This window comes from Marmota monax, unplaced genomic scaffold (genome assembly GCF_021218885.2).
Source record: "Marmota monax isolate L192 unplaced genomic scaffold, Marmota_monax_Labrador192_F-V1.1 WCK01_AAM20220418_F8-fsc00031, whole genome shotgun sequence".
Classification (NCBI taxonomy): Eukaryota; Metazoa; Chordata; class Mammalia; order Rodentia; family Sciuridae; genus Marmota; species Marmota monax.
Genome location: NW_026695197.1, coordinates 4,248,681 through 4,392,859, shown reverse-complemented (window position 1 = coordinate 4,392,859; position 144,179 = coordinate 4,248,681). Strand labels below are relative to the sequence as shown.

At 37.8% G+C, this 144,179-nt stretch overlaps 1 protein-coding gene and 1 non-coding gene across 2 annotated transcripts; both read left to right on the top strand.

Annotated features, from left to right (window-relative positions):
- Positions 1–31,595: 31,595 nt before the first annotated feature.
- Positions 31,596–127,775, top strand: Klhl14 (kelch like family member 14). The gene is made up of 9 exons (XM_046428416.2): positions 31,596–31,838; positions 33,788–34,780; positions 62,828–62,949; positions 106,906–106,995; positions 114,297–114,375; positions 119,438–119,628; positions 119,712–119,870; positions 123,237–123,394; positions 125,640–127,775. The coding sequence occupies exons 2-9, from the start codon at positions 33,831–33,833 to the stop codon at positions 125,778–125,780; spliced, it is 1,890 nt and encodes a 629-aa protein (XP_046284372.1). The 5' UTR covers positions 31,596–31,838; positions 33,788–33,830; the 3' UTR covers positions 125,781–127,775.
- Positions 127,776–140,634: 12,859 nt separating this feature from the next.
- On the top strand, positions 140,635–140,741 carry LOC124082029 (U6 spliceosomal RNA). Its single transcript, XR_006848234.1, has one exon. It is a non-coding gene; the product is annotated as a U6 spliceosomal RNA (small nuclear RNA).
- Positions 140,742–144,179: the final 3,438 nt, after the last annotated feature.

The window sequence follows — 144,179 nt, the reverse complement described above, 5'->3', positions numbered from 1 at the left end:
TTTATATGGTACTGAGGACTGAACCCAGTGCCTCGCGCATGCCAGGCGAGTGCGCTACCACTTGAGCCACATCCCCAACCCAACAAAATATAATTTAATGTTGGTCTCTGCTTCTATTATAAAATACACTCAATGAGAGTCATTTCCCCTGCCATTGAACACACAAGGGTCCTTTTACTTCTGCACTTACTTTTTCTTCTTCTTCTTCTTCTTTGGTACCAGGGATTGAACCCAGGAGTGCTTAACCACCACTGAGCGATATCCCCAGCCCATTTTTTTTTTTTTTTTTAGAGACAAGAGTCTCACTGAACTGCTTAGGGCCTCCCTAAATTGCTGAGATTGGCTTTGAACTCACAATCCTCCTGCCTCAGCCTCCTGAGTCTGTAGAATTACAGGCATGCGCCACTGTGCACAGCTGCACTTACTTTTTAATAGTAGATGGTTCCAGATTCACTTTAGAGACAAAGCTGTCTCCATTAAAAGATGCCCCTTGCTAGCAACAGTGAAAATTCTGAACTCGATTTAGAGTTCAATTTTCTCCTGCCCATCAACTAGGCCAATTGAAGACCCACTTGCTACCTGAAGAGAACAACCCTTTTCTTCTTTGTCCAGACTTGTTCTTCTACTTCAGTGGCTTCACTCATGAGCTGTGCTTTCTAATCTCCCCTGGATGTAGCACTAGGCAGCCAGGGTCAGAGCAGTGGGCAGGGACACCTCCTGGGTGAGCTTGTATTATTATATTGACTCCAAGCCCTCTCGCCTTCAAAGACGTTTGAGCTTTGTCTCTCGGGCTCCGTTAAGTAGCTACATTTGATGAGTCCCTGCTGTCCCCTCCTAGTACCACACTAGCTTTTGCCTCTCTTTGGCCTTCAGATCACCCGCACTTGCCTTGGCCCTTGGTTCTCAGATGGTCTATTCCATTGAGATATTTTCTGCTGGAGTACCACTGCCTCATCCAGGCCAGTTTCTTTGCCAAGACATCAAATGACTTCTGACCTATATTTCTACATCTGTTTCCTGGGATTTTTGCCTCTCTGGACTGATGACCAGGGATGGCAGCTGCTTTCCATTCACAGCAGCGATTCACCTCTGCTCAGCTGCCAAACCAGCTCTCCAACACACCTCTGGGGCTTTGGGATTTCCGGTGCCCATTGTACTCTGGCCACAGACCCACAGGAAGCTCTTTGAGCAGCCTTTGAACTTCTCCCTTACTCTGAGTGAATGAGGGCAGGCATGTCCCCTGCCTTCCTCCCTCAGAGGAAAAGGAGACTTTCAATGCAGTTTTCTCAGAGAAAGCTCCTCAGAAATGCTCTTCCTCCCCACTTTCTTCACACTATCATATTTTCCAGTGAGCATTTTCCTCAGGTCAAGCTCCAAAGTTGTGAAACCAACTCCTGCTTTAAAAACATTTTTTTTTTTTGTACTGAGAATTGAACCCAAGGGCATTTAACAACTGAGCCATACCCCAACCTTTTTATATATTTTGTATTGTGGGACAGTGTCTTGCTAAGTTGCTCAGGACCTCCCTAAATTGCTGAGGCTGGCTTTGAACTCTGATCCTCCTGCCTCAGTCTAGTATTCACTCACCATGTCATTCATTCTGCAATACTAATTGAATGGGTATCATTGTGCTGAGCTGAGACCACAACAATGAACAAAGAAAGTTCTAATTCCTGATGACAGGCTATATACTCTATCAGGAAAGCATCTGTCCCTGCTTTATTTTGCCTTTCTATTTTTTTTTCCATTTAAATTTTTTTTTTATTTGTTCTTTTTAGGTATACATGACACTAGAGTCAATTCTGTCCTTCTAGTTTTTTCAATAAGCACTTGTGATAAAAATGGCTGCCTTTCTAAATTTGGGGAGGGGGATAAGGAGTACTGAGGATTGAATTCAGGGACACTTGACCACTGAGCCACATCCCCAGCCCTATTTTGCATTTTTATTTAGAGACAGGGTCTCACTGAGTTGCTTAGTGCCTCAATTTTGCTGAGGCTGGCTTTGAACACTGGATCCATCCTCCTGCCTCAGCCTCCCGAGCCCCTGGGATTAAAGTTGTACGATAAAATCTCCATTGGAGAACCATGCCTGGCTCCAATATAGACTTTATTGAGCTCTTATATTTTTGGTTCACTGTTGAAAACCCACCACTTTTTTATTGTCAGGCGCATAAGGCAATTAAGTCAACTCATATATAAGACAGTTGGTTCTTGCCAAAAAGTCCGTGCAGTGCACGATATGAGATTGTTGCCCAAAGACCTTGCCAAGGTTTGGTGTTATTGAAACCTGAAAGTTCACTTGCTCAGAAGTACTTCTTGGTAAAGCAACATGGGTCAGTAGGTGAAGCAATGGCATGGAAAGGACTCTGGGAACATGAATTTTAATTTGGTTCTGTCACTGACTGTGACCTTGATCAAGTCCCCAGAAATGTATCTCAGTTTCCCTGCTGTAAAACAGGAGGGCACTTGGGATAAAACTGGCTGAGAGCTGTCATGCTGCTCTCTTTATACCTAGAAAGGACATTGACATAGTATCTATTTTATCCATACTGAAACTGAGCTACAAACTAAAAAGGAAAGGAGAAGGATATTTCTGGATTCATATAGTGAACAGGAAGCCATTCAAAAGTTGGAACTGAGGATCTGTAATTCCCTCATCTCTCATCTTGGTGAAGCTCTTGGCAGTGTTAAATATGAATTCTGGGTTTAGTGCTTCTGTTTCCATTTCCATTCTATCTTTCACAGAATGGCTCTTTCCTTACTCCTTCCCATCTTACAGTGAAAGGAAACACACACACACACACACACACACACACACACACGATTTAAGGATAGGTAGTACAGCTAAAAGAAATAAAACATGTACTGAGGCCCTACTAGAAGTCAGATACTGTGCTATGTACTAAATGTAAAAACTAGTGTAACCAATCAGAGCTCATAGTTGACGAGGACTTTCCATGTGCCAACGGTTTTTTGTTTTGTTTTGTTTGTGGATCTCTCTCTTAATTCTCCAGACAATCCCTATGGGATAACAAATCACCACTTTAGAGATGGTAAAATCACTGCTCAGAGTGGGTAAACGTCTTTTCACCACAGCTAGTAGGTAGAGGGAGCAGACGTTTTACCCAAACCTTCTAACTCCAGAGTCCATATTCTGAGCCACTAACTTGCTCTGCCTTCCAAAGATGAATAAGATTAGATAGAACCTCCTGTGAGGAGGTTCACGGATGAATGGAGGAGAAAGATTCATAAATAACTGCTATGGAAGTACAGAGAAATGCGCAGTTAAATTTGTGCAGGGCTGGAGCAAATGGGTGTGTGAGAAAGTATCACAGAGGAGGTAATATAAACTTGAAAGAAAGAAGTGAAGGATTCAGGATAGGCATCCCAGAGGAAACAGCATGGGGTGACAATACTGTATGTGTGTAAATGTGTTGGGGTGGGGACCATCTAGTGCAGAATGTGGATTGACCATAGCACAGCCAGACCTCTTAGTGGTTGCCAGAAACCCAGATGCAGACAAAAGATTTCTCACCACTCTGCCTTCCTACCTTAAACCCACAGGTTAGGGAGAATCTACAACAGCAAAAGTATTACCAACTTGACATCAACTGTGGAGAAAAAACTCACATGACCAGGTCGGTACAACTCCATTGTCCTCCAGTTTAAGCTTAAGATTCTGAGATAACCTTAGTGAATCTACAGATGAAAGAATTTTGTTTAATCATATATCCAGCTGCAGATTGATGATAGCTTTTAAGAGAATGGCTTCCTTGTCCCCTAGTACCCCAGTTGATCCCATATGCCAAGTGACACCAGTGTATAGGCAACAAATAAGTTAGAGCTCTAAAACAGGTGTGAAGAATGCTATTGAAGATCAGGCAATGAGAATGAGTAGCAAGAATCAAAATATAAGCTTGCAGGAATTTACCTTTTGATGGATTAATTTTTTTAGCATTTTAAATAAAGTCTTACAAAACCCCAATGTGAAGAGGGACTAAAACTGATATTTTTTTTCATCCTGACCTATTAGTTTCTACATCAGTCTTCTACTCCTTCCCTGTATAACTATTAATAACACAGGGTGCTTTTACAATAGAAATTAAGTTAAGCTATACTTTGAACTATGCCATAGTCGAGCATAAGTTAAGTCCTAACCACATATGTTCTGTCCCACGTGCACAAAAGAAAACCTTATAAACTTGATTTCCACATATAAAATCCAAAAAGTCATATAGGAACTGATTTTTACATAATTTGGGGTAGCGACAATGTAAGAGACTTGTCCCATGATGAGTCATACTTAGAATAAGATGGAGAAGGATTTAGATTTGCTATCCCTACATTCAGTCTCCTGGTGTTTCTATATGTTACTAGACATACAGACACCTCTGAATATAAGCTGAGAAATACTTGTTAAATGACTTTGAAATATGTTTTCTTATGAGCTTGTGTTATTGCTGCCAATCAGGCCTAATAAGCAAAACAAGCAAAGAAAGAAGATTGACTGGCTGGGTTTTAGAAAATAAAATCAATGGGAATAGCTAAGCTGTTAACTTTATGAAAACATATTCTTTGTATTCTGAAAGGGATGTTTTTCAAAAGACTCCTGAATAAAAACATCTAGGATTGTAATAATAGTGATGATGATAATTCTACAACTAATAATTTTATATTTTGTTATTTTTAAACATTAAGAATTTTGCATTCTGAGATAGGTATGGCCATCCTCCCTTTATCCTTGAAGAAACCATATCTTTGGGAGGTTAAGCACCTAACACAAGTTCATAAGTAGCATAACATGGACTCAAACTCAAATCTGCAAATGCTAAAGACTGAACTTTAGTATTATATTTTACTGCCTAACAGTAATGGGGCAAGCAAATCCTTTAGGAATATATAACCTCAGAAATCTAGATATGCAAATAGCTTCCAAATGCTACATTTTAATGCTTTCACAAAATACTGATTTTCTGCCATATTCTTCATGAAATGTAAAACCTGGCCACCTGTGTACTCTCAGGCCCTCCCATGCCTGCCGTGAGCTCTGACCTTAAAGGTTCAGAGCCTTGTGAAAGCCTGAGAGCCACAAGAGGACTTGTCATCAAACTCATGCTTTCCATTTACATCCCATGCTTATTATTCAGACCTTTTCAATGGCTCCTAATCTCTTGTTATTAAGGGGTTTTGACCTGGACTTATGACCCCATGTTGTTAAAAAAAAAAAAAAAAAAAAAAAAACCTTTCCACCCCCTGACCTTGTGTGTTCCGGAATCCTAACCTCAGTATCTGATCCCTGATGCCTGTCTCCCTGGATTCTGGACTTCTTACTTGCTAATCTCTTCCTAGGCTGATCTCACTGGAATTAATCAATGATCCTCCTGCCGGTTCCTTTTGTGCTCAACCAACAAACTACCAGCCCTGGCCCCTTTGGCTTTATCTTTGGTTCACTGTCAACCAGACTCTGTTAGAACATGCTTTGAAGAAATGGCTTGATTTTTCAAAGACACGAAATCAGTTGTAATCTTTACAACACATGGCCCTTGAAAACAACATATGTACCAAACCCCCAAACTCAAGATCGCAGTGTTCTGATTACATGTCAATGGAACATGTCATGAGTCAAAAGAGGAAAGTGAGCAGGAAGGAGGACAGATATCAAAGAGCCACTTGAATGGCATCGATTTTCAAAAGCACAATTATTTTTGTCTAACTTATCTTTCCTACTAATTGATAATCTCTTTGGAAGGAAAAACTTGAACTTCATTCTATTTTAGATCCTACACGATGTCCACCACAGTGCCTGGTACTACTTGGCCCTCATCAGTGTTTATCGAATTAATGAAGTAATTGATTAATGTTTAATGGATTGGTTGCAAACAGCCTTTTGACTCAGTTCCTTTTAGAATACAGTTAGCAGTTCCATAAACAAATCACCATCTACAGGAGTTAACTGTCTCTATACTATCTGGATTTTCGAAACCAAGAAAGGAGTAAAAAGTGTCTGTCATGTGGCCTGACCTTCATCTGCACTTTATGAAAAGAAGGAAAAATTAACTAATAAACTGGACAGGCCAAGAGAGTAGCCCCCGACCATGAAGTTCAGCCTTATTTACAAATCAACAACAACAAAATAACCTTTCAAGAGTTATCTAGATAGATTAAAGTGAATTACAACTCAAGGGAAAAAATCAAAAGAGAACAAAACATTCTACCTCTAACATACATTGGGTGGAAAATAACATCAGGGCTTTGCAAACGGTGAGTGTAACCCTGAGGATTTCAAAATGGGCTGACTTCCCTCTGCCTGAACTAAGGCACTCTTCCACCAAACAAAGAGCTGAGGGGCCCTGTTGCATCCTGAGAGCCCCCTGCATGTGTGATGTTCATGAGGTAAACGGCTCAGAGGAGGGAACTTAAAAGAAGACTTGCATTGTTCATGGAGCCTTTCAAGCATAGTAAGGGTGGAATTCCATCTGTTCATTTCAGCTTGGTTCAGTGAGCCAGTTCACTTTTAATGGTTCACTGAGTCGTGACACCTAGTAGAAATTACAACCAATGTTTTAAAAAACCTTTATGGTATCATTTATGAAACCGTGTGGTTTGATCACCATAAAGTTTTCAGCTTCTTGTATTTCTGATCTGTTTCCCGGACATCTCTCTACAGGTTTAAAAAAAAATTATACTTTAAAATATGCCAGTGAAAAAGAGGAATGTATTTGTTGAGCTCTGTTTTGCACACTGACTTAATTTGTGTGTGATTTCAAACACAGGAAGTTTGCAAAGCTTTTTTGCTCCGGGTTTGCATTCACCTTGGTCTCCTAATCATGAGTTTTTACATGTAGAAAAGCTATGACTAACATTCTTTGCAGCAGCTTCGCAGATACTCTACCTTTAGGAACAGGTAGAATTCCACTCTACTCGCTTGAATGACTCGCTGAACAATACCAAGTTATTAAGTTTTTCAGTACTGGAAGGTGATGGGGGAGGGTACTGCATCTGATATCTGCCCAGTGGCGTCTTACAAAAATTCTGTGTGCTTGCATGGGCCTTTGCAGGAGGCCAAATACTGATCAGCAATGATTATGATCTCAGCCAGATCATCATTTTCTCTTACCTAGAGAAGAAACAAAATGGTACAGTGCAACAATGATGTAAAGTGATGGATGGTTATTTGCAGCACATTTTGCAAACAGAACATGGGGCAGGATGAAGGAGGACATTTGTACAAAGTTCAACAAATAACAAGAGACATTTCCCTCTGCACTTTGAGTAACCTGCTTCAAAGGTGCCAGACCTATTTCTCACAGGGTGAAAGAAGCATGCAACCTATACAGAAAGAAAAGAAAAAATTGAGAGAAATGTTCAAGGAGGATTTCCACTGCATGTACTACAGATCTGGGAAAAAAGAAAGCAAATCTCTAAAAGCAGAAACCTAAAGTAGAAGAAAAATAAAAAGGCTGACCACATCCAGAAACCTAAAGTTAGAAGAAAAATAAAAAGGCTGACCACATCCAACCACAGCTTGTTCATGCCTTCTTTGTCACCTTAGACCACTGATGGTTTTGTCTTGTATTGTATGCTCTAGTTCACTCCAAAAAGTAATTCCAGCATTTCCATCTGATCTTTGCTCAATAAAGGAGACATATGTACTAGAAAATGGAGGGGCTACCCTGGGTCTCCACAATGAAGAGCTTCTTGTTGGAGATATCATTTCATCATACAAAAGGATCCTGATTTATTTGTCATCAAAGGAAAGAAAATAATTCAAACTAAAGACCTTGTGTAAGTGATAGTTTTGCTATTTCCTACTTCCTAAACATACCTGAGATTACCATATTTGTTCTGCAGCTCACTGTACCATACCACTCTGCCTGAGACTGTTCCTTTGGACTGTGTCTTGACTCCCTAAACCATCACCCCAGGTACCATCCCCACCACATCAAAGCAGGCCAAGGTAAGATATGTTCACTGCAAAAATAAACACAGGATGTGTGCTTTGCTTTTCTAAGATCTACTCTGATTTCTGGAGAAATTCCTTCCATTGGACGTTTTGGCTATTCATTGTTAGATATTTTGCCTTGGTTTTTTCTATTTGCATTTGTCTCAGACTCAATTCTCTTAATTATCCTCATCTCTCATCAGAAGACCTAGATGGCTAATTTTCAACATGTAGTAAGATAGGTCAACAGCATGATCTCCATTTAATATTTAGAGCATTTTACATTCTTGGTCTTAACTCTTTAGCATTTTTTTTCTCCATTACTGATCTTTGTTTCCAAAGTTTCTCATTTCAAAAAGTAAAACTGTTGATGAAACTAGTTTTTATTGGGTGAAAACTAGGTAAACTGAAAAGCAACTAGTACACTAACTCTGTCCTTTTTAGATTTCTACTTCTTTTCTTTAAAAAAAAGAGAAAGTTATAAGATGCTTTGTAAGCTAATTACTCCAACAAACAATATGCACCAGAAAAAAAATGCACACTGTAATTTTGTCCTGGATTTTTATTAAAATCTACAACAAAAGGGAATACTTCTGTCTAGAAATGAATATGGCAATAGAAAGACAAAATTGACACGTAGATTAAAAATATCACCAGATGCTTCTGAGGACTCTCTGGAAAGTACAGATCAAATATGTGTCTGTGGTTTAAATCTTAGTTGTTTCGGAAGCTTACATGGATGGCATTTAGAAAGTCACAGCATGCTTAAAGATTGCTGGCATGCTTTACAAAAAGAAAAGGGGGAAAAAGAGGAGGAACGTCAAGCATCACTAACTTTTTGGAATTTCTGGAAGACACAACTGGCCATGGAGACCAGGAAAATAGAATGAATACGCTATTCTTTGAATTTTTATTTTTAAAGGAAGCTTTTGATTGTGGTCTGTGTGAAATACTAGAAAAAGTTTTAAAACAGGTGAATTCATTAAGGTGGAGGGAAAAGTTTAGAAAATGTCCCATTGTTTTCTGAAAAAGTGGGTGCATTTTCTCACTCCAAAGGTAACAAATGTCAAAATGTATGTGAAAACTTCTAGGATAGAAAAGGGAAATAAACACCTATTGGACACCTACTGTGTTCCAGTCATGTCACACACTAACTCTCATTGACTCTTCACTCGTCCCTCGAAGGTAGATATGATTGTCCTCATTTACTGCATGAAGAGGTTGATGCTCAATGAGATTACATAGATTGCCTCAAGTCACCCAGCTGGTAAGTGAGTGGGGAAACAGGGATTCAAACTCAGGTCTAGCTGCCACCAACCTTCACGATCATGCCACTTCACCACGAGGGCTCCTGAAGAAACTAATGGATGTGTTGCTGGTCCTCGCATCCTTCAGCTTTCCTTGCTCCAGGAGGGGCCTCTGCCTCTGAACCATCTAGAAAATTTCTGCCTTCCAGCATCTCCTTCAACCTCTCCTTCCAGATCCTATACAGATCCTGGATTTCTTCCTTAACAACCAGGTACAAATGTTCTATTGCCACTTTGCAGGTATTTGTAGTCCCCCATGTTTTCAGCCTTAAACTAAAGGGATTGTGTTTTAAAAGGAAATTCTGGCATCTGAAAGGGATAAAGGAAGAAAGGCTTTTCTGTTCCTTGAAACCTACTCCTGGCTCTCCCAAGACCTTGTGCATGTGTTCCTTTAAATATGTGTGTGCAATACACCATGCCGAGTCCAGCAACTTCTTTTGGCTAACTAGCTGACATTTTGGTGCTTAATAAAAATGGACAGAGCCTGGGGGAGTCAATTAAAATAAAGGTACTGAGCTAGAACCTCGCTGGGAAGGAAGAAGAAAAACAAAAGAATCAAGTGGTTAGAGTTGAAGGAAAAGTGTTAACAGGTGAGTTTCAGTAATGATTATATTAGTTCATACCAAAATCATTGCACTTGTGCCCATGCGACACCTTTTAATGTTTTAGTGTCCATACCCCCTCAGCTAGTACGTTTTTAGATACCATATATGTGTATATATTTATATGTATGCATACATGTATACATAATATGCATGTATATGCACACAGTTACATGCACGCCCTCTAAAATGCAATAATAAGTTCAAAAATTAAAGGAAATTAAAATTAGACACTAAGTTTTTTATAATCATCTCTTGAGATAATTTTTTACATCCTGGGGTATCACAAAATCAAAGTACCTTATGCTACAGTGCTAGAAGTATTTTGGCCTTCAGAGAATAAATGGCCCGAGGAGTTTCCCAGAGGCAGTTACTTGCATGGGAGAATCACTTTCCGTGGATCTGCAGAAAGTCCATTAGGGATCCCCACCACTACCCCAGAGGGATCCCCAGTGATATTTAACACAGCAATTTTAACCTTGCCCTGTCAGGCTCAAACATTTTGTGACATTTGTTCAGAACCGTTGAGATTTTCCTCAGACAGTGTGATGGAGAAATCCAAATGTTACCAACAGTTATTGTCTTCTGTACCACAATAATGACCCTCATACCTTGTGCTTCACAGAACTCCAAAGTGATTTAGATACTTGGATTATACCTGTTGGTATTTACATTCCTAGAAATGAAAAACCAGGTCTTTTAGAAATGCTAATTAATTCATTCAAAGATAATAAATCTTTTACATGTTAAAATAAATCATGATTTTAGAAAAAGTAAACATGTTACCCCAATCAACAATCAATGGTAATTGCAGAATTGTTTTGCATGTTTGCAAGACTCTTTTAAACTGGCTTAATAAATGACAACTGAATTTTCATGTCTGCTTTTGCATTTAGTTTACTGTAATGCATGGCTATGGTAGGAGCAGTTGAAGAGATTCCAGAATCACACAGACATGAACTTAGAAGATAGGGGACCAGTTTAGTATCCATTTCAGATAATTTGGGGCATCTTTTTAATACTAGACAAAACTAATATGGAATATGAAATCATATTAACTTTTTAGACTTTTACATTAAAATGCACATTATATTTTATTTTGCATTTTTCACAAATTCTTTGTCATTGTGTGATTTTGTGTTATTAAGCATCAATATTTAAAAATATTGCTTCTTCAAATTCTATAAAGCTCCTAAATATTGACAAATGTCATTTTTCAATATCAAAAATATCATCCATTAATAATACCAATAATCTCATTAGAAAAGCATTTACTCAAGTTTATAGAATACAACTTTTCTGAAAATTCTATTCTTCACTGAAAAGTTCAAATGTGATCATTGACAATGAATACACTCAGTTGTTCTCTTTGAAATGATAAGTTCATTTCATTCATTGTCAAAAAACTCTATGCCATATATCCAAGTCTGAATAATATCTATTTGGTTATTCTTTCAAGTAAAATTATGTTCCATGAAACAGTGGCTAGTTTAGCTTGTAACTCAAGCAATTGTACAAGTGTTTTTCCAAAGACAGCTATTGTACTTCAGTACACAGGGGAGCTTCCCATTTTTTCACACAAAATATAGAAAGATAGATAATCAAAGTTAAGATTTAATAAAATTAACATTTCTATTGCTTTATCAAACACTGTCTTAAGTGAAACTGGCCATTTCTTTAAATCAAAAGTAGCACTTAAGAATACAATGATGATTGGGTCAGTTTGGTGCCACTGCCTTGATTTTTGCTGAGGCACCAGTAATTTTACCCACCATTGATTTTCACCATCGATACAAATGTCAGCACAGTCAAAAATAAAATCTTTGTATTGTTATAAAAATAGTTTGACCTCATGGATTCCCTGAAAGAATTGTAGGACCCCCAGAGTCCATAGAAAACACATTAAGAACCACGGCTCTACATGAATAATCTCCTATGCCTGTAACCACAAGAAATTTTTAGACTTCATAGCCTACAGAAGCTCTGAATTCTGGCCTTTAAGCTTTCTCTAATTGGTTTATCTGTGGTATTATTTATAAGGTATGCATGCTGTGTCTGCTATCATGAAAGTCCCTCGAGGTGAGTGTGTTTTAGCGATTGCTTTGGCCATTTTCACTTGCCTGATTTTAGCTCTGTATTCAATAATTACTTGTATTCTTATAGATATCTCTTCTGTTATGTGCTGCAGAATTGAATTGCTGAATGGTTCCAGAGTAAATATTGTGCCTTATTCATCAAAATCCTAGCACATAACACTGCTTAGAAAAGTTCAGTGTTCGATGAAGTAAAGGATAATAATTATCTTGTAAAAAGATATTAGTTCATTTTTATTATATTACTATTATTGCCTCTTTAGGGAAATTAGTAGATGCTAATGTGGAAATTATCTAAAAATAGGATTATTATAACTCACTTGCTTTGTCAACTACACTTTTCTTTTAAAAGTTCACTGCCACACTAATGTTACTAAGGGACCTGCAGACTATCGGAATGTACTATCTAGATCCTTGTCCTTTAGCATACTAGACTTCAAGAGCAGCTTTCTAGCTTTCTTCTTTTTTCTTTTTTTTAGTACCAGGGATTGACCCCAGGGGCACTTAACCACTGAGCCGCATCCCCAGCCCTTTTTATATTTTATTTAAAGACAGGGCCTCGCTGAGTTGCTTAGGGCCTCGCTAAGGGCAGCTTTCTTTTGGGTTACTAGGAGATGTATATAATTTTCCCTCACAGAATTTGTTGGGCTACCTAGCCTTTCCTCAGATTATGTGAGCTTTAGCTACACTAACTAAAGGTCCAAATGTGTGCTTAGAAAGAATGATCTCTCAGCTATAATATGTCTTCCTTTGTTCCAGGCAAAAGCTAATAAATCAACTAGTATTTATGCACCCTTTTACATTTTACAAATTATTTCATGTACACTCTCATTTTCTTTTATAAGATTAAGAACTATTGTATATACAGGGCATTCTATTTGCAGAGACGAGGCTATAAAAATTTACACACAGAGTTCTGCTTGATGCCAATGATACTTGTCAGTAAATATCATTACTTCCAATTTACAGATGAGGAAACTGAGATTTCAGGGAATGCAGAACTTGGCCTCACAGCTAGTAAATTACAGTCATGGAACTTGCACCCAGCTTTCTAACTCCAATGCTTGAATCCTTTCCACTAAAGCACACTTCTTGGAAATTTAATTTTACGTTATTCTTATTGAAAATACTCCAAATTCTTTATCAGAAGTTGCTTCAAAACACTGTGGTTTGGGATTTGCTGTTTTTGGAAAGCTTATGAAAAGATTAAGAGTCTTAGGATTGATGTTATTTTTTAAGAGTCTCAGAGCTAAGAAAGAATATTATCAAACTCTGAAATATTTGGTTAGGATGACAATCCTAGAAAAGTACTTGGTTAATGCTTTTAATAAACTCAACATTTATCTAGGTTTCTTTATCTAGGTGCTACACTTTTTTAGAGGTTCCGTTTTATTTTCCCCATCTTCAAAGAATATTTTAATTTTTATTTTTAATATAAAATTTAAAAAATACCGTTCAAGCCATTTTAGTTAACTAATGAATATATTATCATTATTACATTACAGGTATAATAAAGAGCAGGAAGAAAAGATTAACATTAAACAGATACATGAGGTGGGATGGAAAGGGAGAGAAAAGGGAAATTGCATGGTAATGGAGGGAGACCCTCATTGTTATACAAAATTACATATAAGAGGTTGTGAGGGGAATGGGAAAATAAACAAGGAGAGATATGAATTACAGTGGATGGGGTAGAGAGAGAAGATGGGAGGGGAGGGAGGGGGGATGGTAGAGGATAGGAAAGGTAGCAGAATACAACAGTTACTAATAGGGCATTATGTAAAAATGTGGATGTGTAACCGATGTGATTCTGCAATCTGTATTTGGGGTAAAATTGGGAGTTCATAACCAACTTGAATCTAATGTATGAAATATGATATGTGAAGAGCTTTATAATGTTTTGAACAACCAATAAAAAAAAATTAAAAAAAAAAAAAAAAAAAAAAAGACGTGCTTAAGAGGTCTGGGGTAAGCACGTTCCTATTATGTTTGAGGTTGTGTGTTCCATCCTTCGCACTGAAAAAAAAAAAGTCTTTAAGAATCCCTTCAAGCAATTCCTAAATGTCACACTTACATTCTTAAAAAAATCCTACCCTCCTACCTAATTGTATTTTAAAATAACACAGAAAGAATACTGGCCTCATGAGTATGACCTAGTAGCTATGTGGTTTGTGTTTTTTATTAAAATGAAGACAATAAGTCAATTCTAGCAGTTCATCTGTAAGTCAGTGATTATTAACCTTTGTCAAATGTCTTAGTGTCAAATTGATACTTAGAAAGTTGAAATGTATCTCATAAAGTCCCCTCTCTGCGTGAAAGAATTTGGCTCAAAACTCCCACTGATTTTCTCCCTCACTAGCAAATCACACTTAAATATTATCCATTTAAGTGTTCTTTTATTGTGTAATATTTATTTTACCAAGTATAGATTTTAATGCAAGATAACCAGAGACATAGAGACAAAAAAAGATTAACACATGGCTTTGCAAAAGTTTGTGTTTATTATTCTTTTCCTGTAATTAAATTGCATTGACTCAAATGAATGATATATTTAATTCCATTGTATAATCAAATGAAATTTTATATATGTCAGAACTTTGAAGAATGAAAAAATGTTATATAATTTAAGTGGTTAGTATTATTAATGTTAAAATTGAGTCACCATATGGCCTTGACCCAGTTATTCTGAAGACTGAAGATGGATGAGCTAAAAGTAATCTAATTAAATGGTCAATAGCCAACATCTGGATGTATCTCTAGCATTTCACTTGAGTGGATACATTAAGGAATATTAACTTTTCAGCAGTCTTTGTGGATAGATATGAAGATGTGACTAGCCTCACTCTAGAACACTGTAGCTCTCAAACATGAGCAGCCATCAGAATAACCGAGGTTTGTAGTCATTTAAATGGCTGGGCCCCATATCAAGAGTTTCTGAGTCAGTAGATCTGGAGTGAAGTCCAAGAATTTGGATTTCTAACAAGTTCTCAGATGATGCCATTACTGATGGTCCAGGGAACAAATTTTGAGAATCTCTACTCTAATATTACCAGAGCCACACTATATGTTGGGATGCGAGGTTTTATAACAAATGATTTATGCAAGTGAGTCCGTTGCCATCCTATTAATCAATGTATCAGTAAAGGTAACTGTGTTAAAGGTTGTAACTGCATTTATAGCAGAAGGAGAGAGAAAAGAAAACAAGGGAAAGCCTCTGATAAATTATTTCAATAACTGAACAAACATGAGTGAAGGAAATAAGAGAATGTGACTTGGCTTTCTGCATTGGTACAATCATCTTAAGAGTCAAGGCAGTAAGAGTTAGAAGTATAATCCCTACACAAAGATAATGACTTAACAGTATCAACTTTGGATACAGAATGAATAAAAATATTAATGACAGCAAGAGATACATTATTTTCTTCCTCAAGCTAAAGGAACACTTTATGTACAATTCAAGGTTTTTTATTGGTTTTTGTTCTTTTCGGGTTTTGTTTTGTTTGTTGTTGTTTCTTTTCTTTCTTTCTTTCTTTTTTTTTTTTTAACTGGGGAGTCAAAAATCCAGGGGCACTCAAACACTGAGCCACATACATCCCCAGCCTATTTTTGTATTTTATTTAGAGACAGGGTTCACTGAGTTACTTAGGGTCTCACTAAATTGCTGAGGCTGGCTTTGAACTCTCAATCTTCCTGCCTCAGCCTCTTGAGCCACTGGAATTACAGGTGTGCACCACCATGCCAGGCCTGGCAAACTTCAAGTGTCTTTAAGACATAGCATTTCATCCATATGTAACAGTTAGAGCCTTAAGTCTTATAAAGGTTAATTTTATGAAGCTAGGAAGGCGCCTCTGAATGATCAGTTGCCATAAAAGAAAATGTCGATTCTTGTATGCATAATTGTTCTTAGTGCTGCTATCCACCCTGTGCGTCTGTCCCCTCTGCCCCACCACCTGTATCCCCTCTGGCCACCTGGCTACTACAGACCCAACTCTTTTCTGTGAACAATGGTCAGAGGCACATATACATTTTTGAAATTACAAGCAAGATCAGGAGCTTTCCTAGGACTCCGAAACCCACAGAAATTTCACAAAATCACTACTAGTATTCAGCTACAACTTTCATCCTCACCTCCCCACACGTCGGGGAGGCTGGGGGATTTAGCTTGAAATGAACTCATGCTCCTAAATGGTGTCCATGCCAGCTGGTAATCTCATTTGGTCATGAATTACAATGACCATCTGCCCTCCTCAACAGGGATTAAAGCATGCAATGTTTCATTTTCTCATGTAAAAGTGGTACAGTTATAGGCAATCCCAAATTGGTGCAGCGATTTCATGAAATCATCAGGATCCCAGGTCCCTTCCAGCTCACTGACCCACCAATCCTAAGTGTCAGCCTTGTCCTTGTGGTCCAGAATATGCTGCTGGTGGTCCAGATGATACAGGCTCATTCTAAGCAGCATATTGGAGAAAAGGAAGAGGGCATGTTCCTGCCCTTTAGTGAAGACTTTGTAATTCCTATATAAAATCCCCTCTTGCATCTGGCCATCAGGCAGCTTGGAAAAATATTAACTGGGCAACAAGGAACCCAGATAAAAATTATAGTTCTTATTTTACAGAGGAAAAAAATATGAATATTGGGTGAGCAAATAGTAGTAACTTTGCCCATCAGATCCAAGAAAATTAAAATTCTTGCTATCAACCATAGAAAGTAGTTAAAAGGAGCAGAACCTTCAAACACACCAACTTTATGCAGTCGACCTCATACTTTGGAGAACAAAAGAGTTTCGGAGAGTGGTTGTTAAGGTTCAGAGTCCCGGCACCCTTGAGTTTAATTTAGCACTCTCATGTGATATTGTGCTTCAAGAGATGCCAGGGACCATACTTTGAGAAATGCTATTTTACAGTTTTATTATCATTTGTCAGTCATCTGTCTATTGCTGCCTGGCACATTATTGATCATTCTTGATAACAAATCTTTTCTGTTCCTTTTTTACTATTTTCTTCTCCATAATTAGATCTTGTAAATTGGTTGAACTTAACTCTGCCAAGTGTTTGTTCCATTAATACAGCAAAGTTGGACCAACAATGACAGGGGGACATTAGCAATACAATAAGTTCCACCTGGAAGACAGACAGTAGGGTGCTGACCCAGGAGGAGTTGACCTGAGTTCTAAGCCGAGACGTGTAGCTATACCTTCTGATGACTTCAATGGCCAAAAGAAGCCAGGGTCAGGTACAACAGTCAATCTAACAGTGAGTGATTAATAGCTGAGTGAAATCTGTGGAGTTTTATTCCCCAACCCCTACTCTGCCTCCTCTTTAACACTCAGGTAAATGTCTAAAATGGACCTAGGGATTATAGCTGACAAGGGGTAAATGCCTTCGTGTTGTCCTCCAAAGGTTAGGGTTCCCAGGCTCAGTTGGAAGGCCCAATCTTCAATAACCATTAATCCACTCCACACTGGTAGGAGTGAGCATATTTATGACTGCAGTCACTAAAGGGTGAAATAAAGATTAGTTTTTAGTTAGGAACGCAAAGCCTTTGAGATCAATACAAACTCACTGCTGAAATCAATCTAAAGTTTGGAATTTTTAAGTAAAGATTTACTAGGCTTTCTTGTACAGTTAATTTTCCAAAGGGAAAATAAGCTCAGAAATGTAACACAGTAATCAAATTGAGTAAACACTAGTCGGTTTGCAAACTGACCTTGGTTATGCACATATCAAATAAATGTGTAAAGCAATAAAAATCCCCATAATGTGGACTGTAAATTTGCCAATAAACAGGTAAAACCAAAATACACATATAGATTTACATGATAAAAATACTCACAGCTACACTGCCTATTTGAAAATATAAATAATCAATAGACATTAATAATGAAGTTATTCGTGCGTTTCCCTATTACTGTGCATATTAAGTGTTTCAATTATTTCTACTTAGTTTGATAGATAAATGTATAGCCATATTTTATGAAAGCCTTCAAAGAGGATATAGAATTGTTCTTGAAAACAAAAACTACTGTTTGGATGAAAGAGCAAGTGGACTGGAAACACATAGCTTGTTATAGTCCTCTGCTGCTCATGTTTGATGCATGTATACAATTTATTATGCAATTTCTTGAGATTTGACAAAGTAATTGTCTGGCAAACCATAGCTTTAATGATTTTTTTTCTGTTTCATATGAAAAGACTGTAGGTATTTTAGGAAAACGGCTTAATAGATCAATGTCTATAAGTATTCTTTGGCTTATTATATATCTGTAGGTTGTGGAGACTCAGAAATATTTTCAGAGGAGTGTGATTCCATGTAGTAAATTCATTTTCTTCAGCAGAGTCAGTTCATGTAAGCTTACAGTAAGCTATAACTTCAGAAATTATTTAAGCTACCCTTGGGCCTTTATGGTAGAGTTGTATTTTGTTCTCAGCAGGGTATGGGGGAGCGAGAATACAACAGCACCCCAACACTCAAGAGGCACTGGAAGATAGGCATGGCCTCCAGTTAATTTCTGACTGGCTGGTGTTGTCTGCAATCATTAGAGGCAGAATTATCAACTACACTCTAAATGACTCTGATTGATGCTCAGATTCATTTGCCACTATTAGCTGCCTAGATACAAGAGATGGTCTCCTAAAGTCCTTTTACCTTAAGTATAGGTTCCTTCTGTTCAGTCCATGCTTTGGCAGAGCTGTACAGAAATTTGGATTCCAGGGATGGATGTTGCTGTCGTTGAAATATTTAGAGAGCACAACAAAATATTTTTGTTGCTTAATGTTGGCATCTGATACCTAGTGCCACGTTCTTTGGAAATATTGAAAGCCACTGAGCAAGTATGTTTGTATGTTCTTACATAGAAGAATCCACACAGATTTTAAGAGAGGCATTATTATTATTATTATTATTATTATTATTATTATTATTATTATTATTATTTGCTCCACTAAAGCTGTTACATAGGGGCTAAACAATACCTTGACTGATCCTACTCTTCAAGGGTGGTAAATTAACTCCTAAGGTTTACAAATTTTATGTACACAGTAATTACTATACTATATATGTGTGCAAATGCATATACATAGATATACATGTAAACATAAAAGTTTATGTGTACATCCACACATATATGTATATACACATATACATTTGCATTAAAAAAATAAAATTACCATGTCTACAAGATAACTTGACCACCTCAACTGTGGTTCAGATGTTTTAATTGATAATACACTATTTTCCAAATTATTTGGACATTTTTAAATTATTTTAATAAATTTCACTTTCATCAGAAGATTCATGTAACAAATCTACCCTCATAATATGAAGGTGAATGACACGTGACCATTGAAATAAAGAAATTAGGAACAGGAATGGTTAATTTGCCATCATGAACATGAATAATTTGAAGAAAAACCAGGTTAGAAGTTATAATACTGGGCATGCCTGTAATCCTAGCGGCTTGAGAGACTGAGGCAGGAGGATCACAAGCTCAAAGCCAACCTCAGCAATTTAGCAAGGCCTTTATCAACTTAGTGAGAACCTGTCTCAAAATAAACAAAATAAAAAGGGCTGGGGATATGTGCAGTGATTAAGCTTTCCTGGGTTCAGTCCCCAGTACCAAAAAAGAAAAAAAGAAAAAGAAATTATAATACTGGAATGATTTGCAGGTTTCTATAGATTTCAGAACCAAATTAGTGAGTGACAGAGTACTCACATGATTCAGATTTCTAGCACTGCCAGTTCTTTTGCAGAAACCTCAAAACATTTGTTCCAAGGATCAACCTATGAGCATAAAAGTTATTTTACACTAACATGAAATGCTTTATTACATGAATGAGTGATGACTGCACAGGGGAATCTATATATCAGCACAACTGGAACCAGCAAGTCCAAGTCTCCTATTTCCAGTAGTGACAAACTGCCAAAGTGGCTCCAAGTAGTAAGGTGGGTCCCCAGGAGTCATATGTTCTTCCAGACCAATGTGGGAGGAAGCTGCCCAAACAGAAGGAAGCTCTAGGAGCCCAGAACTGATAGGAAGAGAACTCTGAAAGCATGACTTTTGGAGCTGTATAGCCTTACTTCACAGGAGAAGTTTCCTGAAATACAAAGACTCTAAAAGAAAATCTATATTCAGTCCTACATTTTTGTGCATCACAGAAATCCATCTCCTTCCACAGCTACTTGTTACAGACTTGGCAGGATTCCCAAAGAAGCAAACATGGGGTAGGCATGTGGGCAGGCACATATTCCCTGGTGCCTAACATTAATTTTTTTTTTTAAAGCTAGCATGACCACAAACATCACAAAATCTAGGAAATAGCATAATGTTAACTAACTAGCTGCGTGGTACCTATCTTTTTTCCTGAAATTTAACTTCATAGTCCTCACGGTCTTGAATCAATTTCACAATGACAAAGATTTTGTAATATTATTTTCTAGGGGAAAAAATTGAGATCAGTTAATTTTCCTTCCAATATGATTAACCAAAATTTGTCTTTTATTATTAATACTTCAGCACATTTTTTTTGGTTTCCCAATTTGTTTCAGTAATGTGATGTATGCGGAAAAACTTCTCCAAGTTTCTTTCTCATATGAACTATAAGATTGCCAGTTTTCCTATTCAAGAAACCTCCGTAAATACCTCCACAGTCTTCAAAAATTTTTCCATAGTACACATTCATATCATAAGAAGACTTCCAGTCCTTTATTTTTATGTCTTGATGCTGTTTAAGTCAGCACAAATGAAGAGTTAGAATTATTCCTGGTATTCCTTCAAAGTATTAGGCAACAAATTAACTCCACATGGAAATAATTGTGAACCACATACATACATACATACATCCTTCTATATCAATGCACATTGAATTCCGAAATCAAATTCCTTTTAGCCACATCTCAGAAATGTCCACAGCTCCTCCAACAACCATCTGACATGAAGAAAAGTCAAAACAGACAAAGAAAGTAAGCTAATTTGATTGTAGTAAAATGTCTTATTTGATAAATTTCATGCATTTTAGAGTCTCTCCCAGAACCTTAGGAGAGGTCTTCCCAGCGGACAGCCTCCTCTGATCACTCAATTGGGATAGAGTTATCTGATGTCCTCCAGAGCTTAGTGCTCACATTCTTGACCACTGTGCTATGTATGCCCCCTCCAAGTACCAGTGGTCTCCTCCCACTGAAGACAATATAAGGAATAACATTTATTGAATTTTTATCAGTTCACAAATTACTTTGACATTTCACATTTTTTCTTGATCATAACACTGTTCCTAAACACTAAATACTGCAGGAATTATTTACCTATTCACTAATGAGAAAACTAAGGTTTAAAGAACTTAGGATACTTACACTACTGATAATGATGGAGGTGATCCTCCAATTCAGTTTCTTTCTGTTCTAGACCCTATGTTCTGTCCTCCTATTCCTACAGGACCTTTAGCTTTTAGGGGAATAATAGCTATGACAGTCTGTCCTAGAGGAACTTCCAGTGGTCATCAGGAGTAGTGGCCTGTAGGAAGACAATGAGGCTAGGCTAGGCTGGGACATTTTTTATTGCAACTTCCTCCCAATAGGCCTGTGTTGAGATTTCTCTCTAAGGTGACAGGATCCTCACATCTCTCTTATCCTATTGAAAATGTTGGACTTCAATTACAAGGTATCCATTTTTTTTTTTTTTTGCATGTTACATCAAAAGCCTTTGAAGTGTATCCCTACTAAATACTAAATCTGAAAATTTCTACTAATGAATGTAGCTTATTTTTCTGTTGAAGTACTTGTTTACATCCTCTGAGAGCTCAGTGTAGTCTATGGTCCCATCAACCCCAAAATAGGAACATTGTTTTGCCTATTTTTCCTTCTCCTTTTATTTTCTCCCTCTATTCCTGTTAAATAAAATAACACTGACTGGTAATGCACTAGAGTTGAGTGTGAACTCATGTTCAGCTTAATACAGATATATCTGGTAACATATATAAGCGTGTGTTTTAGGCAGCTTTTGGGCTGCTGTGACCAAAGGACCTGACCAGAACAATTTTAAAAGAGGAAAAGTTTTTTGAGGCCTCATGGTTTCAGAAGTCTTAGTCCATAAAAGGTCGGTTCTATTCCTCAGGGCTCCAGGTAAGGCGGAACATCATGGTGGAAGAGTGTGACAGAGGGAAACAGCTCATGTGCTGATCAGAAAGCAGAGAGAAAGAGCAGCCACTCACCAGATACAAATATGTCCCAAAGCCACACCCTAATTCCCACCCCCTCCAGCCACACCTTACCACTTCAGTTACCATTCAGTTAATCCCATTCAGGGGATTAAATCACTGATTGGTTTAAGACTCATTTCTCCTCTGAACCTTTTTGCGCTGTCTTACATGTGAGCTTTTGAGGGACACCCCAATCCAAATCATAACATGTGTAGATAGATATGTGTACATATAGGGTTATTATACATACATACATTTTCTTGTTCTTTTAGTTCATAGGCACCATCTAAAAAGCTCCCAATGGTCAAAACTGGAATAGTTTGAGTAGGGAAATAAATAAATTTGTATTGGATTATAACACAAAGTGAAAAATAACTGGAGTCCATATTGATATAAATCAATGATTACATAAATATATGGAGGAGAAGAGACAAACCTCCTTTGCAGACAAATTCCCCCTCACAGAGCTGCTCCATACCTCTTTACTCTTTAAGTGCAGGCTGTGCATAGTGACTTTTTTGCAGGAAGCACAATATGGGGAAATTATTTTTTAAAAGAACAAAAGAGGAGAGTACCTTTACTATGGAGAAACCCGACAAACATTACTTCAGCCAGGTGATCAAGTTTGACATCAAGAGTGATAACTCTAGCTGGGCGTGGTGGCGCACTCCTGCAATCCCAGGGGCTTGGGAGGCTGAGACAGGAGAATTGCGAGTTCAAAACCAGCCTCAGCAACTGCAAGGTACTAAGCAACTCAGTGAGACCCTGTCTCTAAATAAACTACAAAATAAGGCTGAGGATGTGGCTCAGTGGTCAAGTGCCCCTGAGTTCAATCCCTGGTACCCAAAAAAAAAAAAAAGAGTGATAACTCATACTGATATATAAGAAAATGAGTCTTTATCACTGTGGTGCTCCTCATAAAAATCTATAACCCCAGTGTAATGATGAGACAAGTTCAAGTGAAGGAGCAATTTACAAATTAGCTGGCCAATACCCCTGAAAATCATCAAGGTCATCAAAAGCAGTGCAAGTGTGGGAAACTGTGTAGGCAAAAGAAGACTAGGAAACATGACAATCAAATGTAATGTGGTCCATCGGATGTGATCCTGGAACACAGGAAGGCCAGCACATAAAAACTAAAGATATCTGAATAATCTATGGACTTTAATAATAATTCGTCAATATTATTCATCAATTGTAACAGATGCACCATACATACTAATGGAAGATATTACTAATAACACCATGCTCTAGATTCTTGAGATTCTCTGTGCTGTCTCCTCGTTTTTCCTATAAATCTTACTCTGTTCTAAAAATGTTTCAAAGTATATTCTAGAAGTATTCTGCATCTTATGAAAACATAAAAATTTTATGTTAATGACAGTTTCGGAAAAATAAACTTAACATGTACTATCCATGATAAGAAATAGTAATGGGGGGGGAAAACAATAATAATAATAACACACTTATAAAAATTTACCTTCAAAACTACATACTGTGCATACAACCTAAAATCATTATGCTTTGACTTCACCCCAAAATATATCTAAAGTTCACATTCATTAAATGAGCAAGTAAGTACCTCCAGATAAGATTCAACTGACAAATTTTACCCACTTCGGATGTGCTATTGAAATTTATATCAATAGTACATACATTTCAGGTTTATGAAGACAGTTACAAGTGGAAGAATGTCTTAAAGATGAGAACTCTAAAGATCTGCATCTTGCGTAGTAAGAGTGTTCTTGAAAATCTCTCTGGAAGCATTTGACTACTGTTAGAAAGCCAAAAAAATTAATACACATAAAACAGGATCAAACAGGGCCAAATATTCTTACAGCCAAAACTTAAATCTCTACAGAGGACTTAGTCCTTATCTTGACCCATGTTTTCCTCTATTATTCAGCTCCTTAAGAGGTAAAGACAAAAATGAAAAGATTCCAATTCAGATCTGTCATGTTGTGTTAGCCATGGCTGCATGTTACTATTGGATTTTGTAAAAATATATCCTTTAGTCAGTATGTTGCCTTTTAAAAATAGTAAAATGCAATACTCAACAGAATTCTTTGTCACCTCAACTATCCAAATTTATCCAAACTTTCAGACAGTGCTTCAACAATATGAAAATATTATTTTGTAGAATATGATCACTGAAATTTTATGAAAGAAGCATTATAAAACAAACAATTAAAATAGGAATCAGACTGTGCTGGGGTGGAATGGAGGATGTAGTGAAAAGGATAAGACAGAGCAACAAAGATTATTCTGAAAAAGGTACATTAAAGAGCTTTACATTAATTTGGCATGAACATACTCTATATACACAGTTATGAAAAAGTGCTCTGTGAACGGATAATTATGAATGTAATGCACTCCACTATTGTCATGCATGAAGAAATAAATAAATAAATAAAAAAGAAAGAAAAAAAAAAGCTTTACACTAATATTAAAGCAGGTAAGAGCAGTAATCAGTAAACACCTTAGCAATAGGTCACCTGTGAGGGAATCTTGCACCTCAATCAATATGATAAATTCTAGTAATGATACAATATTTGACTATTAACCACATAGATATTTGTCTAAGAAATATAAATCATTGCTTTCTAGTAACTATTTTAAAAATCAGTGAATATTCAAACACAGTAACACTAATCATTTTTAGAAATTGGTAAGGTAAAGAAAAATGTATTGCCACATATGAAAGAAAAAATTGAGGGTGGAGGTGATTAGAATAATTTGCAAATTTGTATGATAATTCTTTATGATAAAGATGCATTGTCCTGCTGATAGAGAAAGACACTCATGCCTTTCTTTAATGAGCATTCAGAATATGTCATTTCTATAGCAAAACAAATACTCTCCCATAAACTCTAATATTTTGAAAGATTTTGATGCTTATTGAAGCTTATGAATATACCAAGCATAATTTTTATCAGTGCACTCAAAATATGTTAATATTTTTTATTTTCATTTTTCTATATGACCTACTTCCAAAAAGATTACTGGATAAGTATCTAGGGCCCCGAGACTCTGGGCAATATCCAAGAGGAGAAGAATATATTTTTTCCTTACTTCACTGTTTAAACCTTCAGCTTATCCCACAGTCACTAAGAAAGTTCCCAATTGTACTTTGGGGAACATTCATTGTAGTCACTTCTCTTCATTACACCCCTATACAGTAGTTAAATGAAGAAAATGCCCTCTCTCTCCAAGTACAGGAAAACTAAGTCCTGAAAAAGCAAAATGATTTGTCTAGAGTCACAAGTAGTGACAGAGACAGAAGCCAAAGTACAACTACATCCTCTCTCATTTCAATCATTTGCATAAATATGAATTTCCAAAAAGTTACTTTTCAAAATCAGAACTATATTTGGCAATCTATAATTAATGTTAAATATCCTTATTTTTTATCTCAGTTATTTAGACATATGCATGAAGTATCAATACTTCCAAAGGTAAAGGAGTAGTGGCTTTCAAAATTACAGATAAACTAATGCAACATAAAATATCTGAAGAGCAAAGTCAAAAATACTGGTACATTTGTTAAAGTGATCAGTTGCCCTTTGAATAGCATCGCAAATTATTGTAGCCTAAGTAAAGCAGATTTTATTCTTTCCTTTACCTTGTAGTTGTTGAACCCTAGGCATAACCTGTAGAAAAGAAAAAATAAAAGGAAGATTAAGTAAGGAACTCTGTAGCTATGTCTGTTTATCTTTTACTCAATAATCATTGAATTATATTCATTGTATCTGACACTATTCTAGGCACTTTACATGTATTTACAAAAATTTAACATCAAAAATGCCTTAAAATAGATGCTATAATTACCCCCACTTTCAGATGAGGAAACTGTGCAGAGATGGAAAGTACCAGAGCCAGGATTCAAGCCCTAAGGAGTCTGCTTCCAGATCTATACTCAGAGTCACAGCACTGTGTTACCTTTGTTTAGTAGTTTAATTAATATTTCCATGAAAGTAACTATTTTCCAACTTTTCAGAGAGTTTTGCTAGGTGATGTTTGCCATAGGTGAAAGATTTTTACCAAGGTCCCACCAAGCTCTGCTCTATGTTGTGGAACAAGAATTGCACAAGATTATAAGGATTTTCTTAATTGCAAACAATAGATCAATACATTTGGGAGACTAACTGACACTACTTTGGTCAAATGCCCAAAATAGTTTCTGAAATTCACCCCCCCATTCTTTCTCCTTTTTCTCTGATAAATTTGAAAAATCACCCTTAATAGTCCATGAATATATTTATTGAATACTATTATGGACAGGTATGAAGCTATGCACCATAGGAAATCTTTACCAAGAAGAAGGAATTTTTGCCCCAAGAAACTTATAATCTAGTTATGATGATAAAATAGATGTCCCTAAATAATCAATGAACAAAGCAGTAAACAATCAATGTCAAAAGAGTGTTATAGATAATAAATACTATGAGGTAGTTAGGGACTTGCTTTTTTCCTACTCCAATAGTTCCTTATACATAGCCTTTTTTTAGGGCAATTATCAATTGTAATTATTCAGTTGGTATGTTTAATTTACCTGTACTAGAATATTAGCCCCTTGAGGGCAAAGATGCAATTTTATTCATCATTGTATCATCAATATTTAGCATGTTGTTTGGTGTATGATAAGTACTTAATGTAGACTTGATGAACAAACAAACGAATGAATGAATGAATTAATGAAAGTGTATGGAAGGCCCTGGACAGTGTAGTAGAATGACTAACTTCTGGAGGCAGATTGTGTTGGTTTGAATCTCAGCTCTACCTTGTTTCCAAGTTGTATGATTCTGAAATTTTTATCTGATATCTTTGTACATCACTTTATCCATTAGTCAAATGATAATAATAGTATCTTTCTATATCAGCTAATTTTACTGTGGAACAAATCACCCCCAAAAGCTAATGACTTGAAAGAAAAGCCATTTATTTAGCTTAGGGTTCTGTGAATAATCAATTTTGACTCTACTGGGTCTCCTGTCTCAGCTGGGCTTATTCATGCATCTGAGTCCAGTTACCAGGTGAGTTGGGAAATGTCTGGTTTATGTGGTATCCCATCTTTCACCAAGCTAGCCTGGGCTTCTTTACATGGTAACTGTCGAGGTTCCAAAAGAATTGAACTGGGGGGGAGTTGAAGCATACAAGGCCTCTTGAGGCTTAGACTTAGAATTGACTCAGTCACTTCTGGAGCATTGGGTCTAAGCAAGTCATAAGGCCAGCTCACATTTAAGGAGTAGAGAAATAGACTCTACTCTTGACAGAAAATCAGCAAAACCACTGTGTAATGGGGGTATGTTTATCAGGAAGGGTGGAAAGATGGATCCATTTTTATAACCTATTATACTCTCTCATAGGATTGGCAAGGCACTTATGTTTATTTTATTAAGAAAACAAAATATCTGAAGGATTTGGAATAGTGTCCACCATACAAGTAAGGAGCTCAACAATCAATTGTCATTCTTTTTGAAGTTGCTTGTAGACATTTCATAACAGAAAGGAATCTGAGTTTAATCTTGGGATTTCTATGTGTAAAGAACCAAAACCCTTCATAAGAATACAACCTAAGCAGAAGCACGAGGTACAGCTAACAGATCAGACTATCCAGAAGAGCTGGAACTAGGTTCTTGAGAATCTGAATAGCTGATATAGACTCCCAAATCCTTGTCCCTGACCCTAGAGGAATACTAAACTATTGTTTTTTGAGTAACGGTTAGCCAATAGCACCGTTTCTTATTTTTTTACTATTATTTCAGGGGTTTGTTTTTATTTATTTCTGGCTTTTCGCTTTTCCTTGTTTTGTTGGTTGTTATTTTTATGTTTTTAACTCTTCAATAAGCTTCTTAGTGCTTATGACTTTGTGATATCTCTGGCCAGAACTGCACATTTAAAATTCAAAACTAGAAATCTATGAGCTGTGTCTGGGTTTTGTCTAGGTTTTGCCTGAGTTTGAGGGAGCTGTGTGGTCCTTCTCAACTTAATTTTTTTCCATCTGTAAAATGGAATATTTTCTCCTAGCAATCTTAAAGGTCAGGCCATGAGGAAATAGTATTTACTAACTCAAAAAAACACAGGTGAGGCCAGGTTCAAATATGCATACAATTTGCTGATAGCTCATATATCTGAACCTGGAAAGTCAAGAGGGAGGAAAATAAAGTTTTAGAGTGGCTACTCCTTCAAGTTAGGCTGTAAAACACTTCTAGATCTGCCCTAAGAATAATCTTTAGTTCATTCAGTTTAGAAAGTTGCCTGTGAGCAGCTAGAGTCACTCATACGCCTGAATCTCTGCCACCTTGAAGACCAACCAGACAGCTCAGAGCTAATGGCAGCACTAGTAGACTGCTTAGTGGTGATAGTTTCAGAATCTTTCTGCTGTACATAGTTTAAATGCAGATTCACTGATGAATAATTTTGATAATTCTGTTGAAGTATGAAGACTGCTTGAATTAGATGACTACACGATTATGTATTTTTTTCAAAGACAATTCTGGCTTCTCTCTGCCATGTGAAATCCATCCTGCTGAGTGCTCTTGACTAGTCACGTCCTTCCTGCCATTTTAAAAACAATAGTGGCAGAGATGCGAGCTGCTGATAGTGCTCAGCAGGACAGATCAAACACACAGATGCAATTTCTGTACGTTGAACAGTGAAGTAGGATAAAATTCAAATACTTACAATCGCTTAGTAGCTAGCATCTGATTGTTGCAAATTGAATCTTTCATAACGGGATTTATTGTAAATAGTGTCATATCATTTGTGAGTTCTGTAATAATTTCAGTCAAAGCCAGTGCAAGATATTGGAGGTGTGAGATTTACATGATATATATGCTAGTTTATGCTCAGATTATAAAGGGATTTTTTGTTATCAATATTCTTTTTTTAATTGCTTACAAAATAATCACAATTGTAATTTATTTCTCTGAAATGATAAGCATTGTCAAATAGGATAACTTTAAGATGTAGAAGAAAACAGATCATTCCACTTCATTTTAACACCTGTTTTAGAATTACAAGACCCTAACCCTGCTTTTCACCCCTTCTACCTAGTTGTTAAATAAGCATTAAAATTTCAGGTAGTTTGAAATATGGCTTTTATATTTTTGGAAGCAATAAAGAGCCCAGTAATCATAATTAATGACCAATATATTCTATCAATAAAAAAAGAAAGAAAGAAAAGAAATTCAACTCTAAGATATTTTGAGGCCTACAAAATGTGCTTTAACTCCTTTATGATAAAATGGGAAGCTGGAACAATTTAAGTAATCAATACTGATATTCACCTTTGGGTTTAGTTCAAAATACTTCACTGGAAGTTCATAAATATCAGCATGAAAAGCAATAACATAAAAATAGTACTTTGCATCTATGAGAATTTGGTGACACTCCACATACTTAGCTTTAATTGCTAATGACAGAACCCCAAAAGGCACTATTTTACAATCTCACAATCTTCCTATTCAAGATCCAAATAATGGAAATTCAAAAAATAAAATAAAATGGTAGGACCAGAGAATTTGAATAATCTGATCGCTTTCTTTCCCCTGTCCTAAAAAAACAAACAAATCCTTTGTATTTTACTATGTATTTGAGCTTTTCTGTTATAAATATGAATATGAGAATGCAGTGTCTCAGCAGGATCTGAATAAAAAAGTCTTGCACTCAGATTATATAGGACCTTGGCTGAAAAGGGCCTTTGTGAGGAATAAATGCTTCTGTTTCATCCTTCTTCATTTATTTAAGAGTAAATATTCCACATGCAAGTTAATGTTTATCATTCTGGATGAGGAATTCCCTATTTTGGAACCTCTGAATTTTCAGTTTGCTCCCCCCTCCCTTAAGCAGGTGTCTTTCTCACAAATCAAAAGAGGAGGTTAAAAGACAGCCTTTGGGGGTACCCTGATGTGTATTTTAATAAGGAGACTAATCAGAGCATATATAAATTAAAATGAATCATAGTCATGTATTTAATAGCAAGCAAAACTCAATTTAACTCATGTCCAGCTTTCTTTCACATCCATTTTATTCAAGGGCATACCTTTCTCTTTCTGCTTCCTTTTTTCTTTCTTGGACACCTCCAACCCCCATTGACAACTGAAATGCAGGGCTATAAATGTAAGGGCACAATACATCATGAGATAAGTCTGGAGAACATGTCCTCTACCAAAATTCACATGAATCTCTGGTGCAGCTAGAATTCCAGAAACATGCTGAGGTTCATTTTGCATGCTAAGCAGGGTCAGAAATATGAGCACCATGTCATTGCCCTTATATATCAGGTGAACTCCAAAGTTGAAAGGTTACATTTGTGAAATTGTAGCTGGGTTGCCTAGCACCTGATTCTAGCTCCTGCAAATCAAAGATTCCTAATTGAAATACAAGTCTGACAATATGATCATCTTCCTACCAAAAAAAAAAAAAATGTGATTTCTGAACCCTTATCTGTTGAAGAGCTGACAGAGAACTTCAGAGGTGGTTGTTTAACCAGACAAAAAGATAGAAAAAACATGTTTTCAAACAAGATCATAAGGCTTGAATAGTGAAGGGAAAATAAATATAAAGCAAAGGGCTACCCTCTATTCTACCAGTTTGATTCCCCTGCCACCAGTTTATGTACTCAGCCATTCACCTCTTAGGCAAAGGCTAGTGTCCTCCAAGTCATCCCCAAACCCCCAAAACCAACACCAGATAAAGTGGCATCTAAGCATACTTTGAGATCAGACAGTTTCTGCATTTCATAATGTGTGTGGGGAGGTGGGGGGGGGGGGGAAGGGAAAAGCAGCATACCAATGTAGTAAAATCTGGAAACAACAGCATATATACAGACACAAAAAAAAGTTTGCATATTGCACAGAGCGCTTGAAGATCATAAATCTATGCATGAGAAAGATGTAGTGGAAATTTTTGGGGGGATTAGAGTTTATTTTTGTCATCTCTGTGAGACAGCTACTCATTCATCCAGATCACAGCTAAGAAAAAAGCTGGTCACAGAAATTAGCAGTTTCAGCTCAGCAGCGAAGTCGCCAGCCTGTGAAGGCAGAGAGAAATTGACTAATTAGCAATGCGCACTAAAACTTGACGGTTCTTTATAGAGAGAAGAGAAGAGAGAGGGAGAGGGAGGGAGGGGGGGCTCGCTTTTTCCCCTTCTTTCTTCCAAAGATGTTTGAAATCGCAGTCATTTACGCTCGACAATTTTTACAATAGCCTTGAGCCATAATTTTGCGAGTCTCTCCAGCATCCATCCCCCTGTATGGTCTCTCTCTACTGGCCAAGCACGACCGTTTCTCTCCCCAACCGTGGATTTCCTATTACTCTCGTTACGACTCACTGAGCCCCAGGCCCAAGGATAATGATGTGTTGTTTCTTGGTAGCATAATTTGTCACACGTACATTTTTTCTTCTTCTTCTCTTGCAGAAAGCTCAGCTCCCTCTCTCTCTCCCTCTCTCTCTCTCCTCTCTCTCTCTCCCTCTCTCTTTCTCTCTTTTCTCCCTCTCCTACATTTTCTTGCTGTTGCTAATTCATGGTGATCAAATGATGTACGACAAAATAAATTGTAAAGAGTGACTGCCTGGAGTTGGGAACCAGAAGGTGTTTTCCCCCTCCCAAGGAGAGAGCAAACCTTTAAAAAGGAAGGACAATTGATTTTTGGGGGGGAGCTTAAGTGAGCCTTGACTTTGCAGCTGGTTGACAGCAGGTAAGTTTCTGGCCTTGTGTCTGCCTTGTGTGTATTTTTGTTGTCTTTCGGGTCGTTGGAAGGGGGAGGGAGTCTTTCAGAGGGGTGGGGGGTAGGTGTGTGGCAAACGCTCATAAAGAATAAAACTCTCATTGCAAGAATAAGCAAATGGGGGGAAGAGAACAAGAAGGAAGGGGAATAGGAAAAGATGGGGGGGGGGGGGGGAGAGACAACGAAGCGGGGAGAGCAAGAGAGAGGTATGACCGGGGCCACTTCCAGAGAGAGACTCTGAGAGAGGTTTCCGGCAAGCCAGAGCTTTGGGGGCGGGGGCGGGGGTGGGGTGCTGCCGGGGGAGGGAGCGCGAGGGAGGTTAGGGTCCACCTGGAACCGGATGGTAAAGTGAGTCGAGAGGAACCCAGTCCGGTAGAAATGGGAAGCCGGCGATCCAGGACTGGCGCCAGGCAGGGCAGAGTGAGCCGCAGTGGAAGGGGCAGGTCCGGCGGGATCCCTCTGAGCCCGGCGACGGCGGCGGCTGCTCTCCCCGGCGGGCGCGCGGGCGGGATGCGGGCAGAGGGTCCCTTTCGGCTCAGCCCTGGAAGGTGCAATTACAGGTTAAGGACCGGGCGTATCGATTTCGCCTTGCCTCCCCCACCCTACCCACCTCCTCCTAGATGCGGGCAGCTCAGACTTTTTACAGAAGTACTTCCAGGGTCGGGGGAGTGGGGGTGCCCAAATGGGGGACCTCTGGGGGCTACACCCAGGCGTTTGGGAAGGAAGCTGCGGCTTCCAAGAACCGCGCGGGGTGGGAAGCAGTCCTCGAACCGGACTGCGTTCCTCCCCCCCCCCCAACATTGGCCAGCCCCACCCCTCCCCCAACACCTGCCTTCTAACTTGAACTTCTCACAGTTACTGGAGTTAAAGCGGCTGTGCCTGGTGCCCTGGAGGGAGAACCGTCCATAGGAGTCCCTCCTGGCCCCCAGATTCTTGCTCTAAATCCACCCTAGTAGCCCCACTTTCCCCCTCATCTTTCTCGGTGCCGCCCCGCGCTGGAAGGGGAGATAGATGTTGAACTTCCGTGCTTTTAAGTGCCGGAGGCGGGGTGGGGGGGATAAGGATGGGGGGTGGAAGGATTCTTCTGCCAGGTTTAAAGGCGTCTCTGGAAAATTAGCAAAACTGAGTGGTGACGGGGAAGCCAACAGTTTGCGAAGCAGGGAAGCGGGCAGGGCCGGGGTGAGGGAAATGAGCTAGAATTGATAAGGACAGCTCCCGCCTCTCCGAGTCCACTGAGCTGGTCCTCACCGCGCTCCGCTGCACTTTCCCGGGAGAAGAAAGGGCTTTATCTCCTCCCTCAGACTATTAGCCTAGGAGTTTCTCAGGGCAGCACGGATAATCGAAGGGGTTCCCGGCTTTTGGAGAGCTAAGAATCGCCCACCCGCATGCCTGTCTGGCCCCCTTTCCCACCCTACTCCCCTAAACTGGGCCAACTACGAAAAGCAAAGCTTGGAGCTCGAGTTGACCTGGAACCACTGCCGTCGGTCGCTTCTGCTCTCTCGAGGCACCCCTGACTCCCCAATCCCGGTCTTTCCCTTCATCTGGCCCGGCATGGACACGAGCCCACGAGGCGTCTCGGCCTCAGCCTCCACTTTGCCGTCGCTGGTGCCATCGCTGTCGCTGCCAACTGCCGAGCCGGGGTGGTTTTAAGAAAGTGAGGGAAGAAGTGTGTGGAAGGTAGCGAGGAGCCAAAAGAGCGCCCGGACCCCAGACAGGGCCCTTCGGGTGGCGCTCACGGATCTAGAGCCTTCAGACCTTTCTCTTAGGGTCAGGGTCCGGAGCGCGCCGGGAGGGAACCTAGCAGAGCCTTGATTGTTGTTCTTTGCCCTCCCCTCCCCTCCACACCACTCCCCACCCCGACCACACCCCATCCCTCTACCACCCTGTTCCCCCTCCCATCCCCCACCCCTGTCTGCCAGGTTGGAGGAGGGTTTAAAGCCAGGTGCGCCGAGTCAGCTCGCCATGTCCAGATCCGGGGACAGGACCTCTACCTTCGACCCCAGCCACAGCGACAACCTGCTGCACGGCCTCAACCTGCTGTGGAGGAAGCAGCTATTTTGCGACGTGACCCTGACGGCCCAGGGCCAGCAATTCCACTGCCACAAGGCCGTGCTGGCCTCCTGCTCGCAGTACTTCCGATCGCTCTTCTCCAGCCACCCCCCTCTCGGGGGAGGGGTCGGCGGTCAGGACGGCCTGGGGGCCCCCAAGGACCAGCAGCAGCAGCCGCAGCAGCCGCAGCCGCCACAACAGCAGCAACCGCCGCCACAGGAGGAGCCCGGGACTCCTTCCTCCTCCCCCGACGACAAGCTGCTGACCAGCCCCCGGGCCATCAACAACCTGGTGTTGCAGGGCTGCTCTTCCATCGGGCTGCGTCTAGTGCTCGAGTACCTCTATACCGCCAACGTGACCCTCTCCCTGGACACGGTGGAGGAGGTGCTGTCGGTCAGCAAGATCCTGCACATCCCCCAGGTCACCAAGCTCTGTGTGCAGTTCCTCAACGACCAGATCTCAGTGCAGAACTATAAGCAGGTGTGTAAGATAGCTGCGCTGCACGGCCTGGAGGAGACCAAGAAGCTGGCCAACAAGTACCTGGTGGAAGATGTGCTGCTGCTTAACTTCGAGGAGATGCGCGCCCTGCTGGACTCGCTGCCGCCCCCCGTGGAGTCGGAGCTGGCGCTCTTCCAGATGTCCGTGCTGTGGCTGGAGCACGACCGCGAGACCCGCATGCAGTACGCGCCCGACCTCATGAAGCGCCTCCGCTTCGCACTCATCCCGGCCCCGGAGCTGGTGGAGCGGGTCCAGTCAGTGGATTTCATGCGCACCGACCCCGTCTGCCAGAAGCTGCTGCTGGACGCCATGAACTACCACCTGATGCCCTTCAGGCAGCACTGCAGGCAGAGCCTGGCCAGCAGGTAGGAGACAACAAAGACGAGGGCGGGGTGGGGGGAGCCCGAGAGGCCGGAGGGAGGGGAGGGGGCAGGGAGGAGGGGGGAGAAGGGTGGGCTGGGCAGGAGGCTCCGACAGGCTGAAAACAAACGCAAACAATTCAGAAGGTGTAGAGAAAGTTGATTTTAGAGTCCCTGAAAGGTCAATAGGCAACTGGCCTAACGGCATCCCTGAGCGTTCAGAAGCCCAGATTCTCTATATCCCCACAGCAGGATATGTGAGAATTGTGGACTCACATTGAAATTGACAGGCAGGTGGGGCCAAAGGCCCAGGCAGTTAAAAGTGCAGTTTTGGAAGCCTCTCTACCATAGCCTCTACCATCCAAATCTCAAGATGGGCTTGCTCAAGGAAAAGGTTTCTGTGATAAGTCTCGATTCCTCTTTCCTGTCTTGGGCCAGCAAAAGTGCCCAGGCATGCCAACAGAGGATAGCGTTCATATTTCTATCAAGTACTCAAGTTGGCTTTTATGTGTTTTGTGATTGAGGTCTGCTCCCTTTGGAGATTAGAACTTCAAAATGCTTTGTGTGTTAGGGTTGCTATTGGAAATGTGGCCATGCAAACTTTTGTATCTTACAGAAAACCTTTCTTTACCGCTTTTAAAGAAGAGCAAAGCAAAAGGAATCTTGCCTAGTATCTTCCAGTTCAAAGAGGAGTACAGTTGCAAATTGGGAATTGGGGAGTGGGAGGGAGCAGAATCTTGTAGCTCTTGGTGGTCTGTGTGCCTGAACATGAGTAGCAAAGAAATTAGGGAGTTGTGCTGCTCTTGTTGCTGTTTAGAATGTGTCTATGTCTGTGTTGCAAATAGGAGTTCATGTCAAAAGGGAGAGAGAAATAATGGCTTTTTAAAATGCTGCTGAGATGAAAAGACTGTAGGAATTGACAGCCCTGTTTTATTGGCTCCAATTTTAAAACCCTTTTTAATGAGCCCTAGCAAAGGGTTTCTTTCTCTTTTTAGAAAAGAGAAACAGTATCCTCTCAGTTTCTCATGATAAAACATGATGATTCCAGATGCAGGGCTACTCCAGCCTAAACCACCAAGTGTTGCTTTAGGAAAGTACATGTTCTGAAAACCTGTCATGGCATGTTCCCACACAGAATGCTGTGTAAGGGATAGGGTCCACTGTGTGCAACCTTGTGGAATTGTTTGGGATTTGTTGTGATATTTCTGCCAGACCTAGCTAACTAAAGTTTTAAAAAATGGAGGATATTCTCCACAGTTGTTTAGCAGTACTGGTGTTAAGGTGAGGCCAACAGGAGCAAGATTTCTCATGAGATATCCTGAACCTATACTAAATCCTGTAAGTTGATTTTTCTAATATCTGTTGGACATGAGTTAATGTCTTGTGGTATCAAAAGATGACAATAGGACAATAGCAGAAGCAAGAATACAAACCCTCTTATACTCGAACATAGAGCACAGGAGTCCAAGTGGAAATAAGACATGAAATGTGTCTTTATTTATTTATTTATTTTTAAGAGTTTTCCATTTGTCTAAGATCAAAATGCAAGCTCAGTGTGATGGGCAAGTGTTACCATACCAATGCACATTGGGGATTAGCATTTTGTTATTTTTTTTTTCACTTTTAAATGACCTATAAGTATTCTTCATTTAACATATATCATACAGAGTCAAGAGTTCAAACCACACAATTATAACCCTGAACATACTTTTTTTTATATTTTAAAGATGTAGAATTTAGTATCAATTCAGAAACCCAGAAGGATAATAAAATTAAAATTTAACTTGCTCTAAGAGTAATTTGGGCAGATGAGCTTTACAAATATGATCCAATAAATAATTTCTGGAGCCCTTAATGCACTTTATCTGTAAGTAAGTCCTAGAATTCACTGTTAGGAGAGTTGACTTTGAAAATGCAGAATCCATTTCCCACCTTCCTCTGGATTCAGCACACCAGCTGGGGCTTGCTGGCTCTGTCCTGGTGGATGGCTGAGATACTAGACTGCCTGAGTCCATGACGACACCTTCCAGCTTCACTGGGCCACATCATTTGAAGGATATGTAGTGGTGTCTGACCACTGAATGCTTACAAGTGTCATGGATGCTGCAAGAATCTGATACTTCTGCAGTAGGAAGAAAACTGTATTTTCCTTTAAAAGAGGAAGATACAGAAAAGAAAATAGTTCATGTGAACCTATTGCTGATCTCAAAGTAATATAATTTAGATTTTATTCCATTATTAGTAACTGTAGCATCCTAATTTAAGGAACTAATCACATCATTCTGGCTTTAAGTCACTGAAAGAATGCAAAAGTAAATATCCAGATCTTTAACTTTAATGTAGAAAAAAACTCTTAAGTTGCAACTCAATAGTATTAAATGAGCCCATTTATGAGAGCATCAGCATAAAATAAAAATGTTTTCTCAATCTTACATGTAATTCAACAGGAGGATAAATGTGTTGACCTATTGTTTATGAGATTACATCAGGTTTATTGAAGAGAGTGGAATGGAAGGACATTGTATTTATTACTTTTTATCCACCTGTAGTTTTTAAAATCTAAATATGAATGCGTTCCTCAAGTGCAAAGAAGGAGATGGAAAATTAAAATTGAGCAGTCAGTTTACTTTGTTTATGAGGACAAAACATAAGCAAATAGAATAATTCCAAGGATATTCACTTATTTAGGAATATATTTCTATAGAAAATAGAGCTATTAATATAGTAATAATAATTTAAACATGATTTTAAATATTATTAAATAATTTTGATTTTTTTGTCTAGAAAAATAGAAACAATCCAAGTATTAGGTTTTTATATAAATACTCAAATCAATTTTAATATTTTTATCAAGTTGATTTATTTTTTTGAGTAAGCCATTTGCACTCAGATTCATATTCTATTTTAACAAAGTACATTTTAGGATAATAAATAAAATTAGAAATTTGTCACCTTGTGTTTAAATATATAGTTTAAAATGTATGTGTATCATATATATATATATATATATATATATATATATATATATATATATATGGTTTAAGATAACATGACTTGAAAAAAGCTATAAAGTTTCAGTTTAGACAGGAGGAATAAGTTTTAGTGGTCTCTTGAACAGCATTGTGATCATAGTTAATAATAATGTATATTTCACAGTTGCTAAAGGATTAGATTTTAAACATTTTTGCAAAAAAAAAAATTTGATAGGTAGATGAAGTGATTAATAGGTTAATTGACATGATTTAATTTTTCTACAATATATACTTGTATCAAAATGTTGTATATATAATTTTACCTGTCAATATTTTTAAATTTGTTAAAAAGATGACAGGATGTGTGTAGACAAAAAATTAGAATATTTTAAGTCATTTCTTGAAAATATTCTTTTTATTATAAGAAATATGAAACTTTCTCACAATTTCAGGAAAATACATGAATTAAGTCCTTGAAAAGGTTTCTGGAAAAGTCAATGTTAAAGTCTTTTAAAAGGTGACTTGATATGCAATGCCTAGTATATTAAAGAGTAAATATCTGAAGACTTGTAGTCTAAGTTATGCTCTTAGAATACACGCTAACAGTTATAAATCTACAACTTATAATACAGAAGACTCATAGTCTAAGTTAATGTAAGTAATTCCAAGAGATTTTTTTATTTATGTTTCTAAATTTTAATGCATAATTTAGTAATTATTCCAAATAAACCAAATCGCACCAGAGCGTTAACTTTTTTTTTTTACATTTTCATTGCAGCTCACACAACATAACCATTAAATAAATGCTTATTAAAAGTTAAATGAATTAACATTATGAAATAAGAAAAACTAACAATACACTTCATCAACACATTACTCAACTAATATTATTACTTGACATAACAAAAGTCCATTGGACCTTCCCCAGGAAAATACCTATAAATAAAAACATTATGAAAATTTTTACTTTTTAAACATTTAACCACCAGCTATTAAGTCCTGTATACAATCCCATTTTGAAGTGTAGTTTCAGGAAATTGTATTTTAGTAGATGATAGGAGGGTAACATACAAATATTTTACTTTCTATAAGACATACTATATTCAAAGATTTCACATAAATTAATATGGAAATCAATTTAAACATCAGTAGTTAAAATGTCTTGCAATGACTAAAAAGCCATTAGATTTCATAACACATAATTTTGATTCCTGACTTTAGTGCTTAGAAAGTGTCTCTTTAAAAGTAGGACAGTATTTTTTATTGGCTCTCTTCCTAAGAACTGAATAATCACCTTAACAAGGCAAACTAATCTTGTACCCACGCATTTTCTAAATTGTTACTTCCCTTTATATCAATTTGATACCCACAGATTAGAAGTTGTTAGGTGGTTAGATTTTGTATCAGAAGTTACTCAACCATTCAGAATTCAATTTGTTTATTATCTGAAACAAGACCATTGATTACAAAATCATATCACAGGTATGGAAGCCAAACAGTTATATCCTACAATCAAAAGGCAATTAGAATACATATTAATGCATTTTATTGGCTTAGAGGACTTACTGACAAAAGTGAACACTTTCAGATTTTATTTCATGCTTATACTTTTTTCCATTTCTCTGAACATGTCAGGGTTCACACATTTATTTAATTTCTAAGTATCTGAATTTATTTAACTTAAAAACAGTAAGAAAATGTGTTACTTTGTTTACAATAGCTACTGTAAACCAGGTGATATTCTAAGTACTTCACGAACATTAATTTTCAAAATTCTCTTAACAGCCCTAAAGGAGTGGGTGCTATCATTAGCCTCGTTTTAGATGAAAAAAACTGATGTACAGAGAAGTTAAGAATTGTGCTCATGCTTGCACAGCCAATTCCTGGCAGTATGATGCTTGAATCTGTGTTCTCATACTGTATCGCTGATTATTATTATTTTTTAAAAAAATATTTATTTTTTGGTTTTAGGTGGACACAATATCTTTATTTTATTTTTATGTGGTGGTGAGAATCGAACTCAGTGCCTCATGCATGCTAGATGAATGCACTACCACTTGAGCCACATCCCCAACCACCCCCTGCTGATTATTTTGACTTTCTCTATACTAGGCTATTATATGGTGATTGAACTTAAAGTTCTATGTAGACTTACGATTTCCTTTTGGAAAAATAAGTTGTGAGAGTTAAATATTAATGTATTTGACTTTAAAAGAATTGTTGTTCCAGAGGTCAGTATATGTTTTTTTCTATAAAAAGCAAAATAGTAATTACTTTTGGCTTTGTGGTCACAAGGTTTCTGTTGCAACTACTCTGATTTTCCTTGTACTGCAAAAATAGCCATGGACCATATGTCAACGAATGTGCATGGTTGTGTTGCAATAAAACTCCATTTGTAGGCAGGGATTTTATATAATTTCTATGTCATGAAATATTCTTCCTTTGATTATTTTCAACCATTAAAAAAATTCTTAGTTACTGAACTGTGCAAAAATAGGAAGCCAGCTGGATTTCCTCAGTGGGCCATGGTTTGCCGACTCCTATTGTAGACACTTGAGATGTATCAGTGAACTAAACAGACAAAAACTTTGACCTTACTCTAGTGGAAAGAATCCCCATTATCCTTTTTCCTTTCATTTGGAAAGATTTCAGGTCTAAATCATTCTACCAGGCCACATCAGAATTTCAGATTCCTGGAATTACGACTTAAAAATTTCAGGAGTGATCCCTGAAAGTTAAATAGTGATTAATTAAAACAATTAATGAATGAGTTGCTTATTGTTTCAAACATTAAGTAGATCCAGAATGTCCTCACAGAGAATAGTCATTATTGAAAAGAGGGTTAAATATTGTTTATATGGTATTTTAAGGATTTCCAGTGGGAAATCAGAGTCAACAGGTATGTTTAACACACTTCTTTCTGAGACTGACAGGCACATTCTAATCTATGTATATAAATGAATACATGAAAAATTACTTTTCTCCATGCCATCTTATACATTCAGCTGCTTTGATCAAAGGGCACATGTTGTCAGGATGCTTGACACCTAAGTGAATCAAATGGACTGTGTCTGTAGACCCTCCCTCTCTTCTCAAAGTGAATAAACTTGAAGGAGTGCTCACCCCATCAAGTTTGTCTTGTGTTTTTATCTCCCCACTAGATAGTGACTTCTCTAAATATTTGTAACCAAAGCACATAATTCAGTGCCTGACCTTGATCCAAAAATGTAAGTTCAATATGCATTGCAATTGGCCTTTAAAATAATTGAGATAGACCCTAAGGATTTGGCTTTGCTGGCATGAATTAAAAAAAACTAATGAGAAAAAAAGTGAGGGTGATTTTGAAGATGGTTACACACACACACTCACACACACACTCACACACACACACACAAGCACACACACATTACCAGTAATGATAGAAGCATCCCTAACTGAACAACTACCAGAAGCTTGACTGATCACTAACATTGTTCATATTCCTTACAGAATTCTTTAGGCCTTTTTAAAGATGAGAAAACTGAAGCTCAGAGAAAGTAAGTAATTTGCCCAATCATCAGAATAGTATCAAGGTGGACTCCTCATTGTCTGGAGAATACCTTCTCCTTGTGAATGTATCTTATAGATATAGCTTCTCCAAGGAGCCAACTCTGATCTACACCTTCCATATATTTATTTTATCATATCACAGAAATCATCAAAAGTTCCTACCTTCTAACTCTCCCAGCTACCCAACAAATGAAGAAGTGTGAGAATATGCTGGAAGCATAGACCGGTATCCTACTGGTCTACCACGCTTAGTTGTTAGTTCTAAGATCAAGGGACTGAATAGTGAGGCTGCTGAGAATTGTCACTATGATATTGACTGGTGAAAAGTAGAAGAGTCAATACATTTTAAGTCAACAAATAAATACAAGAGCTTTGAGTTTAACTATGAAAAATAGTTATGAAAATACAACAAAACCTTAAAGATTAAATTTGAATGGAAACTTGTTTTCCCTGTACCAGAAGGTATCAGCTTTGCTGCTGTGACAATAGAGCATTAGTCACGCTAGTGGTACTTTCAGGTGATAAATACAACAGGTATAAATCAGAATCATAATAATACTTGCAAATTTTAGTAACATAAAGTAAAATTACTCTCATTGTAAATGTGTTTATATTTTGTTTCAAGAAAATCCTTTTCATCATTATTATGTCATAAGTATTTATGCCTCTGTCATTCATCTAGAATTTCAGAAAATGCATGTATTTTCTATGTCCTTTTTCTTAACTTCCAAGATATGTCACAATACATGAATTAATAGTGATTTTAAAAAGAAAAAGAAAAGAAATGACATTTTGTTATAGGCAAGAGGGTGTTAACCAGAGGAAGAACTATCAGATGTAATGTAGATGACACAGTGAGTATATTCATTTTGCTGTAAATATTGGAGGGGTTTACCTGTTCACAAATAATATTAATGGAAACAGGGTTAGAACAATTTGCAACTTTACAAGTATAGCAGAAAGGCACTACATAAAGCTTACAGTAGCAGGGAAATGAAAAGAAAGAAATCCTAGGAAAGTGAAAAAAGTAAAAAAAAAAAAGCAACAAGAAAAATGCAAGGTAATATGGAGGATCAAAGAAATTACTAAGAGGTGAACTTGCTGAACAATGAAGAAAGGAGAGTTAGCAGCCCAGGTGGGCAGGGATGTCATAGAGATTGGAGATTCGGAGTTCAATATCTGTTGGACAGAAAAATACAAATCAAGAAGCATTCAAATCAGTACACATTCTATCTTATAATTCAGAGTTGTCAACAGAGTTCCACTTAAAAAAAAAAGAAAAGAAAAGAAAGAAAAAAGTTAGATCTCAAAAGAAATGTTTTCCCAAGGGAAAAACGTAAATTATAGTAATCTACCCCTTATAATTCAATTCAGTTTAATAATTATAAATGTGTAATTGGAGTAATAAGATGTTTTCTTTCTTTTATTTAATGAAGGTTTGTTCTTGTGCTAGGTAATGCACTAGTTTCAGAAATGTCAGAGTTTGAAGGGTAGAGCCTTATGTCAATAATAGAAGGTGAAAATATAACTGTATTCTGTACAAAATTGTCTCAACTGCCAGTGTAATTTGAGCTGGCAGCAGGTGTGAGAAGCAAGAAGACATTCACAACCTCTGGCAGGTTTTCTAAGCCCATGCCCTGGTTGGAACTTGGGGCGATTTGTTGCAATTTGCCACTAACAAAAAGTTGTGCTGTGGAATCTCCCCCAAATTTGTATTGCACACATGCAATCCACCAAGCCCTGTGCCTGGATCTGAGATACAAAGTTGAACAACACAGACACATTCCTGAATTCATGTAGTTTACAGTCAAAAAGGAAAGAGTAAATAATTATACCAGTTAATCCCAGTAGCAATACATACTATAGACTAGAAAAGGACCATAGGCAGAGACATCATATAACAGAGGGCTGGCTGTATTCTTGTCTGAGTGACCTAAGAAGACTTCCTCTGCAGAAAATGTAGAAGATGAACCCTGGAAATGAGATATCTAGGGTCTGGGGGTGGGGGAGGCAGGGTATATAATTGGGGCACCCAAAGCTGTGAAATGAACATGTGCAAAAGCCCCTGGGGCAGAAAAGAACTTAGTATCTTCTAGGAACTGAAAAAAGGGGTGTGTGCCAGAGACAGTGGAGAAGGGGCTGTCCAAATCACAGGGGAAACTGTAGACCCAGCTGAGGATTAATGACCATGTAGACTAGTTCTGTAGTGGAAAAAATCAGCATGCTTTTTTAGTGGAACTGAGAAAAGAAGCAATACAATTATGGAAATACTGCTGCCTTTGAAATCATAAACCTAAAGCAGGTCCTAGCTCCACTTTAACAGGGTCCTGCATCAATAAAATGGGCTAATAATCATAGTACTACTTCCTAAGGTTTGGGCAAATATCAGTTGAAATATTGAGGGGGGAAAAACAACAATAGAATGCTATTTAAAAACAATAGAATGCTATTTAAAAATGGATTTATTATTAATTTTGAAAGATGCTTTAAGCAAAATTTACCTGAATACACTTTGCCTATTAAGAAAACTCTAGGGCATATTTGCATATTTCACTGACAGCACAGAAATAGCCAGAGACTTTTAAGACCAGAAGAATGAAACTGAAGAGATTCAAAGGTGAAATCAAGGGCATCAGCAAGAAGTGGGAAAATTAGAATTTCCGATGGCTTTCAGCAACTTACATTTAATCTTTCAAAGGGGAATGATGGCCTTTTTAGGTCTAAAAGTCCTTCGTTTCTTCCTTGCATAGATAATAGTCACTCTTCTTTTTAATCTCATGTCCTCCAGCGCAGAGGTTTCCTTTGCTGCTATTTCCAAAGGTCTCCCATTTACAATTGCCTGGCTTCTTTGCTCCCAGAGCGCCTGGGAGTGGTCTGGTAAATTGCACCCGTGCAGGGACTCTGAACTTCTCAGAGCTCAGCTGGGCCACCCACCGTATGGAGACCGGCTCACTGGAGGCTGCAGAGAAGTGAACTGAAGAATTACAGTCGGTTCCACTTCCCTGCCTTATGTGCCTTCAGGTGCCTCTGAAGACAGGCGAGGCCAGTGAAATGGAGAGGAGGAGGAAGAGAGAAAGCATCAATATCCAAGAAGAAAGAGCCCTTGAAAATGTAGAAGCGTTGTTGAAAAATGTGGCTAGACAGATTTGTGTGTGTGTGTGTGTGTGTTCACAAACCTCATATTGTTGGTTGCTGTACAGTAACTTCTGAGACATTTTTTTCATTGGCTAAAGGTCTGTTTTGTACATGAGGGTGGGGATGGGATGGTCATCAATTCAGAATCTGGCACTGAATGAGGAATTATTGCATTAAGAGGGTCCATTTGTTGCCAAAAAGAAAATAGTCTTATTTCTAAATCTTGCTTAGAACAAAGCAGCAGGCTACTGTTTGGCCCTGATGCTTAGCCATCCCTCAAAACCAACCCCACCAGAGCATCCTGTGCAAAAGAAAGATGCAGGTTGGAAGAAAGAATGCTAAATCCGTGAGTCAGGGAAGGAAACTTTGAAGGAGATACTTTAATGCTGTCAGAAGTACAGCAGACTCTCAGCACTTGCTATTCCATGTGCATTAACAGGGGTTAATTGATACTGTGAGGAATCCTAGTCAGTATGGGTGTATTACAGAGACAGAAGTGTGTGTCTACTAGCACAAACAAATTTGGTGGATTGGTTGCTATAGCAACAGTACCATCACTGTCAGTGGCAATTTCTGTAACCTCCCTCTCTCAAGGTTTTTACAAGCATTCACTCCAAAATAGCAAGAGGGAGAGACAGAGAGATGTAATAGGAGGTACAAATGAAAAGCTTAAGTTATAATGCAACTATCTTAAACAACTCTGTTGCATAATTATTATGACCTAAAAGTCAGACAGATGTGGGTTCAAATGCCACCTCAACCACTTACAAGCTGTCTCTCTTTGGCTAATTTACTTAAGCTATTTTCAGATTTCCTTTCTATAAAATGCACCTAATAATATCTACTTCAGTGCAGCTGCACATGTTGAAATTATGTATCTACAACATCTAGTCTAGAACCTGGCTATGAATATTTAATAATTGATAGTTTTTATTTTTATAGGTATAGTTCTATTTATGTCTGATATGCCTTTATTTTCACTTGTTAGGCAGGACTGCTAATTCAATATGATACGTCCATTCTAGAATTGGGCTTCCCACACCCTGAGTCCCAGTGTTCTTCTAATAATGATAATGCTTCAAGCATTATGCATTGCATTCACTGTTTTATGTTTTGTATTATATTCATTTTATCCACCTTTGAGTTACTTACAGAGCCTACCTAGCTAGTGCTGGAGTCTCTTCTGTCTTCTTCCATATCAATAATCAGAAAAGTTAGAAAAATCATGGTGAATTCACATCAAATAGCTTTATTGAGTTGTGCAATTCTCCCATGTAACTATATAATTCAATGGGATTGTTATATTCAGAGTTAAGCAGCCATCATCACAATCAATTTTAAGATATTTTATCATCCTTCTATTCCCCTTCAAAAAAATCCAAACCTGTTATCAATCAGCCCCCATTCCTCACCACCACCACCACTGCCATCTCCCCATCCCAGCATTGGGTACCATTAGTCTATATTCTGTCTCCATAGATTTGCTTACTCTGGACACTTAACCATAAATGGAATCGTACATTATGTGGTATTTTTTGACTAGTTTCTTTCATGTAGCAAAATGAATGCAAAATTCATCAAGTTGTGGCATGTAACAGTACTTTGCTTCTCTTTATGGCTGAATAATGATATATATGAATATTCATTTGTTGATGGACACTTGGGTTGTTTCCATATTTTGCTATTATGAATTATGCTGCTGTAGGTACCTATGTACAAGTTTTTATATAGTAATATGCTTTCATTTCTCTTGGGTATATACCTATGAGTAGAATTACTGGCTCATATGGTAACTCAGTTAATATTCAACAATTTTTTGGAACTTCCATATGGTTTTCCAAAGTAGCTGCACCAATTCACATTCCCACCAGCAGCCTTTGAGGTTCTAATTTCTCCACAGCCTCGTCAACACTTATTAGCTCTCTTTTTCTTATAGCCATCCTTGTGGGTGTGAAGTGCTATCTCATTATGGTTTGCATTTCCTTATTGACTACTCATGTTGAGCATCTTTTTTAAGTCATTTTTTTAATTTGCTCTAATTAGTTATACATAACAGTAGAATGCATTTGGACACATCATACGTAAACGGAGTACAACTTCTCACTCCTCTATTTGTATACAATGTAAAATCATACCGGTTGTGTAATCATATAGGTACATAGGGTAATAATTTCAATTCATTCAAATATACTTCCTACCCCCATATCCCCTCCCCTTCCTTCACTCCCCTCTGTCTAACCCCAAATACTTCTATTCTTCCCTAGCACACACACTTTTATTGTGAATTAGCATCTGCATATCAGAGAAAACATTCAGCCATTGGTTTTTGGATTGGCTTATTTCGCTTAGCAAGATATTCTCCAGTTCCATCCATATACCTGAAAATGCCATAATTTCATTCTTCTTTAAGGTTGAGTAATATTCTATTGTGTATATATACCACATTTTCTTTATCCATTTATCTGTTGAAGGATACTTAGGTTGGTTCCATAATTTAGCTATTGTGAATTGAGCTGCTATAAGCATTGATATGGCTGCATCACTGTAGTATGCTGATTTTAGGTCCTTTGGGTATAAACTGAGGAGTGGGATAACTGGGTCAAATGGTTGTTCTATTCCATGTTTTCAGAGGACTCTCCATACTGCTTTCCAGAGTGGTTGCACCAATTTGCAAGTCCCACCAACAATGTCTGAGTGTACCTTTTCCCTCACATACTTGCCAACATTGATTATTGCTTGTGTTTTTGATAATTGCCATTCTGACTGGAGTGAAATGAAATCTTACAGTAGTTTTGACCATGTTTTCTTGAAAAAATATTTTGGCCATTTTTTTAAGTTGTATTATTCATCTTTTTATTATTGAATTATAAGAGTCCTTTAAGTGTTTTTCGTAAGGCTTCTTATGGTTCCTAAATCACAACGGGGGCTACTTTTTGCAGGAATTCAGTGTTCTTTTTGGCAAAATTAGGAATAAAATGCATGCAGCTATATATTGGGAATTTTTCTCGATTTTTTATATCATATGACATGTGATACATATGGCTGTTAAAAAATCTTGGTGTTTGGCATGACAGAGAAAAAGACCTATGAAGCACAAGGTATGAGAATCATTACTATGGTATATAAGAAAATGACTGTTGGTAACATTTTTTTTAACTGGTTGCTCAAAACTATTGGTAACATTTTGATGATGATGTTGTTTGTTTTCTTCTTTGTCTGATTATCTTGACTTTGTTGACTAAAGCATTGTATCTCCCAAATGGTAGCGTGGACTTGGTTAAGCAAATCTCTTATTTAAAGAAAAAATATTTTTTATTCAAGTTATGTACTTAAATGTCCTTAAAGGTACATAAGAAGTATTTATTCCAACAATGCTTATGTAATAATTATTCTAGGGAAATGAAGTGGAATTCTTTGACTGTCAAGATAGTGATAACTCATAAGAAATACTGCAGAATAAAAAGAAATATGTCAAAAGAAAACAAAATGGAAAAAAAAATAGAAGCTCTCGGTTTAATAGTGATGCAAAAGCGTTCCTTGTGGGGATCAGCAGGAAACAGCAAAGCACAGGATTTTCCGTCATGGCTGAGACTCGGCTGAGAGCTTCACTACACACATCGCCAAGACATGGAAAAGCTAAATTCATCATGAGAATGACTTGTGCCGCTTGTCTTTCCCTTGATACAGTGTCCCTGCAGTTTTCCTTAGAGACAAAACAAAACAAAAAACAAAATCTTACAACTCTTGATAAGAAATTACTTTGTATTCCTCTACTTAAGTTTGGTAATATTACTTTACTAACTTTAGTTTGGAGTGTGTGGATATGGGGAACAGTCAGCAAATTGATCCCCAGACTTCATGCTTATGTTTCAGGACAGAACCATTTCCATTTTACTCTCTGTTAAAAGATTTAGCTTAGTGGTAGAGCAGTTGCCTAGCACCTGTGAGGCACTGGGTTCAATCCTCAGCACCACATGAAAATAAATAAAATAAAGGTATTGTATCCATCTACAACTAAAAAAAAAAAAAATTAAAACAAAAAGATTTACCTCTCAGTTACATGACAAAGAAAACTCTGGGCCCCCATCATAGCTCTGAATGCAAGGTGGTAGTGATTTTAGTGAGGATGTGGTAAATTTCTAGTGTTTATGATGCATTATCAACAGATACCAAGAAAGCAGATAACTTCTCAATGAATCACTTTTTCTTTTTTTCTTTTAGAAGGCATCTTCTTCTCTTGGCCAAAGTCTTATTAGAGAAGGTACTTAATTCTAGACTCTTGAGACACCTAGAATCCTGACAAACTTCCAATGCTGCTCAGGCATTCTTATCTTCAAAATTTAGAAGGACAGAAAGCAGACAATACAAAACTGAAGTGTTTAAATACCATCCTTAATGCATTCGAACAAATTTAAGGCTTGGGATTTTTCCAGAGTTAGGGAGCAGCGAATTACTCCAGCAACAAGTAGTCTAGCTACAGTAAAAATCCATTCTATGGAAAGGGGCATCCTGTGTGCATAAAAGAGGTCCTCAAGGCTTCCATCAATGGAGGCAAACTAGTAGTTCAAGTTTTAGAAAACAATAGCCTTTTTGACCTAGAAAGAATAATCTTGTCCTGGTTGTCCTAGAAAGAATTTGGCTAGAGAGTGCTTCCATTTTTTTTTTTTTTTTAATGAAAGGAAACTAGTTTCAAAGCATGAGAAACATTTAAGATTTCTGAAAATTCATGTCAGTGAATTTATAAATGCTAATTAGAGCCTGTCACAAAAGTTTATGGGAGTCGCTTGTCTACATAAGCTGTATCTGTTCTTATTTCTCCTAATTTCCCTTCCTCCCTTACAATATCATTGTCCATGAACACTTACTGCATGTGTACAGTATCTTGAGCAACAGAGGAGTCAATAAGGAATAGTTCTGTCCATCTTCCATAGCCTCCATACAGAGCCCGGTTGATAGATTGCTGTAAAGTGCAGCATTATTTGGTGAAATTAAGATCTTTTCTCAAGTTTTACCATGAGGGTTCTGTCTCAAGTGTCAATTCTCAAAAATGAGTGTGAAGACTTTTTGGTCCTTTCCAGGCTATGTTCCTGTTGGGTGGACAGTTCTATTAAAGAGGGCTGTATTAGTCTGCTGGGCTGCCATTTGCAAAATACCACCAACTGGGTGATTGATTGGAGGCCAGAAGTTCAAGACCAAGGTTCAAGACCAGAGGTTCAAGACCTTGATTTCTGGGGAGGCCACTCGCTCTCCCTGGCTCCCAGGCCTTTCCTCTATGTCCTCACATAGTCTTTCCTTGGTATTTGTAGGAGAGATCTCTTGTCTCTACCGCTTCTTACAAGCACACCAATCCTGTTGGATTAGGCCCCTTCTCATAACTTTAACTACCTCCTTAAAGGTACATACAATGTCACATTGAGGTTTATGGCTCCAGCATATGAATTTGGAGCAGACACAATTAAATTCATCACAAAAGTCAGAAATAGGACATTGGGAACTAAAAAAAAAAATAGATTAGGAAAACTAACTGAAATGTTACTTTTCACCTATATCTGTATAGGCAAAGTTATACAGGCAGGTGAGCAATTATCTAAGTCAGCAACATATTAATATCTCTTTCAGTAATGCAAAACTGTAAGTGAAAAAAAAAGATACACTCCCTCTTTCTTCCATCCCAGAAAAATCTTGTGTTAACCAGTAGTTCTCTTAAGAATCAACCACAGAATAAAAATTTAAAAAATCAACCACAGAGACGTTTTATAAAAATATATCTTTCCCATCCCAATCTCAGAGATGTTAAATAAATTGGTCTAGAATATGGTCCCAGGAACCTGCATATTTAGTAAGAATCCCAGATGATTTTAACTTCCATTGGGTTTTGGACCACACTTTGAAAATCACAGATCTAACATAATTATTTCTGTTTTCCAATTTGCTACATATCTGTAGAAGATAGGAGAAGCTGTTAACAGCAGTTTATTCTAAGTTTGGAGAAAATTTGTTGCAAAATTAAAAGAAATCTGATTAGTAGACATGAGAAAAGGGGAAATGAGTACTGGGAAAGTTATCAGAATTACCAGTCTCTAGGGAACTTATTGCCTGGAAATAAAACTCGGATACCATTGCACTAGATTTTCAAGCCACAGTATAAAGTCCACAACTCACCCTCAGGGAATGCAGTAAACTTTCCCCAAAATCATTTGTTTGTGCATCTCAAAGAGCTGATGATTGAAAGGGTGTTCCTGCTGATTAACTGGTGGGTGGGTCCCCAGGCCTCTCCAGAAGCCCTTTCAGACAGGGACATTGGGAGGACCTCCACACACCACAGAGCCCTGGAGCTGGAATTTGGGCTGTCTTTGGCACCTGCCCCTCCAGGGTTGGTGAAACAGCAAAGAACAGAAAGAAGTGACTCCCCAAGGAGAGGCAAAGCAAAAGAAGAGGAAGATAAGAGATTCCTATTTCACCCACAGCAGCAGGGGTCCCTAAGCTGGATCCCACAAGCCACACCTCATTGTCTCCACAATACAAACCCCCAGGGCCTGCCTCACTCCCCAGCAACAGATCTATCCCCCAAATAACGAATTCTCCCTTTACCTTAGCCCCAGGATGATTTGATAGAATTATTCTTGCCCTAAAAGTGAATTCTGGGCGTTTCTAGAAGGCCTTTTCTTAAAGATGAACACCTATTTGTTGGCATGAATATTCCAGGAGATGCTTGAAATAAGATCCAGTTGCAAACTAACTTTCCCCCTGTCTCCCTGCATGGCCACTCCCACAGTGACTCTCCAAGTGGAAACCCTGCTTGGCTGGAGGCTGGCTTCAGTTCCTCCCAGGGAGCTTTACAGTTTCCCCTCAAGAAATCTCTCCCTGGAGTTGGAGTAGGGTGAAATTGGGATCTGATCCTGAGGTGGAGACCTGGCCATTGTCCCTCTCAACATCATCTTGAATGACTGAACTCCTTTCCTGAGAATGTCATTTTGTTAAAATAGGTGACTTTCAGAGACATGATTTTAGTGGGATATACTGTATCCTTCTGAATTTGAATTTTTATTATCATTTTGTGATCTTGTACATTCCTATACTTTTTCTTGCGGGGTGGGGGGGGAGGAGGGCAGGTACCAGCGTTTCTTCAGGTCAGGAAGTCACTCATCTCTTCCAAACACCAGCCAGATGGGAGGGGTAGGAGACGTAGGAGACACACAGAGAGAAGTCTCAGTAATGAGATTGGTCCTCAGGAGGCAGCATAGTGTAATAATTGGACTTTCTTAGGGGCTTAAATGCAGGCATTACTTACCAGTCCATCACTAGGGCGAGAGTGACTCTTTGTCTCCTTTCTTCACTAGGCTACACAGAGCCCGAATGGCTCCTCTGTGACAGGCTGCACAGAACAGCTTCCCTCTGGATCAAGGAGAACAGCTTTCTCCTATCACACAAATACTGGTTGTCCTCCTCTATAGCAAGCAGCTGTGCTAGTGAGCTACTTGCAGGTGGGCAGGTGGGAGGATTAGTGTGAGAGGTAATTCTTGCCATGCAACTTCCTCACAGGGGTATGGTGAGGATTAATGAGATGCTATTTCCATTGCAATTTATACTCTTCAGAAGAAAAGCACCGAGTACTAGGTATTAGAATTTGGGATTATATAGGTAATCAAGCAGAGAAGATATTCAACTGCTTCTAGTTACAAAAGCAAGCTTTTCTCTGGGAGGTGGGGAAGGAGGGGAAAATGCATGAGTATAAAAGCAACTAGAAGGCATTGTTCCTCATGAAACCAAGGACCAAGAATGAGCATCAAGTGAAGATGCTGGCCATTGAGGCTGTGAGCTAAGCCCGCGGCGGGGGGATTTCATGGAGTTGGATGAAAGCCTCAAGGCTTGTTAGTGCTATCTGCCTCTGTCACCATCAGCCAGTCTGCAGCTTTGGTGAGTGCAGGAATATGGCAAAAGCATTAGCAAACTACTCATCCACATGCTGGAGGACACGGTCCCATTCTGGAATGAGTATATGACAGGGAAGAATTGCAGTGGCCCCTGTAAGCTACAGGGACCAAAATGAGGAGCAGAGGGGTGGGGAGATGGTCAATTACAGTTGCAGTGTGTAAAGCCACAGCCATTAAGATGGCCACACATGTAGGAAGTGACAGAATTGGAATGTAATTCAAATTTCAGAGCTTTCAATGTTAAAGTCCTGGTTTCTTCTATTTACTATAGTGTGACTCCAGTGGTTTCCCTGCCTCAGGAAAAATATGAGATCATTTCAGAAGGTATAGGAGAAATCATTTTAAATTTATTTATTTTTTATTTATTTTTTTTTTTTAATTTTTTTTTTTATTGGTTGTTCAAAACATTATAAAGCTCTTCACATATCATATTTCATACATTAGATTCAAGTTGGTTATGAACTCCCAATTTTACCCCAAATTTTAATAGTTAGGTTGGGTATTATTGTAGTTTAGTACAAGTTAGAAATAAAATACAATTAATTGATGGAACCTGTGATTTCATAAATATAGTTACTTAGAACAATAGTTCTCAAAAAAAATTGATGTTTGGTCCTACCCTAGATCATTAAATCAGGATCTCTATCCCACAAATTACATAAAAGTTCTTATAGCTTGCACTGAAACCACTAGGGTAGGCTGGGATATTTTTTTGAAAAGCATTTTAAGTGAAAAATCATGAAATAAATAATATCATAGTATCTACATACATAAGGTAAAAAATCATAAAGGTCCTATGCCATAATTTTAATGGGATATGTTTTATCCTTCAGAACTTGAATTTTCATTATTATTTCTGATCTTGTGTCTGCACTTTTTATTGTGCAGCAAGTACCAGTTTCCTTAAGTTAGGAACTCACTCAGCCAGATGAGCAACTGAAATTTGCTAAATATTGCACTAGGTCAGCTGGGCATGGTAGCGCTCACCTGTAATCCCAGTGAGTTAGGAGACTGAGGCAGGAGAATCACTAGTTTGAAGCCTGCAATTTATTGAGATCCTAAACAACTTACAAAGACACTGTCTCAAATGAAAAAGGGCAGAGGGTATAGCTCAGTGGTAAAGTATCCCTGAGTTCAATCCTCAGTACTTAAAAAAAAGAAAAATTGACTCTATTATGGTTAGCTCCTGATCTATGAGACAACACATATTTCAAACAACAAACAGAAAAGCAGAGATACCCAACAAAAACAGTGAATGGGGTGATCATGACAAGAGCAAAGCTAATTATTTGGGCATACTCAAGTGGGGATAAAAAAATAAGAGTTTGGGGGTATTGCATGCTAAAAGTAACTGGTTATATTTGAGAGTTAGTCAATATGACCATGTTAGTCTGTTTTCCATTGCTGTAACAAAATACCTGTAACAAAAAAAAAAAAGAAAGAAAGGTTTGTTTTGGCCTGTCTTAGAGGTTTCAGTCCATGGTTGGTCAGCCCTGTTTCTTTTGGTCCTGAGGTAAAGCAGCTCATCATGGACTGGAGCATGTGATGGAGGATGCTGTTCTCTTCATGGTAGCCAGGAAATAAAAGAAAGCAAGGAAGACACTGGCACCCCACAATTCCCTTCAAGTGTATACCCTCAGTAAACTAAAACTTCCCATTAGGTCCCACCTCTTAAAAGTTTACACTTTTTGACAACCTCTCTCCCATTCCCACTGACTTGATCTTCAAACAGATATGAAAAAAAGATACAAAGAATCTATAACATGTTCCTGGGTAAGTGAATGACAAGTGACATTTTTCATTTGTTTGTTCTTTTATTCATCATATCTTCTTTCATGCAACAAGCATTTATTGAGTACTTACTGTGAACCAAGTCCTTTTTGCTTTTAACTATAGACAGAAATTTCCTTAGTGATCATGCTCCTTCGCTACATTATGACCAAGGAAATCTTGCAGTTACATCCATTGTAATAAAACCGGATAATGCATATGACTGTTCATTCTCTAGTCGCTACACAGCCAGACTCTGGTGGGATGAAGAGGGTGGCTCCAAAGGCAGAAGATGGGATGCTAAGGCACTTTCAGCCACATCTGAGAGTCACAGATAAGTTGTGTGAGAAAACTCTAGAGACATTCCTGTGTGAAATGGAGGAAATAAAACCCATCCTGAGGCACTGGAAAAGGTACCCGAGCCCCCTTTCCTCTACTCTTTCATCTGTTAAATGGGGATAATGATACTTTGTGTTTACCTACCTTAGAGAGGCATTATCAGGTCTATTTAAAGGCTCTTCCCATGAAAGCTGCTGTGTAATTACCAAGAACAGCTATGATAAAGAAACCTAAATACAACAGCAAATCAGCTGGAACCAATTCTCAAGGGAGTTTACTTCTCTGGAAAATTTTAAGAACAGGGTAGCAGCTCTCCTTTGGTGAGCCCCAGGTATCAGTGTGGCTGGAAGTTCAGGGAAGGCTAGCTGACTTTTTGAGGTCTCCTCCTGGCCAAGGACTCAGGATCTTCCTCTATACTTTTCCCTATGCTGTAAGCAAAATTTCCTTTTGAAGTTTCTTTTTCAAGTTTTTTTATTTTTTCAGATCTTGACTCACAAATTGTTTTGTACCCTAAATGAATTTCAAACAGGGCATTTACCTATGAGAGGAGAGAGAGAGAGAGAGAGAGAGAGAGAGAGAGAGAGAGAGAGAGAGAGAGAGAGAGAAGAGAAAAGAAAGTTTACATCATTTTATAGATGATGGATAATGAAGAATTTGCCAATGATTTTTAAGAAGAGGATCATTAACGTTAGACTTCGCTAAAATGTATTGACAAATTATGTAGGGTAGCTGGGTGTCGAGGTGCCACCCATAATCACAGTGACTCAGGAGGCTGAGTCAGGAGGATCACAAGTTCAAGCCCAGTCTTATAACTGAGTAAGACCCTGTTACAAACTTTAAAAAAAAAGAGAAGGACCAGGAATGTAGCTCAGTGGTCAGTGGTACAAAGCCCTGGGTTCAATTAAAAAAAAAAAGTAGAAAAAGTAGATTAAATAGGCATAGAAAGCAGGGACACCATCATTACGCACTTGAGAGAGCCACCCCAGACAGAGCAGGCTGATGGCAGCTTGATTGGAGTGAAGAGAGAGATTTAAGAAACACTGCAGCTATTAAATTCACAGAATGGAGCGGCATACCCTACAGTTTGGTGAGGTGGAGATGACCTTACTTGAAAGATCTGGCAGCCCAGAGAGTGAATGGTTTGAATTTGTCAGTGAAGTCCAGATCAATACAGTTGCAAGAAGCCAGTGATTTTAGATTTTTGTTAAACTTACTTATACATATTCTGGCTGTTTATAATCAGTGTAACATATGGTATCTAAAAGTCTTCAAAGAGATCAAAATTCCAATGATTGTTTCCAAATGAGAGCATTGTAAGGTTAATAATTGTGCATTATAATAATGGCTTTCATTTGTCAATGGCTTACTATGGGAACTTCGTAAATATTTTCCATATGTAGCCTAGATATCATTAGGGCTTCCCAGATCTGGAATTATTGTCACAAATGCCTCCAGTCCAATGGCTTGAGGAAATCCAAACCCATTGCTATTTACTAAATGTTTATGTCCTTCCCTCTCAAGATTGATATGTGACGCCCTAATCCCCAGTGGAACAGAACCTGGATATGGGACCTTTGGGGGGATAGTTAGGTCATGAGGGTATGCCCTTGCAAGGGATTAGTGTCCTCATGAGATAGGAAAGAGCTTGTTATCTCCTCCTACCATGTCAGCACATAAATAGGAAGCTGGCCCTATCCAGAAACTAAATCTGCTGGCACTCTGACCTTGTACTTCCCAGCCTTCAAAAACTATAAAAAACAAATGTCCATTGCTTACACCACCCAGTCCAAGGTATTTTTGTTACAGCAGCCTAAACTGACTTACATACCTATCCTCCTGTCTGTGAACTGGTGGAGACGTGTTTCCTTGGCTTTTCCTGCCTCCCAGATCACTCTCATACATCACTGACATGCTACCAGACATGAAATTGCCCATTAATGCTTTTATAAAATACTCAGCCATCATGAGTTTGGTTGAGGGCTCTGAAACTGCAAGGTCATGGGGAAGAGCCATAATTTGTTGAAATCTTCCTCAGCCTCTCCCTACTGGATGGCATTGAAATCATCAAGGTTTTTTTCTCCTTTTGCTGGGTAGAGATACTCATCTTTCAAGGTGTCAGCAGCACAAAGGACCTGGGTCTAGAAGGTGGCTTTGGTCACAGTAGTAACCACTTACTTACCCATTACACCTTAATGATTTCATTAGACCTCACAACATTCTTCTAAGATTATTCCCACTTTACAGATGAGGCAACTAAGGCTATGAGTCATCCCAAGGATATAAGCACAACTAGTGGTAGAAAGAGAGTTTACATCCAGGTCTAACTGACTCCTAACTTGAAATTGGCTTGAATTTTGAAAGATGTTGTAATGATTATCTACTCTGGTTTACTTTGCCTCTTTAAAACTACTGTTTCTCTATTAAATTTTTGTTTCCAAAAAAGAAGGCCATATATAGAGAATTATAAAGTAAAAATCTCAGTGATTTAGTATCATTTCAGAGAGAATGAGTTAGGATCATTAGAAAAATATCTAAACACAGGAAATACAATTCTTTATAATTTTTAAATTTAATTTTATTTGTACTAGTTCTTTTTAGTTGTGCATAACATTAGGATTCATTTTGACATAAAAGCATAGAATACAATTTGCTCTAATGCAATACTTCCCCTCTTCTTTTACTCCTTCCCACCCTGTTCCCTTCCCTCCATTCTACTAATTTTTTGCTACTTACTTATAGGGTTTTTTAAATTAGTGCCTTGTGCCTTTATTATTTTCAAGTAATAAAATTTGAATGGGGATATAGGCCACCTCTCTGATAAATTTTGCAAATTGCACAAAGGAATGGCTAGTACTGATGGTGACAATGATGATGGCATTGCTGCTGCTGCTGAGAACTAGCTTTGGGTTAGCACTGATTTAAATGTTCTGCATGTGTTATTTCTTTTAAACCTAAAAATTAAAAACGTCTATGTCTTAGGACTATTGTTTCCCTATTTTCTAAACAAGATTAAATAGGGACAAAGAGATGGGCTAAAACTCACTCACCTCAGAAGAGATGAAGCTAGGCATCTTACTTTAGCTCTGAAGCTTGCACTTCTTGCCTAAAACCAAAGGAAGAGGGAATTCAATGCCACGAAGAACAGGGGATTCAGGCCTTGTTCTCACTATGATCATGAATGCTTACAACAATATCTGGAACATAGAGCTCAGTTAACAATTTCTAAATAATAAATGAATTGAAACAAAATGTCTAAATCAGGAGAGAACATAAAAACCTTAAAAATACCTATTTGTTCAGAGCTGTTGGAAATACTTTAGTTAGAGGAAATACAAGATATGAAAATTTTGACTTGAAAACATTGCTTTTTTAAAAAAAAATCCATGTTTGTAACTAGTTGGAAGCAAAAATGCTTTGTGACTCCCTTAAAAGACTACAATGATTTTAAGAGACTGTAAAAGGAAAAAAAATGTATTTGTTATCTGTCATATCACATGTGTTACAATGTGTATAATTTTGACCTTCACATTTTCAAAGGAACTGAGATAGTCTAAAGTGTACTAAAAGGCAGTGACCAGGATAGTGAGGAAAATTTAAGCTTTTTCAGAGAGAAATATGAGTTTTCAACATGGAGAAGAGGATATTTGGCAAGTATCTCCAACATTTGAATTTCTGCATGCTTCTCTGGGGAAGACATAGGTAGGTTATTCAGCCCAGCACATGGAGAAAAAAAAATCGAATTCAACTATCCAACGACCTTCAATAATAGAGTAAAAAACTAAGATCCATTTCATTATAAACTTCAAAACTCTATTATCTTTAATAATAGAGTATAAGACTAAGGTTTTGAAAAACTAAGGTTCATTTCATTATAAACTTGTCTACATAGATAAAGACTACTACTTATAAATTCTTAGCAGAATTTCTACATTACACAGAGAAATGGAAAAAGTTAGTGAGTGGCTCCAGGTCCAGCAATGTGTTAGAATCAACTGGAAGTTTGTGGGACAATTTTAAAGCCTCATCCCACTGAATCATAATCTTTCAGCATTGGAAACTGACAATCTATCAAGAACTTTAAAATTTTAATCCCCTTAGATGACTCTAGTGAACTGCCAAAGTTGGACAACACTGAACTAGAGTACCACAATTTTTTCCCTCTAACTCTGTGATTTGATAATTCTTACAGCATTGTGAAAGAACTTCATCTATAAATGAATGAGAATTATCTGTAGTCTGTAAAGTGAATATGGTCTAACCCCGCAGAGGTAGCTCTAAAGTGCCTGCTAACCAGTTGATTTCTTAAGTAGATTAAAATTCCTTCTTGCAATCTAGTGAATGAAAACTTTCTTCATGTATCATGGAAAGGATAACTTTATCTGGCCTGTTTCCCAACTATTAAGGTTCCAAATCACTGAAATATAAATAAATGAGATTTTACCATATCTAAACACCAGTATGATGAAAAATTTGTTTACACCGGGAGGTTTTAGGTCATCCTTCAATCATTCATCCCCGGAACCAAAGTAGGTATGCTCCTGAGCATACATGCACACATGCGCACAGATACCCAAATGTGACACTTGGTAAATGTTGGGCAATTACTGAGATGGAACAAAGGAGACCTTCAAATTCCATCGCCATTTTAACCTTATATTTTTGGATCTAAAAAATCTAAGAACTCAAGTCAAAGGCATACAAATAATATTACTGATCATGCTGTACTCAGCTTCATGTTTAAATTTCTCTAATTTCTTATCTTCTAAATACATTACTTTGGTCCCAGTGGTGCTAAAATGAGGAATGAGAGCAATATTTTTAAAGTAATAAAAAGCTATGAAAAGTACATATTAATTTTGACTAAATTGATTCCCTATATAAAGAGCATATGTTGCCCTATGAAGGAGCTCTAATTATGGCAAGAAGGCTACATTTGTAGATTTTGCCTAATCTAAAATTAAACCTGTAAAGCTTTGCTGGAATTATATAAGAAAAGAATAATGGAAACCCCCTTCAACACAGTTAGATTTTCTTAATTTTATTTTTTCAATTCACGTGCTATTGTTTCACGGTATGTTCAGATTGAAGTTCACACATAGCAAATAAATGGCATGATAATCAGAGGTTCGATATCCAATACACATTCATTATTATCTGTCATTATTGTCATTGTCGCTATTATAATTGTGCATGGTAAAAAGAATGAAAGCTTTTCCACGGGAATTATTCACGTGTATTACTTTCTAGGAGTAATTGAATAGTTGACGTTGCATTTTTGTCAAAGTAAAATATGGGATGGTTTTTCTCATTTGTATTTTTCTTCAGCAAGAAGAAATGTGGAATAATCTCTGTTAGGTTCCTTTTTCTTTGGATCCAGGGTCTCATAGTTTCATGCAATGCTAAAATGTATGTGTTTTAAATGACAACTATGGGAACTTTCTCACTCCTCTGTAAAATGACCTGCCACGTTACGGGCTGTTTTGAGAGTCAGTAGGGAAAATGGCAAGAAAACCTCTCAAGTGTGTTTCGCTGTCTATGTGTTCTTCCTTCTGTATCACGAACTTCCCACAAGCTTTGTCCTATTTGGGGTTTCTGTGTGGTTCACCCTCACACAATACAGCTTGAAGCTTTATTTAGAATTAAATAATATAAATGCTGGTTTGGACAATTGTGTAACACAGGCTTTTGAGACAAAAGACTCCAAGTAAAATGCCATAACAAATTGGATGATGATACAATACTGCAAAAAATTTGGGCTGTGTCTTTAGTCACTAAGAAGGCCATACATAATGCACTCGAAGCACGGACCCTTCACAGAAAACACAACCCATGAGGGTAGGTGGGAGTTCCTTTTCTTCCATAAAATCTACCACATTCCCTGCAGAGACCCACATGGTTTAGGGATTTGTTTTAGTTATGTGGGGTCTTGCTGTGCTGCTAGGCTAGCCAGCCTGGTAGCATTATGTCATTGCTACCAGGGAGGAGGTGTTTACCTTTGACAAACTATACAGTGGCTTATGTGTTGAAGGCCTCAGGCCAGTTTGCAGAGGACAGATGGAAATGGCTGGCTTTTTAGGCAGAGAGGGCAAAGACTCGAGATCCTCTTCTCATCCACAAACAAGGGCAGCAAATCACGAGTGAGATTGGTCCAAGGAAGCCAGTTTTATCAACTACTGATACAAACTTATAAACATACTTGAGCCACGTGCTTACGTCCTTGTCATTCATCGAGTACATTTTGAAGCAGTACATTTATTTATGAATTAAAACAGATACTATTATGATGTTTCTGTCATGATCAGTACTTCAGTAAGTCCTTTTCTCTGTGTCTATCCTGCCCATCTTGGTCTTCTACCTCCTATCTGCATTCTGGCCACATGTACACATGTGGTGTCAGGCAGTTGCAGAATCATGACTTCAGGTGAACAGGTCCGTCTACACATGATAACTTACTGCACCTAAAAGGACTGTTTGCTTTCACTTTGACTTGTCTTACAAAGCAGTTGATTATTTGGACTAAAAATGATAACAAAAGAAACAGCTATATATCAGTCCTATGAGCATGCATTTATGAAATTATATGGCACATGAATTACATGTGTATTGTTTCTACCCAGTCACCAAAATTCTCATTGGAGAATTTGCTGTTTTACTGTTTTTGGAGTCTTTGCTGTTTTACTGTTTTTGTTTGCCAACCAGCAGTCTATAGGGCATATGGATGTAGGTCAAGGACACATTAAATTCAAAAAAGTTGGGTTGGTTGGTTAGTTCATTTGCTTGTTTTTCTTTACACTCAACTATATCCACAGAGTGGCAAAATTAACATTGTAAGCTCCTATTGCATTAGTCATTCTTCTTTAAGTACAGCTCCCTCTATCGATGAGTCTGGAACATAGGAGTTTGTCCAGAAGATATTTTCCTAGTGAGACATACACAAAGCATTCAGTGGCACCAGAGTTTCATTATAGGAATTCTCTAGTTCCCTTTCTTCATATGGAAATGTCATTAACTGTATTAAGTTAACTCTCTGAATGTTAGGTTCTTAACCAACAAACAGTGCTTCTCCACGGGGCCTATTTCGCCAAGCATCCTTGAATCGGAAGGGGCTGAATAGGTAATAATAGATTCAGAGCCACACTATGGGTTGTGATCATATGTAAGAGGAACCCTTTTGTATTTATTGACTTTTTCCTTCAATCATGGTCGTTCTGTTTCTCCTACCACCACCTTGAGCCTTTCAGGTAAATGAAAAGTTCAATTATATGTAAAGTGACTGTTAAATCAGCAGGCCCCTTGTGGGGGTCTGGGCCTCCTCTCCCTGCTTCAGTGGCACGTGTGCTCAATCCATTACTATTCCTGAGGGTTGTACATCCATCAGGTCGCCTCGCTGGCCAGGGTGCATCTTATAGCTTTTACTGCATATGAGACATTGCAGGCCTGTTCTCAGGAACTGCCAGGCAGACTGGGAATCACAGTCACGGTTAATAGCAGCGAATTGCCAGCTCTTGATGGGTGGGTAGTCACTCCTTTCAGTGGTTGCCCCCTGGGGGAGAAGGTAGAAAAACAGAGGGAGGGAATTAGAGTGACTTTGCACAGTTGAGCAGGTTCATGCCGCTGGATCAGTGGCAAGCATTGGCAGGGCTCCACTCAGGGGAGGCTCACAGCAACATCACAGTCTCATTTTTACCAATTGGAGCTTCTGTATCGCCAGTGGTGCACAGGGGGAGAGCAGAGGGGAGGGCGAGCTGGGAGTGGGGGAGAGGGGATGGAGGCAGAAGTCTAAGCTAAATTAAACAAATGGGGGAAAAAAAAGTTCATGTTCAAACTGGTTAACCCATCCTAGTTAGCCCTGTGCTACTAATTGTACCAGACTGGTTTTGGAAGTTGCCTGAGTGATTAAAGAGTTGGCTCACAAACTCTCTGCATAACCTTAATTTTTTCAAGGTTCTTTGAGTGGAGAATGGCTTATAATAATGATTTTGACTAATACGATTTTTGACATGCAACTTTAATGCTTAACCTTAGTACCACTCCAGAGCATTCCATGTGTACTCAGCTGTAAAGAGTGATGATTTAAAGGGATAATATAAGAAAAAGGTCGTTCTAGAATGAACCTCTAACAAATTGCATAAAGGGAGCTTATTATTCCATGAGTATAGGGATATGCAGTTCTTCTGATCATTTTTCTGCTTAGTTAAAAAAAAATGTTGAGACATGAATGGGAAAAGAAACAGGAAAAAATGAAATAGAAATCTGCAAGCAAGGAACATTCTTTTGATGGTTATGATTTCGTTGCCACTAAAAAGACTCTACAATAATGTGGTTATTCATCTCCTCTTTTGTTTTGGGTGAAGAATTCGCTCTAACAAGAAAATGCTGTTATTGGTTGGAGGGTTGCCGCCCGGACCTGACCGGCTCCCCAGCAATTTGGTTCAGTATTACGATGATGAAAAGAAGACATGGAAAATACTCACAAGTGAGTGACTTATTTATTTACTCACCTATTTATTTCAGGTTAAAGCTGTCTTGATGAATTCGAAAACATGGTTAATCAAATTAGACATTTTATTGATTTGTTACCCTGCGGAGGTTTATTTACGTATCATGGGGGATTTAGAGTAAAAGACTAAGTTAACATTGCAGAGGTGGCCAATTTGGTAGTTGAATAGGCCTAAATTAAAACTGGCCTCAAATCATTGTACTGGTTTATGTTTCTGTGTGTGTTGGAATGGGCAAGACAGGGGAAGTAGCGATCTTCCCCTAAAATTTCTTCTTTTTTTTTTTGGTTGATTGAAAAATGAAAGGTTGGTTAACAGCACTAGTAAGTTTTCTCTCCTTAAAATGGTTGCTGAGTTTACTGTTGCTGTAACTAACATTCATTTTGCTTTTTAGACATTTTTGCTCATTAATCAGTCTGTGGAACCAGGTCTTTAGAGAAATGCCCCCTCAGATGCTCCACAGCTTGGATGGACAGATATATTCATGGCCTGGCCCAGATGCATTAAATTGCACTTGCAAACTTCCAGCCAAGAGTCTCCTCCTCCCCTCCTGAAAGGGTGATTGTGTTTTACAGCAAACCTCTTGCCTTGGGCACTGAGATTTGGAACTTATTGTTATATCGGTTATGATTCCCAGTCTGACTCAGTCATGGAATCAAAAATCATCGTTTTCTTGAGTGCAGCAGGCTGTGTGCACCAGTCCCCTCGTGGGCACAGTGGCTGCACTGGTCAATAAAACTAAATTTTAACTGTCAAAATTGCCCAGAGCTGTATAGATAAAATAATAAATGAGCAATTTTGATCCATAAATCAAAGCCATGCATTTAAGACCAACAAAAGTAAAAGTCAGATTTTCTTATTGCATGTGTCTTTTAAGCAGTTAGATATTTTACCAGAGTATTTTCAAAAATAATTCCCTTTGCTCTTCCTGAAAGCCCTTTCAAATCATAGAAACAGGGCCAGAGTTTGCCCAAAAGAGCAGAAGAAGAGGTGCTAAGACTTGTGAGGTGGTGCTTGTGATAATACATTTCGGAGCTGGCTCACCCCAACCAAACCTGCAGTATCATCATCCAGGAATTGCAACAATAATGCTCCCTGACACCACTGTACTATGATTCTAGTAAAGAAGTGGTAGAATAGTAATGGTGAGATTAAGATGAAGAAAGGAAAAATAAGTTAGAGATGTCTAAAGATATTTGTTCTTCTTTGGATGAAAATACCATTAATAGTGGCTTAAACATCTGAGTGAGTGATCGAGCTGTATTTTAAAGATTCATCAGAAATGAAAACTAAAGTAAAACCAAAGAATCAATTTGAGAACACTTGATCAATAGGATCAATAGGATGATCCATGGAGACTAGGAGGAGGAGAGAAAAAAGATGAAGGTCAGAATACTCTTAGGGAGAGATAACAGAAAAAAAGGAGCATAAGGGACAGGGAGATTTTAGACCCTACTAGTAAATGACATTCATTTGCTAACCCACCTGTTTTTCCAAATATACCAACCTTCATCCAATTTGCTACTTATTTGAAGTCCTCTAGTAAGGGCAAAGAGATTGATTAACAATACCTATGCAAAGTCTTATGTTCATTTTGAACCTTGGATAGAGATAGGTTGATCATCAAACTTCTTACCCAAACTAGGAGACTTTTGAGCATGGGAAGTGGGGGTCTACTAATTAGGCCAGGTCAAGACTTACAGACTGGAATAGATGGTCACCCCATTGCCTGATTTAACTTCCTACTTGGGTATTGTAAGAGCACATGAACTCTGCATCCTGGATCAAGCCCAGATCTCTGACTTTGAGCAAGTCATAAATATATTCTGAGTCCTAATTTCTTTATTTTGTCAGTCATTGAATATTTTTTTAAACGACATTACATTTATAAATCATCTATCATGTAGCATGTACTCAATAAATTGTAGATACTTTTGCTCTTATTTTAATACCACTGCCAACATTAGCACAGGACTGTATCTTTATACCTTAGAAGCCTCAGTCAGCCCAAGCCCTTTGTGCAAAGAGAAAAAAGATAACTCTGTAATGGCAATGATGTTGCACCCAGTGCTCCAGAGGAGAGAGCCTATTATCCATAGTTTTCATAGGTCACATGTAATAATCTACAGATTAGGAAGTAAGCATAAATGGGGGTCTTGGCTCATCCGGCCAGATTTGAAATAAAAGGAAATAAATTAGTATAAATATAGAAAAGTTCTTATAATAGAAATATATTTAAAGATCTTGGAATGTATTTCTATACTTAGACAAACTCATAGCTTCGAAATAAATTTCTATTCTTATACTCTTCATCTCACTAGAACTTGAACTTCAAAAAATTGAGTTTATTTCCTGCTAGGCTGTGCCTACACAGCCCCAAGTGAAGGCTTATTTTTTTGTATTTGTTGAAAAAAAAAGGTAGGCATTTTAATCTGGATAATTTCTGTTATTGGTAGTTTGTATTTTTTTAAGTAAGGCCTTTATTTGGCCAAGTTGAAGGAAGTCAGGTAACTGACACAATTTCATACTATTTGGGCCACATAATCATAAACAAAGAAATGCTTCTCATCAAATAAGAAAATATCCAACTGCACCCAAAATCCAATCAGACGTTAGGGATTTCCAAACTTCCCACTGCCCTTCTTGCCCCAGAAGTGCTAAGCTAATTTATTAGGGAGGTAAGGATGATGGTTGAAGGTAGGAGATGGCCTGCCAGTTTGGGGTCTGTTTATTTATTGAATGAATGTCTCCATACAAACTAACAAATTAACTAACAGACACCTAACACCTGAGGTTGGGTGGCGCTTCTGAACCTTAGCCTACCGTGTCTGTTTTGCTTGAGCAAACATTTCTCAGCACCTCTGACAGACAGGTTCCTCTTTAAGAGATGCCATTCTACAAGCAGAAGCACAAGCACCTGCTTAGGGGTGCCACACTATTTACACATGTTACATAACACAGAAGAATTAAAAGGACTTTGGAAACACTACGCAAGGTGGAAACACTTCAGTAATAATACATTGAACAAGTAGAGGTAAGTGAGAAGGAAAAAGTGGTTCTGTATAACATAAAGAAAACATAATTCAAATAGTTAACCAGTCAATGGTTTGATCCCCTCAAACAGCAAAGGGACAATTATTCTCACTAAAAAAGACTGTTTTGGTGACATACTGGCACCAAGTGCATTTTAATCTTCCTTTTTAAAATAATCAGTTAATATGATGTGGTAGAATTGATGTTTAAGAATGGTGACAGAGCCCCCCCCCCCCAGCCTCTATTGGAAAAAGCCTTGAGAAATAACATGTAAAAATGACTGTAAAGCCCCTTTGTCAATGTGAAGTGTTCAGTAATCACAATAAAATTGGGCATTGTTGTTCTCTTGCCTGTTAGTAATCAAAGGGAAGTTGAGACGCACTTTGGTTCATTTTTATTTTACAGTACTGCTTTTCTTGCATTTCTCACTCCTGCATGCAGTCTGCCGTTTCGTTCTTAACTTATTAGAAAGCAATACAGGAGACATGAATAATAAAATGGTCAACACAAGAAATATACCTTCTGCACTTTGCAGGCCCTCAGTCCTCTGCTTAAAGATCACACAAAACAATCCCCATCGCCACCGTGTACCTCTAGGACAGATTTCTTACATCCCCAAATTTTTATGAAGACCACAGGTAGATGCACTCTACATTTCTCCCCATGGGATAGCACTGAAGGTCTCTTTATTCCATTTATATTCCCAGTTGATTGATGTCTTTACTGAGGGGTGAAGGTATTTTGCAGGAACTACGTTCCTTTTTTCTATGTTTCAGGTAAGAGATTTTATTTATCAGGTGCTTCTTCATTGCTTTCCTTAAGCAACGATAGAAAAAAGACTTCAAAATACTGATTTATTCTTCCAGGTGCCAATCATGGCTTCCCCTTAATCACATGACCACGAAAGCTATGGAGCTCCTTCTGATCCCTCCCACTTCCTTCTATTAGATGCAGGGGAAGTGCCTTTTGTTCCTCTTCCTTTCAGTTCATTTGCTCTACTGTTGGTGTGTTTTCCAGTCATGGTATAGTGGCTTCCTATGTTGTCTCCTGGCCCATGAAGGACACTTCACTTGATCCCATTCATGCACAAAGGGTCCTGGGGCAGATAGTTATCTTTTAGAAGAGTCACAAAGATCAGAAAGTTTGTGGACTTTTCATACATGTTTTTAAAAATATACTTCCCATAAGTGTCAAAGAAATAGTAATGAAAAAACTTCATATAAGACAATAAACTTCAGTTGTGAAAAATAAATCCAGACTTGATCATATTCAATATCTGAGCAATGGAGAATGGTTTAATTGCTGATTATTCAAGGAATAAGGGACCTAGAAGTTGACGCATTTGACTGGACTTCTTTCCGTGGTTCTTCGGTTTCTTGATTTCAGTCCACTTTTGCTCTTTGAGAATATATCGGAGGAAAGTCAAGTTAGTCAAAAGCTAATGATCATTTCTCATGGTTGTTTGTTCTCATAAAAAGTAAGTTCAATGGAAGGGTTGTACTTGTGAGATTCCTTTATTCATATTATGTGTATTACTAAGAATCCAAACCCACAAAATTATTTGATGTAACTTTTAGACAGGTAGGTAAAACTTGTAAACAGTACATTCCTCATTGCAGGAGAACCTGAAGAAACAATGAAGTACTTCCAGAATAACTCTGAAAATGCCTGGAGAGAATTTAGTCTGACTTACAGACCTCATTCCTTCATGGAACAAGCGATTATTGAATATCCACTCTGTTGGATGGAAGGGTAGAATATGAATATGACTGTCTCTCCTCTCAATCACCTAAGGAGGCAATTATAATACAGGAAGCTAAGAGATAGACAAGAAAATACCAAGGTACAATGAGAGCAAAAATGGGCCCCTAACCTAAACACAGGAGGTTAGGAAGTTCTCTTAGAAACGATTTTCTTAAACAGGGCATACCACACACCTGTAATTCCAGCTACACACAAGACTGAAACAGTGGGTGGCACCTTCAAAGCCAGCCTCTGCAATTTAGGAGATCCTGCCTCAAAACAAAAATAAAAATGTATGGGGGTGTAGTTCAGAGGCAGAGTGCTTGCCTAGCATGTGAGAAGTCCTGGGTTCAACGCCTAGCACTGAAAATAAAATGACATTTTAATTCCAAAAACAGGGATAGGAATTATCTAAGCAAAGAGGTAGATGGGAAAGCATTTTAGTAAGTCAGTCTAGTTTTGAGAATTTAAAAAAAAAGGTGAGAGAATGTAGGACCTTCTAGAACCTGACTTAAATTTGTCAATCTATAGGAAAGTCTGGGGTAGTAAATGATGGGGTTAGCCAGGAGCTGTATCTTACAAATACTCTTTCAGACAATTGTACAGATTGATTCAAAAATTAAGAATTTTAGGCTGGGGATGTAGCTCAGTGGAGGAATGCTTGCCTAGCACATGTGAGGCCCTGAGTTTGATCCCCAGGAACAGGGGGGAAAAAATTAAGAATTTTGAGTAGAGACACCCCTCTAATTTTTGTTTTCAGTGTTAGTGAAAACATAGTGATCTAAAAAATTATATACAATAACATGTAGTCTATGTCTCTTAGCCTGTAACTTTTATTTCAATTCATGGAGCAATTATTCCCATGATTCTGGATGAAAAAGAAAGGGGAAGAATTGTGTCTTGACTTTTTAAATATGTTAGCATCTAATTTTACCTTCAATGAGCTCAATTCTAATTTGAAATACATGGCTGCACATTGCTATATATCTTGAATTATTTGCCACTGTGTATTCATGCACCAGTGCATTAGTGGATTTTTCATAGATTCTTTTTTAAATATGTGTGGTGGTCACTCCAAATACTGTATTTCAACTAACTTGGGTTCCTAGAAAAACCAGTTGACTTTATTTGGCTATCTCTCATTTATTTATGGTTTATACTTCCCTTGAATATAGTAATTGCTTTCCCTCCAGAGAATGGCACATGTACAAATAATTCCAGTGCCTTCTCCACACATAAGCAGTAGTATTTGCTACTGAGTCTGGTGTGAAGGAGCTATGTGTAGAGGACTGTGTAGATTTCTCTGTGTCATTCTTAGGCAGATTTCAGAAAAAGTCTGGCAAATCATTAAATATAAGTACCTAAAGACTTAATGATCTCTTTGCCTAATCTTTTCATTTTGCACATTGATTTCATTCACTCCGAAAATATAATTGATATGTCCTATGTCACAGAGATTGTGCTAAGCACACAGAGGGTACAAAACTGAGCTAAAACAATTTCACTAGATCCTCATGGAGTTTTGAGTTTAGTAGGAGAAAACAGAATTCATCAATAATCCCAGGTAGCAATGTACCATAATGAAATGTGATAGTGCTTCAAAGGAAGGGTATGAAAGACCTAATCTAGTTAGGAGTCACCAAAGAAGTGCCATTGGAGCTGAGAATTAGAGGATGAATAAGAGATAGACATAGCCCTGGTGCAAATGTGAGATAAGATTGCTCCAGGTTGGTTAACAGTAAGCTCAAAGACCTAGCAACAGACGATGCATGGTTAAACTCCAAGAGTGAGGAGGAGAGAAGGATGAGATGTGACGAAAGCTGTTAGCAGAAACCAGCCATGTGGCAGGTTCACAGTTTTGGTTTTTTGGTTTTTTTTCTTTAAGTGACTCAAACAGAGGAAGTGTTTTATCCAGTGGTTCAGGATACTTAGTGGCTGATCGAGGAAGAAAACAACGATCCCTGTATTTCCATCAGCACACTAGTGTACCAACCCATCTGACAAACTTTGCCAGTGGTCCAAAGACTCCAAGAAATGAATGGGATTTAATCTGTGGTGACCCATTTCTCCCATAATAATCTAAATGGGTCCAGTGTTCTTGGCATAGTAACACATTCATAGAATGGAACTACTATAGGTCAAATTAAATGAATAAACCACTCTTAAAGGTCAAGAATATAATCTAAGTTTAGGGACTAAACTGAAAAAAAATGATGTATAAGCAGCAAAATTTACATCTTTGTAAATTTTTATTTACATCTTTATTGAAAAGCCATAATTCAATGCAACTTTCTTGATATTTTATCCGTGTTTTAGAAGCATCCTAGTGTGAACAAATGAAACTGTACACACAGGCACACACACAGAGTAACATCTTTAGGGACAGATAGACATAAATTGAAAAACACCTCCAGGTATTTGTTGATTGTGACTTGGGCAAGCTGCTTACTCTCTGATCTTTATTCTGCATCTGAAAATTGAAGGTAATTATATGAATCTCATAGGGTTATTGTGAGAATTAAATAATACAAATAAATCTCTAGCTTAGATATCTGGAATCCAGTTATTCCTCAATGAATTTTTATTCTATTCTAGTTAAATTTGCATACTTTTCTAACCAAGCAGAGTGAAAACTAAAAGATCAAATTGAATCTCATATTCATCTAAGGTCTCAGAAATAAGATATACTGTGATTAATGTAGTCTCTGTTTTTAGTATAAGACTGATAGGTATCAGTCAAGTGGCCTTAAAGTATGCTGTGGTAACAACTCTGAAATCTCAAGGAATTAAACTAACAAAATATTAGTTTCTCACTCATCTCCAACATAGTTGGCTGAGTACATCTGTTTCACAGAGTCATTCGAGGATCCAGGCATGTGGGGTCCATTTTGACATGTACACAGCAGGGGGGAAAAGAGCTGCAGAATTTCACACTGGGTTAAAAGTGATTTTAATCATTTCTTTTCAGTCACAAGACCATATCCCATTTCTAAGGGATTAGGAAATACAATCCTACCAAGGTTCAGGAGACAGAGATTTGGCAAACAAGGCAATGTGACTATCATAATCTGTCCTTCCAGATATCAAATACTCAGTATCCTCATTGTGCTCAGAATACCCTCAACCCTTCCCCCAAGACAACATCAGTCAGGGTCATCAGGCTCATTGTGAAGAATCTCTGGGTATTGGACAGTCATCTCAACCTTAGGCTCATGTAGGATTTGTCTTGATCTGAACCTAACAAGATGAGTTAGTTGATCTCTCACACACATAATGTGAAGTTATAGAATAGGGACAGAATTGCCAAAATGAACCCCGTGATTTTGAAAGAGGAAGGCAGTTTTGCAATCCCACCCAGTAGACATTTTGAAGAGTACCTAGGCAAGGGGTGGGCTGTGTTGCTTGACTAGGGACCACCCCAGTTCTGCTCATTATCTGTATCCTTCGTTCTGTTCGGCTTCTAGCTTCACCCTATGGAAGGTGCTTTATTTTTCTTTACCTTCCTTGGCAATATATGAATGAAGTCTTGGCAATTTCCTAAATACAGTTCACATATGTAACTGTTTAGGGGACAGCCGTGGTTTTTTTGTTTTTCAGAACTCGGGATTAAACCCAGGGAAACTTTACCACTGAGCCAAATCTCCAGCCTTTTGTGTTTGTTTGTTTGTTTGTTTGTTTTTGACACAGGATTTTTCTAAGGGGCTGAGTCTGACCTCAAACTTGGAATCCTCTTACCTCAGCCTCCAAAGTCACTGGGGTTACAGGCATAGACTGCCAACCCTGGCAACAGTGGTGGTTTTAAGTATCTAATTGTCATCCAACCCTTTTAAAGGCCGGTAGATCTTTTGGAAATTATGTCTAGAAAACAGCTGTTTTCTTATTTTTCCATCCATTCCCTGGCCAATGACCATGTTTCTTCTCTGTATTTCTTAGGTTGCTTTTTACTTGTTTTCTTGGGCCCATCTCTCTCTCTCTCTCTCTCTCTGTCTCTCTCTCTCTCTCTCTCTCTCTCTCTCTCTCTCTCTCTCTCTCTCTCTCTCACACACACACACACACACAAATAATCTTTATATATACTTGTGTGTGTATCAAGCTTTTATAGGAAAGCTCATTTTCATTCTTTTCCTTGAGTGAAAATTCCCTGGGTATCTCATCCTGAATTGAAACTTTTTCAAACTCTGTATGAAATTACTTATAGAAGCCAAAGTTTTAATTTTGTCTTTGCACTAGTTGAGTTTTAGTTTACCCTTTTTGCTCAAAATTCTCAATTTCATCTTTTATCAGGTAGGGTTGAAAAAAAGCATCCTTTCTAACAGGGTTGCACCCCACCCCCAGATTTCTGGACTCCATTTCCTTTCAATCCTCCTTACAAATGGGCAATTTTTTTAGAGATCATCTCCTCCCCCCCCCCGGCCCCCAGAACTTGCCAAGTGCTGTCTACAGCAACCATTACACTATCAACAGTCTGCTTTCCAACCTCTTCCATTGGAGGTGGAAGTTCATTAAATAACTGATTAGGCTTCCAAGTGAAGAGAAAATTGTTTCAGCAAGTGATTTTCCACACCACAGCATGCATGTCTATCTTTTTACCACCTCATACCAGTCTCTTTGTCATCAGCCACTGGATTTTTTTGGTACCAATGCCTGTATCAGGTTAAACACTCACAAAAATCTCAAAATACTAGCAACTTATTTAAGTAGAGATTGGCTTTTGTTTTTTCCCATGTCACATGTCTTCAGCAGGTTAACTGGGGATCTGTTCCATGTCTTCTTATTCTTGAACTCAGATTGATAGGCATTCCACTATCTGGCATGTCACCGTTGCCACGGCAGGGGAGAAGAAAATTTCACACTGACTCTTGAAGCTCCTGCCCTAAGTTAAAACATCATATCATCAAAAGCAAATGAATTAGCCACATCTAACTCCATAGTAGATGGGGAAAGTGATACCTCGGAAAGAAGATAATCAAACTATTTATTTAGTAGCCTGTCTGAGTCCATTTTCTGTTGTTGGCAACTGAATATTACAGACTAGCCAAATTATAAAGAGACTTATTTTAGCACATAGTCCAAAGTCAAGGTCAAGAGTCCACTCTTACCAACAGAGAATAGACCTGCTTACCATCAGAGAACAGAGTCCCAAGGCAGGGCAAGGCATCACATGGTGAGAGATGGTGCACATATGTGCTCTAGTCTCTTTTCCTTTTCTTATACAGCCACCAGTGTTCAACCCTGGGGACTCCTTCCTGATGACTTTATCAAATCCTGATTACTCAAAGGCCCCACCTCCAAACACCAATGTCAACATTAAATTTCAAAAGGGTTTTTGGAGGAGACAACCCATATTCAAACCCTAATGATTTCAACAGGGCACCCTTAGGTGCAACACATACTAGGTCCACTCTTCTTGTCACATGCAAATGTTCTCATTCCCTCAACAAAATGTTATTAGAATAGAGAGCATTCTCGGCATCTTTTTACATTTCTTGCCTTGGTATGACTTCATTGTCAGGACTGATATTTATTCTCACATGATTAGATGCCCCTGCAATAAAGGAAAAGTTTAGAAATTCATTCCCAATATTATCGAGACTGTTACTGCTTATATAGACTTACAATTCTTCTATTATTATCATTTCACATTTTGATCCCCCTCAAATAATTTAAAGATGTTTATATAGTCTTCACTACTTCTACAACTTATTGCATGTAAACCATTATACAGAATAATATATATTACTATATATAATAAAATATATATAATTCTAAATATAAATTATATAGATTCAATTATCATAGAACCAAATGGGTTTATCAGCAAGACATCATTTAAAAAAAAAAGAATGGGGCTGGGGATGTGGCTCAAGTGGTAGCGCGCTCGCCTGGCGTGTGTGCGGCCCGGGTTCGATCCTCAGCACCACATACAAACAAAGATGTTGTGTCCGCCTAAAACTAAAATAAATAAATAAATAAATATTAAAAAATAAATAAATAAATAAAAATTTTAAAAAAAATGAATGTGACTTTACAGTGACAGCAACAACAAAGGAAGATAATTCTGCCTAGTGACTATTATATGCAAATATCCAAAAAAAAAATTAAGGCAAAGTGCAAATAAACATACTGCTCTTTTCCAAAACAATGAGATGACCTATAATGTTGTTGGTAACCAAACCTACCTTTCATGAATATCCAGCTAGCTAAAATTTGGGGTTTAGTGTATAACACTCAAAATGACTGCACTACTGGGAATGGTATGATCACTCTGCGAACCACACCTTAATATTCATTAAATGCTTTTCATGGTGCAAACAGCTGTGCCTCATACAAGATACCTTCAGGGCCTGGCCACATTTAGCTGGCATTAGGATGCTTTGGTGAAAGGAGGGGGGCCGAGCTCTGTGCCTGGATGTCAAGGCAAGCTACCGCTCCTCTCAGCGTGTTCTAATTATTAATCCTCCTGACATGCCTTGTTTGGTTATTAAGTCTTAATTTATTAAAGACAAAAAATTAAGATTGAATTCCAGTTATTTAGCTAGAACAATAATCATTGTGAGTTTCAAAGACTAAAATGTTCCCATATTTTTATGTTGAGAACCGCAAAGCACTTTCAAAAAACCCTACTGCTAAGGCAATGATGTATCACTTTCACTTTCATTATATGTTTTTAATCAGAGCGTGACTTCACACTAGACAAAGCAATGCTTTATGCATGGTCTCACTTGTTTTTGCTAAAATCTTTTGACATGATTAATTTTACTTTAATGCTTTTGTCTTGTTGTAATGGTAAGGATGATGGGTATAAACCAGGCAAAAATACATGCTTTTCTATTATAATGCCTCTGAGCATTAAAAATATCTTAGATGAAAGGGAAAAAAAATCACAGGAGACTAGTCCGACTGGAATTAAATTTCTTGCTACCTGAACACAGAGTACATGAGATTTTTAAAAAAATTGATTCAGTCATTGTTTTTAGTTTTATTTTTGGTATTTTTATAGCAATTTATTCATCTGTATGATTAGATATGAAGAGGAGGAGCGAGATCGTAGCTCATGGATTTCTTGATCTCATTTGTTGCTTTGCAGCATTACCTCCTCCACGGTGTTAAGAGATCAAAATATTAACCAGTTCTAACCAATGTGTATCTTGGCTATAGCTTCTCCAGGGTGATGGCAGGCCTTGGATATGGGCTAATATTCTCAGTTGTACAGATTTGCAGTTCGAAAGAATTGCATGCAATAAATACCCTTTGTCCAATTTATAGAAAAGCAGTTACATAGAATACTTTGACAAGAAAACAATAGACCATTCAACAAGTGAGACGGATCTTGTGAGCAGCTGTCAAAAGTATCAATTCTACCATAACCACTTTTTCTTCTTCCATTAATAAATTATGGTGTCACTTATCTGTACTGCAAGAGTAGGACAGCTTCCTTTCTTCTACACAATCTGTCTGCTTGCTTTACTTGCCTCCTGGATAAATCCTATTCCAATAAAAATGTCATTCGTCACTATCCAGTAGCACTGTAGGCAGTGACCGAGGTGTTTTCTCTTCGTGCAGTTCAACATGGTAGCCAACAGCCACATGTGGCTACTGAGCACACTAGATGAGGCTAGTAGGATTGAGAAACTGAATGTCTAATTGGTTTGCATTTTAATGAATTTAAATTTAAATCACCCGCTATAGCAAGCGGCCTCCTATCAACAGCACAGCTCTAAGTAGTACAAAGAGATTTGTTCACACTTACATGGGGTGCTGCCTGCCATTCCTAGCCTGGTGGGCCAAACCTATTCCCTTGGAGGAAAGAAAAAAAAAAGAAAGGTGACACCCTACCCCTACCCCAGTGAAACACCCAAATTCAAAGAACACCCAATGAACCACGCATCACAAATGAGCCTTGTTCTAGTTACTAGATTTTCACCTTTGGGCTTCTCTTTCCACAGACTTCATCTTTGTCATCTAGTTTTCGTGGTATGTTTGTTTGCCAGGGCTGCCATAATAATCCACCAAAAATCAGATGGCTTAAAACAACAAAAAGATATTCCCTCACAGTTCTGGAGGCTAGAATCCTGAAATCAGAGTCTCGGCAAGGCCATACTCCCTCCCAAGGAGAGAAGCCCAACTTGCTTCTTTCCAGTTTCTGATGGTTCCAGGCAATTCTCAGTGTCCTGAGGCTTACAGTGTCATTGATCCAATCTCTGCATCTTCACCGGGCTCCTTCCCGGTGTCACTTCTCTGTGTCTCTGCATCTAAATCTTCTCCTCCTTTTTCTTAAAAGAACAACTATCCTTTGTTTCAGGGCCCTCCCTAACCCAGTATGACCTCATCTTTCCTTGGTTCTATCTGCAGAGACCCTATTTCCACAAATAAGACAACATTTACAGATATTGGGGTTAAGGATTTGATCTTCCTTCTTCCTTCCTTCTTTTCTCTGGGACACAATTTAATTCACTGTACATAAACAATGCCACACGTAAAGAAAAGAGCATCACGAAATTCTAGGCACTTCGCTTGCATTTATTCATCTCATTTTCACAATAGCCTTCCACAATATATACATTATAATAATAATGAAGTAATTATATAATATAAAATTATTATATACTAATAATAACATGCATAACTATCGAGTCTACTTCAGATGAAGAAATGGAGGCACAGAGACATGAAGCAATTTGCTCAAGGTCACACAGATGGCAGATGGCAGAACCCCGGTATATACCAAATAGAGTTCCAAAGTCTGTACTCATTGCTGCTTCTTATTACTCTGGTAATAGCACAGTGCATTTTATAAGAAGAGTTAGAGGTGAAGCAAGACTAGATAAGCTACTTCAGCATTTTATGCAGAATAAAACTGAATATCCTCTGCACAAACAGAATATCCTAATATTGTAAATAGGCATGTTTATGGGTTGAACCTTCCAATATCACTTTGTTTTTGTTTTGTTGATAGTTTTTACAGTGCTGAAGATTGAATTCAGGAGATCCCGCAAGCTAGGCAAGGGCTCTACCTCTGAGCTATATCCTAGTTCTCTCCTTGGTTATTAATTGAAGATTGAAGAAAGACTATGTCCGTGGGTTGTTTTCTGAATGAAATTATTTTTAGGATGATATAATCTTCACTTTTAGAGGACTGGCAACCTACACCATTGCTTTCTGGGTCTACTTCTTTCTTCAAAAACTGGTAGCCGGGCGTGGTGGTGCACACCTGTAATCCCAGAGACTCTGGAGCCTGAGGCAGGAGGAATTTGGGTTCAAAGCCAGCCTCACCAAAATCCAGGCTCTAAGCAACTCAATGAACCCTGTCTCTAAATAAAATGCAAAGTAGGCTGGGGGTATGATTGAGTACCCCTGAGTTCAATCCCCAGTACCCTCTCCCCAAAAAAGAAAAACACAACAATAAGAACCTAGTGACTATGAGATTTTTATACCAAGATGTGATTTTTCTGAAGGGGGGAAGCTGGGCACTATGCTGTCGCTTGTCCATCTCATGCTGTACCAATGACACAGTGGTACCCTTGCTGTGTTACGTTGGTCAACCTCAGATCTTTGTTTTCTGTTCATTCATAAATTTGCTAGAAGTTTTTCATTACTATAACCACTAACTTTACCAAATATCAGTAGCAGCTCTGTGTGTGCATAAATATTTATGGGATTAAATTACTTCTTCCATGTTAGAGTTTTCATTTAAAAAAAAACAACTAAGGCATCTCTTTTTTTTGGGGGGGTGGGTACCAGAAGAGATTGAACCCAGAGGAGCTTAACCACTGACCCACTTCCCCATCCCTTTATATATTTAATTTACAGATAGAGACTTGCTAAGTTCGTTAGCACCTTGCTAAGTTGCTGAGTCTGGCTTTCAACTTGCAATCCTCCTGCCTCAGCCTTGTTGAGCCACTGGGATTATAGGCACTGTCACCATGCCTGGTTTGTCTTTATTCTAGTTGAAAACCTAAGTTATTTTCCTCACCTGAATAGTAATCAAAAAAGGTATGTGCAGATGAATTAAGCGGAAGTAGAATGGTTCTGAGTGTTCAGTTTTATCATTAAATTTGCAAAGGTTTGATATACTATATTGTGTTTGTCACAAATAAATACAAGTAGATTTCTAGATCTACTTCAGAGTACAGTCCATGATGGTTCTTAAAACTGATTGTGCTTCCAATGTCCAGCTCATGGGTGGATCTCTGAGCTGAGATTTCATCTTCTGTGCCTTGCTGTAGCTGGTTTCAGTCCTGCACTGAAAAGTCTGAGTAGACATGACACATACATACTCTGAGTTTGGTGCTATGGAGCATCTTCCCTAGACAGAATAACTTCTCTTGACCTTCAGATAAAATTTAAAATTCCTATACTCTGTTTTTCAAAAGAAAAAGAAGTAGAAAATGCTCATCTTTTAAAAGAAATGGCTCTTGTTCCTTTTACCACCCCCCCCCCCAAAAAAAAGTAGCCATTTATAAATATGATAGTCAATGCCTGATCCGATCATGGCTATATGAAGCCAAGGGTAAGAGTTCCATTCTCTGTATAGCTCCAATGGCTTCCCGTAGAGGGATGTTCTTTTTCCAAGCCACAGGCTGCACCTCAACCAGCTTCTTATAAGCATAGTGACTCTTGATAACAGAAGTCCATTGAGAGAAGGGATAGAATGATGCAAATCCATTAACACCACTGGAACACGACATTGGTTCTTCAGAAAGTGGGTTAGTGGCAAAATTCTCATGCATGTTGCTTCCTTAAGTAGAACTGATGGGGGCAGAGAGAGCATATAGTAGTACCATCTGAGGTCTTCTCAGTTTTACTGTTTTGCAGAGTATGATATGTTACTTGAAAGAATATAAATGCATGAGTATAAACATATTTCCCAGAAGCAATTTCTATGCCAACTTTTCCTTTTGAGAAAATATGTTAGTAGCTGCTGTTTATCCAGGTGTCAGCAAACTTTTTCTGTGAGGAGCCAGGTAGAAAATATTTGAGGCTTTGCACCCATAAGGTCTCAATTGCAACTACTTAACTCTACCATAATAGAGCAAAAGCAGCCATGGACAATACACAGATGAATAAGCATGGCTAGGTTCCAATAAAACTTTATTTATAAAATAGGCCAAGCCCTGGATTTAGTCAGCAGTCCCTGGTTTGCAAACTCTTGCATTCTTTGGATTTATCTATATTCATAAATCATACCATCTCAAAGTAAAATGACACTTGTAGTAATACAGTAATAATGGACCTTTATTGGATAAGCCCTTTACCTATATGAACTCATTTAATCCTCACATAAACCATGTGGTGCAAGTTCCACAAGGATTCCCATTTTATAGAGGAGAAATCCAAGAGATGAAGATGTACAATAGTTTGTCCAACACCATGAGTAAGAAGCTCAACCAAATTGTGAACTCAGATAGTGTTGTTCTAGAGTTAGAAGCCATAAGTCATAAGTTATACCAGTGCTCAGAGAATATTTTGTGACCTTCATCTTTAATTTCAGAGACAGATGCAGTTCTGAATGTAGAAAGAACACTATCTATCTGCAACGTGAAAACAGAGGTTATGTGTGCTTCGTTGGCTAGCTTAACTTCCCCATGCCCTACTCATAGGACATGTTCCCAAGACAAAGGACAATGTTGAATCAGAGGATTAGTGCTCATGTTGCTGCCAGGGCCACAGACAAATACAAAAGGAGGCAAGCAATGAACATTAGCTCATTAGCCTTGGAGCCCTCCGGTAGGTATATACAGATTGTGCTGGTACAACATGAATACTCCAAAGATATGTCCATCTCCCAAATATATATTGTTAGATTGTTCTGCTTACCTTAAATTCTGTCTTTGAACTTGTACATATCTATTGCATAAAGGAAGCATATTTGAGGACTTAAAAATGCAAAAGGATTGAGATATTAAAAGGCAAGGAAGGGGAACTTTTATTTTAGCAACACCAAAATGGCAATGGACATTTTAGCTGAGCAATGATTGTGTGTCCAACATTCTGCTAAACACACTACAAACATCTTGTTGTTTAGTGCCCATAACTCTGATATCACTACCCTCATAAGAATGAAAAAAAAAAAAATAACACTTGTTAGAAGGACTCAATAACTTGCCCAAACTTACACAGTTAGTACATATGTGAGTTCATATTCTAAGGCCTGAACTTTGTGCTTCAAAATCCAGAAGATTAACCACTGCACGACACTGTCCATTGTGGTTCTCTGTTTACCTCCAATGGCTCGAGGCCGACACAGATGAAGAACTGCTGTATGTGAGACCTCATGCTTTGTGCCTTGCATGATATCTCATTAAATACTCAGAGTAACAAGGTGAGATCAATGTCATTATGCCCCCATTTTATTAATGAGAAAACCAAGGTCAAGGGATATGTCCACAATAGTTCATGATGGAGTCAGATTGTGAGCCCAGGCAACTGTCATCAAAGCCTGCCTCCCACCAGTACTGCATTGCTTTCATTTAATGCCTACGATTTCAAGGTCAAGAGTGAACACATATGAAGGCCCTCTAGGAGAAAGGAGGTTTACTTGTTTATTTATAGCTTTTATCTGCATAAATACTCTGGGTAAAATCCCTTTGTCATCTTCGTTGTTGGAAAGCACTTTCAAGGCAATCATTCATTGGATCCCTAATAATAACCCTGTGAGATAAACAGGTCACCATTTATTATCCTTATTTGACATAAGAGGAAACTAAAGTTCAGAGCGGTTAAGTGACTTGTCAAGGTCACACAGTAATTGATGAATTTGTGACTCAAACCTGTGGCTTCTGACCTAATTTAGTTCAGTGTTCTTTCTATTAATCTATGTTCTATGAAACCTTATTAGGAGTTCTTTGACCCGTAACTGACATCATTTGATCTCTTTCTAACATGATTTTTTTCCCAACTGGATTACTTAGAAAAGTATTTATATATCAGAAGCTTTTAAGTCACTCTAGCCATTGTGAATGGAAAACAATGTAATTCTCTGTTTGCAAATAATGCAGAAATGAGAATGCACATAGGCCATATGAAAATAAGACACATTGGTGGTGTATAGCCTGGAGTTCCAACAGGAAACAGATGGCCTCATGCGATAGGAAGAGAGTAAGAGATGTGGGCAACAGAGAAGAACATTGCAAGGTATTGTGTACCCTTCTCCCTATCCCTGGCCCCAGTGGCAGCACCTGTAAGACACTATTACCATCGTAATCCTGAAGGGCAAAGGAGGTGGAAAGTTATTAGAACCGGTCACAGAGAGTGTCAACTAATAGGAGCTTCATTCAAAGAGGACAGCCTACACTAGCCCAGAAAAAGAAAGTCAGGGGAGTAAGTACCCGTACTTCTAGTAAGACACTAGAAGAAAGGGGGCACCTCAATGTGGTCAGTGCCATTGGGTGTCTTAAAGAACAGAGCAGGGTCAAGGTGAGGAGCACGGATCCACAGGGGCAACCAGAAGATGCCCAGCACACTTGGATGGGTATTTGTGAACACTGTGTTTTGTGAGAGACGAAAATCAACAATTGATGTGTCAAAATGCATCTCCATTTTCAGTCTGTGGAAACAGGAAAATCTTATTTGGCTCACTCAAGCTCCTTAAAACCTGAACCATTCTAGATTTTTCTATTGGGTCCCACTGGCCTGATACCATGATACCAAATAAAAATAACTGGAGTGAAAGCAGGTAGCAGGGGCAGAGAGGATGGCATGATCCTACCACACCAGCAAATGAGCCCATGAATAAAGGGGTAACCAAAGTTATCCTGGGCCCATCCTGTGCAGTGAGGATGACTACTTGTTTTTTTTTTTTTTTAGAACAGTGTTGCTTTTCTCTTCCATCATCATTTTCTTTGCCAATTGAATGCAGTGTCTAGGGTACAGAATGTGCTGTGCACACATTAATGAGCATAGACTGAACACGGGTGATTTGCTTCACCATATCAGAAGGAGCAAGTGGCACTTCTCGTGAGAGTAAACACCATTGTTTCTTCAGTGTGATCCCTTCTGGACCCCATGATTTCTTTATTTGCAGAACACAGCTCTCCCACATGTTGTGACATTTGTCCAGGTTCAAAAAAGTTCTTTTTGGTTAAGCTTCTCCCTCTCTCTCTTCCTCTCTCTCCCCTTCTCCATTTATTATGCATATCAACTTGGACTTGAGTAATGATACAGATTTGAGCTGGGGCTTCCTGATGGCCACCAAATGCAAAAGGAAAAGCTAGGGCCAGAAGGATTCTCAGGGTGAGCCATGCTGTCTATTATTTGAGTCAGATGGGTATTTGCAGATCTCAGCAAGTAAGCGAATGGGTTCACTGTGATCACTCTTCACAAAGGTTTCCTCAAACTTGTGCACACTGGAGAGTTAAAGGTTCTTTTTTGCTTTTGTTTTTGGTGCTGGGAATTTAAACCAGGGGTTCTTAACCACTGACCTACATCCTTTTTTTATTTAAGACAGGGTCTCAATAATTTGTTTAGGGCTTTGCTAAGTTGCTGAGGCTGGCTTTGAACTTGTGATCCTCCTGCTTCAGCCTCCCAAGTCTCTGGAATGACAGGCATGTGCCACCATGACCAGCTAGAGAATTAAAATTCTAACCTTCTTCACCACATACAGATTTTCAAATTGGCAACTAAGTGAAAAACAGTCATGTAAAAAGAAAATGTCTTAGGAAGAATTTGATGAATTAGCCATTTTACAAAGAATGTATCCAGGTTGCGGGAGAGCATCCCTTCCTGTGAGAGAACAGAAAACAGGTAGAAAGATAAATGGACCAAATGCTCAGTGAGCATTTGAGAAGTCAAAATGAATAATTTTTTAATGAATATTGTTAACTTAATCCAATCTAGATTGAAAGCCATTCTTTTCCTTTCTTTTGTCCCTTAAATAGAGGGAGGAGCATACCTCTTCACTCTATACTCTCTTATGACGCAGGGCACCAGGGCTGGTGACAGCTGCTACATGTCCCCAGCCTCTCTGACACGGCATCAAGGTGAGCGTCACTCTGCAGTCTACCAATAAAAGCTCAGGTTTCCTCGCAGCAGGATTTCAAATGTGGGTTTTTGTCCCTTTGCTGTGTTCTGCCTGCTAATGTTATCTTAGTGTCCGGAGACTTGGAACTGAAGGTGTCATTGCTAGAGAAACTCAGAAATAACCAGTCTCAGAGCTGAAAGGAAAGTGTGAGAGCAAGAGACAGGCAAGCAAGAAATGAAGGACGGAAAAGAGGCAGAGATCCACACCAAAGTTTATTTGTCAAAACTGACCAAATAAAGGCCATCTCTCTACGGAGAGGAGAGGGGCCCAGGTGTACTTTTCATCTGGCCTCTTTGCCATCTTACCTTCTCCTCTATTTTTGTTGGTAAAACCAACTTGAAAAGGATGCTCTTAAAATACATGTGCTTCCAGGGGACAAGAGGAAGAAGTTGAGGAAAACGAGTGTCATGGCCATCATTAAATTGCGTGAGGAAGCTTGGTGGGCCTGGTACAGAAATCGTGAAGAGTGCTGTTTCATGTGGCGATGACTTCTGGCCCAGAGAGAATCCATTTTGTACTCGTAGTACTAATAATGTAGGATATTGATGTTGATAGTGTATATCTAAAAAAGTCAGATTTATCTGATTATTATCTTCTTACTCATCAAATACAACTTGAGAAATGATGCACTTTCCCAGGTACCCTCTTGAGTGTCTTTTTTTTTTTCCATATATCCTTAAAGCAACAGTGTTTGGCAAAATGTCATCCAAGCCCTCTTCTTAGCCTGAATACTCTTTCTGTGCCAAAACATCCCGTAATAGATGATACTAATCTGTGTTTCCTTCTAGCCTCTCCCAGTCAACAAACGACTATATTTCTGTCTGCCTCCTGAACATCTCCACTTGGCCTTAAAATCTTTATCTAGCCTTCAAAGCCATTGTTTTTATTGTTCTTCATTGACAAAGATGACATTTTACCTCCCCAGCCTGAAAGCTTAAGTGTTATCCATGACCCTTCCTCTCCTCTAACACCCTCCTCAGCCCATCAAAAAGTGCTGTCACTATGATCTTCTGTACCCATTCTACTCCATGTCCTCTTCTCCATTCACCCTGTCAATCCCAAATGGGGAATCGCTGAATGAATCCCAGACAAGCAAGATGAAACCCAACTCTTTAGCAGGACTTCTAAAGCCTGCCTCCCAGATCGACTTTCTGCTATTTCTCTGTGCCCACACATTTTCCTCCTGTTTTTCCAAACTACACACAATTCCCTGCAATGTAATCTTTTGCCCTCTCCTCTGCACAGAATGTTCTTCGGTTCTGCTTAATTCCACTCACAATCAGGCTTCATGCTAGAAATTTTGGATACAAATAAGACATGGCCTGTACTATTAAGGTCTCTCCACTGTTCACAGGAAGCACAAATGAATCAGTTCTATATAAAGCCATAGGCCAGGATAAAAGTAGGTACAGAGTGCTAAGAGGGCACATAGTGTTATACCTACCTGATCATGCATGTCCTTCTGACCAAGCACCACGGTAGCTCCTGAGCCACCTCTAACAAACTGTCACCACCTTCTTGGGGCTGTTTCAGTACCCTGCCCATCCTTACCTTAGAAAGCTTATTATTTTGTGCCACATTATTTAAATGCCCAATTTTCTAAACTTAAAGCAAGGATATTATGCCTTTTTAATCTTTATAGCCACCCTGTGTCAAGTACATGCAGTAATTATTGAAGAAATGAATGAACAGTCCCTAAACAGGTTAAGTACCCCCCACAATCTATAAAGTGTCATTGAAGTCAGTATGCTTTCACATCTTACTTGTATGGTGATGAAATTGAGTGAGTGATAATCAAATCATTTGATATATATAAAATGTTATGGAGTAAGGCCTACAAATGCTATTAATAATGAGAGAAGTATTCATGTATAAATTTTTCCTGATCTTTGGTTCATAAGTGGATTTATGAGATAAAGACATCTTATTTATAGCTCAAGTTCAAAAACCTTGAGTAAGCCTTTAAAACGTATGCTTCCCTATTGACTGTCTACTAAGTGCTTACTGTCATTGCACAGAATAGGCATTAACTAAATATCTGCTCAAAGTGTGTGTTTCCATCAAATTCTGGCACAATGTATTACAAATTTTGATGCAACTCACAGGTGCTATTTTTGCAAAAAATATTCATGAACTCTAGACTGTGCCAATATTTTGACTATATCACTGTAAAGATGCAAAAAGATTAAAAAGAGTGTGAGCTTATTTTAGTGGCTATGAAATATTGAAGTTATTTTCTAAAGTCTAATTAGTGTCACAAATCAAAAGACATTTTAAATTTAAAAATTATCTTTCTGTGTAAAAAAAAAAGTGCTTAGATTAAGATACATGACACCAAATATTCCAAACTCATTGTATTTAGTAAAAAATGTCACTTCTTCCTAATCAGTTTTTTAGTACCTTTACCCATTTTGTTTACTTGTATAGGCTTTTTTGCTAATCATTAGCAAGGTTAGCTTGTTCAGTAACTCATTTCTATGGTCATGCCTTTGATTGTTTCAGCCTTAAATTTATGGGGAAAATTCCCATCTACCATACAGAAAATAGGTAGAAAACTCCCTTGTCAACTGGAAAGTGACATACAAATGTGATGCAGTCTTACTGTGCCTGGCAAAGAGAGAACAACAAGAGCAAGGGCAAAATGTGACATTGCATTTTAAACTTAGGAAATTGCAAAGAATTGGGAAATGCCAAAAGGTGAGCTGAGATCAGGTATAAAGGATTATACGAAAACCGTTTGGATTTTATTCTATAGTCAGTGGGGAGTCACCAGATACCTTTGAGCAGGGAACTAACATAATTAAATCTGTGCTTAAAAAGCTAATTTAGGATGAATTGGAAAAGGAGAGATTGGAGCCAGGTTACCCATTCATTGCATAACTCAGGGCAAGGGATAATAAGGATCTGATTTACAGTGATGACTATGGAAATCATCAAAAAAATCCTGAATTTAAAATGCATTTCGTAAATGTGAATGTGCAACTGATGTGATTCTGAAATTTGCATTTGGGGTAAAAATGGGAGTTCATAACTCACTTGAATCAAATTTATGAAAGGTGATATGTCATGAGCTTTGTAATGTTTTGGAACAACCAATAAAAAAAATAAAATGCATTTCATACATAGAGTTAAACAATGCTTGCCAATTTTAGGAGTTAGGAGGTAAAAGACAGTCTGGCGTGGTTGACAAATTGAGTTGACTCCATAGATCAGAAAATCAAACCAAGGAAGATATATACAATTATAGAAGGATAGAATGGATTTAGTCCTGAACATGTTGAGTTGAGGGGTCTATGCTTCCTAACCATCCTTGTGCCTGTTACACTAATAGGTGTTCAATAAGTACTTTGCGAGTGTATCAATAAAGGAAGGAGGAATTATAGGTTAAGTTATTTGAGGGACATTATACAGATAGAACACAAAAATATGACAGAGGAAGAGATCAGAAGTACAAACTCGGAAGTCAGCATGTGTTTAGGTAGCACCAGTGAGATCTGTAAGGGAGGAGAGTTAAGTAAGAGGGCTAATGGCAGCTGTAAGGAAACAGGATTATGTGTGTCTGATGTCTGGCAAAGGGTAGGCCTCAATAAGTAATTATTCCTTGAATGAATGAATACGTGAATATCAACTTTTCAAGAGTAGATGAAGAAAGAGATGAAGTTAAGGAAGCTAAAAACCTCACCATTTATAACATTTTAACCTTAATCATCCATTCCTTCCACACACAAAATAAAATTCAAAGATTTTTTTCATAGCTGATACTTGATCAATTTATTTGCACTTACCACTGCCCTCTGGTTTGATCCACTCTCTGAAGAATTAAATAACCAAAAGACAGGCTGAAAGGAGGTTAATGCTGGAGAAGATATGAACCAGACCACTGGTCATTGAGTAATTATGAGTTAACTATATTTTTTAAATATAGTCATCCTTTATCATTATAGCTGAAGAAAATCTTGTTCTCAGTCAATAAAATTTTTTCCCTTAAAATTACTTCTAAATGTCAGATGAATGTAATTCAAAGAATGAGAACATAAAATTAGTGTCTGTTTTCAAAAGCACCATTAAGGCCTTTCAGTAATTTCACTGACTTTTGAGATTTTCCAATTGAAAATCTACCTATAGGCATTTTTGTTCCATCTCATTATTGTGCAAGGAAATGGACTTTGAGCATCTCTTCATGGCTGCAAGGCCCTGATTGGCTTGAATGCTCTTTTCCTGACAAAGGATGTGCACACTGATTTGCTACAGTGTCTTCTGTTAAGGATTCGGAGAGTTAACCGCTGCTTGATGATGAGCTATAATTCATATAGGACTAGGTTAAGATGACAAGAACGAGTGGAATATATGTTAAAACTGCCTACTCAAAATAGATCATATTTAAATATATGTGCATTTGCAAAAAAAAAAAAAATCCGAGAGAGACTTTAAGTTGAAGAAGACCTTTTTCTTCAACATCATTACAATGTTTGCTTCTTTACTTACAGAATTTAAATGAATTCAGTAAAAAGTGAAAGTTATGCTAATGCTACTAAAAACACATCATTCATAGACACATGCCTATGTTTTTATAAAATGTGAGAGACCACTTTAAGGAATAGGACTTTACTCTGTTAACGTTTTCTCTAAAATGTTTATTTCTTAAAGCAACTTACCATTTAAAAACTGAATTTAATGATGTTTTACTCTTTCATAGAATTATTTTCTAGAACAAAACAAAACAAGATCATTTTCCCAACCACATACACAACAAATATAAAATGCCAAGTTTATATTGAAAGATGAATCAAAATTGCTTATAAACTAAAGGGCAGCAGTAAATTCAAACTCATTATATCTCTGCCATATAAATGCCATAGGACTTCTCTGCAGATCTCTCAAGATATTGAGAAACTAGCCTATTTTAAAAAATCCATCTTTAACAATATTAGCATAGGGTATCTCTGTTAAGTATATGTCCATATGAGTTTTTTTAAAAAAGAAAACAAACTATTTCATGTTGCTTTCAGAACTAAAATATGAAGTTCAAAAGTATATTGCTATGAATAGCTATAAAATAAAGAAAGATCTGGGACCTGCTCAAATATTTGGAATTACTTAGAAGAGTAAAGAAAATAATATTGACATTTTCTAAATCAGTATAATCTGCATCAAAAATAAACACCCGAGTTTTAAAAGATGTGCCTTTAATTTTTGCCTCACTGGGTGTAGTTTTCTTCTTTGTGGTTGTTGGCCTTGGAGCCCCATATCTGAGCATACTTGTGGATGCTTTTTCCAAGGGATGTGCAAAGAACAGTGCACACCATCTAGTGGCTCACTTCAAAATTGCAGCAAAGAAGTGAGTTTGAACAGGAAGTTCAACTAATGGGTGTCAATAACCCTAGCAATTCACAGCTTTAGTCTTCCTTCAGCATTTGTCCAAGTGCCTGAGAAATGCTTAGGTGGTTGCCACGAATCCAAGGAGGAAGCCCTGGATTTAAGTATTCCACAGTTAAAATCCTATTTTACTTCAGTTATGTTTTTATAATTACTGTGCTTTAATGAGAACTTTTTAACTTTCCTGCTTAGTACCAGTGTTAATATTATTACTATAACACTTTGTTATATCACAAAATGAGCAACTTGAATGAAAGAGGAAACAGGTCCCACTGGTGATGATCAGCTAAGTGGCTTGCATCTTTAAATCATCATCACCAAAGCAGTGGTTGCCAGTCCATAAACTCCAAGGAAGCCATGCATCTAACACAAGAGTGGTCCTTAAGTCCATAGTCACAGGGCTCAGTCTCTATAAATTGAAAATAGGATGTCTGCTACATGTATTGGATTCACTATAACAATTTCAAATATAATTAATAAAAAGCATTACTAAATTGCCCATCATTTATTTGTTATGTAATTTTCATCAATGAATATTAGTATATGGCTCTCATTCAGGAATGTACAAAAACGTGTTCATTTATATTTATACATGTGTATAAATTATATGAACAATGGAATTTAAGAAATACAGTGATCTTGTTTTCCACAATTCTACTTTGAGGAATTTGTCCTAAGGAAATAATCAATTTTCAAATGCATTCATTTTAGCATTGCTTATAGCATCAAAAATTTGGAATCTAACATGATGGACAGGTATTAGTTTATCCATGCAAAATAATAGCATACTATTATTAAAAAGTAAACATGAAGATTTATATTTATTAAAATAAAAATAGTTTAACATATTAATAGGTAAAAAGAACCAATTACTAAAGCACATAAACCATAATCCATTTTATATATTTGTGAATAAGTGAAGAAAATACATGTAAGAGGATATATTTTATCCCAAGAGGAAGATATAATTTATTTTACCAAGCAAGAGAAGGAACGGTGTCAGGAACGACATCAGGTTATTGTCCTGAGCTAGTTGAAGGACGGGTGGACACTGCTGTAGGTGGAAAGGAGAGCATTTGGAGGAGACAGGCAGGGGTTTGTTAGAGAGCATGGTATGCAGGAGAACCCTACTTCACACATACCCCAGAGGAACTTGTATTGGCATTTGTGTAAGTCAAGTGGCTGGGAGATCACCCTAGTGCTGAGTGTGGATGGAGGTGAGGAAAGATTTAAGGTCAAGCCAAAGTTTATAAATGAAGAACACAAGGCACAACCAGTAAGGACTATGAACAGGGCACAGCCAACCAGCTAGAAAGAGAATCAGGAGAGAACTGTGTCCTGGAAGGACACATTTGAAGGAACAATCTCCCATGCCAAATGTTTCAGGTCCTATGATATGAACACTGAAAAATGACACAAGGTCTAGCCACCAGAGGTTAACTTAAGGACACTTGTTTTGGTGGAATGATAAAACCAATAGCTTCATCAACAAGGACTGCAATGAAATTGAAAGACAAAAAAAAATTGGAAACTTTGAGCAAAGACAACTTTTGGAGGATGATTTATGTGAAGAGAAAGAGAAAAATGGGATAGGTAGGAAGAAGAGAATATCGATTCTAGAAATGTCCTTTTTTTAAGGTGAGCAGTATAACAGCATGCATCTCTGCTGATAAGAGACGTCTGATAAAGAGGGAAGAGTTAATGATGCAAGACATGATAAAATTGCTGGGGAAAAAAGTATCCTTGAGTAGTCGAGAAGAAATGGGAACTGGTGCACAATAGAGAGCTTGACTTTAGAATTAAGCATGGACAGTACGTCCATAAAAAACAAAAAGAAAAGCAGGACATGTATATTGATGCAGGTAATGTTGTGGGAATGAGACCGAGAGCCGGTGGGAGTTCTTTTCTGAATGTTTCTATTTTCTTAGTAGAATAAAAAACAAGGTTATTGGCTAAAAGCAAATCAGGAAGCAGATGTTAGAGAGTTGAGAAGAGAGAACAAAGTGTGCAATAGTCATTTAAGACCAAAGTGAGCAAACATTTTCCTATGAAGAGTAAGAGAGTCGATGTTTTTGATTTTGCAAGCCATTAGGTCTCCATTGTAACAATTCACCTCTGCTATTGTGGCACGAAAGCAGCCATAGATTGTATCTAAGCTGTTGGGTGTGATTGTATGCAAATAAAACTTTATTTATAAAAGCAGGTGGTGGGCCACCTGAGCCATGAGCCATAGTGTACTGTCACATAGCGATATCAATTTCTCCAGTCACATTCAGCCATGGAAACCGGAAACTGGAATGGGTTTGCATATAACCAAGATCTGGTTTTGTTAGACCTCTATGAAGAATGCAGAAAGGGACAAGAGACTGAAGTGTGTATGCTAGGAAATCATTTTAAATACAAACTATGAAGTCTCAAATAAGGAGGTAAATAAGGACACAAAGGGCATCAGATGTGAGTAATGGTATAAAGGAGACAGGCTGAATGAGTCTGGGCCTTGCTGTTAGACTTTGATGCTCAGATACTTCTCATGAGAAAAGAGGACAGTTGGTCAGCTATTTTATTGAAGAGTGAGTTTTGTCGGGTGATAATGCAAAGATGAGGCATCATTCTGCAAGATAGATAGAATGTCACTCTCCATTTCTCCACATGAAGGAAAGAAAATTCAAGAGAGTTGGATGTGGTATTTGAATCACCGTCTTGTTGACCCTAACATCTAGTTTCTTAGTTATTAACATTACTCCTTTTCCTCTTTCCTCAATTACATTAAATCTCCCTGCCTCTTCCCTCTCCTCAAGTACTACATATACCCCTGGTTACATATTAGTTCATTTTTTTTTCTCATTCTCTTACCACCCTCCCATTTTCTTTGCCTCTTGGTCTTTATATGCAGCTGTTTTGCTGTTTTCTGAGCTGACACTTCAAGATTTTGTTTTACACTCTTCCTATTTCGACCTCTGGAGCCCTTTCTCTCTTTTGCTAGATTTCTGAACTTTAAGATGATGGCTTTTTTTATTTCAGTAGAAGCATACCCACGTGATGTAAGAACGTTAACAAGATCTAAGGACAGATCCTGTTCCTGAGGTTCACCTTTCACTCCCTTCCGGTCCTCTCTACTAAGAATAGCCAAGTGTTTCGCACTCAGGGGCCTCTGCTACCTTACCTCCCACTACTTTTCCACTTCACCTCCTATTGATCCCCAAACCTGCCTTACACTCCTGCCCACAAAGCTGTCTTAACAGTCTGTGGCCTCCAAGCTCTGGTGCTCACAGGTGGCATTGACTGGAATGTCCTGAAGCCCTGTTTCCCCTCTATTTCTTCAAGGGCCCAATACAGAGGCCCACCTGTAAATATTATTTTCCAAGACAACTAAAAAAATCACTCATGTCATGTCTCATCTTTCTCTGTACATTGGAATTCTAGTGCATCAGTAATGACAGTCTATTTTGTATTAAATTTACATGAGCATGTTAATATTTCTTCCATTAGCTGTGGGCTCCTGATAGTCAGGGTCTATATATTTGTGTATATCCTTTTCTGTTCATATACAGCAGATAACAGATATCTGATATATTTCAGTTAAAAAATATATTAAATGAAATTCATCTGGGCAACGTGGTGCACATCTGTTATCCCAGTGATTTGGGAGACTGAGGCTGGAGGATTGCAAGCTCAAGGCCAGCCTCAGCCACTTAGCAAAACTGTCTCAAAATTAAAACTAAAAAGTGCTGTGAATATAGCTCAGCACTCCTGGGTTCAATCCCCAGTACCCCCCTACACACACACACACACACACACACACACACACACTAAATCACTCATTCTTCTTTTGCATTTTGTGTTGGGAAGTGAATTTAAACTAACACTTTGAATGTCATCAACGTAACTGTTGAAAATTTGAGGACCTACCTCATGTCACTTCATCCTACCACATGTCAAGATGCAATCAACTTCTAGGATGTTCTTGCCCCAATGAGCCAAAATTGCATTTTGTTCAGTTGTATATCAAATCCGTGCTTGAGCAATTGTATATTTTTATTAAGTAGTTAGTATCTTAACTGAAAGAGCTTTGTTTATTTGGGGATTTTTTTTTTTTTTGTCCCTTATAAAATTAAATGGTGCAGGAATCTTTGGTGGAGGAATTAGAGAAAGGGAACAAAAAAGAACTACCTTTTATACTTTGTCTGTAATGAGCCCTGTGCTTCACATAAGTTACCCAATTTAATTGGATTCTCACAATTACCCTGTGAGGTAGATATTATAATCAACATTTTACTGATGAAGAAAATCACAATTCTCAAACTCACATAGTTAAATGATACCAACCCTGGTCTGGGGCTGGATATGTAGTTCAATTTGGGTAGAGCATGTGCTTAGCATTCACAAGGCCCTGGGTTCAATCCTTAGCATGCGTGAGTACACACACACACACACACACACACACAATCTTCCATTTTAAAAAGCAAGATATATGTAAGTCTCCAAATCTCCAAAACTGAACTAAGTGGCTAACACTATGTACTTGATCAATTTATATTTCAACTTAACCAAATTGCTTCTTTATTTGAAATTTTAAAGTATTCGTTACAAAGAACATAAATCCAATTCAATAACTTAAATTATTGTGTCAAATTTAACAAATACTTATTAGGTATATATTTAATGCAAAGCCTTTTCCTAGGTATTAGAGATTCAGTGGTGAGCAATATAATCCTTGTCTTACCTATGCAGTTAACATACTAGTATGGAAATAGATGGTGCAAAAAATAAATCTCTGTAATTATGAGCATTGTCAAGTACTATTGAGAGCACCAAAGTAGGGTAAAGAAGTAAGAATGACATAGGACAACTTTTTAGATAGGATTTCAGAGGAGGCCTCCCTTTCTGGCAGAGAATTGGATGATGGGGGAAACTATGCAGATTTATGAATGATTTTCCATTCATAAATCTTTGCATGAGGCAGAGAGAACAGCAAGTGCCAGTTCCCTGAAAGTGAACCACACTGGGAATGTTGGAGGACGGCACAGAACCTAGCATGGCTGGAGCACCCTCAGCCAAGACAGTGGTACAGAAAGGTTGGAAAAGTATTCAGTGTTCAGACCATGTGATCCTCGCAGGCCATTTTGAAATCTTTGAAATATATTCCCAGGGTGATGAAGACTAAGGAAAGACTGAATGAAAGTGAATGTTATCCACTGAGTCACGCTTCAGAGGGCCATGATGAGTACTTTTTGAAGACTAAGCCAAAGCAGAGAGACTTGGGAGGAGGCTATTGCAAGGGATAAAAGGAACTTACTGGGTCACGTGCTGAGAAGGACAGGGCAGCACTGGCCTTGGGATGCCTAAGAACCAAATTTTCAAAATGACATAGGATTCTGTCTCTGTAGGTCTCCTTTCTCCTCACAACATGAGCTCCTTCTCTGCTCAGATCTGCTTCTCTATTTCCATAAGCAGCTCTAGAACTTGTGTACAGAAAAGAAAGATCTCCCTTCAGCTCCAGTATGACAGTCCCTAGGCCCAGCTTGTCATGACACCATCTCTAGACCAGTCATTCACTGTATCCCCTTTTGTGCACACGGGCTTACTTTGTGACCCAGATAGTGGACTCTAATGGTCGCTAGAAGGGCCAACAGGGTAGAAAATGTTTGCATTTTCTTTCTTTTTTAAAAAAAAAAGATAAAGTAGAGGAGTCCATGAAGGCACAGAAGGATGTAATGGCTGGGAAGAGACTGAAGATGGTTCATTGCAGTCTGACTAAGCTAAGCCCCACAACCCTTCCTTTCTCTAGATTTCTTTGACACAGAGCTCTTACACTCTGCATTGTTAGTTCAAAATGATCTCACATATGTCTGTAGTGGTGTTTCAAGCAGAGTTCAAATTTCCTAAGGAAATAAAAATTTCCATGGTGTCAATTTCCCTCATCAATCATCTAGCACTTCTGGAGAGACACTATTGGTCACTGGTGCATTCTCAGGAGAGATGTGCACATTGATTCCAGCCAGAGGACACCTGGATCCCTGTTTCCCCAGCTAAAAGTGCTTCTGGGGAGTACAGAAGCCATTTTTTCAGCAATGTGTACATTCATAGTCCATTAAATGAGCTTCATATATAAGGCCAACAGAAAACAACCTGATTTTTTTTTTTTGCAAGTACTGACATTTCATACTCCCTCTATTAGGTGTCTCAACTGTCCCTGTGAGCTATACCTCAGAAAGTCCCCAGCCATTTGGGGTTGGTAAAGGAAAACTTTATTCCCTAAACATATTTGAAGTGTCTCTGGCTCCTATTTATCCAGAAATCTCCAAGACCACTTTAGTTACCCACTAGGAGGACGAATGCGATCTTTCTGTAGTTGTACTCACAGTTATGATTTATTACAGCAACAAGATACAGCGCAAAATCAACAAAGGTAAAAGGTGCATGGGGCTAAGCCCAGAAGAAAACTCAGCTCAAGTTTCAAAGACCCCTGTCCCAACGGGGCTACACAAGACATACCTGAATTTCTTCCAGTGTCAAATTGTAATATGTGAAAACCTATCTTCCAGGAAAGTTCACTAGAGACTCAGGTCCATGGGTTATTGGTCAAGTGGGCATCTTCTAGAACATGCCAAAACTCCAGACTCCCAGAAGAGAAGCAGGTGCTCAACATGAATCTCATTTGTTCAAACAGCCTGGGTTCAGAGAGCTATTCCTATCCGCTAAGGTAGGAGAATGTTCGTGAAATGAAAGTTCTCAGAAGCTAGCCAAAGTCCAACTTTGCCAGGAGGCCTTTCTTGGGAGACTGTGTCAATCCTGCTCTGTTAACTCTTTCCCACACAGCTGTGTTGACGTGCAGCTGAGCAAGGCTGACCTGCCCTGAATGATGTTAACAATCCTGAAGAGTCTGGTCCCACCAGGGATGGAGCTGGAGGAGGGAGACATAAAGGGAGGAAAGCCCTTATTTGCCTGGTGCTTTTAAAAACCTGTCTTTTTTGCTCTGCAGGAGATAAATGGCACAGAGCTGACTTTGCTTTGGGATGAGCTGACTTTATGGGTTCTGTTGTGAACTTCTTTCTGAACACTTCCCACTTCACCATGGGATACCTACTACATAGCTTCTATTAGGGTCTCCTTGACCTGGTACTTAACCTTCTTTGGTAGTGTGTAGAAGGTCCTCTTAAGACAACTGTGGCTAAGCAGGCTTCTAGAGAACAGGCTTAGCCCACAGAAGGCCCTGGGTACCATTACCCTGCCATATCCAAAAGCACAGGCCCATTTCAACCCCAGGTTCCCATCATACTACCACCATAGATGGCTCCCATCAGCCTCTTGCCCCCAGACCTCCTCCTCCTCCTGCTCCTCCTCCTCCTCCTCCTCCTCCTCCTCCTCTTCCTCATCCTCTTCTTTCTCCTCTTCCTCCTCCTCCTCCTCCTCTTCTTTTTCTTCTTCTTCTTCTTCTTTTTTTTTTTTTTTGGTATGGGGCATTGAATTCAGGGGCCTCGACCACTGAGTCACATCCCCAGCCCTTTTTTGTATTTTATTTAGCGACAGGATCTAAAGTTGCTTAGCACTTCACTTTTGTTTTTGCTGGCTTTGAACTCCAGACCTCTTCTTGCGCCTGCAGAGCTCCTGGAGGCATGGAAATACCTGGCCCAAGATTTCTTGGCTCCGTCTTGAGGTGGAGGATGGAAGGAGCATTCTCTGTTCCTCTAGTGGGTAGAAAATGTACAGGATTCCTACAACTTCATACAATGACTCAACCACTCTCTTAAGAAAAAAAAATAAAAAGCTGGGTCAGTAATTGTCTGTCATATCATTGTATATATAAACTGAATACATATGGAGTGTGAACATCCACACACACACACACACACCTGATCAAAACCAGTTTAGGGGCCGCTTTTAGCAAGTCCTGCATAGTAAACCTAGTATATACCTTCAGATCAACTTCAACATTAGGTTTCAGCCTAAATTCTAAGTCAGGAGAAGTACCAAATATTCATGTTCTCAAATCTATTCATAAACAAATATTACTTAATATTCAGTGGATGTCTAGTTATGCCAGTAAAAAAGCAATGCCAAAAAAAAAGAATAGGAATGCATCATAGCACTCTGCATGTTTCTCTCTTCTGATTTGCACAGTTTTAGTTCTTCACTTTTTCCCAGCAAGAGAGACTGGAACTTTCTCAAAAGGCAGCTCTCAATGACTCTTGATGGCCAGGAAGAGTCCTGAGCTCTTCTCTTGAGATCATGGGCCACATTGGCATCTACCCTCTGTGTTACACGCTGTTGGCTTGGTGTAGCCTTGATCTCCTGGCCCACCTGCTTTACGGCTCATGGGGTATCCTCGACACATGCACACACCATGAAATGCCATCAGAGGCCTGGGTAACACACGTCCTTCTGAATCTCTGTAGCAAAGTATTTATTCTTTGAAGCCCAATAAATGCAGCAATGACACATTGAATCAACACAAGGAATTGTAATGAGGGTGACCTAAAAGAAACAAAGGTATTACAGTTCCAAGGATGCTGTCAACTACTTCCAGATAACCAGGTGGCTCCACATGTTGGGAGAGAATGAAGCCGTGTGGAGGCCATGACTGCTGGATTGTCCAAGAAGGGAGTGGTGCAGAAGGGATCTTGAGCAGGGGAGCTGGACAGATAGCTGCAGTAAAGACAGCATAGATAATAATGCGTCACTTTGATTTGTTCATTTTCCCCAAACACATTTTTTCTGGCCTTAATAAAGGTTGATATTTGTAATAATATGATCTCATATTGAGAATATTTAAAACATTGATCTAATTTTAAAAATTCATTATTAGAAAATAAGCTAATTAAAATTAAAAATAACATTATTCAGTCTAGTCCAAGCCCTGGCACATAGTAGGAGCTCAATTAATATTTGATGAAACAATATTACTTTTACTGATAATGATTTTGCTGATGTGAGACTCTGGGGGGGGGGGAAATCTCTCTTTAGCCTTATGATTTGGCTTAAGCCTACTTTATTCCTGGAGTTTTAGTTATTTCTTCTCTGGAGTATCTATTTCTCTTATCATACAGTGTTTTGTATTCTACTTATTTGTTCACATTTCTCTCTCTCTCTCTCTCTCTGTCTCTCTGTCTCTCTCTCTCTCTCTCTCTGCCCCTACTCCTCAGTCTCCTGTCTGCTCTACAGCACAGGAATGATATGCAATTAATCTTTACCATTCAGAGTTTAGCACAGTATATATTTTTGAATAAGATGATTGAATGAATGAGCTGATAAATGAATGATTCTTAAATGGACCTTTTGAAACCTCATGGATTTTCATGTGAACTGCTGATGTTCCCTTCCCAGTACTGAGCCTGTGTGATCGGCATCAGCAAACTCTTCTGTCCTCATTATATGGATGACACCCATGGCCTTCCCTCTGCCCTCAATCATCTGCGGCATCTTTCTGGCAATCATCTAAGAGAATTATAAACTATTTAACAATCATTTTTTCTATTGTGTTGCTGTGTGATCCATAGTGAAAATAATCCTTACTCTCTCTTGACCTTTGTCAAGGATTTTATTTTCAAACATTTAAATACTATCTGTTGCTCTAATACTCAATTTATTTAAGAAATCCACTATTCTTTAAATAATTCTTTTTTAGTGTAGAATGATGAAACTTCTACTTCCTACTTCTCCAGAAAGATATGACCAGCAAGACATTGTGCACTTGGGGCATTTGGGCAAAAACAATCTTGCAGGCACTAACATGTTCCTTCAACACGCCTCTGAAAATTCCTGTAAGAAACACACCACACTTCATAAAGCAGAAGAAAACTAAAACTCATCTTTGCGAGGGATTGAGCCTTCATTCCCAAAGATTTTGTATATATATATATATATATATATATATATATATATATATATATACATATATATATATATATATTATTTTCCAAAGTTGAAATAAAACTATATTTGAATTGTTAGGATGAATCCAAAATAAAATTGATATTATAATAACGCAACTGTAATTTGTAAACATTGATGAAAGTATTCTAATTAAAACAAAATAAGGCTTTGAAAATCAGCTCTGCTTAAATAGTTAATAGAAGTTCTATTTTAAGTCACCTTAGTCTAACTGGTTATTAGCACTTCCCCAATTTCAATGCTCAGAGCCAAAACTGTAAATCAACAAGGATTTATTGAAAACCTTTGCCCTTTGCACAATTAGGTGCTAGGAGAGGTCCCGAAAGAAATATATGTCCAGTCCCTGAAGAGTTTGCCAATCTCATTTTCTTAAAACTGACATTTGTGTTGCGTAGGATGGCATCAATCCTTCTAGAAGCCACCCCTCTTTTCTGCTCTTTTCTTCCTTCACTTCCTCCCTCCTTCACATCAGCTGGCATTCGTCACATTTTCTGTACCTTCCAAAGAAGTAAATTCCATGCTCTTTCTTAGCTAGTGTTCACTTACATGTGCTAACATTTGTTGATACATTAATATCTCTAATTATCATAAAAGGCATAAAAACTGAAGCTAGGACACAGTCTGGCCTCAAGGAGCTCATAGATTCTTTGGGGGTGACAAAAAAGAGACAGGTAATTTTAATATACTGTACCATCACTAGGCAAGTGATACAGTAAAGATCTGCACTCAATCTAATAGTTGCACAGAGCCAGGAGTAGAAAAGGAAACCTCACTGTCAGAAAGACCCTCTAAGGGTCTTAGATACAATTTTGAGCTATGAAAGAGGAATAAGCTGATTTGGTTCTCGCACCGCCTCCAAAGCCTAACACATGTGCACATTTTTTAGATTTGCAAATCTTAACCCCACTTAACCATGTCTTCGCTGTGAGAATATGGCTTCCTGTGTACAAAAGCAAATGGGGGGGAGGAGTTTACAAACTTTTAATTCAGGGAGTTCACAAATTCATCATTGCATTCAGACCATTCTCTTAAAGGGATGAAGTTTCCAAATGAACTGTCCATAACAATCAAATCGTCCCTACATACACAATTTCCCACTTATTTGTAGTTTTCGGGTATGGTACATCCCAGAAAAAAAGTAGCAGAGTTTTTATGTGGATTACTTACTCAGTAATATCTATCAAGCACCTGCTAATGTATTATATGTTTTATTATGTGTCTATTTCTATCTCCAGAAAAGTATCAGTCAAGTTGCTAGATCTTTGCAAAGAGATTAAATGATAGGATTAATCTAACTAGCAAAAATTTTAATGTTTATGTTTTTCAATTGCATTTACTATAAAATCGAATAAATTGTTGGGAAGGGAACCCCTCCAGGATTCTACGGCAAGGAATATTCATTCATTATTATTAAATACATCTTTCTTTCAGGTTATATTTGTTTTCAACAGCATGTAATTGCTATTTGAATTTGCTTCAATGAGTAAATATCTCACAAATATATATTCTAACAAAACCATGCTTCCAAAATATCATTTATTTTTCCTGTTTAGATAACTCCCAAGAAAAGAATACCTTAAAAACAGAAATCATTTCATTATACATAAAATAAGTTATATCAAGAAATCAAAACCCAACAGAAAAATATACAGAATACAAATGGATTTTAAATGTATGGAAAGATGTTCAATCGGTACCATAATAAATGGACACAGATTTAAATTTTAACTATGAGACACCAACTGCTCATCTATCATGTTGGCAAAGATATAAATGTAAAGATGGAGTACAGTGTGAGAAGGTCCGTGTGTTGTCAGTTTTGCTTTGCTGTGACTAAAATACCTGAAAAGAACAACTTAGAGGGGGAAAAGTTTATTTTGGGCTTCTGGTTTCAGAGGTCTCAGTGCACAGAGGTCTCTGTGCTCTCTGGCTTCATTGCTGTGAGCCTGAGGTGAGGCATAACATCATGGCGGAGGAACAGCAAAGGACAGCTATTCAACTCATGGAGGTCAGGAAGTAGAGAGAGAGGAGGTGCCAGAGACAAAATATAAATCCCCAAAGCAACTACTTCCTCAAGCAAGCCACACCTCACCTGCCTACAGTTTACCACCTAGTTGGTTTATTCAAATTAGTAATCCATCAAATGAATGAATCCACTAAGGTTACAGCTCTCATAATCTAGTCATTTTTACCTCTGAACATTCCTGAATGGCCTCACACATGAGCTTTCAGGGAACACTTCATCTCCAAGCCATAATGGTCCATCAAAATGTAAAATGCAACCGTTTTTGCCTGGCAATTTTCCTTGGAGGAATTCATCCTGCAGTAAACTCCTCTGTGTGTGTTGGGTGTCTACATACACACTAAACACAGGACTGTTCGTAATAGCATTCGCTTGCAGCCCAAATTCCTTCTCTGTATCCCTAATGTTCTTTCTTAGTCAATCTTCCATCATCTCTCAGCATGGAAGGTCTCTCTCTTTCACTCCTTCATTATGAAGAGTAGTCAGAATGATGTTTCTAAAACACAAGTCAGATCATGCTGACCTGCTGCTTGCACCCCTCCAGTGTCTATCTAACACCCTTGGAATAAAATGCACACCACTTTTTATAAGACCCCCTCGGCAGCCTCTGTCTGAGCTCTGGCCTCAGCTGCTGCCTGACTGGCCCTTGCCCTTGGTGTTCCCCACACACAGGTTTTTTCCTCTGCTTCTCCAACACAGCTGACTCATCCCGACTTCTGCACTCTGCCTGGATTCTCTCCCCTTATTTTTTAACACATGACTCCATCTCACTCTCCAAATTCTACCTTAATTATCACTCCACAGTAGTGTCTTCCCAGACCATTCCAACTGGATCAGCAACCAGAGACTTACCCTCTAGCCCACTGTCCCACCCAGTTTCTCTTCATGCCATCTGACTGTGTTCCTCTTCACTCTTTTCTTTGCTTGTGTTCTTCTCTCTCCCTATAATGTAGGGATAAAAGCTCTAGGGAAGAAGGGACATTATCTGCTTTGTTCCCTGCTACATTATCAGCAACCTGAAAACTGTTTACACATAATGAGTCTTTGGTCAAATGTTTGTTGAATAAATTCATAAATGGCCATCAGAAAGGAAAGGAATAAATTACAGGACACACATCAAACAGAACACTGCAGACATTTAAAATAATGCAGCTGAAGACAGTGCCAGTGTTATCTTCTGATCATTCCCTCCCACATCACACTGATCCACCCATGACCTCCCTCCTAGAGCTCTGCTCAGACACCTCTGCTCCTGGTCCTGCTGAGCTGAAGTCATTCCCAACCTGTGTCTAAAGACCTCTGCCTTGGCTATACCTGCACCTGCACCTGCCTGGCTCCCTTCCTCATTTCAGTCACTCCTCTACTCTAAAGTCACCCATCAGAAAGGCCTTTCCAGCCACCATCAGAGCTCCCCGCCCTTGTCACTTTTTCTTCCAGACCCTAATTGACTTGTCTTTGTTGCACTTGTCATTTGAAACAAAAGGGCCTATTTTATTTGTGTATAAATGCGCCTGCTCTGACTTGATGCTCCTAGATATTGTTCCCAGGACCTCTCAGCAGGTACAGCCTTTCCTGGCATGGAGTAGCCACAGAACACATTTGATTAATGGGGAATAAATGAATATATTCTTTAGTGCAAAAGTGCAAGATACTGAACAATGCATCTATATAGTATGTTGCTACCATCTGTTCTAAAGAAAATGGCAGTGATGGCCTCTAAGGGAGAAGAGTGACAGATTAAGGGTCAGGAATAGGAGAGGAACTTACTGGTGCTGAATATATCCTCCTTTTTTTTTTTTTAGATTGTATTTTACCATGGGTGTTTAATCACTTTTCCAAAAATATTAAGAAACATGTCATTTTGGATAGTTTTGCAAGTTTATGTATTTGAGTCCAAAAGGAAATGAAGATCTCTATAACTGTTGCATTGAAATGACAAACATTCAATAACCATTGAATGGGCAGTCCTATACACTTGACATTGCCCTACACAATCTCTTGTTTGGATTCTCATGAATATGTGTGCATTCTCGTGAAAATGCGTGCATACATGGGAAGGGTACCTAGGCTTTCTGTTGCAAGAGAGAAAACAAGGGAGGAGACAGAGCAGTGTTGATCCTCAGTAGAGTAAGACCTTCATAATACAAACAAGCCCTCTGGGCCTTTTCTATGCCAGGAAAAAGACCTCTATGCCCCTGATATTCATGAATCTAATTGTAAGATTGAAATGGGGACTTCCGATTTAAAAAATAATAAGAATAACCTTCTGCCGATAGACTCTTTACCCAACCTTTACTGGCTGATTTGCTAAGTGTTTTTCTGACTCCATCAAACAAATGTACACTATTTTAAGAATGTCAACTATTTAAATACCCAGATTTACAGAAAACAAATTTAAAGCAGTGTCTACTTGCTTTACTTAAGGATTTCTTCAAATATCAAACTAATAAACACATTTAAAATATGATTCAGTATAAAAATTATATACAAATTTCAGGAATACCATCATTGAACACTCAGGTACTCAGTAATTACTTATTGGTTGGATGAACATACCTATTGAAAATCAGTAGAGTGAAATGAATAAGAGCGTGGGTTGGGGTCCTGATATTCCCGTGTTTGGATTCAATCTCTGCCATTCATTAGCTGAATATGACCTTCAACAAGTGAATTAACCTCTCAAGGCCTCAGTATTTCTTATAGATATAAAATGGATGAGTAATGCCTGCTTCATAGCTATTTGCATTAAAGGAAATATGCATGCAAACATAGGTAGATTTATATCAATATATTTTATCATAATAATATTTTATCAGGTATTATATTGTGAATTTTCCCATTCACTTAATTTTTGCCTGAGTGCAAGCAAATGAATAGCATGAACCAAACATGTGTGTTGTTATATTTTTACAGACATAATATAGGTATATATATATAAGTATAATGACTTAATTTACACATACATGGCACATAGTAAATGCTTGGTAATAGTGGTTATTATTGTGAAAAGCAACATATAGCACTCTGACAGTCTGACTATGTTCACATCCACAGAGAAAGATTTTGTGCATAACCTTCTAAGACATTTTATTGCACTGGTAGAGGTGTAGGTTAAAACTCTTCATTGACTGAAATGTTTATGGCTAAAATTAACAATTCACAGGTATATGAGCTAATTGTAGCTGAGATTTGGCTTGTAGCAGTTGCTACCCTAGATTTCATGTGTGGTGATGATAAGTCATACTGCAAAGTAAATAGTATGATTTACCCTTGCTCCAAGTTTATTATTCTATAACATCATCTGCTTCCTACCTTTTTAACTAAAAATATTCAATGTGCATACTTCATTTCAATCCCCAGACCAGAGTAGATCAGGTGTTTAGAGCTGGAAAGGTAAAAAAAAAAAAAAAAAAAAAAGTACAGACTGTTTCAAATTTAGAGACTAAATGAAAGGGCTCCATCAGATGACCAAAATATATTTTGGGGTTTTGGGTGGGGGTTTCTTTTCTTTTTTTTTTCTTTTCAATTTTCTGGCTCTCCCCACCTCTTTCCTTCTGGGACTACTAGTCTGTTTATAGTAAAGTTGGGAAATCTCACAAAGGGCCTTATAAACATGTGTTATTAGATTTTAAATCTGATTTGAAAGTGCCTCTCTCCTACTCCCTCTGAGTAAAGTGACCTTTTTAAATGGAGGGAAGTGGCTTTAGATGACAGTCATGATAAATGCGGTCATGTTCACTCAATAAAATAAGGCCCAGTGCATTTGAGGATAAATCAGTGAAATGTACAGCCCCACCTGTCTGTCTCCATCATTCATTTCCACTGTCACTTTCACAGTGGCTGATGGATCACAGTTGCTGTAAAATTAGACAGCCTTTAATCTCATTTCATCCTGATTAGCTTCTCTTTCCCCTTTCCCTCTAACTCACTGACTGACACGCTAAAAACTCACGCTGGGCTGTATAGGAACGTGGAGTACAAAGCTCCTCCTTGTGAAGGCAAAGCAGGTGTCCACCTCTAGAGAAATCTGGAAAGGAGCCGGGATGCATTTGGTGTTATTTAAAGCAGAATCAATAAGTTCAGTGCCCAGTGCCTCTTTAAACAGATTGTTTGCTCTTGCTTACTGCCCTATTTGGCTTTCTGTTTAATCAGAAGTCAAAGAAATTAGGTCTTTTGCAAAATTCAAACATTGATTGAATATAGATTTTTCCCTCCCTAATAAATTTGGGAGGATTTTACATTGAAAATAATTTCAAAGAGTTCTTTGTGTATATGTATAGCCTTTCACTTCATGATAATAATTCAGAAAAGGCAATTCAAGAATGAGAATATTGAAAATGTTTAATCAAAAAATAAAGTATACAAGCTTTTAAAACAAGAGTAAATGTATGTAGAATAAATGAAAATACCTTCAAGTGGTCTTTATATTATGACTTCAAAAACCTTCTTTCCTCTTATTTTGAAGAGTTGAGTAGTTAGCTTAATACAATAGTTTCATTTGTTTGCATAAAACATAACAATAGAGGTAATGAAATGAGAAAGAGGCTTAAAAATAAATCATGTATTATTTCCTTCACTTAATTTCTGCTTGCCTGAATGGGAGCAAATAAATGACAAGAACGAAACATAATTGTTGTTATAATTTCAGAGATTGTACTATATTACAAAGCTGGACTTGTAGTTAAGAAGGAGGAAATACAATTTTTCCTTATTTTTAAGATTTGTGCATTGAACTTAGCAAAAGTTTAAAATAAACATATGAAGTGTGGTGGTCATAGAATAAGTAGGTTTTGGCTGATGGCCTCCATTCCTGCACTGTCAAAAATGACAATGCTTGGGGCTGGGGATGTGGCTCAAGCGGTAGCCCGCTCGCCTGGCATGCACGGGACACTGGGTTAGATCCTCAGCACCACATAAAAATGAAAATAAAGACGTCGTGTTCACCGAAAACTAAAAAATAAATATTAAAAAAAGTCTCCCTCTCTCTCTTTAAAAAAAAATGACAATGCTGTAAGTTCACACTGACCAGAGGACATTTAGCACAAGCCACTTGCAATATAACACAGAACAGCCTACTTTTGATTTGTGTATTTTGTACCAGATCATAATTCAAACATCAGTGAGTCAACTTAAAAAAAAAGTCTTTAAAACACACCACACCTTAGTTACACAATAAATCCAGCAAAAACTCTGCCCCTATGAATTCTGAGTGGTGAAGCCAACAGGATCCACACAGTTAAAAGCATTTTCCAAAGAGACAAACTGAGGATTGAGGGGCTCAGGACATTCCTAGGACTCTAAGTCCACTGACCCTAATTCATGGACCACTCAAACCTCCATACACCCAATATCTACACCATCTTCTCCCCAAATGGGGGTTTCAAACACCAACACCTTCTCCCCCATGGAAATAACTTCACAAAACAATGAATATTTGAAGTTAAAAATGCATTAATGAATTAATCAAAACTCCTCCAATCCTTTGGCAAGAACCTTAAATGATCCAATTTACTCTCCGAGTTACAGTTCTCAAAGCTATACCAATTCCTCCTTTTTTTTTTTATTTACATACCTTATCCAGTATAAGCAATTTCTGAGGAAAATAAAAGATAATAAAAACAAAATGAAATGAGAGATATATATCACCCAAAATAAGTCAGGTGTGAGATAGGTTCCATCTCTCTCTCTCTTTCCTCCTCTCTCTCCCTTTCTGCATTGGCAAAAGAGCACAGAATAAGAGTTGGCTGGGACTCATATTGATTTCCCACTGCACTGATTTCTTAAGTGCTCTGTTGATCCGTGTCAAGCAATAAGTTCCCTGCCTGAACATGCACATCACCTCCCCATTTGTCCTCACCAGATTTAAGGTGCCCATATGATGAGCTGAACAAGGACATCATTTTTCCTACTGGTGTCACTGGGCCCCAACCACTGCAAGTGATATGATAACTAAGGCTGTATAGGTTTACATTTACCCTATGATATTAGGCTAGCAGAGACCAAAACTGAACGGCACAAAAGGTGACAGGGGCAAACTCTTCTGTATGTTGTGACTTCCCAAAGGCGATGCAAATGAGAGCAAACACAGAAAAACCTGCTTTCGTGGGTTTCTCATTAATGCCCCCTCCTCTTACCCACTGCAGTAGGGCAGGGAGAGGTGAGGAGAAGGTATATTTGTGATGTTCCTGACAGTTTTCGTCTTTGTTACAGAAGAGCTCCTATGCAGATAGATAGAAAATGTGTGATTGTGCTGCTAATGACATTGTACAGGAAATTAAGCGTATACATTTGGAGGAGGCATTAAATCAGCAGGACCTTAATTTAAAAACTGAAAACTGTATGGAAATTCAGCTTGCTCATTGCTGTGGAATAGAGAGCTACCAAGCACCCCGAGTCTGTTTATGGAAAGATTGCCAGCAAGCCAACTTTGGGCAAAACAACTTAGTGACTCCAAGTGTATTCAGCATTACTTCTTCCAAGAAGTAACTGCCAGCCCTGACCATTTGGGAGTGTCAGTCATTGTTTGAGAATGTCATCCCCAGCATCAGGCAGGTGAGGAGGACTTAAGAATCCAAAACAGCATGACAGGTTGTTCTTGACTGATTTGTGGAATAACATTATGTAAAATTAATCAAAATGGGTTGGGTTTGAAACTGCTTGGAACACATCACTAAGCCAGTGTTTGGGGATGGCTGGATTGGTGGGTAGCCGTTCTGCTACTTATGCTGTTTTCTTCCTTCTGACTGAGTCGCACGTTCTATGCACCTCAGGTAAGTAAATAACTGGTGAGCCAAGGTATGAGGTCCTAAGATGGAAAAAATTATACAATCTCTTTTCTCTTAATTCCAGTTATGCCGTACAACAGTGCCCATCACTGCGTTGTGGAGGTAGAAAACTTCTTGTTCGTGTTGGGTGGAGAGGATCAATGGAATCCGAATGGTAATTATTGAATAACTTTAATTGTAGCTACTTGTGTTAGTCAGCATTGTGTTACTAAAACAAAATACCTGAAGCAACTAACTTTAAAGAGCAAAGGATTATTTAGCTCACAGTTTTGAAGTCCAAAGACATTGTCTGAGTCTGGTGAGGGCAGTAGATGGGACACATCTTGACAGGAGTGCATGTAAAAGCCAATCATGATTGTAGGCAAAGAGAGAGAAGACAGGCAGTGTTTCCATAATCCCTTTTGGAGACATGTTCCAGTGAACCAAGGATCTCCCCAAAGGCCCCACATTCTAAAGGTTCCTTTACCTCCCCGTAGCACTATCCTGGGGACTAAGACTTCATCATATGGACCTTTGAGGGACACATAATCCAAACCCTGTCAATGCTCAACAAGTATGTTTTCACTGAAGGCATTAGTAGGGATCCATTTTGTAATTGGTGTGGTAAATGCATTTCCATGCAACAGGCACAAATAAAGTAGTCAGGAAATTTGGCTGACAATGGGAGGGAAGGCCCATCAACCTCACTGAGGGCTTATGTAGTGGAACACTCACTCTTTGCCTGGGAATTTGGCTTCACAGTGATCCCCAGCCCCTCTCCTTATCCAATACCACAAGCCCAAGTACAACTAACTCCCCAGAGAACAGTAACAAGCTGCAGCTGCTAAAAATCCTCACCACCCTCTCCTCCACTTTCCTCCCATTTTATTGAAATGACAATGCAGCATCATCTACAGTTGCATCCATTTAGCTGAAGTTATTTTGCAGCAGGTACAACTGAAGATCCATTCTGCTGGCTGTTCCCTATGCAAGTCTTCTTCCATAGGTTTTCCCCACCATCCTCCCTTGGATGTGATTACTTCATAAATGTACCACAAAGAGAAACTAAACCTTTTGACACACTTCCCAAGCCAAACACAAGGAGAACACTGTGCCTTGCAGAATATGCAAAATTATCAAGGTATTTTTGGAAAGCTTGCACATGGAGGAGGAGTTGCAGTTGTAGCCTTCTGTGTAACAGAGATAATTATGACTGAGAAACCATAAAACAGCTTGCAGGTACACATTTTTACTTTTAAACCCCAGAACATCTAGCTGAAATTACATATACTGCGTGTATTTTATTGTGAATGCTCTTTCAGCATCTGCACCGAGGCAAATTACAGAAAAATTGTTACATCTGTTTGCTCTAGAAGATCCTACAGGGAAACCATCTAGGCCACCCACCAAAAACATTTCTTTTAAGAAAGGGGAGGAACATTTTTTTCCAGACCTGAAGTCTTGTTGTGTCTCAGTGTTGGAAAGGAGATAGCTCCTGGGCTTTCATGAGAAACAGATTTAGAACAAGAGCAAAAATGATACTTCACATTACTCCTTGAACTTACCTTTGTAGTGATAGATTTGATATGTTACCAGAAGACCTTGACTTATATACAATCCACAGTAAATTCACCTACGTAGCCTTCCTCAGTGAGAGAATTCAATGGAGGTAAACACAGTGCACAACCATTGGATTAATCTAAGCAAAGAACCTGCAGAATGTTCTTTTGGAAGGTCAAATTAAAATTAAAACATGACCAAAAAAGGCTGGAAAATCCTAATTCATAGTACTCTCTCAGCCCACCTCTCTTCCCCTATGGGTTAGGCCTATGTTTCCCAGTTTTTTATGCCACAACTCAGTTTTCACAAAGCATTCTGAACCTCCCATTCCTATAAGTCACCCCTTAGCAACTCAGAGAATCTCCTCCCTGGGTTTAGACACACACACACACACACACACACACACAGCCCTTAACTGCTTGCTGTTCGAACTTCAGATCAAAAAAACACAGTCGAGAGAATTGGGTGGAGGATGGAGAGAGCTTAAAGGACATATTCCTCCCTCTAGTCTAGAGGATCAAGATTTTACCTCTGAACTAATTTGGACTCCTCATAAACCTATGACATTGGATTACCCCAAATTTCTTCCACCCTACCCAGAGAGAAATAGCAACTGGGTTTAAAGCCCTGTGTGAAGGTGCTATGAGAAAAGGCTACCTGAACTCCAAACGACATTGACTTCAAGGATGCCACTCCCCATTGACACTCAGCATGCACCATGTGGAGACTCACATGACAAATTGTCATCAGACCAACATGCTGAAGCATCAGACTAAAGGGCTGAGGCGTTGTGTGCTTTTGAAAATTATTACCAATGCTAATCATGTGACTAACTGCCTCTTCTCTTTGTTTTAGCCACTAAGAAGCTCAGAATTAAATTTTAGTAAAGCTATAATTACTACATTTTAATTTTACAGTTAGTCTCAATAGAAGCCTGGCAGCTCTCTCTCTCTCTCTCTTTCTGTAAGATCCCTTTTAGAATTTTGGAAGCTTCCACATGGAAGGCTGAGCAGCTGAGTCATTCTGTCCCTGACTTATTTGGCACACGGTGTCATTTTGCATAGATCTGAGCAAAGGTTGATGAGCCACTGGCTTGGGCTCCAGATTAGAAGAAAATTGGTTGCACCTGCAGCAAGTAGGCAGTCTTATGTATCCTGGGTCATAGACAGTCATTGGCTAGTGTCTTCCCCAGGTGGAGGATGAGGGCAGAAGTTGAGGCAGCCTGTTCAGCTGAAGGAGGAGCTTGACCATTAGCAGCCTAGGAAATGGTGCATCTCTTTGATAAAAGGGATCTGGCTGGATACCAACATCATCCATCACAATCTCATAAACGTTTTCCAAGTAGCTTCATATTCCATTCATCTGGTCAATGATAGCAGACTTCTTTAATATTAGTAGTAATATTTATTGAGTAATTGTTATTTTAGCCAGAAACTTTGCTAAGCACTTACCTACACTGTTTCACTTAATTGTCACAACCATATTGTGAGCCATATTCTATGAGCAAGGTTTACCATGAGGACACTAAGCCTCAAGAGACTAGACACTGGTCACGACACCACTTACAAGAAGCTGAACTGATTCCAAAGTAGGTAAGACACCAGAGCCTTAATCTCTAAGTCTGCTAGTCAATAATGCTGTCCGGTGACACAACATCACTGCATTATACTGCCTGTAACATAATCAAAATCTATTCATGTGCTCAACCACAATAGAAACAATTGTGTTTTTGCTATTTCTCTTGTAAAATTAAATCTCTATTATATCACAATGGGAAGTGGCTTTTACTCACTCACAAGAACTCTTCATCATTCCACATTTAGAAAACTATGAAAGAACTCAAGTATCTCAAAAATACGGAATTTTCATATTCTAATACTTCATGCAATTAATACTAGATCTTATGAAGAATAGCAATCCTTTGATCACATGTAAATGTGCTTTAGGAAGTGTAATAGAAAATTTCAAATCCATGGCTTCAAATACTACATTTGTGTGCCTCCAAAGATAAAATCATCTCAAGTTAAACTTTAGTTCTTGTGAAAAAGGTGCCTGAAATGAAATATCCTTGAATGAAATACAAAATTCTAAATTTCAATGCATGCTCATAAAACACAAATGCATGCTCTTCAAACATAGTTTTACTTCTTGAGGATCTGGATTATAAGACCAAAATTTGAAGTCAGAAAATAAAAATTGGTTACTGGAAATATAAACAGGACACATATATAATCTTTCTACCAGGTAGAGTATAAATACTAACTCCTATCAACTTCCTTCATATCATTAGTGATAGTATTGCATTTGATATTTTAATGAATATGTATATATTCTATCGATGCCTTAATCTACATTTGTCACTTGCTGATAACCACCTCCCAAACCAACAACTCACAGAAAATTCCTTTCCTTCCCACTTCCTTCTCTTGGACCACTGACTATGAACTGCCACCCCTTACCCATGTATCACTTCATTCAAGGGCTAGTCAATATGGTGTCTGGTGATAGGGCATCACCCAAAAAGAGAAGTGCTGGAAGAGTTGGAGAGAAAGTGAAAAAGCAAAATAATAATAATTAAAATAATTCAAAATTCCATTGTGTATTCACCACTCTTAAGCTGCTGGAAGAGTCTTAACAGTAAGTCACAGGGGAGGAGAGAAAAACTCCATTGTCTCTCTGGTTCCTCACTCCACCACCATCATTCCTTTTAAGGTTCATCATCCTCTCTACTCCTTTGCCACTTCTGGAATGCCACCATTATTTTTATCTTCCTAGTCCTCTATCCTTGACTCTCTTTAATACCATGTATTGTGCCTCTGGAAACTCTTTTCTTATCACAATTCCATATCCTACCAGGCCCTGCTACACCTTTTCTCTAAGCCAAGGCCACTACCTATTACAACCAGAAATGAACACTGCCTGTTTCTATCTCTGCTGCTCAGCACATGAAGGTACTTCTGTATCCCATTGCCAGAGGAGATAGATGTCTTCTTTCAAAGGGACATTCTAAACCAAACTTCAGAGAGAAACATTCTGCATTCCTTAACCTTGGAACTTGAGTATCAAGGATGAAATTTTTCTATAATTATTGCAAGTTTCACAAAAACTTACACTTAAGCCTACTCTAGACATAAATCCTCCTTACTTTGGAGCCTCCCCAGTGTTTTAAGTTTTCTGGACCCCCCTGGTGTTCTCATCTCTTTGTGTACCTCACCAGAAAAAAAAAAACTCAATTTATTACCCAACCTGACCATTCACTCTTTCACATGATATCTGGAACTCCTAATCTCACATTAGCCAAAGGTCTATACTCCTTAAACACTTCTCTGAATGTTTTTTTCTATTTCCTTTCTACTCAAAACCAGGCTATCTTCTGAGAGTACTGCTTTCCTAGCCTGTCTAGTGTTTGTTTCTTTTCCCCACATACTTCATATTATTGGAGCAGGTGGCTTCTCTCCTTCCTCTCCTTTGCCGCTCCCACATACTGAAAATCATATGCACTTTAAAGGAGATCTTTAGATTATACCCCCTGCTGCCCCTTTTATGTGGCAGCTATCCACTGCTTCCCTGGTAATGCCACCTCCTTCACTTGACCGTGCCACTTGTCCATCACCCCTTTATGTCCTTACTTCCCTTCTTACGGAGCCTAGATTCTCTGGCTCACCCCTACCTTCACTCTATTGTATGTATTCACAGTCCTCACAGCTCTCTCTCCTTCCTCTTGCCTAGCAATCTTGATCCTGGTTAAACCCAACTCTCTTCCACCTCTTCCTTGTTCCTGAGCAGCTAAACCTGGAGGAGAAAACCACACAGCCACACTGGCTGCTCCTCAACCCTACTAAATATCTGTTATCAGTGCACTCAGCCACACCCCCCTGATGATTATTTCATTTCTTTTCTCTCCTTCAATGCCTCCTTTTCCAAAATCCTCACTGTCACTCTCAGTTGCTGGCCTTGCTTCTTAGTTTCAAGAACACAGAAGCATTTAGGAGATAAACTCTCTATTTTTGCTTGCTCAAGGACTTTCCAGTGTTTCTGAACTTAAAATACAACCAAGCAACCTTCCCATGAATGCTGTATCTTCCAGCTATAATCTTTCGATTGCAAAAGTCCTAAGAAGCATTGCCCATCCTCTTACCTCTATTTTCCAACACCTAAGTGTCTCCTGAGTAGTCCCCACAGGGTTTTAGCCCCATCATTTCACTGAAGCAGCACTTGTAAGGGCCATGCCACCTTCCATGTTGCCAAGTACTGTGGTACATTCTCAGTTGCCCACCCCCTGATTTTCAAAAGCTGTTTGACTTGGCTTTCAAAACACCATACTTTCCCTCTTATCTCTGATAATTCCTTTCCTTTGTTGTTTTTTTTCTTTTTCTACTCAAGTGGTGATTATGAGGATCATTATCTTCCAATCCCATACCCTCTCTCTAAATGGTTACATCCAATTCCTTCTTCTGCAGTGGTCTCCCTACCAACTCTTCTGTACAAGCAGCCAGAGTGATGAATTAATCCATGTTTCTCACTTGCTCAGAGTTCTTCACTTCCTGTTGTTCTTGTAGCAAGATACAAAATCCTACTTTGGTCCACAAACACAATGTATTCTAGACCTTGACACCTCTCTGATTTCTGCCCACTCACTCCAGCACGCTCACTGTTTTGGAACTCATCACCAGCCAGAGATTTTATACTTGCCTGCCCCACTGCCTGTGAGGTTCATCCTGCTGATAAGTGCATAGCTTGCAGCACACACTGTAAGCAGATGGCCTTCCTGTTTCAACTGGCCTCCCCTCCATCACTCCTTGCTTTATTATTCTTTATAACATTCAACTCTACTTGATATTGTATAATGTGTTGATTAATTCATTTATAAGGGTAGAGACCTTGCCTTTCTCGTATACCAATATATTTTCAGAGCCTAGAACATACAAGTCATTGAGTCCTTTAGTAAGTGCTCAATATATATTTGTGCAATTAATAACTAGGTTATGTGACCCTGCCTGTGTGAATGCATGCACACACACATTCATTCTCTCTCTTTCTCTCTCTTTCTCTCTTCCCCTCTCTTTCTCTTTCCACCCATCTCACCCACCCCCAATATGTATGCAAAATTAGATGCATTTTAATACCTTGGAGGCTCTTAGGCTTCTTAGGCTCAACAGAGAGGATGAGCTGGTTAAGCAGCTTGGGAACTCATACTTCCCATTTCAGCACATGTATTTGTGTATATGACACAGCCACTGTGCTTCCCCCTAATGCACATGAAGAACATGCATGACATGCATGGTACAATACTGATTTCCCAACTCAGGCCCTTACTGTAGTGACTGCTATTATTTCCACGAGGAGACAAAAGAATACCACACTATGGTTTGTGGGTCAATAGAAGAAGTTCTGTTAATGGGGGAAGCTAGGCATATGCTGGAAGAGAGAGATGGGAAATTCTGTGTGTTCCTCAATTTTGTTGTGAATTTGATTTTTCAAAAAAAAGTAAGATTTTAAATTTTTTTCAGGAAAAAAGAAAAGAAATTAAAAAAAAAAAACTCTAACTAAAGATACTATACAAACCAGTCTCTGGAACTGATCATTTATAGACAATAGCTTTTTGTTTTTAAAATATAAAAGCATCAAAACACAGAATTTTTACCTTAACAGTGTGATAAAAGCAGTTTAGTAAACATACTTGGTTGATTTAGTTTTATCCTAAGTCATTCCAAAAATAATAAAAGGGAAAGAGAAGAAAAAGGGACCATTTTGAGGAGGCACATGCATTCACGATGATTTCAAGTGCTGTTACATTGCCCCTCTACTAAATTCACCTGTCAAACCTGAGAACAGCAAGACCTCATTTAAAAACTACTAAATGTGCAAATCAACAAAGAAATCTAAGTTTTAAGTGTCTCAAATGTATTTTTACAGGAAAACATAGTACAAATTTTGTCAGCCGATATGATCCCCGATTCAATAGCTGGATTCAACTTCCACCCATGCAAGAAAGGTAAGTTCATTTCTTATGTCTGAAAATGTGTGACTGCTTCTCAGGAAGCATGGGTGCTAGAGGGTTTTCCATGATGAAGAATGCTAACCAGAGTTCATGAGAGAGACATTGGCAAAATACAAAACTTGGCCCACCCAATTTAGATTACCTGCCTTGTTGACTCGATAGAGAAAAATAATTAAATCAATCAATTATTTAATGTAGGAAGAAAAAAATTGTGACTTGTCTTCTTTTTCTGTAATGATTGATATTTTGCAAACAGAGCTGTATTTCTACTGGCCTTATTCGTCTTCTTGGTGCTAATATATTTAAATCCTAAAACCAAAATATAAAACACCATTCCCATAATGATATGCATGTCAGTGCAGCAATTTCAATGTTAAACTATTCAATATTAAATTTAATATTCAATATTAGAGTTTGACATTTAAATATTTGGTATTTAAATTTTTATTTGAATTTAATTGTTCACTAGTAATTCCAAGTCTTATTAACTCAGATAGTTTACCTTTGCCTCACCAAATGTCTTCAAGAACAGGTCATTTATTAGTTTAAAAAAATAGTCTTGCAAAGTGTCATTTAATTTTTTGACATAACAGAGTGTTTATCTCGTCCAAGTCTCCTAGCAACCAAAGGAAAAGATAGCTACTATATTTGCACATATTTTGTGTCTCCTGGCTGTTATTCAGGCATAATACCATGTCTTTATATGCATATAAAAATTCATATGAGAGATTTTGACACTTGGTTCTTTTTAAATAATATCTGGACATAGCCTCTTGAGCAAATTCTCCAAGATGAGAGTCACAATAAACCACAACCTGTTTTGTCTCCTCCGTTGAGTTATTTAAGAAGTAATCAAAAGCATTGCTGCTCTTTCATATTTCCTGCATGACCCCTCTCCTCAACATCTCTTTTAACATTCGAGCACATTGCACTGAAATCAAATTCAACCCTTAATCATAAATTCCAAGTCAAAAGAAATTTTCAGAGACTACCATTTATTAAAAAATGTACATCACTGCAACAAGACAGTATGAATCTATGGTCTAGAGAAACTCAACATCCATCTATGCCTTACAGACAGAGTAAGACTTTCAGGAGACTAGAAGCTATACACAAGACACATGCTAAAGATCACCAGCATTTTTAGGAATGTCTACTTCAGTGGTACCTCGAGAAATAATTCTAGGTCTATTAATATCCTGACAAACTTCATGAGCCAGAAGCTTCCTGGTGTCTTTCTCCAGAGCACCTTGTCTCTCTCCTTGGAGGAGTTATTTCCCCCTAGTTAGTGGTATTGTCGCTGCATCAATATGCCCTTTAATCAAAACCATTCAAAAAAAAGTTTGATTTGAAAAATAACTGTCAATCCATGTTTGAAAAGTGATCATCTCATCACCACGGTCCCCTTTGCTGGGGGCTGTACACCACGATAATTAACCTTCACGCCTTCGGCTTGGGAGGCATAACTCACGTCGCGGTCAATTATCTCGCTGTAGAGCCCCTAAGGAGGGGAAGTATTGCTGCAAAACCTAATTAGTAATTTTTTTTAAAATGTGTATTGTTTACTTGATAGTCTATAATGACTTCCTCTGAGGCACTATGGCCTATCATGGCAGGGTACTACTTAGACAATTTTTAGCAGCTCATTGACCTGATAAAAAGACCTGCCATGGTCTGTCGGCGCTCGGCAGCCACCGTTGACAGGATGGACTGTTTAACGTTTCTTTCCAAGTCATTATGGTATATCATGTCAGGTCCCTAGTAAAAGAAGTTTTTTTTTAGATTTAGAACAATCAGCTCGATAGACCAAATAAAGAGCTCCTTACAGAGCTGAGTGGGAAAAGGCAGATCTCACAAATGCCCAGTCAATCTTCTAGCTCCATCTCTCCTATGGCTTGGTTGACCCAGGCAGCAATCCATAACTTCAAAGGAAATTTTCCTGTCATTGCCAGGCTCCCATTTCAAACAGCAGGAAACATCAGTGGACTAATTGGTGATTAAACGTTGAAGAAAAATAATCATAAGTATACGAGACACTCTTCAGATCAGAAAAGTCTATTGAAACATTTACTTGAGTTTATTTTATAATATGTAGATTATGAATCAAACCAGAAGTCTCTGCCACCTCTTTCATTATACTACCAAACTACTGAGAAATTGTTATGCTGAGAAATTACCAAACTGATTGAGAATAACAGAAACATGTTGTGAACCACCTCCAGGGTACCTCATTCTTTCAGAGCTGGGTGGATAGATTACTAGGATATCTTGCCTAATCAGAGGTCCCAAAGCTTTGGTAATAAAACTGCTGAGTCTTCTCCCAGTTCAGAAGGAATTGGGCACACAGCCTGCAGGCTGACTTCACCGTGGGCAGCTCATGCATCTCGTGCCTGCCAGTGTGAATTGACTGCCAAATCATCGGATGAAAATACAAATTTAAATGTAAGGCTGAGGAATTGTTTTGGTCTTAGATTTTAGAATCTGATTCTGCAGTAAGAAGGAAAGGGCAAGACTGAAAATTTGGATCAACAGAAATGCTTTGATCACTTCAATTTTTTCAATGAAATAGACATTTTAAGTATTATTCTTATGGCATCTTACCCCCTAGCTAGTTTAAAAGATCAGAAAAAGAAAAAGCTGTTTGAAGAACGGAGCTTTTATTTCACAAAGGAAGTGAGAGGCCAGAAGTTAATACATCAAAAATGCTTCCAAAGTTAAAGTTCTAAGAGTCTTATGAGAAACCACAGGAGACAATATTGTGTTTGAAAAATCTGTTGTTTTTTTTACCTGATGATGGACATCAACAACTCAAGCTGGGATAAAGTTATAGTAATTCAGTCTCATGCTCTGGATATAAACTGACCATCTCAAAGGTCAGCAAGGACTCAGAAAGATATGTCAAATAAGTAGGGTTTAAAGTATCTTTGTAGAAGTTATTTGTTAGTCTTTCTAAATGAATCTCAGAAACATTGAATATTTCTTTATGGCAGTGGGGACAAGGAGAAGAGAGAGACATAAGAAATAAACAATCTGAAATACAAATTGTGGGATGCCACTAAAAGAATCATTAATGACCTTGAACTTACTTTTCCGCAATGCAAACAAACAAACAAAAATAGTCTAAATCAAGTGTGCTCTTCATATGGGATGGAGGGGAAGGAGCATTCCCAAGAGAGATCTGGCCTGGTAAAATTTTAGGCTCAAGCAAATATTCACAGTAGTTGCTGATAGACCATTAACAGTCTATAATGTGTCTTAAGAATTCTCACTTTGGGCATGCAAGAGAATAAGTCAAAGACAATTTTTTTGCTAGTGGAATTTCTACATAAAATTGCTCTTTAAGTTAGGAAGTGAAATCCACTAATTCTTCCCCCTTTAGTTCCTAACACTGACACTGTGTGGCTAGAGCTTAGGAGTACTCAGGGATCATCACATTAAGAATGATTTGACTAAAAAAAGAACATCTTCTGAAGGCTGACTCAGTGTCAAAACAGGAAGGAACCAGGTCAGGAAAAAAGCAAGAAAATTAACATTTAGACTAGATAAAAGGAGTTTACCTTAGCAAAGGGATCCTTCGCTTATTCTTCACCATCTAAATTCAATTAAATAGGGGGCTTTCACTTTTGTAATGACTGATCGGCACTTTATTTTCCAGACCAGTACCACCTAAAATTCACCATTACCACTTTACAGCCCACCTGGTCCAAATTATTTAAAGATAGTCCACTGCTGAAATAAATAAATATATTATTTCAGAAGTTCTAAATTCTGTCATTGGACCATGTGGAAGAAGTATATTGACCTACCCTGTGTTGATGGTGCAAAGAAATATGTCACTTTAGAACAGACTATTTGAGACAGGTGTCATTCTTTTCAATAAAACATGTTAACTTGAAATGGCAAAAGCACTAGTAAAAGCGGGACACAGTGGCACATGTCCCTAATCCCAGGAGCTTGGGAGGCTGAGACAAGAGGATGGCAAGTTCAAAGCCAGCCTCAGCAAAAGCAAGATACTAAGCAACTCAGTGAGACCCTGTCTCTAAAAAATACAGAATAGGGCTGGGATGTTGCTCAGTTGTTGAGTGCCCCTGAGTTCAATCCCCAGTACCCACCCCCCGCCAAAAAAAAGAAAGAAAAGATCATGGGCATGCTTAAAGTTTCATCCTAGTCATTTTTTTGAGTCCTCTTTGAACCTTTATTCTCCTTCACCTCTTATATTTTATTAGTCATGAGTCTTATGTCATATTCCTTGGACATACCTTGTGCTTCACTCTTTCCTATTTCTTCCATTAAGATTCTAATTCAGGTCTCACTCCTAAATTATGGCCTACCTCAGAACTGGCCACCTGGTCTCCGATCCTTTGAACATAGCTTTCATCTCTTGCCTTGGATGGTATTGCAAGAAAATATCATTGATAGCCTCTCTTTGAAAGAGACTGAAGCAGTATCTGAGAGAATCAATACCAAAAGCTACTTAGATGAACTTTCTATAATTGGTTATATAAGAGCAAAATTTGAACATTATATGAAGTTCAAAAAAGTTATTCTATTTTCAGTAGTACTAGGAGGGGAAAAAAAAGAAAAAATGATAATTGAAGAAAATTTTTGATGATGTAGTTCTCTTATAAATTGGGAACAATGACCCTTGAAGGACCATAAAGAAAGTGAATGTCAAGATAATTTATTATTGCTACATTATCTACCTCATTTTTCACTTTGTCTTACTGAGCTGTGATATCTGTACAAGGTACCAAATATCCCAAACATTAATGAACAGTTTAACAGTGTATAAAAAGCAAGATATAAAGAAGAAAGAGTTAGTGAATTTCTCCTCTACTGTTGTTTTGACATCAAAAATGTTCACCAGACTGGTTAGTGCATATGATTACTTCATCCAGTCACAGATTTAGAAGGTGGAAGTGTAATGTTTACAGGTTTGCAGGTGTTTCTGAAGCATGATGTACCTCCTTCTCATGAGTGGTCCTCACCCTATCTCACAGGTAACAATTCACTGTTCTTTTTTTGATTTACGGTGCATTCTTATTTTTCACTGCAGAAGAGCCAGTTTCTATGCATGTCGGTTAGACAAACACTTGTACGTTATTGGTGGAAGAAATGAAACCGGCTACTTGTCCAGCGTGGAGTGCTATAACCTGGACACAAATGAATGGCGTTATGTGTCCTCTTTGCCACAGCCTCTGGCAGCTCATGCAGGAGCGGTGCACAATGGGAAAATCTACATTTCAGGCAAGTCACCACACTCCTCTTTCTGTAATGAAGTTCAGTTCAAAGACACTTCCCTGACTTGTATGTATACGTTTAATTCACAGGAGGTGTACACAATGGAGAATATGTCCCCTGGCTATATTGCTATGACCCCGTAATGGACGTCTGGGCTCGAAAACAAGATATGAACACAAAGCGCGCCATCCACACTTTGGCTGTAATGAATGATCGCTTGTATGCAATTGGAGGAAATCATTTGAAAGGTGTTTTTTTTTCTTTTTCTTAATCACAATAACATTTGCAACTCATGTTTCTTGCTAAGGGGGTTTCTCGTTAGATAATCATAGCTAACCAAGTAAAAAACATGTTGACCAAAGAAAAATACTCTGTGTAAATTAGCAGTACCCTTGAGCAAGCACTTATTCTGGCTTTTCTGCAGATAGGATTATTTTTAAGTTACCATACACATTAAAGAAATGAGTAATGGTGTCTACAGAAAATAAAAAAGGGGAGCATTAATAACTGAAAAGCACAAACGATTTGTCATAACAGCAAATCCAGTGAAATAAATTATCCCTTATCACCAAAGTGTAGTAATGAAATTTTTCCCAGAAAATTGTTTTTTGCAGCAATCATAAAGAACTTTAGTCATAGCTGCACAAAGCTAATACATGATTTTGTCTTTAAACATTTAGTAGAATTTCATGTCTAAATTTAGAACTATTTATTTTAAGTATTGAATATCAAACCATCTATGATTCTCGAGTTCAGTTGCTTTTTTTAATTAAAAAAAATCCTAAAACAGTATTTTTAGAACCATGTTTTTGGCTTCTTTTCTCCCTCAGATTCATATGTAACTTCAAATTTTTGTAGTTCATATGCATATGTATAACTTTATATGTATGTATATAACACTGAATTTGACCCAAAAGCAGAGAGATCTATGATGTTTAAAATGTTCCTGATCTATCTACTTTGTGCCTCACTTTCCTCACCTGAAAAATGAAGAAATTGGTCTAATTGAGCTCTAAAATCACCTCCAGTTCTGACATTCCAAGATCCTTGAAATGGAACTCAATGGGAAATGGGTTATAAGACTTGAGGCATATCTATGTATTTATTTTACAAAAATATATGCATCCAAACCAGACATATTGGCACACACCTATAATTCCAGTGAGACAGCAGGATTGCAAATTTGAGGCTAGCCTCAGCAATATAGTGAGGCTCTAAGAAACTTAGCAAGACCCTGTCTCAAAATAAAGGACTGGGAATGTGATTCAGTGGTTAAGCATCCCTGGATTAAATTCCTTGTGTATATGTGTGTGTGTGTGTGTATACATCTTAAAAATAGATTAGAAATATATATTTTTCTGTCTTCCCTCCTACATATTTACCCCTAAATGTAATTTTTAAAATTGCACAAGTGTAATTTTTATGCAGCTATTCCCAAGTTCATGTTCAGTTAGAAATGCCAACACCCTAATGTCTGCCTGCTGTTGATCTTAATACTCTTCCCAATGGGAGAGGATTCTGCTCACTACTGCATCTCTATGTTGTTTATCCTTATTACTTTTGCTGGTGCTCCTTCATTTCAATCCATACTTCATTCTCTAACCTCAATGTTTCATGTTACCTTTGTAGCTTTCTACATTGAAATGTATTCCTTCTAAATTCTTTTGCATAAGATATCACCTAAATGTTTTAGAGGCTTTTGGCAATTGAACTTATATCTGTACAGAAAGACTGGCTAATGACAACCTAAGTGAGCAGCAGCACAAACACATGTCAAAAGTAGGTTAACTCAGGGATGTCCTGGCAAGGACAGGGTGTGGACTTTGCTTATAAGACTAGGTTTGAGTCCTGGTTGTGTGTTAACTTAGCCTCATGTCTGTAAAAAAGGGATAAGTATCTATCTATACACACACACACACACACACATAATCAAGGAGAGGGAAATTATTTTTCTTCTATAGATGTATATGTGTATATGTATGTGTGTATATATGTATATGTATGTACAAGTGTGTATATTTATGTATATACTTGGCACAGAAAAGGGACACATATCTTTAAATGATGCCTCTAGAACTTTAGAACCTGGAGTTTTCCCAAGTGCTCATTCTAAGTGTATAACGCTCAAAAATTTCAGGGAGTGCATTATTCTTTTATACCAACATCAGTGTGATTTATTTTATATAAAAAGCTAGTAGCTTGAAATAACCTGTCTACCTCTTCAAGAATGAAAAGCATTCCTTTTGATTTGCTTCTCAGTTATTTTGAAGAATCCAGTATGTTGGTTAATTTAATAGATGCAGTGTGTCAGCTTGCAAATATTTGTAGCATGCATTTACTAGAGAAAAAAATTTATTCGATCTACCAAGTGACCATGTATCTCCCCTAAGTTAAAGGCAGGGCTCCAGGAGATATAGGAACTTACATTGTCCTTGGCAACCTGGTTACTGCCCTCACCATTGGGAATCCTTATCAGAAGTGGAGGAGAATCTTACCAATACAGGGTGCTCAGATGTGCTCTAAACCTTGATCTGTGGGAGATGTTAGAAGCCATTCACATTAGGGCTATTTATCAACACAAACTATTTTAAAAAAGGTAAAAGATGCATATTTACAACGTATTTTTAACAAATGAAAATATTTTGAGAGAGTTCAAACCCATTTAAGATAAGCAATATAGTACATTCCAAAAGAATCTGAGCTCTGAAGCCCATTCACCTTTCAAATATCATCCTATCTACTCACTGGCTTGTGACTCACTAAGTCACTGACTTTCTCTGTCTCTCCATTCCTTTATTTGTTAAATGAAAATAATGATAGTGGCTATCTCATAGAATGGAGGGTATAAAGTGATTTTATTTAGAAAACAAATCTATTATGAGTACTTTATGAAAATGCTTGCTTCAATTATTATCTTACACCTTTTAAAATATGGGGTTTTTAAAAGTTTTTATTTGTTTTAATTAGTTATACATGACAGTACAATGCACTTATATTCTTTGATATATCATACATAGATGGGATATAATTTCTCATTTTTCTGATTATACATATTATAGAATCACATTGGTCATACAGTCACAAACATACATAAAGTAATAATGTCTGTTTCATTCTACTATCTTACTATCCCCTGCCCTCCCCTCCTTTCACTTCCCTCCACCTAATCTAAGGTAACACTATTCTTTTTTTTTTTTTTTGCCTTTATACATGTACTTTGTTGTTGTTGTTGTTGTTGTTTTTGCATTACAATTCTTAATACACATATATTCCACAATTTTTGTATCTCTGTTTGTATATAAAGTATGTTGACACCAAATTCAAGTCTTCATACATGTACTTAATAAACATTTTATTAATGTCTACCTCTACGTAATCCATCTTTATTAATGACCTCTGCTCTGGCATTCTTGCTTTAATTACCCAGAGTTTGGGATATTTTAGATCTTTCTGGCATGTCTCCCAAGTTCACCAATAAACTGCTACATTTGTGTCTTCAAAGACACACTTATCTACTTCTTGACTCTAGACCTTTTTTTTTTTAAAGTCCTAAACTTACATGGGGCCCCCTGAGAGTTTATTCTTCTGTCGTTCCATTTTACTATGTCACTTAGGTTTCTCCCATCTTGATGTAATGCTTGTGGAATGCTATGACCCAAAAGGAGACCAGTGGAACATTCTCCAAACTCCCATTTTGGAGGGTCGAAGTGGTCCTGGCTGTGCTGTGCTTGACGACAGCATTTACCTTGTGGGAGGCTACAGCTGGAGTATGGTATGTGTCCTTCTCCTTTCTTTCTGTGCTCACTTTTTCTGTTTCCCTTCAGATGTGTCATCATCCATACATGTATCTTTTTAAGAACATCATGTTGATGTACAAGCAGTAAGTTACTCTAAGTAGTTAGAATTAGCATAGATACTGTGGAATTGGCTTGCTGTTTAGTCAACTGCTTCATGACCTGTGCTAGGTTTCTGGTTCTCTTTATCCCCATGTTTTTGTGATTCTGGTTGTCCACCAAGGGTCAAAATGAAGCAATTTTACAAATGTTCTGCTGAAATGAATAGGAGAGTTCCTGACCAGTGAGGCATGAAAATTAATTTTTTAATATCCATCTACTAGGAGGGGTAGTTTGCTTTTCACTTTTCCCTCTATATCATAAAAATTTCCAAACATACACAAAACTTGAAATTATGGATTGCCATTAACTCCTTATCCAACATCAAAAATCTTTTTATTTTTCCAACTTGCTTCAGTGATCCCCCTTTTTACGAATTTTGACTGAAGAGATTTGAAGCAAGCTAGGCATGCCTTGTAATCCCAGTGACTCAGGAAGCTGAGGCAGGAGGATCACAAGTTCAAGGCCAGCCTCAGCAACTTAGTGAGATCCTATCTCAAAAACAAACACAAAAAGCAAAATTTTGAAGCAAATCTTAGACATATTGTTTTACCCTAAATACCTCAGTTCTAATTTTTAAATGTCTTTTAAATTCATTTTCTTTATTTATATGTGGTGCTGAGAATCTAACCCAGTACCTCACACAATGCTAGGCAAATACTCTACCATTGAGCTACAACCCCAGCTCTCAGTTCTTATTTAAAAAAAAAATCATTCACATTCATTTACACCCAGAAAAATAACAATAATTCCTTTATATTCAGTCCATATTCAAATTTCCCCTGTTGACTTGGAAAAAAAGATGCAAGTTCAAATCAGGTTCCAACAGGTCTCACTCCTGTTTGGTTATTTTGTCTCATAGATCTCTTGCAATGTAAAACATCACCTCTGGCCCACTTTCGGTTTCATGCGGTGGACTCATTGACAAAATAGGATCAATTATCAGAGAATATTCTACATCCTGGAATTAGCTCATAACTTCCTTGTGGTATCATTCAAAATCGCTCTTCATCTACATATTTCCTATTGACCAGAACTCAGAGGCAGGGCTTAATTAAGTTCAGACTTCTTTTCCTTCTCCTTCTCCTGCCTCTTCCTCCTCCCATTCTGTCTCCTTCCCCTTCCTCTTTCTTTTTTTCTTTTTTGACAAGAACACCTGAGGAGATGACTTGATAATGCAAATTATACCACATCAAGAGACACATCAGGTCTAGTGGCCTACACATATTCACTTAAAAAATGAGTCATTTTTATATTTTCTTATTTATCCATATTGGTTTTATAAGAGCAATTTGGCAGTTTAATAATATTAGTTTTCTTTTTTTTTTTCATCAAATAAGATTTTGATACAAAGTTGTGGAGAGCTTTAATAAATTATTTGTTATATGAAAGCAAGAATGTATTGATATATATAACTAGATTTGCATACATGTACTTGTTTGCTTTTGCAAATTGTTAGCTGCAAAAGTACATATGTTTGGAAGCAGGCACCAGGAGTAAGCTGTCAGAAAATGATTATTAGGTTGATTGGGTATTTTGTTTGTGATAAAAGCAAAGCCGCTTTGATTTGGAGAAGAAAATGTTACACAAGCACTAGCCCCTAAATTTAACAAAGGAAACAAAATTAAAGACATTTTTTATTTCTCATGCGGCCTCTTGAAAATAAATAAATCAATGTGTAAAGAAGTCAGCAAGTCTTCATTTCCAGTTTACTTTAAACTGATTTTCAATGCTGGCTCTTATTCACCAAAGTAGCAATCTAAAATCCAATTTACTTCATTTATTTGAATATGAAAATGACTTTGTCCTTTTTTTTCCCCTTTAATTTAAACCAACTGGATAACTTCAATTTCTATACAATTATTTTAAGGGATTTTTTTAAGCCTCTAGGAAATACTAGGTATTTATTTAGTAGTCATCAAAAAAATTTAAAAAAAAAAGATTTTAAAATGTCAGTTTCAAGTTTTCCCTTGGAATAAAAGAGTTTAGTCTTCAGTTTTTCTTTGGAGTTTTTGAGCAAGAGCAGAGAATAAATCTTTTCTTTCCAGCATAAATGTGATAGATAAGACTGCTGCTGCACTTCTCAGAACTCTTTCCCAAATGCTGCCTACTTTGCCATTACAGGGGGCCTACAAGTCATCAACAATATGCTATTGTCCTGAGAAGGGAACCTGGACAGAACTTGAAGGAGATGTAGCAGAACCCCTGGCAGGCCCTGCCTGTGCGACAGTAATCTTGCCTGCCTGTGTACCCTACAACAAATAGCCCCAGGAAACTCTGGAAGGAACAGCATCACATCCCAGGAAGCAGTGACAGGTGACGTCACTATCCTAATAGGAACTGTGCATTTCTCATGATACAACTGCTGAAACCCACCTTTGGTTTCTGATGATTTACAAGTAACTACAAAAGAAAGAGACCTGTTATGGAACAGATACTGTGTCTGCAACTCAGATCGTATCCGACTTCCTGTGGTGATGGACTCTTCCATTTCAGACTGGTTTTAATTTGTCCCAGCTTTACAGAAACTCCTCACATGGATCTTAACTTTCAAAGGGAGAAAGATAAAATACAGAAGACTGGCCCCAGAGAGACCTGAGATCAGTATTGTGCATTGTACTCTACCTGCATGTGATCGATGTTGAAGTTTTGGGGATATTTTGTACATGAATAATTCAGAATTTGACCCACCAAAATACTTAACACTGCATTACAGAAATTCCCACTTGATTCTGTATTCCTAACCTTTGGCTACTTCACAGACTCCATAAGCAACACAGTTACTGAAAACCATAGAAGATTAAATAGGGGCATTTTTGTTTCTATACATCCTCATTTCATGTACCTTCTGCCCTTATAGTACCTCATGGAAGAGTTAAGTTGTTGGGTCTTTCAGGAGTTGCTTTCTGCCCTGCAGGTTCTAGGATAGCCAGAGTCCTAATTCCCATGTCCTGAATTCTATCTGGAAATTAAAACATACTATGTCACTCTGAAGTTCATGGAGGCTTATGCTTTCTTTCTTTCTCTCTCTCTTTTTAGTGTTTAAGCAGTAAGCACACATGCTATTTGCCTCCAAAGATAGGACTGACAAATTCAGTCATACACTATTTCATAGATTCTGTTGGATAACACATCTGACCCAGACTTAATCTATGATCAAAACTAAGAGATTGCTTTTAGGAATTCAGGGATGAAAAGAAAAAAATAATTTCTTTCAAGGACAATCCCAATTATCTTTGTTCCTAAAACACGAAACTTACCAGGTTATATATAGTCTCTGACAGAATACTCTTCCCTCCTCACCTGCAGCTGGATGTAGACCCTGGACTTCATCTCATTATTCCCTGCCTCATCATTTTTGGTTAGCACCAGAGATTCCTGAACTCAGTCCAGCAAGCAGTTGCTACTTGTCCTTAGGAGCATGGGTAATTTAGGAGCAGAGGTCAGGGGAGCATGACGTAGTCTCAGCGTGGCCAATCAAAAGAACAAAACTGGTAGGAACACAAATTTGACTTTCAAGCTCTCCTGAGCTTGATCAACAACTGTTAGGAGTAAATAAGAGCTTAAAATATTTTTTTAATCACCCAGAGATATTGAATCCTCCAAAAAAAAATGTTACATTCAAAACAATAAGGGGAAGCCAGATTAAAAACGCCTTGGTGATAAGTTTTCATTGCCAAGTGTGTCAAGATGGATGGGGATACTGGAATCCAATGCCGTTTCTACAGTAAAGTGCAATCTTCTTTGTTTTTGTATTTATTTGTATGTTCAGATCCAAAGGATCAGTTGTAAAAATATATATATAAATATACATATATATATATATATATATATATATATATCTCCAGTGCAATCAACTTTTTATTTCTTTTTTTCTTAAAAACATATGAATATATAGAAAGGAAGAAAAGTCACGGTATTTTGTAGGAAACTCCCAGCTGACATCATGAACAGAACAAGGTCTGTTTCAGAACCTTTTATTGTCAACTGTCATCATTTCTTCCTAAAGTCACAGTTTATACAATAATATTTGCTTTCCTTAGACTTCATTTTATTTTTTATTTCTAGCCAAAATAAATAAAAAGCATTTATGAGAACTATAAGTCAAACTTTCTGGATTCAGAAAGATATAAACTACTAGAAAGTAAAAAAAAAAAGATTAAATAAATCACAGAGAATGTAAATTTTGTACAGTATTAGAATGTGTAAATGAAGCTTGCTTGGAAGGGGAAAACTTTAAATAAAAACTTTATGTACTAATTCAACTGTCTGTAATATTTCTATTCACAAAGCACAACGTATAAATCTCAACATTGAATTGTTTGAAGATTTGGAATACCTAAATGTCTAAATGTTTTTACTCTGCATATATGCTTCACAAGTTAATTCTACTTTCTCACAATAAGTAAATATATGCAGTATGGACAATGCTAAAACCTATGAAATGCTTCTGGAAAAATGTTCTGAGTTAAAAATCATATGAGTTAAATCTTATTTTTCTACTACATGAGCATTTCAATAAGATCTAAAAACTAAATATTTATAGACGTTATTATAAGTAGCATGTATATTTAAAAATCTTCATACTTTCTAATGAATAAGTCAATCACATATTTACTCAAATCAATCATCTAAATACATAGTATTTGATTCGATTTTCTTTTTAAAAATCTGACAAAGAAGTTTTGCAATACATATAATACATATATGAGATTCTGGAAAGATCAAAACCTGTGGTAAAATGTATCAACTGAATAGCCCTCTAGGCAAAGAGCTCTGCAGGGTCAGTAGCCAGTACCAAAGTCCACAAGCTAGGAAGAATTTACTCTGATGCCTCCCAGAAGTTACATTGATGTTCTCGGTACTGATGATTAAACTCAAAGAACTGTTAGATCCTCCCTTCTATTCCACAAAAGCAAGATTGATGAGGTTTCTTTCCTTTTGCACTGGATCTCCTCTCCATCCTAGTGTAACACACCAGAAAGAGGCCAGTCTCAAAGGCAGCCTCCACAGCCATCTTCTGAGCCAGCGTCCAGCTGCTACAGGGCTGCTTTCAAACACCATGAAATCCCCAGAACTTGAGTGCTGGCCAGACATCATGAGCACGTAAGGAAACGTGTTTTTCCTTTGTCCAATCTCAAGAAACCACCTAGTTTAAATCCAAAGATAGACAATATATCTCAAATCTTATATTCAATTATTTAACATATGAAAAATGGGAAGTAGGAAGGGGAAATATACTAAGGAGGAAAAAAAATATTCTAAGAATATGTCTAAAGTTGGGCAAAATTTGAACAAAGACATAATGTCCAGATTTTTTTAATTACTTAAACTGCATCTGTGGGCTTAAAATTAGTGTCTGCCTTTGTTGTCCCCTATTTAGCTAAATGTTTATTTTTCCAGCTGTTTGATACTTACATCACTTAACAAGTTGTCATCATCATCAATATGCATATATTCCAAAGGGCATCATTAGGAATGCCAGACTTCTGATTAAACTCAGCTCTTTAGGTCAAAATACAGATGTTCCTTGATTTATGATGCAGTTGCATCCTGATAAACCCGTTGAAAGTGGAAAAGATTCTAACTTGAAAATAATACATCTAACCTACTGAACATTCAAGCCAGCAATGTAAGCACACTGTAGAGCATTAGCTGTTTACCCTTGTGATCACATGACTGTCTGGGATCTACAGCTCAATGCCACTGCCTAGCATCACAAGAATATTATATCATGGATTACTCACCTCGGGGAAAAAAGATCGAAAAGCAAATTTTGAAATATAATTTCTACTGAATGCATATCCCTTTTGTACCATCTTAAAGTCCAAAGTCTTAAGTGAAGTAATCATTAAGTCAGGGATATAAATAATTAAAAACTTGACAAACCAAAAATTAAAATAATGTTAGCAAACCACCTCAACACTAATGAATACACATTGGTAAGTACCTTTTCTTTCTTATTTTGCAATACTGGGTATCAAACCTAGGGGTCTGTATCATTTAGCCAAATCCACAGCCCTTTTTATTTATTTTGAGACAGGATCTCTGTAATTTCTCAGGCTAGCCTAGAACATGTGGAGCTCTTACCTCAGCTTTCCGAGTCCCTGGGATCATAGGCATGTGCCACCACACCCAACTGACAAGTGTCTTGATAAACTGACTTTCCATATAAAGGACTGACCATCACTCATTAAACCTGACTTCCTAGAAGCACCTGATTTAGGGCATATTGAAACCTTGTTGGAAAACAAAATGGCGATGGAAAGCAGCAGAAAGATCAGTGTAAGAAGAAAACGTCCAACGAATAGTATGCTTGGTTTGTGCAGCTATAGCTGTAGAGTGCTGCTCTAAAGGCACAATAAAAATGTGTCAAGTATTAGTTGGGGTTCCTTAATGAAGAAGGTCTTGGTCCGTCTGTGCTGCCATAACAGAATACATGGAACTAGGTTATTTATAATGAAAAGTTCTTGGCTCATAGTTCTGGAGGCTGAGATGTCCAATAATAAGGTGCCAGCATCTGGCAAGTGACTTCTTAACTGCATAACCCCTTATATTGAAGGTAAGTGTACCTATTAAGCTCAGAAAGAATATAAACTCTTTGACAAGGTTAGACAATTTACAGATAACAAAGCTGGGATTCATACCAAGGCTTCAACTTGAGGCCATTCTCTAACCATCATACTCAGCTGCCTACAAAGAGATTTCTTAAGCCAATCATTTAAAATGATGTAGAATGTTCTGGTGACTGTTTTTTCCATACAGAAACAGAACATGCTAGAGGAAAAACTGAATAATCGTGACACACTGTGAGAAATGTTACATGATTGGTGTAAATGAGCAGCTAGGATGCATAATGGGGAGAGAGAAAACTTAACTCTGTGAACTTGGAGGGTCAAACTCAAACTTCAGTTTTGTCATCTATATTTGGAGTGATAATCTCATCTTCAAAACATGATTAGAAAGACCAGATGTAAAGTTATAAAAATATTTGCAGCTTATAAAATACATAGACCAGCTATTACAATTTAATGACTAAATTCAAACTTTCAGCTAGAATGCAAGATACATTAAATTCTGGCCTCAACCTCCACTTTCAAGTCACATATTTCTTTGCAACTCTATTCACTGAGTGCTGTGAGTCTTCACTGTGCCACAAATACAGCTCTACCTCTCCATCACCTCCCTTTGTCTTATACATTTTCTCCACAGAGAACACCAGTTCATGCACAACACTGTCTATTAAAATCCTGTCCTTCAAGGTCTAGTTCAAACTCTACTGCCATCATTAAGCCTTTATGATCACAACTCACCATGACTCTCTTACATTAACCATTCCATGCTACTTGGGAGATTTTATGTCTTTACCCTCTTACTAGCTTCAGGAACATGTCTATGAGTCCACCATAAAGCCATAAAATATTTGTGAATATTTTAAATATTTTAAATAGAAGTACTATAATTTTAAAACTGTTAATATAATATAATTGTGGAAAATTTGAGAAGTCCAAGAGGGAAAAAACAATTGTTTCACATTATTTCTTTTAGTGGTTTACCATGAGTGGCCAACATGAGTCTTCCAACATAAGTGGCCTTTGTTAATTCAACTCAAAGGAAAGAAAAAGAAAGGGAAGGAAGGGGGTGGAAAGGAAAAGGAAGAGAAAGGAAGAGAAGGGAAGGAAAGGAAGAAAATAAAATTTTACATTCAAAAATCCTCTTGGGTTAAATAAGCCATATGACAAGATACAATCCAGGTCTCTGGCTAGACCACTCCCCGATGTTCATTATCCCCTCCATCTGAAACAATTTATATCTTTTAGGATTACCTGTTTCATGAATACATAATTCAAAATTTACAAGTGTTTTAATGAATCCCACTCACTATTATGTATAATTTTAATGCATGACCCAAAAATGATTTTTTAAAAATTGGATAATGTCTCAATGTTCATTCATCATCTCATGCAGTTATTAAAAACTACTGCAAAGATGAACTCATCACATGAAGTCATACTTATGAAATGCTAAAAATTTAAAGATGTCAAGGTATTAAGAGGTAAAAACTGCAAATGTAAAAAGCTGGAAGAGTTCTGACCCTAAAAGATAAAAGTTGTATCAGATGGCAGATTTTTGCTAACATGACTTCACCATAAAATTTTGAACTATAATAAAGTTCTGTCTCTCCAGAGATAGTGCTCATTTGGTTCCTCTCTGGTTTTTTTCACCATTTAACATTTCTGATGAGAAATGCCACAACTCCTCCTACCTCCAGTCTCTTCCAGAATAGTTGTGGTAAACTGTACTTTCCTTGTGAATGGACTTAGACCACCAAGATTCCACTTCGGGCCAGATGGCATTTATACAGTTTGACAGGAAATTCTTTACTTGACTTGCAAGTTTTTTCTTAAAAGCAATTCAGACTATTAAAGCCATCTGAGATGAGATGCCACATTGTTTATTCATTTCTCTTCCAACATAAGTGACCATGTTAATACAACACAAAAGAAAGAAAGAAAAGAAAGAACTTTATTGGCCAAATCCCCTAGGGTTACTTAAGTTACATGAGGTTCCATGACAAGATACAATCCAGGTCTCTAACTAGACCACCCCTAGGATGGCCATCATCTCCTCAAATTTTTAATATTTACTATCTGTGTCATTCAAATGGCTCATGTCACATATTTTCTTATAATGATGGTGATTTATATTTATGTCCCAACTCTTGGTATAGAGTTGGCAAAGCCTAAAATGTTGTGATTATCCACAGGGTCCTGTTCACAGTGGTACACAACAAATGAGTGGTGGCTGATTTCAAGGGTATTAGACTCCCTGGAATAGTAGAGTCATTTTTGACTCAGAAATTTTATACCTATAAACTTGAAAATGTAAGTTGCACAGGGATTTTTCTCAATTCTGATTGCTACCAATATAACAAACCCTATAATAAATAGCTTTGATACAAAAGTCTGAAAGTGTGTGCAAATTAGTTACCTTTGTCACATTGTCTATGTTTCTCCTGTTTTATAGCCAAGGAAAGCTAGGATTTTAACCCTACTGTCATGAAAATCTTTGGCCCAATACACAAATGGGATAGTACCAGTGTAATTCTGGGCCTCAGATAAGAAAATATAGCCCCCTTAGCCTCCTCTTCACAAAGCAATGAGAATGAGCATATAATCATGTTCTCAGTATCCTCAGGAAGTATCCCCTGTGTGATGCTGTCGGTCTTTGATTAATTTATTCAGATGTGCCCCATGGAGAATATAAGTATACATGAGTAATATAACACAAGGTATATGTGCAACAAAATATACAAATAAGGTGCTGTGGGAGTTCCATCATGAAAGAATTGATGACCACCTAGAGGGATCAAGAAGACTGAGACAAAGGGAGCACATAACCTCAGTTCTGAAGAATAGGTAGAAAAATAAACGGAGGGGTTTTTTTTCTGTTAATGTTTGTAAGTTAATTCCTGAAAACACAGTAAATAACAACCAAGCCATTTCCATATGGAAAAGTGCTAGATCAAAGGTCTTATTATAATCATTTCCAGGATTTATATTCTGAAGAGTGTTACAAATGGTAAGGAAAGGAATAAGGGCCAGAACTTTCATGTTCAAGTGGAATAAAGTAGTTCATAGTAGGTCAAGACTTCCACTGCACAGAAATTAATAAGTTATTTTTAAATGCTTCTTCAGGCTTTAGAAAGTCGTGAAAACAATTAGTACTCAATTTATTAAATTCCCCAGGGAAACAATGTTCCAAGGTGAGCTAACGATGGCCAGCAATTTTTTTTTTTTTTCTCTGAAGACATTTTCCAGTTCTGGCCACAAATTGATCACCCTTGGCTCAGGAAGAGGACCCAGCCATGGGAAAGAGAAATCAGCAAAACCTTTAGCCATGACAGAGATCTAGATTGGCAGAAATGGAGGCATAAGGACTCAAACACACAGCCAGTTTTCTCCAAAAGAAACTTTTGGAGTTCTAAGATTTCAAAGGAAAATAGAAACCTAGACCAAAAACTTCTGAAAGGCAGAGGGAAAAACTCTTCCACAACCTCATAGTATTTGGGAATTAAAGACTTGACAGATGAAGAGAACTGCTTCAAAAGCAGGACTGCTCATTGCCCTACGACATTTGCAAATTTTAAAATTCTGTAAGTTAGGAAGATAAAAGACTGAGCTGAAAATCCTCTAAAGGGAATAACTGAACTTCCTTCCAACTAAAGGACTAGGGAGACAAAAAGCAGACTCTTGGCCCAAAGCCTGGGATACCCACCCTAAAGACAGGGACACTTCAAAGGTAGGTTAAGTCAAACCACCAAACTCTATCACCAACTGAATTGAGACAATCACCTCCTCACTCTATCTGTACAAAAGGTAAAAGGAGAAACATTCTCTGGTGGAAGATGAAATTATTTGGAGCCTAAAGTTTTTTCACGTTCAAAATGTTGCATTCAGCCAAAAATCTCTAGATGTGAGAAGAATACATCCCATGATCTGTAATCAACAGAATAAAACAGAGAATAGAAATAGACCCACTGCTTTTCCAGATTTTTAAATTAGCAAGCAAATAAATAAATATGTGATCACTATGTTAATAAAATACAGGAAATGTGGAAAAGATGGATGAAAGGATAAAGAATTGGATCACAGAATTAGAATCTTTTAGCAAAATTAAATCATTATTCTAGAACTAAAATAAATGTAATATCTTAAATTAAGAATTTTTTGTATGTCATTAACATCAGTTAAACACAGCGAAACACAGGACTGGTGAACTGGAAGAGAAATTGATAGAACACATACAAAATGAAACATAAAGAGAAAACATAAAGTAGAAGAAATATATTAAAATGAAAGAGTCTTCTGAGATACACTCCAAATATACAGTTATAGCTTGAGAGAGAAAATATAGGAAAGTATTATTGACCAAGAATTGGCCAAGAATTTTCCAAAGCTCTTAAAGGATATCAGCACACAGATTCAAGAAGTTCAAAGCAGGATAAAGACAGAGAAAGCCACACAGTGTGGTCCTGAAATGTACCATATAAAAAAAAAGTAAAGCAAAATTCCTGAAAAAAAAAGAATCTTAAATATAGCTAGAGGAAAAAGTCACATTATTTTCAAAGTAGCAATAATGTGGCTTTCAATTTAGTTCTGAGCAGAAATGATGGAAGCCAGATACATTGGAATAATACTGTTAAACTATTGAAAGAAAAGAAAAGCCATCCCAGAATTCTGTATCTGGAGAAAATATTCTTTCATAACTGAAAACAAACAAAAGACTATTTTAAACAAAAACTGACTTCACTAAAAGAAATACCAAAGGGAGATTTTTAGGTGAAAGGAAAATGATTCACAGATGGAAACATGGAAGAAATCAGGAGGGAATAAAAAACCCAAGAAGAAAAAATATATACAAAACTACAACTGATTATGGGTCACACACAAAATAATGGTGAATTCTGGTGAAATTTAAAATACATTAACAAGATGTATAACAAGAACCATCCAAAAGGTAGGAGAGAGTAGGAAATGGGATACAACTATTCTAAGTTTCTAGCAATATTGACAAAGAGGCAAACATCATAATTTGTCATGCATGTTGTCATCTCCAGGTTAACCATTTATGGAATAACAAAAATATAAAAATTAATAAATGAATTGGAGGAAAATGAGCTGTGATTACTTTTTTTTTTAAAGAGAATATAAAGCAACTGAAATAGCAAGTAAATGATAAGGTGGGAGATGTACTCCCAACTATGTCAGTAATTTCATTAAAGATAAATGGACTAAACACTCTGAGTAAAAGAATAAGATTTTTAGACTGGTGTTAAAAACCTTATTCTATTATGCTTATGGGAGACAAAATTTAAAGGTAAAAATGACCAAAAGAAAACCAATAGACATGCCATAGGCATAAGCAAATTTCATTATAATGGGCAAGACTTCTTCCTCCCTTTAAAAGCCTCTTGGCTGGCTTTTTAACTGTGTTATGGTATCACATGGAAATATATAATATTTGGCATTATAGATGCTATTTTATATGTTATAAATCAGGTATAGCTAACCAATGTTTTAAGAAATGATTTTGTATAAAAAATCATTTGACTTGAAAGAAAAGAAAAAGAAAGATAGATGGAGGCAGGGGCACATTTATTATGAATTCTGGTGGATATGTATCTGTGGTTTAAATTTCTACCTGATTCTTAGACCCTCAGACCATCCCCTACAGTGATTTTTCTTTAAAAATGGTTCATCAAGCTGGACAAAGTAGTGCATGCCTATAATCCCCAGTAACGGAGGAGGCTAACGCAGGAGGATCACAAGTTTAAGACCAGCCTCAGCAACTTAGCAAGAAGCTGTCTCAAAATAAAAAGTTCAAAGGACTGGGGATGTAGCTCAGTGGTAAAGTACCCCTGGTTTCACTCCCTAGTACAAAAAATAAAAATAAAAAAGGTTCACAATCACCAGGAAGTCTGCACTGCATGACCCCCAAGATCCACCTTCCCAGAAACACACAACCTTCTGAGCAATCTTGAAGAGAAAAGAGATGCCCTGGGCCAAGAAGTCGTAGAAGCCAAAGAAGGAGGATGATGTATAAAGTAATGTTGGAAGCAGAAGACATATTCTGCAAATTAACAGGACATGTCTGTAGAAAGGAAGTATTGTTCATTTAGGGGGAAAAAACCCTACTTGGGAATCAAAAAGTCAAGAAATATATCTCTGGTATCCATTACCTCCAGTATCAATTAGACTCTTGCATTTAAATTTGACCCTTCAAAATGCAAAATCAGGTAAAGATCATTGTGTGAGAAAAAAAAAAAGGAGTGCATGGGAAAGGCAAATAGTATTCATAAATTCCAAGGGTCTTGTTTCATCAAGAAAGATTCCACTAATCTGTAGAAGCCTAACTCACAGGACCTCATAAGACACATTCTGTTAGTGTCAGTGTTCCACACCAGTTACAGATTTCTGAAGGGTCGTCAGAGCAAAACTATGCCCTTAATATGTAAGCCAACACTGCTGTAACTAAGATTGCAATTGGACTGGGACAAATCTCTATGATCTTGATATATGAAAATCCAACTAGATGGTTTCCATAGAAATGAATAAAAACATTTCCAAATTACTTATTCAGGATTAATCCACGGTGGCTCTGCAAAGCAAATACATTTGTTGAGGCTCAGTAAAGCAGCCAATGAAAAATAAACTAAAATGGTCCAATAAGGTGGTTTCCTTCACTAACTGAAAATATCCATGCACAGTTAAAATATGGGTTTAGACAAAGTGTTATTTTTTAATTCCAAGTGTATAAAACCATAAAATTAATAATTGGAAATACTGTAAAGATTACTGGGTGCCGTTCTAAATAGATGAAAAGAACAAACACTATCTAGCCACCAACCTTCTATTTAAATTTTTATTCTATTTGTGTCCTACCTAGGTTAACCTGAGCAAGTTAAATTCTTCTTTTTAAGTCTTAGTTTCGTCATCAGCAAAATGGGAGGAACAGGACTTTGCTTTCGGGATATAATGACATTATTTTATATTTTTTTTCAGATGAGAAAAGCTTAATTTAGAGTGATGAAGGGGTGTATTCAAGATCTACATTAGTGGGGGAAAAAATCAACCCAGGAGTCATGAACCTGAGCTTACAGTCACAAATAAATCCTCATCTATAATTGTACTATTTCCATTTATACAGGCAAAGTGACCTGTGGAATTTTCTCAGCAATCTAGACTAATATATTTTTTTCATTAAATGTTCTATTGATTCCAGTTTACTCTTCCTGCCTTGCATGAGTGAGTGTGTGTGTGTGTGTGTGTGTGTGTGTGTGTATACGTTTTGGTTTGAGTTATCTGGCATTGAACCCAATATTCTAAAATTTGAACCCATAGCTTACCACAGGGTGTTAAATGGGATTTTTCCTATTGTCTCAAATTAAAAGTTTGGCTAAGTACTTGAAACTGGAGACAGTAGGTATTAAGTACCAATATGTGTTTAGTTTAGGTTTTCAGAGAAGCAATCAACACCAAGATGGGTGTAGACATGCAAGAGATGTCATGGGGGAAGTGTCTATTAGGGAAAAGGGGAGTGTCCATTAGAAACTGAGAGAACCTTGAGGGTGCATGCAGTTCTGCTCTCATCCTGTAAAGAAAAGAGGGAAGATAGAAGGGTGTGGGTAGGAAGACTTGACCTACAACAAAACTTTAAGATTTGGGGTAGACCACTGGGAAGTCCTTGAACCCAAATCGCTCCTCAGAAAAGTTTACCACCTGGTAGGAACGGTACTTAGTGTCCCTGACACACTCGGTCATTGGCTGGAAGCCCATGGTAGGAAACAAGATTTTGGCACAAATTCAGTGATAGATTCAGAGCAAGCAGCTGAGCTTTCAGTCACATACTTGGTAAATCTCCATGCACAAGGGTCTTGGCTACCGTACCACATTTTCTATATATAAAGGTCACAATCCCAAAGGATTTTCTGAGAAACAGGCTAACAGACACAGTGACTCTGACCTTCAAGCACTTCTGAAAGCAAAGACAGTAAATTAATTAGAGGGAAACCCCCAAGTGCATTTGGAAGACTATAGACTGCTGGGGCATTTCATCTCCCCACACAACACAAAGAAACTCTGATTGAATGGCAACTGGAATCTTTACCTCCCACCCTAAGCTACATGCTTATTAAGTGTTATGCTTTAAATATGAGGTGTCCCCCAAACACTCATGTGTTAGACATTGCAAGAATTTTCAGAAATGATTGGGTTTATTTGCTTATTTATTTATTTTTGTGATGCTGGGGGTTGAACCCAGGGCCTTGTGCATGCTCACTCTACCAACTGACCTATATTCCCAGCCCCAGAAATGATTATTATGAGAACTTTAACTTCCAATCAGTGGACTGATCCCCTGACATGGACTAACTAGGAAGTAACTGAAGGTGTGGCTGGAGGAGATGGGTCATTGGGACCATGTCTTTGAGGTTTATATTTTGTCCCTGGTGAGTGGAGCTCTCTCTATTTCCTGATTGGCTTTTGGGATATAATGACATTATTTTATATAAATTCCAAGGGTCTTGTTTCATCAAGAAAGATTCCTGAGCATTTTTCCTCCTCCACACCCTTCCGCCATGATGTTCTGCCTCACCTTGGGCCCAGAGCAATGGAGCTAGCCATCTATGGACTCACATCTCTGAAAACATGAGCTCCAAAAAATCTTTTCCTCCTCTAAAATTGTTCTTGTCATGTTTCTTGGACACGGTAGCAAAAACACAGACTAAAATACCAAGCTACAGAATGCAGGTCCTGTTCAGATCTGTTTTCAGAGCACAAAGAAGAACCTAAATTCTGAACTGTTTCAGACCACAGAGAACAGTTTATTCCCTTCACCTGGAGAAGCCCAGAGGCCGGATTCTGAATGGAGAACCCGTGGCATCTGCATATTAAATATGCCTTCGTCATGTCAGTCCTCTCTGTTATTACATACATGACAATAGGCAGGTTTGTATAGCCCAAGAAGGAGCAAAGCCTATTCACTGCCTTTCCATGAGGCTTTAAATTGAAGTGGATGATTTTACTTCTCTGACCTTCAGTTTCCTTGTTGATAAACAAGAATAATAATTTTACCCTAAAAAGGGGTTGTCCGAATTAAATAAGATAATGTAGGTAAAGGCCTGAGAAACCCCAACAAACATTAACTATATTCCCAACTAACAAAGTAAATGTAGTGTACCATAACCCTGGCCTATGGTATATTTTGAAGAAAAAACCTTAGGAAGCAGTGGTACTGAAGACAGCTAATAAATGCTTTTAATATTCTTATTTAAGGACAATATTTTAATAATTTACATTATTTGATTATTTAATGACTCTAAATTACAGATTGTTTGGAGCCAATGTGTGTGATATGCAATAGGGTTACCAATTGTCCAAGTTTGTGTGGGATCTTTCCAATTTCATCACTCAAAGTTATGGCATCCCAGAAAATCTTTCAGTCCCAAGCATATTAGGATGTTGGATCAACTATATGCAAAACTTCTAGAACATTGCCTAGAATATTTTGGACATCCACTAAATGTTGGCTATTGCTATTTTTTTTCATTTATCAAAATTTGAGTCTGTCCTTTTATCAGCAAGACTTGGACTTGAAAGTACAAAAGAGAATAAGACTCAGTATCTGAAGTGAGTGGAGTTCAGCAATTAGTGAAGAAAACAGAAGAATAAGACTAATAGAATTTATTCCCAAAGTTTGAGATGCAGTGTACTTTTTCATCTCCACAGAACTTTGACCTAGCTAATGTAATATACCTGCTTTCCAAAATGCACAAAGAATGTGAAGAAAGGCAAATAAAACACAGATTAAAAATGATTCTGCAATCTGTATATGGGGTAAAAATGGGAGCTCATAACCCACTTGAATCAAATTGTGAAATATGATATATCAAGAACTATGTAATGTTTTGAACAGCCAACAATAAAAAATTAAAAAAAAAACAAAATTAAATGTAAAAAGGTAATAACTTCTTACACTTGAGAAAGTACATTTATATTTATGTTTGGCCTAATCATTATCTACCTTATCAAGATTGTGAGTAAATGGATAGAAATTGAAATGAAGTGATAAAAATTAAATACTTTCTCATAATACAAAAAAAAATTATTAAGCAATTCCCATGGTAAAATTTTGCCTTGGAGTGGGTCTTTAGGAATGTCTTGAAATTTCTTGAGCTTCCTACTAACTCAAGGCATGTCAAATTGTCCTATCAGTTCCTCCTCCACTTATTTTCCTTGAAATCTGAGAGTTGAATGAATTTGCTAAATTGAAATCAATGGCAAATCTGCAATTTTTATAAAGGTCTCCATTGGTATCCATAATGTTTTATTTGACCCATTTGTACATAGCAAAGAAAAAAGAGCAAGGACTCCTAACTCTACATTCCTCACTAGTCGAAGTTTTAGCTTCTACTGCATGCCCACCATGCACTGTGACCAGCATTAACACACTTTGTAAATTTACTGGGGCTTAGAAATTAGGATTCCTGCACACGTTGATTCCAGGAGCCACATGCATTGGACCTGACTCAATTTCCTAGCCTTCAAGAAAGAAAGGATTTCTCACTTCAGCAGCACATATATTAAAATTGGAAAGATACAGAGAAGATTAGGATGACCCCTGCATAAGGATAACACCCAAATTTGTGAAGCATTCCATAGTTTTACTGAATTAGAACATAATATATTCAATAATTTTATAATTATGTCAAAATGGATTCTACTGTCACATATAACTAAAAAGAACCAATAAAAAAATCTAGAAAAAATTTAATTAAAAAAAAAGAAAGGAAAGGAAACTATTAGTGCTGAAAATATAGGCCAAAGCCCAGCTGGAGATGAATGCTTTATATACATTATCAAAATCAGTTCTCCACAACAGCCCTAGCAGGTGAATATTATTAAGCCTATTTTACAGATGAAGAAATGAGATCCAGGAAGTTGTCCAAGAACTTATTGAAAAAAAATTTTTTTTTCAGAAGAACTCCTATTCAGAATGAAGTTTCTCTGATTCCATAGTTTAGTTTTGCCCACAATGCAGAGTTCTTTAGGTTAACAAGGAATAACTAAATTATTATAGGGTAATTGTGATGGTTTATTTTATGAGATGGTTAATTTATTATAATGGTTAATTTTCCTTGACTGGGCCACAAAGCACAGGTACTTAGTCAAATGTAATGTGGGTTATTTCTATGGGTGTGGGTATTGGATGAGATTAACATTTAAATCTGTGAATTTTGAGTAAAGCAGATTACTGTCTGTCATGTAGGCAGGCCTCATCCAATCAGGTGAAGGCCTGAGCAGAACAAAGGACTGACCTCTCTTGAGCAAAAGAGAATTCTACCAGAGGATAGCCTTCAGACTCAAACGGGAGCATTGACCATTCCCTGATCTTTACCCTGTGTGTCACCTTGCAAATTTTGGATCTTCCAGCCTCCAAAATCACATGAGAAAATTAACCAAAACAAAAGTTTTACACAGTCAACCCTCTGTACCCATCCATTCTGCATCCATGGGTTGGGATGAGAAATATTCAAAAACACATGGCATCTGTACTGAACAAGTAGACTTTTTTTCTTGTTGTTATTCCCTAAACAATACAGTATAACAGTATGGTGTAATGGTACTGAAACATATTAGGTATAAGGGATCTGGACATTATTTAACGTATGTGGAAGGATAAGCCTAGATTACATGCAAATGTGACACAACTTTATATAAGGGACTTTCTGTAAGGTATCCTGTGTATATGCTGAGGGATGACTGTGTGCACATCTTATTGGATCTGTTTCTGGGGAGAACCCTGACTATATGGTAACCCGTCTTCATTGCTCATATGTGACTCTGGCATGTCATAACCATCTAAATACCAGAATTCTAGAATCCTTTCTACTATCAAGGACTTCTGACCACAGAAAATCAACTAAACACCATTGTAAATAAGGAGCAGTTTCTTTTGGCTTTTGTGGTTCCCATAACAGTTGTTGCCTTTGCTAAGTATAAATCTTCAATTTTCCCACTTGCTAAAGTGAGGTCGGTCAAGAGGGGGGAAAAACTATCTAACATAGATAAACAGTATTTATTCTATAAAGAAAAAGAAAAAAAGCACTGAGCAGCAAAGTACTCAGGAAAGAAAAGACATTAATAATAATCTTGTCAAACCCTCCTTAACTAATGAAATAGATTTTTTTTCAGGACAGAGTGTTGCATTTTGCATTTGAAAAGTGACTGTTTTTCTTATATTCTCTTCGTATTCTAATTCATAGTATATCAGAGGCAGAGGGATATTTTGCAATATTAAACAATTTATATTATTTGTGTGTGTGTGTGTGTGTGTGTGTGTGTGTGTGTTAATGAGGATTGAACCCAAAGATGTTTTACCACTGGGCCACATCTCCACCCCTTACTTTCTGTTTTGAGCAGATTCTCACTTAATCATCTAGGCTGGCATCTGATTTGCTGTACTCCTGCCTCAACTTCCCTAATCACTAGGATTACAGGCTTGCACCCACACCTGGAATATTCTTAAAATATATGCAGGTTTAACTCATCTAGTTCAGTGGTTCTCAACCAGAGGCAGCTTTACCCTTTGAAGAACTTTCAGCATTGTTTGTCTCAACGATGAGGGCTATTACTGGCATCTATCTGCTGGGTAGAAACAGGTTCTGCTAACAACACATAGGACAATCCATAACAAAGAATTTTCCAGCCCAAAATGTCAATAGTGCCAATGAAAAAGCTTGCTCTGGCCTGATGAAAATCCTGTGAATTTATGTTTAATCCTATATACTATAGCTGTTGCTTTGAGGGATGGTGACAATTTCAATATGAGACAGTGCTATATGATTAGCATATATGATCATGCTATAACTAAATCAAAATATGTTTAATATTTGCTGCATGTAATGACAAGTTTAATGTGTCAAGTTGGCTAGGCTATAATTCTCAGTTATTCAATCACACTCTAGCGTTGCTTTGGAGGTATTTTGTTGATGAGATTAAAGTCTGTATTCAGTTTTCTTGAAGCAAGAAAGATTATCTGACCGATCTGGTTGGGTTGGATTCAATCAGTAAAATACTCTTAAGAAAAGGAGGAGGAAAGGACAAGAAGAAAGGAACAGGGAAAAGAAAGACTAAGAGGAGGATTGAGAGGGAAAGGAAGAAGGAAAAAGGAACTTGACCTGTGGACTACATCTTCAGCTTGTGTCTGAGAGTTCTGGCCTCTAAAAAGCCCATTATGGACTTGAGATTTGTCCCTACCATCTATGAACAATCCATAGAGACAGGAACAGGGACAGAGACAGAGAGAGATCCATAAACACACACACACACACACACACACACACACACACACACCCCTCCTGTTTTGTTTTTTTTCTTTCATATAAGCCCACCCCCAACTGATATACCACATAATAATTCACAGTAGGCAAAACCACTGCAATCTTTAAAGATGATATATTAAAATCTGCGTTAATTTTCTGATCTAAGTCTGCTCTAAGTATTGCTTTAAATTTTTGATCGACCATTTGGTTGCTGTTGTCTCAGCAAAGTTGAACCAAATTGAATTTTTTAAAAAAATATACATATATACAGGAAGCATAAATATACAGATATACATCTAGAAAGGTTGTCAGTAGAACACAGATTATGTCAAAATCGTGATAATAACAACATATGTTAACAACATGATGTTGCTAAAGTGAACTTACAAAAAACAACTTTTATGAGATAAATATTAACATTTATGAATTGTGTACGCCTTCATGTTATTATTTATGTAAACACCACTGATCTTTCAATAGAATGCAGAGATACACATAGTAATGATAATTAAACCCAGTCATCTTGGATATTTTACTGACTTTTAGACATAGACAAAACATATGCAGCATGTTTTTCTTTCTTGTCATTACAAAGATCACTCATCAAGGTTAAATAATTGAATATGCTAAGAATTTGGTTGTTGCTTTATAGCTTTTGCATAGCTGAATCTTTTATGTAAGCCTTCATTCCCCACATATATTCTGGGCAGGCCTGAAATTGAGATTTCTGTGTATAATTTTGTTTTTTTTTCCACTCCTATGAAGCTATCCCAACAAGC

Bases quoted from the DNA above. Each gene is read 5' to 3' on its own strand.
- Klhl14 (XM_046428416.2), top strand. From the start codon at position 33,831: ATGTCCAGATCCGGGGACAGGACCTCTACCTTCGACCCCAGCCACAGC. The intron at 119,871-123,236 runs GTGTTTTTTTTT...TATGTCACTTAG, and splicing joins TGGAGGAAATCATTTGAAAG to GTTTCTCCCATCTTGATGTA. The intron at 123,395-125,639 runs GTATGTGTCCTT...TTGCCATTACAG, and splicing joins GAGGCTACAGCTGGAGTATG to GGGGCCTACAAGTCATCAAC.